General features: G+C 38.1%; 6 protein-coding genes and 1 long non-coding RNA gene across 11 annotated transcripts in view; 4 read left to right on the forward strand and 3 right to left on the reverse strand.

The window, feature by feature from the left end:
* The window catches only part of rassf5 (Ras association domain family member 5), a 43,736-nt gene extending 17,786 nt beyond the window's left edge, over positions 1–25,950 (forward strand). For 2 of the 4 annotated variants that reach the window (XM_060857542.1, XM_060857543.1), the window contains exons 2-6: positions 2,222–2,352; positions 19,022–19,132; positions 20,590–20,884; positions 21,010–21,125; positions 22,825–25,950. In XM_060857542.1, coding sequence (XP_060713525.1) covers positions 2,222–2,352; positions 19,022–19,132; positions 20,590–20,884; positions 21,010–21,125; positions 22,825–22,977 — 806 coding nt within the window. In that variant the 3' untranslated portion in view covers positions 22,978–25,950. Of the gene's footprint in view, positions 1–914; positions 946–2,221; positions 2,353–9,371; positions 10,035–19,021; positions 19,133–20,589; positions 20,885–21,009; positions 21,126–22,824 lie in introns of those variants that run through there. The other 2 variants (XM_060857544.1, XM_060857545.1) reach the window with 2 other exon arrangements.
* A 2,754-nt stretch (positions 25,951–28,704) lies between these two features.
* dyrk3 (dual specificity tyrosine phosphorylation regulated kinase 3) lies at positions 28,705–36,980 on the forward strand. Of its 2 annotated transcripts, none has more exons than XM_060857798.1 (3): positions 28,705–29,668; positions 31,148–31,263; positions 33,180–36,980. In XM_060857798.1, the coding sequence occupies exons 1-3, from the start codon at positions 29,626–29,628 to the stop codon at positions 34,767–34,769; spliced, it is 1,749 nt and encodes a 582-aa protein (XP_060713781.1). In that variant the 5' UTR covers positions 28,705–29,625; the 3' UTR covers positions 34,770–36,980. The 2 variants fall into 2 exon arrangements, with proteins under 2 accessions (XP_060713781.1, XP_060713782.1); XM_060857799.1 differs by having other exon boundaries at positions 28,713–28,852.
* Positions 36,981–58,041: 21,061 nt separating this feature from the next.
* mapkapk2a (MAPK activated protein kinase 2a) lies at positions 58,042–86,556 on the forward strand. Its single transcript, XM_060858193.1, has 10 exons — positions 58,042–58,716; positions 78,106–78,245; positions 82,983–83,047; positions 83,132–83,211; positions 83,307–83,433; positions 83,573–83,648; positions 83,788–83,912; positions 84,027–84,112; positions 84,210–84,290; positions 84,504–86,556. The coding sequence occupies exons 1-10, from the start codon at positions 58,486–58,488 to the stop codon at positions 84,648–84,650; spliced, it is 1,158 nt and encodes a 385-aa protein (XP_060714176.1). The 5' UTR covers positions 58,042–58,485; the 3' UTR covers positions 84,651–86,556.
* Positions 86,557–90,254: 3,698 nt separating this feature from the next.
* il10 (interleukin 10) lies at positions 90,255–92,775 on the reverse strand. Its single transcript, XM_060858590.1, has 5 exons — positions 92,529–92,775; positions 92,208–92,267; positions 91,853–92,014; positions 90,806–90,868; positions 90,255–90,709 (listed from the first exon to the last, which is right to left on the reverse strand). The coding sequence occupies exons 1-5, from the start codon at positions 92,694–92,696 to the stop codon at positions 90,614–90,616; spliced, it is 549 nt and encodes a 182-aa protein (XP_060714573.1). The 5' UTR covers positions 92,697–92,775; the 3' UTR covers positions 90,255–90,613.
* LOC132838321 (uncharacterized) lies at positions 91,837–103,970 on the forward strand. The gene is made up of 4 exons (XR_009647618.1): positions 91,837–92,400; positions 92,490–92,824; positions 94,496–94,608; positions 103,910–103,970. It is a non-coding gene; the product is annotated as an uncharacterized LOC132838321 (long non-coding RNA).
* Positions 103,971–106,780: 2,810 nt separating this feature from the next.
* Positions 106,781–108,616, reverse strand: il19l (interleukin 19 like). Its single transcript, XM_060858402.1, has 6 exons — positions 108,605–108,616; positions 108,202–108,378; positions 107,770–107,832; positions 107,438–107,590; positions 107,069–107,143; positions 106,781–106,891 (listed from the first exon to the last, which is right to left on the reverse strand). Exons 2-6 carry the CDS (start codon positions 108,355–108,357, stop codon positions 106,781–106,783), a joined length of 558 nt encoding a protein of 185 aa, XP_060714385.1. The 5' UTR covers positions 108,358–108,378; positions 108,605–108,616.
* A 2,367-nt stretch (positions 108,617–110,983) lies between these two features.
* prelp (proline/arginine-rich end leucine-rich repeat protein) lies at positions 110,984–116,796 on the reverse strand. Its single transcript, XM_060858392.1, has 3 exons — positions 116,604–116,796; positions 112,791–113,743; positions 110,984–112,645 (listed from the first exon to the last, which is right to left on the reverse strand). Exons 2-3 carry the CDS (start codon positions 113,737–113,739, stop codon positions 112,479–112,481), a joined length of 1,116 nt encoding a protein of 371 aa, XP_060714375.1. The 5' UTR covers positions 113,740–113,743; positions 116,604–116,796; the 3' UTR covers positions 110,984–112,478.
* Between the last annotated feature and the right edge of the window lie 7,198 nt (positions 116,797–123,994).

Below are 123,994 nucleotides of genomic sequence, written 5' to 3' on the forward strand. Positions count from 1 at the left end.
AGAGTCCCTTGTGCCTACTATAGACATCAGTGATAAATGTTCTAATATCTACCATAGTATTAGCATAGAATCAGAAAGAATATTTAAAGAGGCTATTTGTCATTTTTAGAGCCCCCTGCTGCCCGTGAGGTAAAATGTGATTACAATGAAAATGTTGTCAAGACAAACTCATTCCCCGAAGCTGATCCCCCATACATTATGCTGAACAATTATATTCATCATGGGATACCATTTATGGGAAATGGGTGGGGTTTCTTTTAGCCTGGAAATAAACTCCAAAAGATCTGTTGCACAGCAATATTGCAATTATTTTTTTTATTATAGATCTAGAAATGCTTTAAAAATGCCATTTGAGATAGTTTTTAATATTAAGATACTTAATATTTACCCTGTATTTGAACCACACTATTGATATTCAGGTAAGGCTGTGCTTTAGCTTGGGACTCACAATGTTAGCATTATATCCCAGGTGATTTCAAGAGCAGCCAGTAGCTGGCATCAAGCTAATGTTGTACTGGAGCCCAGTTGGATTGAACTTCTGCTAAGGTTGAAGGTGACAGGCAGAGCAGGATGGAAGTCCTCCCAGATACGCATTTCCTGATCCTGGATCATGCTGTTTGCTTTGGACAGACTCTCTTAATCTCTAATTCACACCCATGCCGCCCTGCGATGCGTAGTAAAAATGGTGAAAAATAAGGTGACCTCTTTTTTCCATGGGTGTTATCAGTGTGGGTGTTTATTCCCATGCCGTCCTCTCTGTTTGCTGATCCACCCTTCTCCTCTTACAGATGTGCCTCAATGTGTTCAATACTGATAATTCGCTTTGCACTTTATGCAGTATCTGATACGTTGCTGTCACTTTGAAAGTTTGTTCGCCCACTGAGTGGAAAGAGCAAAAAAAAGGGCTTCATGTAGGTTAAGACAACAAAATGGAAATCAAGGAAAGTAAGCATTACTATCACACTTGTTTCTTGAAGTCGTAGGCTGTAAGTTTGGTGTGAGTTCCATGGATTGTGTTAACCCAACTGATTCAGTGCAAAGCCTTTTAATGAAGCATTTTTTTTTTTTTTTGAGCTTCAGAGGTACGTTGCCTTGTTTATGTATAGTATACTGCATAAACGAGGAGCCTACAGACTGTCCTTAACCTCATTGTAGTCTTCAGCTGTTCTGATAACAGCGTTCAGCGTTGTTATGGATCTCATAATAGTTGCTTTATAGTCATTGGGGTTTGGATTCAGAAGTTGCTCCCAAAGCAGTTCAGGCCAAAAGCACTTTCTTAAGTGTTTATGACCAACACTGTGGTTACTAGAAGTTGACGTTTAATTATGTGTGCTTTTGATTCGTAAAAAGTCCAAAAGGACCCTGAGGCACAGTAATGGAAAAGAAAATGTGCTCCACTGCCAGGGTAACCTTCATGTCAAAGAAAATTGTCTTGGCAGGCTTTGTGGAACAGTTGGATATGCCAGCACGTTAATGAACACACAATGCTGAGCTCACTGGATTCTGACTGAGAGAATTTGTCGCCATCTATTGACCATTAGCTGGAACTACATCTGATTCATGATGGCTTGAGATAAAACCAGCAACGTATTGTCACAATTTTTTTTACTTATTAAGTAATTACATGCCATATTTTATATCCATTTATAGTTACATTTAACTATTTTTTAAGCATTTACATTAAGCTTTGTTTATGATCTGAGTTACTTCTTCAGAAGCATCATTTACTTTCTCTCTTCTGACCTTAATGAGAAAAAAATGCAGCTTATCGTGTTCCTGAGAAACTAGAACGTCGTCTCTGTGGAAGACCTTCCCGTGATGGAGATCTTAATTACAGCTTTAGTTCTAACACTGGAGACTTCATCCAAAAAGAAATAAACATCTGCTCATAGAAAGCTTCACCATAACAACAATTACACACAGTTTGTACTCAAGGATAAAATGATTTTTAGTAGTTACTTTATATAATAAATGTACGTTTTTATTCTCAATGTTACCAGAGCTTGCAATATAGTTGGATTATCCAGAAAGGGTGTTGGACTATCCAAGACTCTGGGGTTATATTTATGAAAGTTCTGTGTCATCAATCTGTAAAAGATCACATGGATCACCCAAAAACTCTAAAACATGACTATGAACTCTACAATCTGTTATTTTTCTCTTTTCTGTTAAGTTTCTGATGTGTGTGTTGTTGTTTTTTTTGTCTGTGTCTATCCACCAGACTGCAGTTACACTTGTCACCTGGAATGTGAGAACCATGTTCGGCTCGACTGTAACCAGGGAAACGGGCAGAAAGAAGAGACGTGTTCCGACTCCCCCGGCCGAACATATTCTACAGCGCCTCCAGCGAAGGTAAACTTACACAATTCAGTTGCAATTTACTGAAAAAAAAACTCCATTAATCCTAAATATATATTCATGACAGAATATTCAGTGATAACAGTGGGTTGATTCACTCCCTTCAAAATGGGTTGATTCACTTCATTCAAAGTATTCACTCCCCCTTGAACTCATTTTGGTTTTGCAACCCTGAATTGACTTCATGAAATTGCTTGATTTAATTTGAATATGCAAAATATTTAATTATTGTGCCTCATTTAAGTTCAATGAAACTTAAAAGCTGATGTTGGTCTCATGGCAGAACCATCTCTGCATGTTATTTTTCAATGTCCATGGGGTTTATTCGGACCTGAGCCAAATATCCAGAGGGTGGCGTGCATTCTAGGCTGTTTAATGTGTTGTTTTGTGTTGAACAATGGGTTAGGCTTAGTGATTGGGTTATAGTAGGAATTTGATCAGATCCAGTTCCACCCCATAGACTTTTGAATCTGCAGCAAGGAACGTTATTTTGCCTACAATTACCACAGCAGGTCTTCCTGGCATACGTCTCTGTCAACTTTAGACATCTAGATACTGATGATTTTGACCGTTCGTCATTGCAAAATTGCTCAAGCTTTATCAGACTGAAGCATTAACCACACACACTTCCATTTACACACTGTAATAAACAACAGTGTTTGAGGTTGTTGGTGGTGCAAGTTTTTATTCCAGTCCAAATTTAAAACAGTAGTTATTGGTCTTTAATCAACTATATGTACTGTAGTGGCTCCTGGTTTGTTAGGATGATGGAAATAAACTAGGTTACCTAACTTTTGTTGTTTTTTTTTTTTTGCCTCTGGTTTAACTCTAGGTCATTTGTTTGGTCAGTCTTTTAAGATTTAAGACAGTACACACTTCAGTCTTCCCTCTCGGTTTTTCTTTTTATTTTGGTTAAGACAATGAATTGTTTTTGGTATTTCATTCAAGGATTTCACTCTTTCCTCTGAGTGTATGATTCTATGTCAGTGTTCCTATAACAAACTGATAAAACTGAACAAACCAAGGTTTTCCAAAAATGTTGGAAAGACAAAGCATACGATCATGTCAGGTAGATTAACCTTTATTATCATGTCAGATTAACAAATGTGGTGGTGGTACGTATTTGATCCTGTTGTTGGATAGACTAAATGCTGTAGTCAATATTTAATATTTACATTCAGGAAATAATGTTTTTCAGAAATGTATGGATTAGAAAATATAATCATTTCACTATGTTGTGCAACAAAAATATTACTTTTTAACATTAACCCTACATACCACGAGAGGGAGCTGCTCTATATAATTACAGATCAGATTATTTTTTGCATGGTGTTGTGAAGATCATAGACCTTCTGTTCAAAGCCTGCTAGATATTTCCTAAAGGAGTAACTTGATTAGTGCTTGAGGCTTCTGTGTTCTTTAGGTACTTTCTAGATTGACATCCATTGTGTCAAAGCTTTCAGATACAGAGCTAATGCTTTAACTTCCAGTCGTTACATGAAAGAAACCAGCTTGCTAAAGGACACAGAAATTAACTTAATTACAATAAAGGTTTCATTAAATTATACGGACCAGTGTGCACCCTAAGGCCAGCCCTTAAAGCTCCTTAAAGCTGAGAAAGCTGTTTTATAGACAAAACATGCCATGGGACAATAAAGCTCTTTACTATTGTGATATAATTAGATAGAGGTGTCGTTTTCTTTACTAATGTGAGGATATTGAATAAGACATACGACAGGACAATACCAGGTCTATTTTTTCTCTACATCATTATCTGCACTCTCAATGTGAATCTCCTCAGTATCTCATCTCAACCTTTCTCTCTTTCACCATCACTGTATAGTTCTTCTGAAAAGGGTACAATATGTTCTCAGAAAGTTTCTTCTTACCCTAATCACACTATAATACAAACCCAATGGTACGTCCCATAGTCCTGTAATCACTGTACTAACTAATATAAAACCATTACTCCAAACCATTTTTTACATTCAAAACAAAACCACAGAGATGGCTTTAGGACTGCGATTGACACATTCAAGTCTCCATCAGTGAACAGATGATACCTTCAACTAGATAGTCTTTATGATAAAACTAGAATGAATTCATTTCCTGTGTACATGAATGAATCACACGTTTCACAATATAGTCCACAGTAATAGAAGGGAAATGATTTCGAATCACACTATCCACGGTTCTATTTTGAGTCTGGTTCCTCTCAAGATTTTTTTTTCTTCTTCATATCGTCTCATGGTGTTTCTCCTCACCATCATCACTTCTGGCTTGGTCATTATGAATAAATTCAATATTTATCCCTTCTATTTTTGTATATATTTTTGACTAGCTGCATTGTGTCAATGTCCCTTGTTAAAAATATATGCATGTTCATCTAACTTCAAATTCAGCCTTTTTTATATTATGGAAGCTGTTTTTCTCTACTAAATGTTTTTCTCTACTAAAGCAGCACACAGCAACTATCTCTTTCACGTCATTTCATTTTGTGTGTGTTTTCACACAAATATTTGTTGCTGTTCGACTTACGACTTCCTTTTTCCTGTCTCGCGCATGGAAACCACACACATGAATATGCACTCTGTAAACCTGCACACCTTTGTGTGTACGTGTTTGTGTGTGTGCATGTGTGTGTGTGTTGTGTTAACCCCATCAGAGATGTTCCAGCACTGCAGAATCTTTCAGCAGATTCTTGTTTTGTTCCCTCCATTTCTGAGTATTTAGACCGATGCTTATCGAAGTTCTTAGCTTCCTAGAGTCTCAACTTCCTGTTTGTATTCTAATTCACATGAGATTTAGCACACTTCCTGGTCATGCAGCAGGACTTCAAAACATTTTCTCTATCTTTGTTTGAAAGAGACAGTTTCTAAACTCTTAGCATCTGCAATTCACTGTTCTCTAGGGGTGAGCGATATCATACTGTACTTTGAGATATTACTTTGATGCACAGTGTGTATTAGAGTAGTTGATGTGGTGTATGTTTCTGAGAGTTATTGCCGGAGTCAGTATGTATTTGTATCAGATCAGTTTAATTTTATACTCTGATCCAGTGTTCTTGATGTATTTGATAGTACATATATGTTGTAATTAAAGCCCTAGAGTCAGTTTTATAGATTAGCAGGTGATTAGAATACTGTGCTCCACAAAAAATACCTTCAAAATAAAATCTATCATATCTGTCTTGGTCTCTTTGATTAGTGTTTTGTGCAGGGAAAAAAAAAGGTTTGCAGTGACCTGACCTTTTTTTGCTGTCAGTGCTCCTTAACATTGGTGTAACTTTTCCTGTTAGCTAGTGTGACGTAGCTACCTAGTAAGCGGTTCAGAGTTAAAGATAGTAATCAGGAGAAAACAGTAAGCTGTTTAGTGTTGAATTGTGTTGAAACATTACATTTAACCGTTAAACATTCACTTGGACAGGTTTAATGGCTAGATAAGACACATCACAGCAAAGCTAGCTGATACAAGGAGCTCTGTCAGCAGGTCCCACTGATTCACACCGTAACACAGTGGCAGCATTTTGCCATTCAGTTGTAGATCACCATAGCAACAAATCCAATAAAATCAAGACAACACACTTGTATGCTTTATAAGTGAGACCATGAGAGCTGCTCTGAGTGTGCAAGTGTCTCAGACAGTGCACATGACCAGAGACAGAAAGAGAAAAAGAGAGAGAATAATTGAGAAAGAAACACCTTTCTATGTCCTTGACATGCTAACTGATTTGCACACTGTTTTTCAGTGCAGCAAATATGTATTAGTGTCCAGAGAACCTTCAATACTAACCTTCGAAGTGTCCTCCCTAACCTGTTCTAGTTTTTAGCCATACATATTCAAATCCAAAGACGGGCATACACAATAAACACTGCTAAAGGTTAAAGGGAGCATACAGTAACCTTCGAGATTTGATAGAGCATGAAGCAAGCTTTTTAACCTACCATATGCGTGGCTTGGAGCTTGGTATATGTTTAGTGGAGAAAGAAATTAGAGCCTCTGTGCATTATTAAAGACAAAGTGTAAGTGAACGATATGAGGTGTCCTGGCTACCAGAGAGGGGTCTGAAACGCAGATCATGTAAAGGATCTGACGCTGCATTTAACACCAGTGTGTAAGAGGAGTCTATCATTAGAGACTGGATATTGAGTGGCACTGTTTAAAAAAACCTGTCCAAACCAGAAAGCACCGGTAGCTCTAACGGTTAATATGGTGAAGATTTCTGTATTGAACGCTTATGGAAGTCTCCAGTCTCCAGTGTGAGTTTCTCACAACCTTTCTTGCTATCATGATTGTTTTTGTGTCTTAGTAACTTCAACAGAAATTCTAAGTTAACATAAAACAGCCCATGTCACCAGTTTCTTAAAATTCTGTCACTTTAACGCTCTTGTGCTGACCATGTGTGCATTTCTTACAGCTCAGGGTTTTGTGGCCTATTTCAGTATTTCACCTGCTGTTCCAAATAATCTCACAAAATTCTACAGAGATGAGGTCTCACAGACTTGCCAGTCTGCCATACTTGTCCTACACACCCATACACACTGGTTCTACACACCCTACAGTTGTCGTCCTGGAGTGTTATGTTGACCAAACAGCTGGGGATCTGCTTGTGAAGTTACGCTTGTGAAGTTGCACGTTGTACTATGAGATGCTGCTATTGCTGTGACATTTTTTCAATTCGATTCCCATATCTGGCAAGAACAAATGGGCAACTCAGTCAGCAGACTTGCCCTGGCCTCTGGCTGGTGAACTCTTTGTTCAATGCTTCCAATCTCATAACCCTTGCAGGTTTTGGGTTCTTTCTACGGAAGAGCAATTATGCAGTTGGTTTTTTCATGGGATTGATTATCTTCTTTCACAGCAATTTGCAGAAAGCCCCTGCAACATTTCCTCTAGCTCTACTACTACAGCAAATTGATGCCATGCAGAGCAGGGATCCTCATCTTTGAGCCAGTCAATAAAACCCCCAAACCCCCAGGAGAGCAATCTTCATCTCCTCCATCTTCTTACCATCAACCATCTCATCGATTATGGTAATATAACAGACGGCTTTGGCTTCAGGTAATTTGTCTGCATTTATAGAAGCAGTCTTTTTTTAATCTACAGCCACACACGTCAAAGTCACCCAGCAGCATTTATAGGCACATTTGTCATTCTATGATTTGGGATCCAAGGATCCTTTTTGCTGCATTGGCAGAATCTACAAGAATACTGGATTGAGTCCAAAGGTTTAACTGTCGCTCAATGAGAATTTAGTAAAGCAGTGACATGGGTAATCGAAAGTGGTTTTCAGCCAGCCTCTATTGAAAGAGGTCATCATTTTATCTCTTTTTTTTCTAGCTCAGGCTTTTCATCACACTCTGTAAAATATAGTTTGGTGTAGAGTATTGGACAAAGCAAGTCTGGATACTGACATGACAATCGTAGAGAGGATATTGGTAATGTTTTATTCCACTATGATGTGATATATCTCAAAAGTATGAGGAAAATAATGAGACATGCTGAATGATGACCGTTGAGAAGTATTTATTTGCTCATTATTCTGTACTCAGCTGGTCTTGACTTCTCAAGGTCAGGGTTAAAGGTTAAGTCCAGAGGTGCCTGCTGGGCCTTAAGAGAGGTCAACAGTCATGTAATCTATGACCTGCAGGTATGTAGGTTTTGTTATTGTGATGCCTTTTCAACGGTCAGGTTGTAAGTCTTTGTGTGTCAAAATGAATGCGTTTTATTTATGTAGCGGTTTTGTGTACGTGGGGTGTCTATCATCTAAAAAAAATACAAATTCATACATAAAATTGCTGGAAGTAATTTTAGGCACCTCAAATTCCCATTTTTAATATATAATCACCATTTCTGATAAATAAGTAAGGAATAGAACAGAAGAAGACATGCTGTTACAGGAAATTAATCAACCGTTGAGTGGTGTGATGAAGCAGGATTACAGATACCACCTCAAATTAGACTATTTTACAATAATAGCATATCCCAAAGTGTTTTTCCCCCCTATTATTTAAAAAAAATTCTGTGTCTTTCTTTCCAAAAACTTTTCCCATGGTGGAGAACTTGAATAAATGTTATTAAATGCTGCCTTACACACAACAAGTAATCAATGTTTATACATTTTTCCCATGCACCTCTTATAAATTATGTAAAGTAGATCATCCCGCATACATAAGTCCCTATGAATGAGTGGTTGCTCTAGAAATGGTAAGGTATTAGAATGAATAAACTAACACTAAAATCCGGCAAGACAGGCCTTATGATCTTTTCTACTAATGTGATTATTTTCATGTGATATTTTTTCATTGCCCAATATTTATACATCTGGTGATAAATATAGATTTTATGTGTTTCCATGTCCGTGCATTGAAAACAACATTTGTAGGCAAGGTGGCGTTTTTTACGCAGCTTGTGTGCCTTATAACGTATAATACGTCCACTTTATACTTTATTGTATACAGTAGCTACTCTTCAACTCAAAAAGTGCATTGGAATGAATTAATAATGCAAACAGAAACAATAGTTTGTACATTATCGAAGCCATTAAATTGTACCTGTGGCTTTTTCAGAGCCTCATTAGTATAAAGTGTGCTCTGTTTACGCAGCAGTCACAGCTTCCTCTATTCGTTGCAGCTGCTCTAAATGGCTTTTCACATTTGAACACTCGAAATTCTGACATATTTGTTCTTCTTCCAGAGAACTGTCCCTTTGCATATTGGATACTATGTAAAATAGGACCACATGCTGATTGGATCATGTGTGATGTATCTGTCTTTTCTCTCTCTCTCTCTCTCTCTCTCTCTCTCTCTCTCTCTCCCTCCCTCCCTGTGTTTGTGTCTGTTTGTGAAAGTGTGTGTCTCCGTCATTAAGAGGAAATGGCTATGGTTGAGCAGTTGCAAGCAGGAAGAGAGACAGAGACAGGGGAGAGAGAGCAGACTCAGAGAGAGGGAGGGAGTGAGTGAGAGAGGGAGGGAAGGGGTAATACGTCAGCACTGCTCTCTCAGTCTCTGGTAATGCAGGCAGGAAGGCAGTGAGCAGGTTGTTTCCCAGCTTTGACAGCTCTACTCACTACAGGCACATTTAACACAGCACCGCATCGTCTACAGACTCGCCGTGGGTTCAGTCATCAACCCCAGCTTATGCAGCAATCTTCACTAGTGACAACAAGCCTGCATGAGCACTTCACTTCACAGAGACAGAGCTTTCTCTTATCCTTTCTTTTCTCATCTGATTGACAAGCTGAGCTGATGTGGATTTCAGGGACCGAGCTGAAAAGGCCATTTCTTCTCATTTCCATCTTGATCTTGTCTTGCTGACCTGCCAGAAAGAGGAACCGAGGTCTCCTTGCCGCTCTTCCGCAACCCCCAGCAGTGATACGTAGAAGTACTCTGATACCTCTACTCTCCTGCTCTCGGATTTCCGTCTGTCCCTTCAACTGACTTCAGGCATTCTGGTCATTGATTTGAAACCGTTCCTCATCTACTGATCAGATCTTTACTTCTTGCACTGCCTGAAGCCTGGAATGGTGCCGGGGGCCGCTGGAGGCCCCGCAAATGACCGGTAGCAATAGCATGAGCAGTGGCTACTGCAGCCTGGACGAAGAGAACGATGATTCCGCCTTCTTCACCGCCAAGACCACCTTCTTTCGCCGATCACAGTCCAAGCAAAAGGACAAGGTAATGCTGGGGAAGCGGGAAGAAGAGCAAACAGTGTATATTTTTGAAGATCACTGAAACAGAGAAGGGCTACTTTTAGGTGACGGTCATAGAGAGCGGAAATTGGGTTGTGTTCTTGAAGTTTCTGAAGTGACGCAATGATGACTTGTGTGAAAAAAAGAGTATTGTGTGTTGGTTTTATTTAGGGTGTGTTATTATGTACTTTTCTACATAGCTTTCCAATGTTGGAAAAATGTCTCTAAACCTTTGATGATGGAAATTCTCTTGGCGGAAAGTTTAACATGAGAACAAAGTCTGTTTACCCAAATCAAACCTCAGATTTGAGGAAGTTTTTTTCCCCTTTCAGTGTTTCCTTTGTGTCAGTAAATTATGCTAATTGTAACAACAGCTTTCTAGCGTAATTTTTCGACTTGATTTTTGTGTCCTTGGGCTGCTCTGATGAGGAAAATTAAGCAAAAGGAGTGGGCTGCAGTGGTGATAACACCCCCCTTCGTTTCCTTATTATCTTTTCAAATGGAGTTGCTTCTAAATAACAAATTCATTTTAAATCATCTCCTGGTCTTTGGACACACCCGAAATTCTTCCAACTCTTGTGTTTTCCCACTGGGCAGAGTTTCCCAAAACGTATAAGCACTTGTGTTGTGTTATGTAAGCTCAGTTCAATTTGAGACTAATTTATTTGTTTAAGATGCTAAGCTGAGATGAATAACACGCACAGGCATCTGGCATATCGCCGCCGATTAGAGTTGCCCTTCCCACTTATTTACTTAATTACGCTCTATGAAGCTTAAATATATTTACTCTATATATGTATATATATATATATATATATATATATATATATATATATATACACATACACACACACACACATGTATTGTATCCTGAGAAATTGCTTTGTGCCTGTATAAGCAATACACTATCAGGCCAAACCTTTGAATTCTACTTCACCAGGCTTACCTCAACTTCACTAGTGTCAGGTTTGTAAAGATCCTTGTTCATGCTATGAATTATTCATCCTCTACATAGTGTAGGTGACCAGTTTAGGTGACCAGCTTAGAGTATCTAAGGACTGAAGATTTTTTTTTGTTTGCTTATGTGTGTTCCTTTTAGGATTGTCTGATCTAAAAGACTGTTGGAATAGCTGTTGGAATAGCTAAAATAAGAAGCATACATTGTTTGGGCTGCCAGGATGTGGGTTTTTTGTGTGACTCTGGTTGCTAGGATGGTGCTGTCTGTGCAGTTCTGGTTGCCAGGTTAGAGCTGAGGTTATTGTTGCAGAACAGGTTCTGTAACCTTAGCTTCAGATCAGATTTCCTTTTGTAGTTGAAGTAAGCATTTCTGTCAAAGCTAATTTTATATCCTTTGACCTAGCATAGATCAATACTGTATCATGGCTCATGCAGTATTTGGTACTTAATAAGCATCTCTGAAGGAAAAATTGATGGAACATACAACCAGTTCCATGTACCCATCATTCATTAACACGAGCTCGAGCAAATATGACACCCACTGAACATCAGCGCCACATGTCCTCCCACGTATCATAGAAGACCACGTGTGGAGCAAGCAAACAAAAAAGCTCCACCCCATAACGCTGTCGTTACAGCCAGTTGTAAACATTTGAATAGGGAAAGGTAGACAAATATTAAGGATCATGGTTACTATATGCAGTGCTTTTGGAACTGAACACGCTGTACATTAACACATACTGACTTCAGATTTATGATGCTTGATGATTTAATACAGTACAGCTGGGGGATTCTTATATTATTACATGTATAGCAAGCTAAAAAGGATGGCTTACATATGCACACACACCACTTCCATTTTACTCTGTAATGGCAAGTTATGCAAATGATCCTGGACTCGCAGGCATTTTTGTCAGTCTGTCTTTCAAACTCACTACAGGCGATTGTCAGATACCGCTGTAGCTGCTGGCTTTGCTGAGCATAAAATAATTAATTAACAGTTTATACGCCAAAGCACACCCTCGGCTGTTCTGTAGAGCACATGGTGGCCAAGCTGCTTTGGTGCAGTAGCAATGCATCAATAAACACTTGCTATCATCAGGTCTATATTAGTGTGTGTGTGGAGTGTGTGTGTTGTGAAATTTGTTGGTGTTACATACAGATGATCAAGCTTTGTTTGGTTAAAGGGACGTGAATATGTAGAGAGTGATAGCTTCTCCCACTTGATGGTTGACCCAGTAATGAGAGAGAGAGAGAGAGATTGTGTGTGGGAGGGGGACAGAGAGAGACTGTCATTACTGCAGTACATTTGTTTCTCTGCAGAAACTGCAGGAAGAGAGCTTGTACAGTATGTCAAGTGAGAGCAAAAGATCATAGCAGAGCATGCAGTTGTCACAGTGCTATTGCATTGAACACTCTTGGTAAGAACATTTACACAATAAAGTATGAAGTATGTGAGTATGTCAGGGCTTCGGTTGTAATAGGAAATGGGCCACAGTTTCACAGCTTCCGCTCTGAGATAAACAAGCTTCTGCTCAGGCACCAAGTTCCTGCAACTGTGACTGGCAGGCTCAGAGCTATGGCTATGAGGATGACCAGTGTATTAAAAATATCAACTAAGTCAAATGGGAAGTGATTTTTGGGCTCATCGGTTTCAAGCTAGTCAGCGATTTTATTGCAAGTTACATTGGTCAGTTCTCACGATTCAAACAAACATGACTTCTCTTTTTAGTATAACTTTTCAAAGCCACACCCTGAAAACATCCCCAAGATAGAAAGCATAAGGCTGATGAGTGGTTGGATGTTATTGGCGAGGAATACGGATAGGACTGGGACATGTGGGACTCTTTTTTTAAAATCCTGTATCTGCAGATTTGAAGTCAGCTGATCCAATTCCCCAAGTATGTGAACACTGTTAAGAGAGATTTTCTTTCTTTTATTTCAGTTGCAAGATTTAGCATATTCACTTAAGGCTGTAACGATAGCAAAATAATGTGAGAAAAGGCTAATTCACTTGAGTGGAATGGGGTTTTGTAGTATATTTTTATATTAGTATATATTAATATATATATATATATACTAAAAAATATATACTAATATACTTAGTATATTAGTATATATTTTTACTCACGCAGATTTTTAAGCTTTGGATCCATGAGAATATATTCAAAAATTATTTCAGACTAGTTTCCATATTATTTCCTATTACTGTACAAGGCTGCATTAAACTAAATAGGAGTATTAAACCTAACCATTTATAAGCTTTTAATTTCTAGTGGCATTTTTGTAGTGAGTCATTTAGTCATCATTTAAGGTACAGATATGCTCCTGAGGTTTGTCAACAATAAAGTCAATATTGTTCAGAATGCTCAAGAGCTTTCACGTGGCCTAAGGATGGCTCTGATGGCATCCTGTTACCTAATCAGCTCAAGACACCATGTGCTGAGCTCAAGGATGGAAGTGAGAACACACAGAGGAAGCACTTCCCTTATAACTCATGTAAGGTGATATTTATCTCCATCGCATCACGGATGTGCTTTGTTATGTATCATGGCCTTGTCTTAGATCCTCAGGTGTCATTATGAAGAAAAACTTTGCCATTTAATCTGAGGAACTGCAACGGTGTCAAATAATATACATTATTTGTGAACAGGGAAAAGTAGTAGTTAAAGGTTTGGGTGTTGTGTGTAAATAGATAGCTCTAGTTTCCAGTACTTCAAAAGGATTTTACAGTTTCTCAGATTTTTTCAGACATCATGCTGGGCGTGGAAGGAAAACCAGGTCGTGTCTGAAGTGAAATGAGTAAGAGTGAAAGCGACACATGTCATCTAGTCTTTTTCCAATCCACAACTGTCCTGTTTCAACTGTCAGGTAACCTCAACAACCTCTTGGTCTTAGCGGACAGGAGAGAAACCTCCTGTGATCTTTTGCTGTCGTAGTCCATCCCACTCAACTTATGTCTTCTGCTTCAGGAAATGAAGCAGACGTCTGCTTTTTATTTGCATTTGATTGCATTACTGTCTAGTAGAAACTAGAAGGACAATAAAAAGAGTGATTTTTTGATTTTAGGGGATTTTTCCTGTGGGTGAGACACGGTATTATGTAGGCAGTTGGAGCAGGAGGAAGTGATAAAGGCCACGACGCTCTTTAGTTCCGCTGTATAAAGCAGCGATGCAGATGCTGTAGGTTGTAATCTATTTAAAGAGACAAGCTCATAGATAAATATAAGTAAAACACTGAGCAATATGATTATATGCTGTCGATATTGTGAACACTATACTGTGACAGTACACTTTTCTGAGTAACAGAACGTCGGTAGCAGTTTTATATTTTGTTGTAATTATGTATTTTAATAACAATTAGGAACACCATAAATGATCTGAACCGATGTTGACGTTTTGTACTGTTTTAAATCTTTATAATATATTATAATATCTATAAAAACTTCCCTTGTTTGCAGCGCTAAATAATTGATTTTTTGAGCTGTTAAATTCATAAATTCATATTGTGTAATATAGAAATGTCTTTAAATATTGAAATATTGTGTGTATTAAATGTGGGTCAGGTCTCAGTCTGGCACACAATAACGTAAGCAGAGGAGACTTGCATGAGGCAAATAGATCCTACACAACACCTGCTGATTCACCATCACATCACACACACACACACACACACACACACACACTGCATCCCTCATGGTCTATTATCTAATTCAAACCCACATTCTCAGAACAATTGGTACTAAACCTTACCTTTCCTTGTCACTTTTCTTGTATGTTTCACTTGGAAGGTGCATGCAGTGTACCAGGAAATAATTAAGAGTGGTACATTACCAAATAACACACACGTACCAAATATCATGAATTTATATTTGAATTTAAAGGCAGTGGTCTGAATGCTTAGATCCTTGAAAGATCTGCAAGGGAAAATGAAATAAGGCCAATTCTCTGATGTGTGTGTGTGTGTGTGTGTGTGTGTGTGTTGGGGGGGGTTTGTATGTGAGAACCAAGCAAGCATTTGCAAGTCTGCTGCTATAAAGTGACAGCTTGATGCCTCCCTGCAGCATAGTGTTTTTTTCTGCACCATTTTTCCTCCCTTCTGATCCATACCTCATAAATCTCTCTCTTTCTCTCTCTCTCTCTCTCTTTCTCATTTTTAGCTGCTTTGCTCCCCTCCTCTTATTCCCCATTTAAGTAAAGCCACTTTCTATATATGCAAACCCAGAAACCTTGAGAAGGTTACCTCATCGTCTACTCCATTGTTCTAATCAGTAGCACTTTCTCATCGCAAGCTAGGGGAAGGGTGGGAGGCTACTATATTTAGCTCTACTCACAAATGCAGGAATTCCTGACAGATTAGTCAGAACGTGTCAATTCCAGCTCCCTGGAAAGAGCACGAAGATTCACCAACATCGAAATTCACATGTCTTTTAGTAATAGATGACTCAGGATGTTCTGGTTGGCTTGTTGGGATATTAGACTGGAGGCTAAAATCAAACGTGTCGATATCTTGACAGTGAATCTACAAGGTTGTGTAAGGCATGAAAGTCAGATTGAAATTCTGTTTGTAATTTCTAATTCCCTACAGGGTGAACATTCGCTACAGGGTGAAGCAGGTTGAAAATATCAAAAATAATGTACCTGTTACGCAGACAAATTTACCTGTTACTCAGACGGGTAGTGATGCTACCCATCAGGACAATCTCAATTTTTGCATCTGTCCGGTATTCAAACATAAGGAATGCAATTTGGGATAAAAAGAATATAACCAAAAGGAGGTAGTATAAACTATATAAAATATAGTATAAACTATATAAAAAGAAACTATATAAAACATGAAAATATTAAAATATAAGTGAAAAATAAAGTATATAAATATACATAAAGGCGTATGGTTTTTAATTATTGTCCTTAAAGTGTCCATGTGCAGTATGGTGTGTATAAAGTGTATAAAGTGGCACTGTGCTGTCCAAGTCCAGAGTTACAGTGACAGTCCAGAGTTAAAGTGTCAGTGCAAAAAAGGTGTGCAGAAAAACAGTGAAGATGGAGGGAGAGGTCCAGTACTACATCCAGATCCTGGGTGTTTCCTGGTTTAAACTCCGAATGGCCTGCTGGAAGAAGCTTCTCCTCATTCTCTCTGTGTTTGCTTTCAAGGAGCGAAAGCGTTTCCTTGAACGCAACAAAGAAAAGAGTCCATTGTTGGGATGGCTGAGATCCTTTACAATCTTCCTGGCCCTGGTCCGGCACTGTGTGCTGTAGATGTCCTGCAGGTCAGGGAGCTCGGTGTGGATGGTACGTCCAGCTGATCGCACCACCCTCTGGAGGGCTCGCCTGTCCTGCATGGTGCTGTTCCCGAACCAGGAAGTGATGCTACCTGTCAGGACGCTCTCAATGGTGCAGGTGTAGAAAGTCTTTAGCACCTGAGAGGGTAGTTTGTCCCTTAAGCATCTCAGATGGTACAGACGCTGAAGGACCTTCTTCACCAAGGTGTTGATGTGACAGGACCAAGACAGGTCCTGTGTGATGTGAACACCCAGGTATCGGTTGGTCCACTCTCTCCACTGGGGTCCCGTTGATGTTTAGCGGTTGGTATGTCCGCTCCTGCTTGGTAGCTTAGTGGTTACCCCCAGGGTTAGGGGTTTGATTCTTATCCCTGACCTGTGTGTGGAGTTTGCATGCTCTCCCTGTGCTTCAGGGGTTTATCTGAAATTGAACAAAGTGCTGATTTGTTGTTTTATTTATTTATTTGTCTCATGGAATCATGCTGCTGATCTAAAATCTAGATGTAAAAGATTCAGCATTTCTGAAATCTGGTGCATGTGCTTGCTATTTTGCCACCAGATAATAAACAACTTTCATGTTATTTAGGTATGTTAGTGTGCAGACTTTCTTACAAGAACATTTATTAAGCCGTGTTAGCTTGTGGGGAACAAAGCAACACACACATTTCTGATCCAGGATTTCAATCTTTCTCTTCTGTCTGGCTTTTGCTCTCTGACTTTCTCTCTTTCATTCCTCAGTCTTGACTCCAGCAGCCAAATCTAGTGGATTTAGAGCCACAAAATACACTAAAATACACTTTATACTACAAACTCTGTGTGTGTATGTGTGTACACTATTGTGTCCCTCTCTGCTCAATGACAGAAACCAAAAATGTGCCCTAAGCATCTTCATTGAATAAATGATCCCATTTTTTCCCATCATTCAGAAAAAAAGAAAAACCCTTTGCATGCATTACGAAGGACATACAGTAGCAAGTGACTAAAAATATCCCAGCTTCAGTCTTTGTTGCTAAGGTTCGTTCAGTAGCAGCTAAGATCTACACCCTCAGATTCTAATTTCCTTGCACTTGGGGTTTTCAAAATAGGAAACATCTCATGTTGTCATGTCTTCTTTCTTATGTCTGACACAGTTAGTGAAGAACGGAGGTGTGTGTTCTATAATGTTCTTAGGGGGATGTTTTTCTTTTAAGAAAGCAGGTTGAATCAAAGAATAAAGTCAATAAGGAGGCATAGAAGTCACAAACAAGTGATAATAATCATGATAGATCACAGGATAAAGGTTTCATAGTGTAGCTGTAGAAAAGGGAAGGGCATCAGTATGAGTGGGACTTATTTCGTAAATGGTTAGCCAACACGTTGAGGGCTAAGGTCCTTGCTTATACTCCAAACCGCTATCTTTTATATACGATCTCCTTTAATTTTATTTATATTTAAATTTATTTATATTTATATTCACAGAACCTTAACCACTGATCTTTCAGCTATTTGTTTTTTTTTTTGTTTGTTTGTTTTTTCAATAAAAGTTACGCTAGCAGATTTCTTTTCTGAGATTAGCTAAATATCCTCACAAGGTCAAAACTATCACATATTCTTGCTCATTTACAGCACTTGGCAGATGCCCTTATCCAATGCGATACACATTTTTATCTCTTTTTTTTTTTCTTTTTTCAAGTGAGCAATTGAGGTTTAAGGGCCTAGCTCAGGAGCCCAGCAGTGGCAGCATGGGGTTTGAACTCATGACCTTCCGAGCTGTAGGTCACCAACTTAACCACTGAGCTACCACATCCCATGTAGGGAAAAAGCACACAAACACTAATCTAAGATTATTATGTAAATTAATTTTATCCTTGTTGCATTTGAATATACTGGTTTATAATAATAATAATAATAATAATAATAATAATAATAATAATAATAATAATAATAAATACTGCTAACTGAATTAAAACACTGGAATGAATTAAATGTTACATTTTATTATTTTTTTTAATTTATTTAATACAAATTCTGTCATTTAAAGAGCTTCAATTATACAGTAATTAGTGAATAACAATATTTAAAGTATGCACATGTGTATTATTTAAAGTAGTTAAACGTACAACCGCTCACCTACCGGGAGCTGCAGCTTCCAGCCATTGTGACTATTTTACTAAGTTTCTTCAGATTATTTTTAGTAATAAGAGACAAATAAGAACAGGTGCTTTGCACAGCCAATTTCTGGTTTGGGTTAACATCACAAACATCACTCAATGAAGTAGGAAGAGTTTCCAGCAGTCGATAAAAGCAGCGTACACTTAATGGCTAATCTGTCATTACAGAGCAATATAATGCTTACCCTGAAAGCTTTTTTGCTAATTTCATGCAGAGTCTTTTTTCCCTTTGGGGATGGCATAAAAGGGATTAACAAAGATGTGAATCCAGCACTCCAAAAGGATTATGATCGTCAGTTGTTTGGTGTAAAAGCTAAAATACTACATTAACTTCACTGCTATATTTTGGTAACTGGTTAGTTGTTTAAACGAACGTCAATGCCAGTAACTTCACAAAAAGAAAAACGATTGTGGTGAACTGTTTAATGTGTACATTTGTTTACATGGAAAGTGCTTTTCTGAAACAGGGTTCTAGTTTTTAAAGAAAAAGTACCCCATGGTTTTTATAAGGAGAACCATATTAAAGATTATTACCATGATGTTTTACAATAAGAAGGTTTAAACGTGTGCCTTTCTTCATTGCAGAATACCGCTAAAGAGGTTGAAGAGGAAAAGCAACAGTCCCTCACCGAGGAAGAGGTCAAGGCGAAGATAGAAGAGTACAACTCTCAAGTGACCGAAAATGGAATGAACTTAGTGAGTATTCTTTGTGTTGCATATGCTTTCTACAATTTCGTAGAAACCTTTGGTATTAGGTAGTCCAGATACTGTATAGCACAACTTTATTGCTTTGTTCTTAGCCAGCTAGTAAAACTTACTGGTTTTTGTGGTATGGTTCGTTTCACACCTCCAGGGTTATGGGCTTGAGCTTTGCCTTCACATTGTGTGGGTGGAGTTTGCATTCCTGTGCTTAGACATGTGGTGTTGGCTAATTGGCACCTTTAAATTGTGCTCAGTGTGTGAATGTGTGTGATTTTTTTTTTTCCCTGTAATGACTTGGCATCCCGTCTAGGGTGTACCCCTTCTTTGTACCTCAAGTCCCTGGGGATATACTCCAAGCCCCCCATGGCCCTGTGTAGGACAAGAGGTACAGAAAATAGGTGGATGGAATGGTATTTCATAATATCTAAAGACATTACTAACATAATAATCCTGTATAACTGACATAGTAGTAGTAATAATAATAATAATAATAATAATAATAATAATAAACAGTATTTTGTCAGGGGGGGCACGGTGGCTTAGTGGTTAGCATGTTCGCCTCACACCTCCAGGGTTGGGGGTTCGATTCCCGCCTCCGCCTTGTGTGTGTGGAGTTTGCATGTTCTCCCCGTGCCTCGGGGGTTTCCTCCTCCGGTCCAAAGACATGCATGGTAGGTTGATTGGCATCTCTGGAGAATTGTCCGTAGTGTGTGATTGCGTGAGTGAATGAGAGAGTGTGTGTGTGTGCCCTGCGATGGGTTGGCACTCCGTCCAGGTTGTATCCTGCCTTGATGCCCGATGACGCCTGAGATAGGCACAGGCTCCCCGTGACCCGGGGTAGTTTGGATAAGCGGTAGAAAATGAGTGAGTGAGTATTTTGCCAGAATACTTAGACTTAGTTTTAATATTTCTTTAAATAAATACAATTTTGGGAGGCATAGAGGTATAGCAGGCGGCGTTGCCACCTCACAGCTTCAAAATCCCCTATTTGTTCAAGTTTTGCATATGTTCCTCGTGGGTTTCTTCTGGGTTCTCGGTTTCCTTACACCTCCCAAAAGCTTTCTGCTAGGTAAACTGTCTACTCTGGATTACCCCTGGGTTTATATACCAATTTTTGCCTTCGGGTAAATCTGGTTAGAATTTCTTACTGAATCCACTGAGTATTTCTTTCACCTAATACTGTTGTGTTTTTCAACCACATTTCAAAAATCCAATGTCTGCTTGTTACTCAGTACTTTTCACACACTATATCATTGCATTGCTCTATAATCGTGGGTCTGTGAAGTCATGCCATGAATTCTTTTTACGTTATATGGTGAATTTTTAACATCAGACACCTTTGTTGTTCTGTTGGTTTTGTTTGGTTGTCCTTGGTCGAGTTTAGACTTACATTACACTGCAATAACACTTCATCTTCATCAATAATACACTACGATCACTTCTTCACTCAGGCTGCTGATGGCACATACAACGGGTTCATCAAGGTCCACATGAAGCTTCGGCGGCCAGTAACAGTACTAGAAAAGGACCCAAACAGCTCATGGAACTTAGAGAACAGCTCAGCGGAGGCGGACACATCAGACAAACGCACATCCTTCTATCTGCCCAGTGAAGCACTCAAGCAGCTCCATGTTAGCAGCACCACCACAGTCAGAGAGGTCATCGAGGGCCTGCTCCGGAAGTATACGGTGCAGGACAATCCACTCAAATTTGCTCTCTACAAGCAAATGCACCGCCATGGACAGGGTAAGCAGATAGCTGTGGAAGCAGGTCTCAATCACGTGTCTCCATCTATAGCATAGACTTTAATACACCAGTCAACTTGAGCTCCTATAAAACATACTAATCATTCTGCTTCCTGTTCTTCTCAGATCTTTTCCAGAAGCTTCCGGACTCTGAATACCCTCTGCTCCTTCGCCTGCTGGCAGGTCCTGATCTGGAGAAACTCTCGTTCGTACTGAAAGAAAATGAGACGGGAGAAGTAGAGGTCAGTTATTCAGCAGTGCGACACAATCGACTGTAGATGTTATAGTGCGGTCTGTGGGATTGCTCTCACAGAAGCTAGGAAGAAAATGAGTGACGGCTCAGTGACGGCTTTTACTTACTTATCATCATCATCACGTGGCCGTTATACCGCCATAGAATAGGATTCAGATACACATATACAGCCTTGATGCTAAAGCATCTCAGAAAGCTCATGCAAGATGATAATCAAAATTTACCAGAGGTCTGTTTTGGTTGTGCCCATGTTCATCATTTAATTTCTTTGTCATTTCACTTTAAACAGTGATGTGTTATGGCTCATATGAAAGTAGACACTCAGGTAACCAATAGTTAGGTGTTTCTGTTTTCACTTAGCCTATTTTTTGACAATATATTCAAAGAATATTTTATCTTCAAAGTAAATGCTGATATAAAAACCCAAGCGTTTGTTCACAAGCATCTAAAATTTGAAGCTGTTTTCTTCATCCAGAAAAATGTCCTGACTGATTTGTTTATACTGATTGAAAATGTCCAATAGGTCGATTTCCATTACGCTGCTGTACTGCTGAAAAGGGTTAAATACAGTTGGTTGCATTTGGACTGTTTCGTTTTGGTCCTTACTGAAATTGTTTTTTTATGTGGAACCGTGTCTACTCTTGGGAAGAAGAGATCTTGTATCTCACTGTGACTTTTCTGGTTAAATAAAATTCAAAAGCCCTGATGGGAAAATCTGTAATGCTCAGTTGTGAGCCACGCTTCCCAGCATAGACTCCCATGGAATGACAGCGAGCAATGAACTCAGAAACTGATAACCAGAACACAGCCACAAGTCAGCAGTGATGAGGCTACATTTTATAGCAGAGCTTACAGCTGACTTTGACGCAAAATGTAAATGCCACACAGACAGTGGTTGCATGTAGGAACTTTTTATGCAGGATGCTAAAACTTAACCAAAATTGAATATCGTCGCTGTCGGGCGGAAACCTCGTATGTCCAAATTCGGTCAATTTCATATTTTTTCACATATCGATGCTATTGGTCAGTCCCCACGTGGGTCTGTTATTTTTACAAGTTATTAACCAATCTAAAGTCTTGAAAATAGCTTGAGCGCAAATCTCATAACTCCATTGGACACTTCAGCTGTCCACCTCTTCCTCACTCCGCGGGAGAGCTTCACGGCATATTTCTCCTTAATAAGAGTCGCAACGAATCAACACGTCTTCTGAGGTAAATATCTTCAAAACACTGGGCTCAAAGAAAAAAAAATCTTGACCCCCGCTAGTTCTGGTGCTCGTCTGAGGACAGGAATTTAGCGCAAGACAATCCACTGCAATGTGGACTAAACCCTGTGCACTGCAGATAAGGTACGGCGTTTTTTTAATTTCCTGAAAAGTAATGGTTTTGGAGATACGAGGATTCCGCCCGACAGCGATGATATAATTTTATTTGCGATATACCAGATGAACCTATAGTATGTCCTGACTTACTAAAATACATTCCAAATATCTATTTATATAATAGCAAATACTTCTATATTATGTTATATTCTCTTATTCACAATCTCTGGTTTTTGCTATTTTTTGCGTTTTTCTCTTGAAATCAAACAATGTCAGTGTAACATTTTCACATATCATTTATCCAACTGTTAAAACACATTTATTCAGGATTTTCATTGTGTTTTTTGTTTTTTTTGTATATTTTAGTGGGACGCGTTCTCCATGCCTGAGCTGCATAACTTTCTGGCCATCCTGGAGAAGGAGGAAAGGGAAAGGGTGAAGCAGGTAGAGCTGCGCTACATGACCTATCGTAAGAAACTTATCAACGCTCTGGAGGAAGTGCAGAACAAACCTGGCTAACGCACTGAACCTATGGACAGACTCATAAAAACTCTCTGCGTAGGATTCCCTCATAACCCCCACCAGACCTCGCACCTGACTTCTGGAGTCTAACAAAGTGACCAGAGAAGGTGTGTGAGGTGGTGTTAGGACTTAAAGAACATAAAGAACAAGGGGAGAGTGACGGATCACACAATCACATCACTCGGGAACCTAAACGGCAGACGCACAAAGATCCAGGAGTGTGATTCTGACTGACGTGGTTGATGTTTGAAAAGGATTTGTTTTTGTCTGTCCACATTTCTGTATGATGCTGCTGCTATGACTGCTACTGCGAGTGTTACTTAGCATGACTTTCTTTTTTGTTATCTTTGCTAGCGTGTCCTTCATCAGGTATTTTTTTAAAGTAGACAAAGGAAATGGGGGGGGGGGGGGATTTGGCAAGCATCAATGTTATAAAGATTCCATATTCCTGGAAGTGAATTAAAGTAAGTGAATAAATGTAAAGATAGGTCTAGGTTAAAGACCTGGATCTTATGCTATAAAGAAATCAATACGCACTCACACTCACTTGCTTTTTACAGCATCATTTGTATCTTAACTAAAACCATTATGAACAACGTACTGTATTCAGTCAGACTTTCTGTACTAATCAATACGCCATTTCCTGAAAGCATCCTCCGTTCTAGCCGCACACCTTTCAAATCTATAACCTCGACATGTCTCTCACTGCATATATTCGACATGTCCAATCAGCACTGATCATAACCTATCATCCATATACATACGTGTGTACATTTGGAAAGATGTGGAGGCTTTTTCAGTCTAATCTATAAACTTTATAAATTAGTCTGGATAGATATACTGTACATTATAAGCATTCTGGAACGCAGGCGTCTCAAACCAGAACCCTACAGAAATGTGAAACAGCTATAGCGTACATGTAGAGTGTATAGTGACTGTGTGTGTGTGAGTGTGAGTGTGTTCTTGTTTCTGTTCTGGTGTGAAAGCATAAGAAAATGTATAGAAGCACCCAGCCTCAACACTCAGCCATCACACAACTCAGAGCTTTCCCACAAACTGTTGTTTCTTAATAATTCACTGTCTGGAATCTAATATGTAGGATATATGATTATATAAGATGTACTGTAGCTTAGATAATCATATCATATAAGAACATCTGATCATTGTTTCAGATAAGTGGGTAAAGCAAGGCTGTTAGAAGCTGAGAAACACCATTGGGCTTTTCACACTGAGCTTAATCCTGGGTTATTGTTGATCTCTGCTTTGCATCCCGGGTAGAGGAAGGTTTCACACTTGGAATTTAGAAGTGAACGCTTGCTCTAAAATTGATCAGGAATGAACCGTTAATATGATGTGCGTTATATGATTAATATGATGTCGTGTAAACAGTAGTTGCAGCTTTTGTGGGGGAAAATACTAAAATGTCAAACAGTGATAGAAACATGACGAGAGAGACGAGACACTTTTATTTTTAAAAGTTATGGTAAGAGAAGCGCGTACAGGACAAACCGGATAGAACAGTCAGAAACAAACTGACTGAAAAATTAGCAGAAACTGGATATCAACTACACGACATCCTTAAAAAGGTCAACAAAAAAAAAAAAGCTGTAAAAGGTAAACAATGCCTATTTGGGCACTTATTTTAGACCCAATTCTTAAAGCCCAGTGAAAGGACTGATGTGAAAACTGGAGAAAATCTCTTATTTAAATTATACAACATGTAGACAATGTCAAGCGTCAAACAAGATAACCCAGGATTCTTTTCACCCCGGAGTATCCAATCACTCAGGGGAAAGATTTTGAGTGTGAAAAGCCCTAATAATGAATTTTACACCAAAGTTACAAATAAGGGACGAATAAGCCTAGTATTTTATAATAAATGAAACATTGTAGATTTCAAAAATAGTTACTTGCACAAGGCAGAACAGACCACAAAGTGGTGAGCCAGAATATAGTACAGTATATAAAAATATATAATAATAATAATAAATAATCCTGGTTACTTCGTAACGAGGGAACGATCTGCTTTGTACTTTTCTTCCGATTCTAAAATGTTTTAACAAAGATTAATGTTGCTTTAAATCGTGTTTGAGATTTCATTCTGTCTGACACTGAATATCATCATGAAGCTCATAATAGTGATGTTACTAGAAAGCACAGCAAGGTGATGAGTAATGAGAGAAGGTCAGTGATGTGAACTGTACAATCTGATAATAACGTCTTTGTTCCAGGCTTTTTTTTCTTGTGCCAGTTTCTCCTTTGCATTGTAAATTAGTCGCCAGGGACAATCCAGACTAACATGCACTGTGTTATGTTAGAATGTTTTTTTGTTTTTTTTCTACAGTCTGATCACCTGTGTTAAGTAAGCTGCACCCAATGATCACTGTTAGAATGAATTTAACACAGGTTTGTTTGACTGTAAGCATAAATACACACTGATTGGAAGTAATGACCAAAAAAGGTCATTTTAGGGCTTAATTTTAAAGTCTTGTCTTGTTTCCTCCATGTTTTTTGCCCCTGTGCTGCCTTGCTGGCTTTGACGGTAGTTTTAAAAGTGCGCCTCCTAGAGCATGGGAGGTATAACACACAGCCATGAGAAAACTGAGTAGGATGGATCGAATACCTCCTTTCGTCCTATCCCACTCGCTCTTGTGTTCCCGCTGGCAGTGCCTTTTGTCTGTGTGTAGCCTTACCTGAGTGTGTGTGTGTGTGTGTGTGTGTGTGTGTGTGTGTGCGTGCTTGGTTTACTTTGTTTATCTGCCTCAGAAAATGAGGATAAATGTATAAGATTGAAAGAATAAACTGTGTGTGTTTGTGTAAGTCTGTTTTTAACTTATTTTCTGATGCATTTGGGGTTGTGGACAAATCAGTGCTATCTGGCAAATCCTTTGTTTTTCAAGGATTCAGAAGTGTATATCATCTGTAAAACTGTAAAGATAATGAACAATTAAATAAAATGTCACAATTTTATCTGTCAGCCTTTTCATGATTTGGATTGATTCGAAAATTGATGGTGAACTGAAATACAGAGAAATGTGTCGGATGTTTACGGCTTAGAGAAAGAAGAACAGAATATGCGTACAATAAACGGATATTAGACCTGATCAGTGTCAAATCAAAACCCTCTCCCATTTTCTACACCAGCCAGGTCAAAGGGCAGTGTAAGGGGAGGAGAGCCATCTGCTCTTTTCTGCATGCATGAGCTTAAAGATGCCTATGAATGGCTAGTGTTGCTATGATTGACAGTTGGGGGTATTATTGCTAGTTGCTCAACGTAAAATTGACCAACACAACGATGATTTCTTTTTCTTGAAATCAATAAGCCACAAAAACACAGAGGAACAACGTTATTCTTTCCCATATTCAAAACTTAATGTTGTCACTGGTGGATCTTTTCTTCCAGAAATATGACTTAACATGATATGAACTTCATATGAACTTATAAACTTCCTTAAAAAATATCAACATATAAACAATTCCATGTTTTTTTATAATATAAAATAAAATCAAAGTATTAGATTCAGGGCTCGTGTAACCTAAATTAAAAATAAGAAAATTAAATATATTCTATTAAATAACCCACATTGATTTTGAGCCATATTAAAGCTTGCTGAGGCAGTTACCAGATAAGACCAGCAGGGGGAGCCACTCCCACTTAAACGCCTTTAAGAGCCTGCTGAATTATCTTTTATTTTCGATATATAATAGTGATATTTATTCTGACTTCAGATCAATACTTTACATCACATATTGTTTGGAGTGATATTCTCTTTCTTTATAAATTTTTATGATTTAGATATTAATGTTTATAGATATGACCTTATTTAAACCCTTTGAGAATAGATCTAGCACAATCAATCATTCATTCATTCATTCATTCACGCACTCATCTTCAGTAACTACTTTATCATGGGCAGTGCCATGGTGGATCCAGACACACACACACACACACACACACACACACACATATACATACAGACACAGAACAACCCCCATACACACACACACACACACACACACACACTCTCTCTCTCATTTATCTTTATCCATAACTATTCTACAAGTTGCATTGCTTGCCATTATAACCACTGTCATTTACACCAATTAGAGTTTAAATTCCAATGCTGGTTGAGATCTACAGAGCACACTGTGCAGTACATGCCCATACATGGAGAAAATATACAGGTAGTCAAGGACACTGACTTTTCAAGCAACATCAATAGCCACCGGTTGTAAGTGTCCATCAAAACACCAAAAGGCTAAATGCAGCATTTACCTCTCGTATACTGATCTGCCCATCAAGCATTGGAGGGTTCAGAGAGTCAGCTGCTGAGGGGTCAACCTAAAAATGGTGTCAGTAATTTTTCCCAGCAGTAAATACAGTTGAACGTCTTCCTTTGCTAGCTGAGAATAGCATCTACTACAAGCATGCTGCTGCAGACTCGCCCAATTTAGCACAACATGCAACCCCACATCATCTCTTCTTACTCTGCTTCTGTTAATAGTCCAACCATGCTTGCTTGGACATGTTTATCTTATATGAAAGAGAATGTTAGCTTACATGGTCCAGGACAGGATAGTGTGTATTATAATTCTTGTGTGATATGGTTCACTGGCAATGATGGATTGTGATTATATTTAAATTTTTTATTGTCATAAGTTCTGAAATAGAATTACACAAATCCTTTGCAGGAATGGCAACATTTTAATAAAAGTAGTTCAGATTAATGAAGCTAGTCATGAAAAACCATCGATTAATGACGAAAATAACAAGGGAAGCTCTGGTTAAACTCCACTCTGTGTGCTGACTTGTTTCTTTGAGTGACCTTTGATATCTTTCCAAAGAAATACAAATAAAATGGTCTGCTTGGAAACACGAAAAGGAAAAAATTCTGATACATTATTCTGTATAGACTCTTTAATGTTTACCACAAGATTTAGAGTCTGCTGCATTGTGGGATTTTATACGCATTATTTTATTGGATATTCTGAACCTTTCTACAGAACTGCAAAACTCCCAGAATAGTGCACTGTATAGTAAATAATATCTAGGCTATGAATAGTAATGTTTAATCTCTATTTATTCATTCTCCAAATATTGTAGCTTTTTTTTTGTCAGGTTGGTGTTCAATTTGTTCACATTAGAGGAAGTTTACTAAAGTTTTAATGTCTTAAACCTCAATGTAGGTAAACTTTTGATCTTAACTCATTTCTTTCTTTCTTTCTTTCTTTCTTTCTTTCTTTCTTTCTTTCTTTCTTTTACATTGGATGTGTTCTGTGAAAAGTTTTACAACCTCTATCCTGTGATGGGAATCACTAAATCTTTTAGCTAATCAGACTCAGCACACTGAAAAGAGTCGACTCTTTCTGACTTGAACGAATCTGTTATGACCAGTGAATCAGTGAATCACCCCTGTATCAGTGTTACTGTTCCTGCTGTGTGAAGAAAATTCGTTCACACTTTTCCTTAAAATTCGTCGCATTCTTTAATACGCTAACTGCATACAGATCTTAGGGTCATGAAAACGGGTGGAAGTCATTTAAATGCCGGAAAACGGTCATTTAAAAAAAAAACGGTCTTTTCAGGTAACGTGAACTCACTTTTGACCAATCAGGAAGTACAACTTTCAAACCAGCTCGAGCTAACGCGAGGCTGTGAAAACCACGCCCCCTTATTCATCATCCCCCGCCCACAGGACTTCCCCTTACTTTGTCTGTTGACGACGCGTTTCTACAGCAAGCAGAAGACGCGCTTAGCAACAAGCTAAGAAAGCATATCTGTGGAACTCTTAAAGTCGAGCGCACACACACACACACTTTCCGACTTCTGTCTGGAGAGACATTTTTAGAGAAGAAACGTGCTGCCAATGGCGTAAGTTTACTCACTGTACTAAAAAACACACAAGCGGTTTCTCTGGTAGAGAAGCGAATAGTTAGCCTGATGCTAACGTCTGAGGAAAAGTACTAAGTGTCTACCTGGTTAGTAGTAATCGACCGTTTTTTCACACTTTCGACCATTGGGATGGTGCTTTTGATCGACGGAAGTCTTCCTACCGTGAAAGGGCTGAAGAGAGAGCAACACTGGATCTGTTGGATTTGGACTCCAACTCTTTCAGGGAGCGGCGCTCATGTGGATGTGTGTTTTTGTTCTGCCGCAAGCTGACGGAAACGCGTTGTCTGTCTGTCTGTCTGTTTGTTTTTCATCCCTAGCTAGACGTTCCAGTCTTTACAATAATAAGCTTACTTATACAGAATAATACATTATTCTGTATAAAGCTTCCTTTATGCTACAAGTTGCGTTTAGCGTTTCGTCCATCTTCCTGGCTTTGAGCCAGTGCTAACTACACTGACTTAGCTGAGAGGATCTGGCCTGTAAACACTCTCGACACTCTGAACTCTGCGATCGAGCTGTAAATGATTATGGCTCTGTTGTGCATCTCACTGGACCGGATTGACATCTAACGGAAGATTCGACGTTCTGATTCGGATTCGAATAGATTTCTAGACATGGCCTGAAGCTGTACAGATTAATCCGGTTAATGCAAATCCTTTTTGTTTTGTTAACACCCATTTGAAAGAGGAACTCCTGAGAAGAAACTAAAAAAGGAAAGCATTTGATGTTGGCCTTAATAATTCTCCACAAGCATGATGATACTGAACAGGAAACCAGATGGTCCGGTCACAGCAGGTAATTGGACATTTATGACTTATGTATTACGATACGAAATTGAATCCCATGTGTTAGTTTGATCTTGGACCAGTTTCATCCTTGTCTGGGACTTAAAGCCAAGCCGAACCCACCACTTTCTGGCTGTTAAAGTGATCAAACTGCTTCTGTACTTTTTGTATCGGTCACGTGACTCCGTTATTCTCATTATAAACAACGTCTAATGATCGTGTGGTGCATGTCAGCACATCTGTATCACACATGTATATAATGACCTACTTTTACTTTTAGTGCATGCTAACTGAGGTAACATCCTTAGGAAGATCTGATCTATCTATTCTAATAATATCCTATCTACTTGCACAGGCTTATTTCTCACTTCTAGATTAAGCTGCTGAGAGACATAAATATCTGCTGGGTTCATGGGTTCATTATAAACCCTTGCACATGATGTGTACGATGTGTTGTAGAGGTTTTTGTACTGGTCAGGTCTTTGTCCTGTTAATACAGAGTTTTGTGGCCAGCCAGAACATAGCGCATCCTGCCCTGTAAATAAACTGTGGTTATCACAATAGGAGTCTGCGCTTTGTTCATGTAGTCGCGGTTATACAGCTTCCTGAATGTTATTCCAATTCCAAATAGTTACTTGGTTGAATGTGTGCACTCATCAATTTTGCTGTTGTTTCAAACATGTACAACTGGTGTGGGCAGAACTAACCGTGATGGTTGAAATAGTGTAATGAACACTTGCCAAAACTAGCAGCGAAAAATTCTTTAAAAGTGACAACTATGTTTAAACCTGTGGACTCTTATTCAGCCACTTTACTAAATCGCTTTTGTTTAGAATCAAAAGGAAATGTGATGTGTGTTTGCTTCCTGTTTCAGAAGGGAGCACGTCAGCACCCGGAATTCAGTCGTGCGGCTCATTGGGCACTTTAATAGACTTTAATTTCATAGATTTGCCTGTAGCAGAGATGCCATTGTGGAGTCCTGGAGGTTCACAGCATATATTAACAAGACATATAATTAGCAGCCTTTTCCCAAGCTTAACATACTTAATGTTTTTGTATCAGAAGAGGTCAAATTTATCCATGTCACTTTAACTTTGTCACACATGGTCTAGGATCATATGCAGTTATCCACTCTGCTTCTTAACCCAGCTGGTTTAGACCTTTTAATGGGATTGAAGTAGCATAATGGGCCCTAGTTGTAGAGTCTGCTGAACTCCATAATAGTGAATCCTAATAAGGCGCCGGGTTGCTACATGTGATCTCAAGAGACAGTTTGACTAGGTAGCGAGGGAAGCCTGCTTTCTGCACACCTGCGACTTGGTTACATTGTTCTCAGGGGTATGTCTTGCCACTATTGTGCTGCTCATTCCGCCATTCATCATTTACACTACAGTTGATTTGTTTGATGTAGCAGAAAAACACATTTGTACTAAATTTGTTTGAGCTGTAACCCAGTGTCATGGTTTGGGTTCATTTGTGTGCTTCACAGCTCGACATGGGGACGGTCTGTATGACTCGTATATGCGTACGGACCACGTCGTGAACGAGGAAGCTGACCTGGTTGGAAGGAGCCCTGGCGCCCTGCCCCCATTACACAAACACACAGTAAGTGTTCACTTCCTCTTTTTCACTGATTACACTCAGTACCGTGCACATCCTTTTGGCCATTCACCAAGCAGGTACATGGATTTAGCGTTCCCCTTTGTTCATTTAAGCAGGAAGCGTTGTCCAATTCTGACATAAGGATGTAAGAAATTGTGTTGCAAACTAATTAATCACACATTTATTTCAGAACACATAAAGTACACTAAAATGTGTTTGTCACACAAGCAGGTTAATCTGAACTAAGGAAGGAAGGAATAGAACACTTTAGGATGTCATGTTATAGAAAAATATCCAGATTGGATTGTTTTCCTATAGCAGCGTATCCTAAAGTAATTTTATCCTTCTACCACAGTGGTCAATAAATACCCGTTTTTATTTACTAACGAGAGACCATCAATCATAACCATTCTTGTGTTTTTCATCCATTTTTAGTTACTTATTGTTATGGAATATCCTTGAGACAAAAGAGTTCCTCTAACGTGTTGTAGCAGTTCTAAAGTCATTCTCTCAGCAGCATCTCTTTGTTTCTTTGTTGTTGTTGTTATTTGTTTCTGCCTTTTGAATTCAACAAAACAAAAACCTCCATCTTGTCATGCCCAGAACTTTCCCCTGGTGGAAAACTTACTGACTGTAACAAAGTGCTGGTATGGAACACATTTTCCATAAATGTTTCCCTTAAGAAACTTGAATGTTTTTGTCATATAAATAAAAACCTTTTAATTTGTTGAGTCAAGAATGGTGTAAGCACCTTTTATTAGACCTTGATGATCACAGGATGAAGTAAATCATCGGGGATAGTCCAGTATAATCCATAAACTTTAAGCATAACTGATTAATAATGAACTGCTTGCTAACAATAAGTCCACCGCTTTGTAAATCCTTGGATTTTAGCTGGTTCAATGCCTTGACAGTTGGCAAACCTACTGCGAATGAGTTGATCAGTAAATGTTCACCCTTGGATGCTCAATAAACAATTGTGAATTGGACCATGTGCTTGAGATTTTCTGGCACGTGGGATTCGAGCATGTGCTGTCATAATAACTGTCATACTAATGGCAGTCACTCTTAGCTTTTTTGTTTTAGTTGATGTGTAGTTTTCATTATCAGACTGTAATAATAATGATAATAATAATATCTGTGCATATTAGTGTCTGGAAGTAGATACCTGATTTATTTGTCTGGTTCTGTGATGTCCATCTGTCAGCTCTCAATGCATACATCTATTTCGGTCCCTCTTTTCCTCAGGACTGTTTCCAACCCCCTCTCAGCAGCCATGTTTTGGCATTCAGGTCAAAGATCTTTTTTAAATGTTTTATCTACATGACCGTTTCCCCTCTGTTGTGCAAGTTTTTTGTGTGGCTTTCTTGAATGTTTTTTCCCCCATCTATGTAATGGTGCTTTTTACATTGAATGGAAATTGAACTTAAAAGTTGCAAGGTGCATTAAACATTCTGAATTATTACAATATGCAGCTACAGTGTATAAAGTATTTTTCTAATGGCATGCATTGAAATCCTCTAACTGTATATACGTATATACTTGGGCATCATTTTGCTGCATGTGTCTTTACAGCATTCACGAGTAGTAAATGAGAGAAGACATTATGTTCATTTTGGATTACGTATGAGGAGCACGTTTATTTCCCCTTTGCTCTGTAAAATCACAACCCACTACACTCATAGATTCTGTCTCTAAGGGTTTCATATTGAGTCCCAGTGATCATTTGTGTAGATGCAATTGTTTGTTTTTCAGTATTGTTCTATTGATTTGCTAAATAATGATCCAAATAGAGCTGATTGCAACTCTGATTTTAAACTCTTAAATAAACAACAATCATTTCAACAATCATTTAGATCTTTACCTTATTCAGCTAGTTTTTTGTTTTGTATAACCTCCTCCTCTTGTTTTTCCTGAAGGCTGTGAACAAGCCAACGATGAAGGATCATCTTGGGGTCCGAGGAGGACAGATAAAGATAAAGTACCTATATGAGGATTCATACAACCGCAAGGCCAATGGCGTGAGCCAGCACAACGGTACCAGCCAAACTTCTGGCAAGCCCCAGTCTGTTCTCTCCAAAGGGCGGAGCATGGACAGCAACAGTTCAGCCAAGTCTTCTGAAAGCTCAGTGAAGCCAACCAAGCTGGGGGGTCCCCTAACCCCAGAACAAGCATTAAAGCAGTATAGGCAACAGCTGAATACGCTAGAACAGCAGGAGATCCTCAATTATCCGGAGATCTACTTTGTGGGACCAAATGCCAAGAAGAGGCAAGCAGTTGCAGGTGGTTCTAACAACTCTGGATACGATGATGATCAGGGAGGATATGTCCATGTTCCACACGACCATATTGCCTATCGGTATGAGTTCCTAAAGTTAATCGGTAAAGGAAGTTTTGGTCAAGTGGCGAAGGTTTATGATCACAAGTTACACCAGCATATCGCTCTCAAGATGGTGCGCAACGAGAAACGCTTCCACCGGCAAGCAGCAGAGGAGATCCGTATCCTGGAGCACCTGAAAAAGCAGGACAAGACAGGCAGTATGAACGTAGTCCATATGCAAGAGAACTTTACCTTCCGCAATCATATCTGCATGACCTTTGAGCTGCTCAGCATGAATCTGTATGAACTAATCAAACGCAATAAATTCCAGGGCTTCAGCCTGCCTCTAGTACGCAAGTTTGCTCACTCGATCTTGCAGTGTCTAGAGTCTCTGCATCGCCATAAGATCATCCACTGTGATCTAAAACCAGAGAACATTCTTCTCAAGCAGCAGGGTCGGAGTGGTATCAAGGTCATTGACTTTGGCTCCAGTTGCTTTGACCACCAGCGTGTCTATACCTATATTCAGTCCAGATTTTACAGAGCACCTGAGGTCATTCTAGGCTCTCGCTACGGCATGCCCATAGATATGTGGAGCTTTGGCTGCATTCTCGCTGAACTCCTGACAGGGTGCCCCCTATTTCCTGGTGAGGATGAGGGTGACCAGTTGGCCTGTATGATGGAGTTATTGGGCATGCCCACCCAGAAGCTTTTGGAACAGGCCAAGCGTGCCAAGAACTTCATTAACTCCAAAGGACACCCACGTTACTGCACGGTCAGCACACTCGGTAATGGCAACTTGGTGATTAACGGGAGTCGCTCCCGGCGAGGCAAGATGAGGGGTCCCCCAGGCAGCAAGGAGTGGGTGACGGCACTCAAGGGCTGTGATGACGCTATCTTCATTGACTTTCTGAAGAAGTGTCTGGACTGGGAACCCAGTACTCGCATGACACCAATTTTGGCCTTGCGACACCCCTGGCTCTACAAGAGGCTACCAAAGCCTGTGCCTGGTGGAGAGAAGACCTTGGTACCCAAGCGGATTACCGAGCATAGCACTTCCTTCCCCAGCATTGTCCCTAAGGTTCCCCCAGCAATGGGCCCAATCAGCAACAAACTGAGGACCAACATGATTGGGGACTCTGGTGGGAATATACCGTTGCGTACAGTGCTACCAAAGCTCGTTTCATAGGGCCGATCTCCTTTTCAGGGATAAAAACACTGTAGCAAAGTTTTTAGTGTTGGAATTAAGTTTGATTTTGTTTGCTTTTTTAAAATAACGAGTGGCAATACTCTTCAGTGTTTTGATGTCAGTTTTTAAAAAAAATGAAGCACAAAAAGATAAATTTTTATATGGCAGTTAAAAAAAATAGAGTTTTCTTTTTTCTTTCTTCAAATGGCCTTTGAAAGGGCATTTGAAAAGTTAAGAATATAATTTTGTTTTTGCACTATTTGCAGGAACAGAATGTTACTTAAGTGCACAATGGGTGAAAATACTATGTTGTACCCTTACAGGGTTTACATTATTTCTGCTTTTTTTAAGGGCTGCCTTTTTAAATCTATACTGTCAAGAGCTTAGAAAAAAATGCTGGGTGTTTTGGATGCTCTTAAAATTTAATCATGACTTCTGAGATGTATCTATAGCAATGAGCTTTATTGGATTACCAGAGGTTTCAGCAGTCCTCTGTTTTCGCAAAGAAATTGTATTTCATTATTTTAGTTCATTATTACAATCATCTTGGGCTTCTGATTATCTTCCCTTTCTGCTCATAATCAGGACACTAGAGCAAGAGTCGTTCTGTCCTCGTGTGCTTCAAAATCACTCTGCCAGAATGAACCTGGATATTGTCTGTCTTAAGCAGGGAGATTTTAATTTTCTTCTTTTCTACCAAGAACCTGTTTGAAAAGACAGTGTAGATGCACCTGAGATAATAAGGAAGTTAGTTGAGAGCAGCAGAGTGCATCAGGGTTGGGAGGGAGTTTTTTGAAAGTTGTAAGTCAAGTTGTACTTGAAGGAAATGAGCAAGATGACAAGTGGGCTTGTATTTGTGCAGTCCAAATGTTTGCATAATCAAGCAATGGTTGTGTCCTAGGGATCTATGTTCCTGGCCATGATATCTCAACCATTAATCGCTGGATTTAGATTAAGGACAAACCAATCAGGGAGCTTTTGTACAGCGGCATGCTATCTGCATATCCTTTTTATTATTTTTTTTCACAACTTTGAAACCTGCTGTTGATGTCTTCTGACTCAGATCTACACTGTGACCTGATTTTCTATCCCTTGTTTTTTTTATACTCTTTTCTGTGATAACGCTAAAAGCTTCCTCTTCATGCTCCTCATGCTCTTGACTGCACCACAGAGCATGTGTCCATGCAAATTTTTACTTGTAGGGAAGAGCTTTTGATAACCACAGAAGCAATGCTGTTTGTTGACACTGCCATGACTTCTTACTCTTGCTGGCCATGAAACTGACACTGATTGATTTAAAGGCTAGTTGTTATGAGACAGACTGGGTGGTATTAGGGAAAAAAAAAACAACAAAAAAGACTGCCATAGAGTCCTGTATTTGTATACCTGTGTCAAACCACCTCTTTCTTGGGTCTTCCCCTCCTTTAGGTATACGTGATGATACGTGGGAAGCTGCTACAAAGCATGACATTTACCTTTGTTTGCTGGATTCTTTTTATTCAAACTGACTTCAGACAAGATGCAAACCAATTTTACACAAATGTAACCCTTACCCAACCCTTTATTCTGAGTGTACAGGCAAGCACAGATTAATACCATAGTCTTGTCTGTAAAGTCAATGATCATGACCAGCAATCAACAAGAAGTGCTTCTGGAGTTAAAAAGTGTACAGAATGTTCAGGCTTTGTTAGTCTACCTCTTAATTACCCCTCTTGGGTTCTGGCAAGATCTCAAACGTTCATCGTAAAGTCAAAGGTGTTGCATTTTGCTTCTGACTTCGCTTCAACATGAATCTTTGCCTAATTTCCTTCTCATCTTTGGTCCTCTCACTAGACAGAACTCTACTCCTTTCCTTTAGTGGAGTGCTTGACTAAATCACTTAGGCTCTACACATTGCCTCTCTTTCCAGCTTCTATAACTTGACTGATCAGGGTGTTTTTTGTTTTTTTTGTTTTTGTTTTACTTCTTCTGTGTGTCCTTTTTAACCTCAACATCATTACCAGTTTGCAAACTAACTTGAAAATCAAAAAGAGAATGAAATGACACATTTGTGTAATTTCCCTTCTGTGGTGTGTGTGTGTAGCCATTTGCATCATGAATATGAAAATAAGTGTAAAAAGACTGAACGATGAGAATTGTGTCCATAAAGTAACCAAATGAGCTTGCATTAGTTTTTTTTAAAAAGAAGAATAAAATCGATATTAACTACAATCTGTTTCTGTCTGCCATTTTTCCTTGTTGTCTTTCTTCTTGATCTCACTGGAGCGTATTGAATTCAATTGTAAACGCGTTTTTGTTGTTGTTCTAGATTATTTTGCGCAAACTTTACATACAAAGCTCTGTGACGGCGATACTGATGACAGATATTCATCTAAAAGGCCTTCAGGAATTTGTAGACACATAATTGTCATAGCTTTGTGTAGTGTTCGGGTTACAGGAAAGGAATGATGTGAATGTTTCCACTTTACCTGTTGTCACGTAATGCAAAACCTCTTTAAATGGCCGATCCCTGTTTATAAGCCATTCCTACGCTAAAAGTCAAATTAGAAAGGAAAAGTGCATCATTTATTCCATATGATACCATCACTCTGTTTTCAATGGCACTATTTAAAGGCTATAGGTTCTTTTTGCTTTTCCTGTAGTTTGGTTGTAATCGTTAGAAAGGCAGTGAATACAAATTTATCACACCGGAGCGTCTATAAAACCTCAGACTGACGGTTAAAAGTGGAACCAGTTAGTTGAGATATACTGCCGAAGGAGGCGGAGCCCATAACATCAACCCTGCCGCCTCATATTTTACACAAAATCTGCTTGGTGGACCTTTAGTCTAGTGGTGCTTTAGATTTAAAAGGTAAATATAGTAAATCATTTTACAAAATAAACATTTGCACATATGGGCCTTTTATCAAGATAATCAAGATAAACATTTTTATACATTATGTTTTGTATATACTGTATATTATATCTCTATTCTTTTTATATATTTGCATTTTCTTACTCTTTGTTGCTTTAACAGTGAAATGTCCCCATTGTGGGATGAATAAAGGTATATCTTATCTTATTTGCTTAGCAAAGTTCCGTTTTTTAGAGGGAAAAGCCCTAACAGACAGAGATTCTACTCCATGATTGGAAATGTGTCTATCAGAGTTGCTATTTATTTTGTTCCGTTTGTGTTGATAGATTAACAGAAGTCATTTCCATGGCTAATTAAACATGATATACAGTATGTAAGCTGTGAAAAAGCTTAGACAAGTATGGTTATGGACTTTTTACATGATTCCACTGTATGTCTGACACGCGATCTCAGTATCCGTGTTTAAGGTAGAGCCACCAATCACGTTATGTTTACGACAGTTTCAACATTTCTACAATTATGCTCTGAATCTGATGTTCTTGCTCCTGAAGATACTTTAGAACTCCTTTATGCCAAGTTACAGATTCAAATTATAATTTGGAGGTATGGTAACCTGGCAAGGACACTTTTTAACCACCCCTGTGTACAAAGCAGGCTTAGGAAAGCAGTCTGTGAGATGGAAGGCTCCATGCCTGAGCAGATGAGATTAAGGCAATCCCATTACAGGTCCAACAGACTGACGTATGGTCCATATGGTACTCACTTGGAGATGACCTATACAGCGCCATCCGCCAAAAAAACAACAACCCCATCCTCCTTTGACTATCACAAAGATTTAGTCTCGGTGGCCATATGGAGTCATCGTCTCGTATTCTAGGCCACCAGTCAGGAACCGTGTGTGTGTATGGTGTGTATCGAGGTACAGCTCTTTGGCAGAGTCTTAAAGTGTGAATTCTTTTGAAATGTGGCATTGCTTTGACACTTCTGTAGAATATATTGATGTTGATTCCTGATGATGAACGGGCTGTGTTGATATTTTGTGGCTTTTCAGAAACGATTCGATTTGAGGATATGAACATGGTGGTGGTAGCGCAGATGGTCATGTTGGTTGGTGATGTACTGTAGCAAAAGTATGCATTTGCAGTCTTTAATATGGTTTATACATAAGTACATTACCATATACATAAGTATATTTTATATATTTATATATAAAATTTATAATTTCATTTAATGTGTACAAAATTTGACAATTAACCACACCTTTAAAACAAATAGATTTTTAATTTAATTAATTGTCACAGTTTTGTATTAATTATTATACACAATTATGATCTATTATTATGTCTTAGTCTAGGTATAGAATGAGTATTATAAAAGGATGGTATTATACACTGTAAATATGAGACATATCTGGCTGTGGCCGTCTCACCCAATGAAAACAAAGCTCTCTTTTTGGTTGCACACCTGGTTTTGGAGTTTTATTACGTGGGTCAGGTTGATGTTCGTCACTTGAAATGCGTCAGTATGGTCAGCTCGTCTCGACAGGAGGTGAATCATCGTGCTGTCGATGTCCCTGCAATCACTTTACTGACACTGCTCGATAAAGTTCCTCATTCTGTGACTAAATGGGAGTGTTATTAGGGTTTGTGCATTGCAGTCACATGTACAGTGTGTACAGGGCTGGCTCTAAAGACAGAGAGCTGAGAATTACACGGTACAACTAAAAGATGGACATTTGCCTTGTGGGTTAGCTTGTTTTCTTGGATAGCTCACATTCAAGCTCAGAATTGGCTGGTATAAAAGGGATAGTGAAGCTAATGCTTCCTTTCTTCCAAAGAAAAAAACCCAATCAGAATAAAGTAGATATTTATTTTTGGCTTTTGTGGAAACAAGAACAGCCCTGACGTTAAAATAATAAAAAAATTAGAATTGTATGATTTAGATCTGGGGGCACGGTGGCTTAGTGGTTAGCACGTTCGCCTCACACCTCCAGGGTTGGGGTTCGATTCCCGCCTCCACCTTGTGTGTGTGGAGTTTGCATGTTCTCCCCGTGCCTCGGGGGTTTCCTCCGGGTACTCTGGTTTCCTCCCCCGGTCCAAAGACATGGATGGTAGGTTGATTGGCATCTCTGGAAAATTGTCCCTAGTGTGTGATTGTGTGAGTGAATGAGTGTGTGTGTGCCCTGCGATGGGTTGGCACTCCGTCCAGGGTGTATCCTGCCTTGATGCCCGATGACGCCTGAGATAGGCACAGGCTCCCCGTGACCCGAGGTAGTTCGGATAAGCGGTAGAAGATGAATGAATGAATGAATGAATGAATGATTTAGATCTAGTGGCTGATTTCCTTCTAGCCCAGGCTGTAGATTTTATATACTGTATTTCCTCGAGGGCAAGTCATGTAACATAGATTTTCTGTGCACTGGAGGTGATCTTTCAGGTAAATATACCATCAGCAGGGATTAAGATGCCTCACATGAAATACATTGAATTTCAATGAGGTAAATTGCGTCATCAATCGGTGAAAAATGGCTTTAAAATACCTATTACTGTCCACCCAAAATACAAATTATGCCATAAACGGATTAATGGCAAACTAAGCTTTTGTCTTTATTGTGTTTGGAGTTTGGGAGAGACATGGCCTGATTATGAACTTAAATGATGTTGGAAATGGTGTTCCTGTTTTTATATTAGATGGATGCTTATGGTGATATAATTATACTAGTTTCAGAATTAGTAACACAATGTTGCTGAATTATTTGGATTATTTTTTAATATTCTGACCAGCCAAAGTTGTTCACACACAAGACTTGTTGTGAGCTCAAAATCTACCAAAGACACACACAGTCCTGGGCTTCATTCTTGGAATGCTTTAGGGCTTTCCACATGGAGAGGGCATTCTTGACCAACCCCAAACTCCACTCCACCCTTTTACCAATTACCCCCATGCACAGAAGCAAGCACACGAGGCCTCATGAACGATATTGCACCCGGAGATACAGCTGTGATGCCAAGAGTCTTCGAAGGTGGGGCTGCATTTTCTACAGCAGTTGTCCCAGCAGTCCTTACATTCCACATTCTTGTACGAGCTCCAGAAGACTGAGAACAAGACAAAGGCTCTCAGGCAGGATAGAGATAAACACTACTTTGAACACCACAGCTAGAAAACATAAACACTGTAAAACCTCACGCTCTGATCACTGAGTCCTTGAGTTTTATAAACAATGCATGTGGATACTCCTCTTACTTACTTCTCTCGCAAGGCTTTGTTGACTTTTGAGTTCCACGTGCCTTGAGCAACTCTGAAATAGCACATGACTGCTAGGTTTCGCCACAGTGCCTGAGCATGAGCACAGCCTGTTTGTTTGAGAAAACTCCACATGACAATAACTTGTTGACATATGTATCTCCTTCCTAGTGGATGGCTCTTTCGTTTAGGTTTCAAAGATCACGAATAAATCACAGTGTGCTTTCATTTGTTTCCATTCCCTGGCTCTGAGAATCTCTTTCCACCCTTTCTTGGTTTCAAAACTCTCCTCTTCTGCCTCAAATTTCCAGCTGTTTCCAAAAACTGACCACAGTGTCCAGACGTGACTCTCCAAAGAAGACAGAGAACATGGAAAAGTCCTTATTTTTTTGGGACACAGCAAAAGCAGTTAGTCTGGTTAAGACTAATCCATCTAGGTTCTGTACCATTTATAGAATGAATGAAAGAATGAATGATTTAGCATTTAATATACTGTACAGTATATTGTAGAAAATGTCAAAATATGAGATGAGATTCAAGTCACATGCCTCGGTAACAGAGAACAGATCAGAGTATTTTCTCAGTACAAAAAAGTGAGCAAGTGAGTTACTAGTTACATAAGTCTGCATGTTAGACATAACTGCGTTGAAGTTGTGTTTTTTTTCTCTCTCTTTGTACTTTCTCTACAATCCAACTGAACAGAGGGGCTTTTGAGCGGCACAACACAAAGGTATTCACCCTACAGTCAGGAGATTACAGTGATTACTAGCAAATGCCTCACCCACCCGTCCAGCTAAACTGGCCTTGTTCTCTTGGAGGGAGGGACGGTATATACTCTCTCCTGTCAATCACAGCGACACCGGAAGCTTGTGGACATCTGTGATGGCATGTACAAAGAAGAGATAAGACTTTCAGCAATTTCCTTAAAAATGACGTGGCATATGTCGCTGACGAAAACAATGTACCAGCACTGGCTGATAGATGAATTTGCAGGTGACAAGATTGGGAAGAAAATAGGGAAAAGGGTCCAGCTGAAAAGGGTCTGAGTGGACCAGAAGCTTTATTCAGCAAACAGAAGCAGTACTAGGGCTAAATAATTATATATGACATACTTGATGCAGTGCTCACTTTTTTGCAGTAGTGTGAAACCAATGACTCGGACTACTTTGCTGATTACATGTTTTTTTGTTGTTTTTTTTCTGTCTTACAAGGTGAAGCTTACTTGTTTTATCATGTGTGTGTCATTATAGGTTGGAACTACTGATTAGATGCAATCTTTGTTTTTTTCATTACTGTAAGTACTTGTGGTTATCACATTTGCCTCACACCTCCATTGTTGAGCGTTCGATTCCCACCTAAGTCATGTGCGTATGGAGTTTGCATGTTTTGCATGTGATTTCCTTTGGGTTCCCTCCCACAGTCCAATGACATGTTGTAGGCTTGTTCTCATCTCTAAATTGTCCGTAGTGTGTGAAATGGCATGTGAGTCTGTGTGTGATTTTTCCCTTCAACAGACAGCCACCCTGTGAAGGATGTCCCCTGCCTTGTGTCCCAAGTCTCCTGGGATAGACTCCAGGTTCCCCAGACCCAGCAGGATAAGTGCTATAGAGGATAGATGGTACCCAGTACATTCAAAAGGACAGGAGTCCTGTCTGCCACTCCAGCATTTAAAATGAACACTATAGTAGAAAAAAACGTTACAATACAATAATATTTTATTCAATTCACCTGAACAATAAGAAAATCTGGCTTAATCGTCAAGAGGTATTATACAGGATTCGAGGCGTTTGGTTAAAAAAAATCAATGCATTCATGCTTGAAAACCTGTCAGAAAATTGTTGTGTAGATTGCAAGCCACCTTTAATCAATACTGCAATTATTTCATTTCCCTCCCCAACCTAAGCTGTGTCTATCAATTGTGTGATTACAACAGCCATTGATTTCCTGTACAGGGGAAATACTGCAAAACAAATTGATTGAAAATTAATTTACTGGATTTACTTTGTACTGTAAGAAAATTGGAGAAACCTGCATGAGAACCGATTGAGTAATCCTTGTTCTAACTTCTGTCTTTATATACGACTGTAACAGTGGAATGATTGTAGTTAGATAAATTTTTTATCTTAATTTGTGACCACAAATTTAAATCTTTTTTGTATTTTAGACATTTATTGATGGGGGTTTATTTATTGAAACACAGCCTTTTCTAATTTTCAGCAAACTGGAAAGATTTATTTTGTTTTGTTTCCTCAGAAAAGGAACATGTCTGGAAATTTCTTGATGTGGTAATCACATACGCTGCAGATTGCAAAGCTCTAGATCTGGTTTCTAAACCACTCATCCATGCTGTAGCGGATCCTACAATGCGATTGGGTTCATGTTTTATATTCGCAGTGAGAAACAGTGCTTTTCAGTCGAGTTATAACTCCAGCAAATTGGCTGTTGAATAATCATCCAAACAAAAGGTACATATCAGGGTTTGGTCACATGTCTCTGTGGACCCTGTCTCTGGGATTTTACAGCATCAGATGCTTGTTACCAGGGCATCGCTGTTGCTAGGTAAACAGTTTATTCTTGGAAAGGATCAGATTTCAGATTTCGTTTGCGCAGGAGGAGGTTGTTTTTTCGTGTATGGGCGGGACAAGCAGAAGACATCTTGTGCAAGCTTGCAGGTGACAGGAAGTGTGCAGGTGACAAAGAGAATCTCTTTTTCTCACACATACACACACACACAAACACACTTTCACAAAAACACACAAGTGTGATCTCTTGTGAGAATTATGTGGGGAGGAAAGAGGCACCTCCTTGAGCATCATGGAAACATAAACATTGACTTTTTGTCGTTTAGCTGCTGTCAGCACTGGGAAGAACAAGCGCTAGCTTTTCCAAGGGATTTTCCCAAGTAATGCATGCTAGCTAGGCATTTTTAGTCAGCTGAGACTGAGACCTTGATATTGGTAAAATATATAGCAGCACTTTTTGACGGTCACTGAATGAGCTTTTATTATGTTCCAGCATGCTCCTACTTGTAGGAACATCACCTTATTTATCTACAGAACCATATGATGCAATTAGCACAGGTGGCATATTAAATAAAACTATTAATCATATTGACATGACTGGGATCAGTATAACAGCTCTAACAAGAATGACTGGTTTAATATTATGAGGAAATCCATATAATTAAAAGTACTACTAGAAAAGGTCTACTTCTCTTTCATACCTAAATGCACAGCTGAGACTTTCTGAACCATTTGCTCTTAGCTAACTAGCCTAAGAGTCATGAAACTGTAACAAGCACTGTCTCTGCTAGTACTAGCCTTCACTAAAAAAACTTAGCTGGCTACGTTCATACACAGACTAATGTGTTATTTATGCCTTTTCAGAATCATTTTGCTTTGAGGGCTGACAAAAAAAATCAAGACATTAATTTTGGAAGATGTTAACAACATTAGTCCTGGCTAGCAAAGACTGAAAAAGAACTAGCAAAGATTAGTCAGAACTGCCCCGCTACCTAGCAGATATAATTGGCTATACATTATTTTGCAATTATACCATTTAAATTCTTGAATTTGATACAAGGATTTCATAAACATGTTTATTTAGGAATAATGTCTGATTGTTGATATGCTGATTTATTTTGAAATTCATGGAAGTCTCCAGTGTCGGGTTAATCTACGTTTTCCAGCATGGGTAAATCTAATTATGGACAGCTTCATGGTGTTTGGTTTCTACTTACAAAGGTACATTTTTGTTTTTTTTACAATTCTACAGAGACCAACTGTCATATTATGTGCTATGACAAGTGATAACTTGTTTTTCAGACATTTGGAACAACCTTCAATAGATCCAAACCTCAAATATATACAGAGAACATGGGTCCTTTTTAGCGAATAATAATTTGTAAACATTTGCAACTTGCTTTCATGTAAAAGACATGCTTTTCTAGGAAAATAATAATTATTTGGGAGGCAACTGTAGCTCTTTTTTACATAAGACTGAATCAGAGCATCATAGTTGACCGTCTCTATGTAATTGCACAACCCATTGTAAATATTTTTTTATATAACAGCACAACATGTTGTGAATGCAATGTTTTGCAATTCAAACACAACTCTAGCTAGATGTTGGACGAAACAAGGCAATTATATTTATGTCAAATTTACACTGAACCAAATCTATACGAGTGTTAGAACAACAATTGTTTGTGAGCATGTGTTGGGCATATGTTCATGTTTGCTCCCGTGTGTTTTCGCATGTGTGTATTATGCAGGGGGACAGGTGGGCCAGAGAGAGATCCAGATCTCCCCAACAGCTGATGGCCTTCACAGGGCCCTATCCAAGCTTTGTTCTTGTCCCTCACTGACCACTGAGTACTTTTCCATGTCACAGCAAGGCCCTAAAGAGTCCAAAATCCATCTGCACATGACATGAGCTGGGAGAGGTTTCCTCTGTATGCTAATCCGGAACTAGTCTGATGGTTGCCTTACATAAAACAAGTACTAGGTAAGTGCAAATGGGAACTAGGATAGTGTGATTGTGTGCATCTTAGGAAACTCCAACTGTGTGATTGGCGTAACACCCGCAGACACTGGATTAAACGCCAAAGATCAAAGATTGAACGCTATTTGAAAGAAGATTAGCACAAAACCTACATGTCAGGCACCCAAGTGCCATTCTATATGTCAATAAGTCAAAATCAGGCTTTTTATGGTGTATTGCAATTATTTCCTTTATTGAAATAAATATTGCAAAGTATATTGTATATTGCAAATATACTGTAATGTTAAACAGTATAGAGGAATGAACATATTTGAAAACTTGCATAAACCTTCCCAGAATCAATTAAAAAAAAAATTGACACATATCCAATGACCTGATTTGCATCAAGAACCTGCCCAGGATAGATATGATGAGAGGGATGTAAAACTTTCATACATTTCATGTAAGAATGCAAATTGTATTTCTGATCCAGTGGATGACCTGATAATCAGTGTATCACCTGATAACCCTGACTCATAAAATAAACAGAACAATTTTGTGACAAGATTCTTTCAATATAAATAACCAAGCTGGATATCAGTAAAGAAACATATTTTCAACCCTGGATAATAAGGGCTCCAATAAGCTCTGATATCAAACTAGGAGTTTCAGAGCTTTTTGTATATTTCCCTTAGTGTTATGGACAATGACAGAGAAGTATTTCTAGGGGAAAAAAAGGATAGTTTTGGAAAATTGAGATTTAATTTTAATACGTCATCTTTTTTCTGAATACTATAATTTTTTTTTTGGTGATTAGGTACTACACCTGAGTTCATCCAATTAAATGCTCTCCAGACTGTTTTTGTCTCAACCCTGGGGTTGGGGTCTTGCTCTACAGTAACAGTTTGCTAGCAGCAAACGTGGTATATCATGTCTTTTGTGTGTGTATCATTCCACACAATATCTCCTTTATCAACTATCCCTTTGAGTTTGAGTTTATCCACAACGAAAAAGATGGAGTTACATTGTTCGGTAAGTGATGTAGTATTTTACCAACTTGGTGCTGTTCAATGTTAGAATTTCTTGCTGGATTTGGTTCCACTCATGGTCAACATTGGGTCAAACATTTACAGCATAAACAACATATCATGTCATTGTTTAGGATATTGTACTCATTAAAATAGACAGACACATTGGAAATGCAGCATTTTCCTGGACAGGAAGGTCGGCTTCATGTAATTGTCTGATTTCAGAAAGTAACTGACTGCGTTTTGTTTTGAAGGGCGATGTCTGCATGTTTGTTCCTTGCTGTGGAAAGCTTGGGTGACATCTGCACACGTTATTTCTGTTGAACTCTAATTGGCCAAGAAGCCTTAAGAGAGGTTATTTGGTTAATCCTGTTAACCACTGAAACTTGCACTGGAAACGTGAACAAACACAAGAGCTGCCGTTGATGCGGATATTGTAGGATTGGAGGTTTATTTATACTTTCTATCCTCTGGGAAAATATGAAGAGGGATTAGCCTTCATTCTCAGTGTCCTCACTCATCCCAGACTGTGGAATGAAACGGGAACGGGCCAGTTGGCCTTTGGGTCAAATGTCTGAACATGGTCATGGACCAGGCATGAGCTTAAGTCTGAGGCCTTAATGGGTCTCAGTTTTCTTGGTTGAATAGACAGAATGATTACAGATAACATGTAATGGTGTCATCCGTTTAAGGAGGTGGTGTTGTTCCAAATGATTTGGCAAGCTTCAGCATAATTTCTTGATTAACCAGAATACTGTATGGGAGGACCTCATACAGGATTTAGCTCTTGGCTTGAGTGATATGTATATACATTATTTTTCACTTATATTTTCATATTTTATATAGTTTTTTATATATAGTTTTTACTTTTCTATTTATCTACCTCCTTTTAGTTATATTTTTTTATCCCAAATTATCCAAATTATCCAGCCATACCAACCCATTATTGAACAGAAGACAAAGCTTATTTTAGATCACCATTGTTCTCGCAACTTCTTCCATCACTTAAATCTATTGCAGCCTGCCCCTTTGCACCATATGAGAATGGAATATGCTTTGTGGGTTAATCTTTCTCACAAAGTGACTCTTTCAACCCTGGTACTCTCTGGATTTAGCACATGTGCCAGGTCTGAGATGGAGTGAGTGGCTTGTGTTTCTTCTTTTTTCTGCACCTGGTCAGACATGGGGTGTGTGAGTAGGGGGAAGGGAAAGACGACAGCAGGTGTCTGAGTCTGCAGTGTGTCAGTGTTGAGAGATCACTACCAACGCAGACGGGATACGGTTCCAGCAGGTTTGCTCGCTATATACAGAGTTTCTTTTGTTAGTAAAATGTCAGACATACAGTGATGGGCTTGTCTGTAAATATCATCGTACTTAAATGCCATGTTAAATAAGTCCCCAGTCCAATCCATTTAAATGCCTTGCTAGGGTGAAAGATTAATGCACTCATGCCTCATCTCATCGAGGTCAGCGTTTTTTATGATTTGAACCTGATGATAGAAAGCAGTCTGTAATTGCTAAGTGACCAGACACAAGTCTGATCTTGTTTATTTGAATCTCTGTTTTGCCTCGACTGGTTGGTGTCTGTCCAGAGTATTGGGTTACATTGAGGGGAATGGAGATTGGTGGATATTGTGCCTATTACTTGGAACACATCCCAAAGACTACTTGATTCCCAAAAATCATTCGTATATAGCAAGTGGGGAATTTTAGGTATTGCATGATGTTTTGCTTCTGTCATGACCTGCTGGGGGTTAAAGTAGGGCAGTTCTTCCACTCAAGTAAGATCTAATTTGGCACGAAAAATAGGCTATACAAATAATCATCATAAAGATCCTCATTGTTTGTCTGAACAATTGAGATGGAGGAAGACAGTGTGACAGTGAAACATTGAATGCCAGAACTAACAGTCTCCTACTAACCTTCCTGCTCTGCTCTGGACAAAAACATTGTGCAACATACATTTCCTCCAGTTCAGGCATTTAGTAATAATGTATATATATAGTTGTTCTGGCTATAATCTTGCTCGATACAAGGTCAGAGAAGTTAGGTATTATGGCTAGGGCTTAATAACTCTTATAATAAGTCTTATATAACCCAAGTGTCTCATGATTATGTATCACCAGAAGACCTTGCTTATTTGTACACATTTATAATAATTTACTCATCATTTTATGATTTCTAATGACATGACAAAGACATGCTGCATCACTCTTTCAGTAATCGAGTGAACAGAAAGTATAAGGCTCTGTTTGCTGAGGTGTTCTTTATTTGTTCTAGGGAAGGTTATGTCCTCTTCCGGGTGGATTTTTTCCACCCTCCCTCATTTCTTTGTCTTCTCCTTCTTTGGCCTAAGGCAGTGATAAAATGACCAGTACAGAGAATTCACAATGTCTTCTTCAAAACCAGGGGATCATTTCAGTCACAGGACATTGACCGTCTCTTTTCTGTCTATAATCACATGACCACAGCAGAACTCTGTGGTTTAAGAGATGATGAAATACTTTTTATGAGCTGTTTGTTCTTTATTCGTTATTTATATATTTATAACATCTGTTTGTGACTAAATAACTTTTAGACTGTTGCTGCATGGATATGAATATATTCTCTCTCTTGAGTAGGATGACATATTCAGGCTATTTCTGTAGCACTGTGTACAATCGTGCTCTCCTGAAGTAAGCACAAGTGCTTTTAAGGGATTTTCTTTGATTCATATTAAAATAAAATGGCCCATGGTTGAGTGATAGACTTTCCTCAACACCGTACTGTCCTCAAAGCCTTTGGCAAACACAAGTGAGATTAATGAACTGACTACAGCAAGCTGGTTAGCTGATTCACAGAACCGAAATAAACATAATAAACAATAAACACAGCAAACATCTAACACAGGCTCGTAAGAAAACCATATCCGCTTTATTTTATTTTGAATCATGCACATGGTTTGTACACGGTTCTTTGGAATATTCATTGCCGATTAATGTGTAAATTTTAGCTTTAATTCTTCAGCCTGCTCTCTTTGTTTATGTGTGATATCATTGTCCTCAGATTCCTAAGTCTCCAAAGAAATTGGAACATGTTGAACCTGTGTCTGTGCTCAGAGGGCTGCAATAACTCCCTTTCAGAGTCTGATTGGTAGAACCAGGGTGGATGTGGAAATACCTGGAGACTCTGACAAGTCTGAAGCACCAACAAAATCAATGTTACAGCCTGTCTGTAAAAACATTGCCTTAACATCTATCTATCTATCTATCTATCTATCTATCTATCTATCTATCTATCTATCTATCCAAACGCATTCAATACGTCTAATATTAATTCTGAACTTTTATACAAAGATCAATGTCATACAATATTAAACTTTTGTACTATGTTTATTTTCTGTAAAGATGCTTTGAGACAATGTCTATAGATTAAAGTGCTATACAAATAATTTTGAATTGAATTGTAATTACATACTGCTCTTGCATTTGACCTACTCCAAGGGCACAGACATACCTAGAGACCTACAGTACCTAGACTTTCTACACTAGATGTAGTGTGTTTTGATTACTGCATTGTGCTTTAGCTGCTTTGCTAATTCCCTGTGGAATTTTGTGGATGTGTAATAAGGAAACTGAGGTAAGCATTACACTAATCCTGATTTGTGTATTGGGAAGTGTAGTTAGTATTCTCCTGCAAGCATGTTTCAGTCTTAAATTCTCTGATTGGTAGCTAATTTACAATTAGCTGGTAGCTGGGAAAATGTCTGTAAAAAAGCTAAGTCCACTGTATAATAGAAGCTATAGACAAATGAACTACAAATAGACAATCAAATTACTACAATATCAGCATTTTGGTTCACATCAGTGTTATTTGTAGCCTTTCCACCACTTTCGAGATTTTTCAGAACTAATTGGCACTCTAGAAAGGGTGCAATGGGTTCACAATGATCTGTCCACACAAGCAAGTCAGCTCCCAGCTTAGACAACACATGAAATCAAATCCTCAGCTCGATATAGAAACCTCTGCCAAGCGTGAATGTTGGATCGTGAGCGAGCCTTGATGGACTTTTGCTTTAAATAGATAACGTGAACTTGGCTAGAGAACATCTCAAATTGGCAGTGAAGGATTCCTCACACATGCTGAAGTGATCACATCTGAAAAATACAACAATAAAAAAGAAAGAAAAGAAAAAAAAACATGTTAATATTTTATGAAATGGTTTATATACAGCTGTGGCAGTAAATGGCATTAAAATGGTCAAATCTGTCAGAACGTGTGTATAAAGAGTAACCCCAACCTCCGGCAATGGGAAAAATTTTGAAATCTGTATAGTTGTCATTTATTTTATTGTATCCTGTATCGATTTTTTATAACCATGTTGGTCTTGCACACTTATTCCAAGTAGAAAGTAAAATGCTGGTGTATCCATAGACTGTAGAACAGAAACATCATCTGATAAAAATGTAAAATTAATGTTAAGTGAAAAGAAAAAACTTCCTCCTGTGACAAAAAGGCAACATGATCCACTTACTGTCTTCATTAATTCTACTGTAATGTGAGTGTGCAGACAGTTGACATGGGGAAGGTCAAGACATGGCACGTCTTGAAGCTTCCTAAGAGCTTCATATACTGGTTGTACATAAAAATTAGCTTATGTTAGAGTTTTGGAAATTCTTTGGGAAAATGTCAAATTAAGTAGGTACCATGCGATGGACTAAAGATGTTGACTTGGGACAAGTGTTTGCACTAGGGACATAATGTAATGATGCTGTTTGTATCTGCTTTTGTTTAGTGCAACAAAAACCCATCTGTAATTGGATTTGGATTTAAACCCAAAGTGGGCAAGAGCTAAACATGAAGTGTTTATAAAATATGAAACCTACCACTATGCCCCTAGAAACACTAGGAAACGCTGGGAAAATCCGAGAGATAAAAATACGAGCACCGTCAGCATGGTCTTTCAATTCTGACTTAGACAGTTTCACACAACCTCAGCTCAAGTTTATAATTGATCTCAGTTAGAGACGTGTGTGGGAGTGTTTTTTAAAACTCATGTTTCAGTCAGTTATTATGTTTGCCCTATGATATTTAGGCTTTGATTCTTTTGATTCCTAAAATATAGAAAGAAGAATCATGTAGCCTCAGTTAAGATACCGCTACCCAGAACAGGCAGTTACTAATGATGCTATAAATGTATTGCACAGTATAAGACTTTCACATTGATCATAATATTTGCTCGTTTCAGATAAATATCTGATCTCTCACTAGTGCCTACTTGAGGGTGTTTTCAGACCTGTAGAACTGTGTTTTGATCCAAAACTGGGGACTTAAATTGTTAAAATGGTGCATTTTCTCCTTTGCTCGTTTTTTTTTTTTTTTTTAAAAATCTACCAAAATGTGTTTATGCAAGTTAAAAATGAGTAAACCGTCCACTCATTGGTCCGAGTTCACCTGTTTATGTTCTGCTCATAGAGATCATCCATCACAGCGGATCGTCAGCAGATCGTCCTTGAGCTTACTGAGGCTTTATTTTTAGCTGTACTTATTATAATTTATCAGTTTGAGCAAAAGTCTGTTTTATCTGGACAACATTGTTAAGTAACATGTCATTTAATGTTGGTCTGTTGGGTCTCATTGCTCTCTTACCACAAGTTCATAATCTTCAATTAGGCTACAAGGCATATCCCATGTTTATATTAATGCACTCATGAAATGTGAGCTATTGTTGACTTTGTGATGTTTTCTGTGCGGTGATGTTTCTTTAGGACATTTGGATGGAGTCTGCAATGTCTGCACTTTGTAACACTTTGCCAGACATGAAGACAGTGGGGTTTGTATGTTTTTGGGTTGCATGTTTTTTTTTTGTATTTGTTTTAACACACTGAAAGAAGAGGGGAAAAATGAAAGGCTAATGAGTTTATAGCTGATAGATGTTTATAGCTGCTGTAACATAAGTGACAGAAAGAACTAACTTGTTTTGTTTAGATGTTTGTGAACCCTAAGATGAACTGTGACTATAAATACATGAAAAGTACAACATATAGTTTAAAAAAAAAAAAAAAAAAAAAGCTTCAAACAATTCTAAAAGATTTGAACATTTCGTTGTGTTTGAACATAACATTTGAACATTGAACATAAAATGACATTTCGTTGTGTTTAAATCCCTAGTGATTAACCCATCCTATCACATACGCTGTCCATATTAACACATCCCTAACCACTTTACACTGGATTACCAATATATCAATCATTTTATGTTTCATATAGAAAATATAAAACATTTAAATATGAGTAATAACTTTCCATCCTTTTCTCCTTCCCCACCAAAGGCATTCCCTGTACAGACACTCATGGAGCCTCGGACAGGGAAATCGCAAGTCTGTTCCGTACACTGTGTTCTTACTGTTCTTTGTCTTAGCTCCTGAAAAAAAAAAACAGGTATTCATGTGTCAATATTAAAACATAGGTAGGAAAACATTTGTGTAGTACATTGTGTCACAGTACATTTATTAAGTGTGTAATAAGAGGAATAGAAAAGGCAGTGTCTGTGTATAAGAGCATTACTGTGTGCGTAGTAAAGCCTGAGAGGTTTGGTTACATAATTGCTAGAATAACAGTCACATCTTGTCAACATGGGGGTACACAGTGGAAAGTACTTCATAACAACAGTGTGTCTGTTTGGGATTCAGCACCATCTTGCTGGGTGATGAGTCTATTCAGCTGATATCTGGGGTTTAAAAGGTGGATCTCAAAACAAAGCTGGGATCATATTTTACTAAATTTACTTAGCTATGTTACTATGCTGAAAGAACATAGTAAGAACATACAAAGTGGGAAGAATACATTTAGGTTTCTTTATTGTATTCATGTTAATTCATGTATTTCGGATGCTAGATTAGAAAGTTTCTCATGTTTACATTAAAGGTGAGATAATATACATTCTCTCTCTTTCTCTATCTCTCTCTCTCTCTCTCTCTCTCTACTCTCATCTAAAAATACTTCATATATACTGTACATTATTATATATGTCTCTTGTGTAACTTGTTGCATATGTTAAACTATGGCTGTATATATATTGAGGAGCATAGAGAAGGTTATGTTTAAAGATGGCGCCATCGTGAGGTTAAAAGATTTTCCTGCACATCCTGGATGCACTAATAACTAAATGCCATCTGGTGCCCTGTGTAGAGACTCAGGGTCTGCTGTGAATTTTAAAAATCTCTGACTTGTCTCTCTTTTCTCATTTCTGCAGCAAACCCACACATAAACAGCCTTTGAAATGGTCACAAGGTGGAGTTGGACATGGGTCAAACACAACACTGAGACATGTCAGGAGACAATAGAAGTGGTCAGATTACACGCCATACTCCTGGAAAGGATTAGTTTTGATTGGCTGAATGTCTGTGCAAACAATGCTGTATAATAATACAAGATCAAAAACACAATTATAGTTTGAAACCTGTACTCGTATTAGGGCCTTGGTGCTAATCGCAAAGGGCAAGTCTGAGGTATTGAGTTGTTGTCTCTGAGATAATAACACTAACACAATTGAAAAAGTTTGTACACCCATATGATGGAATCAACGATATATACATGTATGGTAATGAGTCATAATAGTAGTACAAATGTAGTATGATTCTTGCCTCCTAACAAAAATATGACTGTATGTCCACCCTGGGTTCAGTCCTGAGCTCAGGTTACTGTTTGCACAGAGAAAATTCTGGTTTCACTAGGTTTCTGTGGTAATCCTCCACGTAGTGCAGAATTTATGCCTCTAAATTGTCCCAGTGTGTGAATATTCATGTGAAAATGTCCTGTCTTGCACCTAGTGTTGCTGTGATAGGCTCAAGATCCACTGTTCACCTGTCCAAGATAAACCTTTTAATCAATTCATAAATACAGAAATAAATTAATACATGCCACTGTTTATGAAATTATCTCGCAACGCATGTGTGAGGCGCAACAAGCCCACATCTCTCATCTGCCTGTATGTGTCATGGGTTTAGCATCAGCCCTAATCTAATTCTTATATTAACCTAACTGCAAAAGCACTGGACATTCTCAAATGAAGCTGTTAGCTTGTAGCAACCACAAACTGGAGAAAACTATATTCAATTCAATTCCATTCAAGTTTATTTGTATAGCACTTTTTACAATTGACATTGTCTCAAAGCAGCTTTACAGAACATAAACATAGAACAAAAGGTTAATATAAAGAATAATATAAAGATTAATAGAATACAAAATTCAAGATTAATATTAGATATATTTAGTTCACAATGTGAATGTATTTATCCCCAATGAGTAAGTCTGAGGTAACTCAGGCAGCAGTGGCAAGAAAAAACTCCCTTAGATGGTAAAGGAAGAAACCTTGAGAGGAACCAGACTCAATGGGGAACCTCATCCTCATATGGGTGACAGTGGAGGGTGTGATTATAAATATACAGCCTAACAAATGTTGTATTGTTGCAAAAGATTATATCTCTAGATCTAGATCTCTAGATGCCTCAGGATTCTCAGAGTCGGCCTCATCTCAGTGGAGGTCCAAAATCTTCATAGCACGGAAGACGATCTGAGCTGGTACAATTTCTGGATGCCTCGGGATGGTTAGAAAGAGAGAGAGAGTATTAACAATATGTGGATATATCAAGAGTTTATCAACAGTATGTGGTAGATCTGTTAGTGTATTCAAGACAGTAGTGTCTACAAAGAGCATCAGTGTTTCAGAGGTCTGCAGATAATCATAACTGAGCGCATGGCACATGTTATGTTTGCTATATGCATCAGAACTTAAATTACTGAAGTACATTAAAGGTGAGATAAGTTAATACTGCTGTACGCCTCAGAGGCTGTAAAGGATACTTCATTCAGAGAACATCTCTCTCTCTCTCTCTCTCTCTCCCTCTCTCTCTCTCTCTCTCTCTCTCTCTCCTGTCTATACTGTACATTCATATATATGTCTTTTGTGTAACGTTGCATATTGTAAACTATGGCTTTTTATTGTTATGTTTGAAGATGGCGCCATCGTGAGATAAAAAGTATATTTAAAAAAGCGTTCATAACAAAACTTTAAAAAATTAGCTGACGTATTTATTACGTATAGATGTATTTATTTATTTTAAATGTATGGTTTAATGCCATATCAGCAGCAATGGCTATATTCATGACAACATCATTATATATATATAAAATCTATATAATAATAATAATAATAATAATAATAATAATAATAATAATAATAATATAATTTCAATACATTTACAAAAGTATACATATATAAAAGTAACAACAGTAATGAGTAAGTAAGTTTAATCTGTGACAGAAATTCTAAAAATCTTCCAGTGGAAACATTTTCTGGATAAAGACGTTGTCTAATGTCATTTTAATCTCAACAAAGTCGAATAATTTACGATTAAGTACAGTTTAAGATGTTACACAAAAAAATGAAGCAGAAAATTAGACAGCTTTCCTTTCTCTGGCTTCATACAACTTTCACTGATTAAAAAAAATTGCTTCTCTTAACTTCACTGACACAATACTTTATTTCACATTGCACTATGTAAATTGATTCTAATTTTTATACACTTTTTACTGTATATTTTCACATTTTATATTGTTACTCTTGGTATTATTTTCCTCTTTGTGACACTGCTATTATTTGTTGCATTTTTTTTTTTTAATTTTATGTTTTACATTTTTATTTTTGTTTTACTTTTTTATTTTTACTGTGAAAAATGTTTAATAATTCAGTGTCATGAAAAGTCCTTGTCCTCGTTGCAGCGACCTCTATCGGCGCAGAGGAGGTGTTTATAAATGGCTAAAACTAGTTAACAAAAATACAATCATTTGTCTGATCCAGGAGGAAAACACTGTGGGATGATTCATGGATTTGTTATAATCACTAACGGGACAAAATTATTTTAGGCCAGGCACTGTGGAGAATAATTGTAATGGTTGGATATGTACAAAAATGCAAAACATTGGAAACATGGCTGTTTATCAGCATATTATATATTTTTTGTTTCATCATCATCACCATCATCATTCAAGCAAAAAATACAAAGTTGACATACATTTTGCCAAATGTATATTGGCACATTTTATTATAGGTCAATTATTTGGCATATGAGCACATTTGCAAAACAAAAATTTTAATACCAAGTGTTTTTAATAATTGCAAAACTCGTACAAAGGGTGGAGGAGGGAATAGAACCACCAACCTAGCAATGTAATAATAATAATAATAATAATAATAATAATAATAATAATAATAATAATAATAATATGGTTAATAATAATATTTTTATTTCAAAAACAAAATAATTTTGTATAGGCTCCGACCCCAAACTCCTCAGTTGGGATATGCAAATAAAGGACATGCCCAAATTTCATTTCCAGTTTCATTATTGCTTCACTCTGCTGTGGCACTGGCCACTCCATGCAGCCTCTTCCCCCATGCTGTTTTGTTCATGTGTCTGTTCATGGTGGATTGCAAAGGAGTAGTGTCTCACCATTAAAGGCTAGACTCCAGGTCTACTATAACTAATTCAATTCAATTCAAATTTATTTGTATAGCGCTTTTTACAATTGACATTGTCTCAGAGCAGCTTTACAGAACATAAACATAAAACAAAAGGTTAATATAAAGAATAATATAAAGATTAATATGATACAAAAATTCTAAATTAATATTAGACTTATATTTAAATGTGTTTGTATTTTTATCTCCAATGAGCAAGTCTGAGGTTACTCAGGTGACTGTGGTGAGGAAAAACTCCCTTGAATGGAAGAAACCTTTAGAGGAACCAGACTCAAAGGGGAACCCACCCTCATATGGGTGACTCTGGAGGGTGTGATTGTAAATATACAGTCTGATAAATGTTGTATTGATGAGGATATTGTCCTCAAAGACCACATGGAGTTGGCATCTCCTCTTTAGTATTGCAGAGTCCAACTGGAGCTGGTAAATCTCTACATGCCTCAGGATCCTCACAGAGTCAGTCTCAGGATCCTGCCTCAGGATCCTCACAGAGTCTGCCTCAGGATCCTCTGCCTCAGGACCCTCACAGAGTCTGCCTCAGGATCCTTACAGAGTCTGCCTCAGGATCCTCACAGACTCTGCCTCAGGATCCTCATAGTGTCTGCCTCAGGATCCTCACAGACTCTGCCTCAGGATCCTCATAGTGTCTGCCTCAGGATCCTTACAGAGTCTGCCTCAGGATCCTCATAGCGTCTGCCTCAGGATCCTCATATAATCTGCCTCAGGATCCTCACAGATTCTGCCTTAGGAGCCTCATAGAGTCAGCCTCAGGATCCTCACAGAGTCTGCCTCAGGATCCTCACAGTGTCTGCCTCATCTTAGTGGAGGCCCGAAATCTTCATGGCACGGAATACAATGGGAGCTGGTACAAATATTATTGAAGAGTAACAAATGAATGTATTGAGGTATGATTTCACTATTGTGATATGGGAGAAAAGACTTGACGTGTGATCACGTCCCGCTTTCTAATCTGTTTAACCGGCTCTCTATAATAAGTTATTTATTCTTCCCAAAATGGGATTAGTCTATTGCGTAATACCTGGTGAAAGTCAGACACACTATTTTTTATGTCATGGCGTTTCCTTTAAGAACCGGAGCGTTCCAGCTTGAAACGTGACGTCACGAAAAAAAAGCGTCGAGGGAGAGCCGCGAGACACTGGCTCAAAGTAACGGAGGGGCTGAGCGCGAGCTGAAGAGCTAGCCGGTTAGCTAGTGGTCGCCATTTTTTTAAAACAATTTAAGTATTTTAAAGTACTTGCTCAGTATTTTTAAGACTCGTCGGAGCGTTATACTATTAATCGGTTAAAAACACACCGTTCAGAGCGCTTTCCTCGGTAAGAATTGGCGGAATGGATATTAGCTGGCCAGCTAGCTGACAAGCTACCTTCGAGCTAGCATCAAAGTTGCCGAAACTAGCCGAAGCAGTTTCTCAGGTTTTTTTTTTTTTTTTTTTAAACTGTAAATTATTTTAAAGTTTAGTAAAAGTAGGTCACTGCGTTTAGGAATACACAACAGAGAAAAGTGTGCTGTGAAAGCGAAGAAGAGGGTAAAAGGAGCGGTGGTGTCCTCTCCTTGGTCCCGGGCACGATGTTGTCCAACTCACAGAATCAGCTGGTGTTTCCTAACCAGCAACAACAACAGCAGCAGCAGCAGCAAGCTTTACAGCACCTACAGTTTCACCCCAAACCTGCGCTTCAGATAAAGAAAAACGCTATAACCGACGACTACAAGGTCACCAACCAGGTCTTGGGCTTGGGTATCAATGGGAAGGTGTTGGAAATCGTTCAGAAGAAGAACGGGGAGAAGTACGCTCTGAAGGTGAGGGCATTAGCCAAGTGCTAAACAGCTAAAACACTCAACCGGTTTAGGTACACATGGTATCGAGAAGAGAAACTAATTATAATAAATCTCGTTTAAGAAACGTGTTTGATTTTTTTTATTTATTTATTTATTTATTTATTTTTACCTCGGCTTATCACTCGACTTCGATTTGGACACGTTTGGCGATCCCTTTTAAAAAGATTTTATTGTCTTGTTTCGTTTTAGTCTTCAGCTGATCATTTGTTGTTTGATGATGTCTAAGGAAGTAGACAAGGAGAAGCTGTGATCGTTTAGAGCCACCAGAAAGACGTTCGTTTTGTTTTAATGTCACGCAGATTTGCAAATGGAAAATAAATCTGTATGCTGACTCTTGACCAGTCAACGAGTGTAAATATTCATGTACATAATTACTGTGTAGTCTTAAGGGCACTTTTATTTTACATTAGTTAGGAAGATGATCATCAGAAATCCACTACATCCGAGCTAAAGTTAGTGTTCATTTAACTTTTCTGTCTTTGGAGAGCGTCTCAGAGCAGAACCACTTTATTCTGGCTTACTCATAAAATAATGGCATCTTACTGTATGAAACGCTGTGGGCGTTTTGGCACAAGTAAAGGTTAGAGATAGGACGGACAAAATAGTTGTTTATTTGTCTCAAAGGTCAGGACTCACACACTCCTGCAGCCTGCTTCCTCCCACTATCCGTCAGAAGTAGAGTGAAAAAAGCAGAGGCGTTCATTCACACCCTCGCTTCTGAGTGAAATGTTGTGTCGCCAGCCAAGTGATTTCTGGTGTATTGCTTAAAAAACACGAGTTCCTTGTCAGAGTTTCTGTCAGCCAATAAGGCAAACTGCCAACATTCAGCAAATCAGTTGGAATGGCTTGTGTGGTGGTGCGAAAGAGATGCCTTTGAACATTGTGTTAACATGGACTTTGATGATGTCACTGCCTTGTGCGAGATTGTTTTGCTGTATTGACGCTTCTCCTCTCCGATGTCAGATCTGGCACCAGACAGCATTCATCGTCATCTTTTGGCCTGGCCCTTTTTAGCTGCACAAGAACGCTGTATGTCTTACGTGTGTGTGAGTGTGAGAGTGAGAGAGATTAGACTAGACGGATAAAGGGGAGATGGAGACAGTGGCGCCTCTTGGAGAGAACACGAAAGATCACTGAACAGAGGAAGGGAGGTTTCCTCCGTCCATTCTAATGTGCACCTTCAGTCAATATATTAGACGGAAAAAGTGAATTATGACTGACCTGAAACTACATTGACGGTTAAGGAAATCTATTCTGATCTTTTCTTTGAGTTAAACTACTTACTTAAGTTTAAAAAAGTTACATCTGCAGTGTAGCTTAGTTTATTCAGAGTGGTATTTTAGATCCCGTTCCAATTTAATTCCACCTTTTGCTGTTATAATAACCTCCACTTTTCAGAGAAGACTTTCCAATACATTTTGGAGCATGGCTGTGGGGCTCATTTAGCAGCCAGGGGCATTAGTGAGATCAGGAGGTGTTGGGTGAGGAGGCCAGGGGTGCATCCTAGTTCCTCTCAAACGTGTTCAGTGGGTGCACGTCAGAATGCGGAGTTGGCCACACATCATCTGCAACTGCAACCTTGGAAAAACATGGCAACATTTTATGGACTTGCATGTGGATGTTGCCATGCATATGCCAGGTCTAAACCACTTACTTTCATTGACAGGAAATTGTAATACTTCAGTCTACTATAATAAACTGTGTGTCAATGGTTTAGAGAAGAACCATATATATCTGTGATGCTCAGCTACATACAGTTATGTGAAAAAAACGGGCACCCCCATTAAATATTAAGTAATTTGTCAACATGTCAAGTTCTGATCTTGTTTAATTTGTACCTATAGATGAAAGTGATGTAATTGCTTGAAAACAACAACAAAATAATCACTTTTCACTTATTAAACTAAAGAAATCAACAAAATAAGTATTTCAGCAGAGGTAGGACACCCTGTGCCTAGTATTTCCCCCCTTTGGCTGAAATAACCTCAATGAGACATCAACTGGAAGAAAGATTCCGCCACAATGCAGAAGTCTTTCAGCTGTGTGATGTTTTTAGGATTTAAATCCCTTTTTTCTTCTTTTCATCCAGTCCTTGGTGGCTTTACTGGTGTGTTTTTGTCATGTTGCATGGTCTAGTTCCACTTCAGCTTAATTTTTTTGACAGATGTTCCACAGGCACCTTCTGATACAATGCAGAATTCATAGTCTTGCCCTCAAGTTTCCTGCTTGCACACTTTTCATGGTAATTAAAGTTGTGCGGTCTCTTTCTGATAGTAGATCTTTGAATCTTTGACATCAACTGTTTCAATGCAATGCTGTAGGTCCTGTGATGATATTTTAGAGACTTCTTTAAGCATCTTGCAGTCTGTTCTTCGGGTGAATTTACTTGCATGTCCTGTCCTGGCCTTGTTGCCAGTTGTTTTAAATGTTCTCCTCTTGTAAATGATTTTCTGGACAGTGGAATGGCGGATTACAAATTCTTTTGAGATGTTTTTATATCCCTTACCAACTCATAAGCATCAACAATCTTCTTTCTGAAGGTCTCAGAGGGCTCTTTGGATCTCACCATGACCATACCACTTACTTCAACAATTAAGAGCAAGCCAAACTAAATATCTGAGGTTTAAATAAGACAAGCCTTCTTCAAAATGCCCTGTAACAATGTTCTAATTTGCACCTGATGTAATACACCAGTAGGTAAATTTTATAGATTTTACGTACAAATAAGTGGGGGGTCGTTACTTTCCCCCCCCCCCCACAAGAAATTCATTTTTTTTTTTTTTTTTTTTTTAAATTACATTTTAATTTCAATAAATCATTTAAAAAAAACATTCTTTGGTTTTATTTGTTTAGTTATATTACTTGAATCTTCCAATAATTTAAAAAATGAATATCAAATGCCCGTATTTTTTAATTACTTAAAAAAACACAGGCTTTCAAGGGTTGTCCTACTTAACTTGGTGTTTTCCCCCCACTTTCTGCCCTGCTTTTATTAGGACCAAAGGCCAGAGGTATTGGTATTGGTAAATGCTTTAAATAAAGCCGTCTACTTTCACAATCAAGGTTTTTAGTTGTAGTTGCTGAACATGTTTTCAGTCAGGGCAGATTACACATTTATAGACCATTTTTGCTCTTTCCAGTTAATGTTCATTGTCGAAGTGACTAATCGTGTTCGTGCATGTGGCACTTTGTTTATACTTGCAAAAGCATTTTTAAAGTCTCCGAAACCCTTTGGTTGAAAACAAAGCTCTTGTGTGCACCGAAGCCATCGGTAAAAACAGAAGTACGTTCATATGCTGAATTTGGGCATCATTGGTACAGGCGTGAAGTGTCCGAGTGGCAGGTTTTGTGAATGCCTGTCCATTTTTTTATTGATTACTTACTACAGTTGGTATGTTCAGTGCTGTACTTTCTTCAAACAAATGCATTTTCTCCTGTTTTTCTAGAGAATTTAGATTTTAACTCTTGAGTGTATACTAAAGAATTAGTAACAGAACTTAAATACCATTTTCTCTGATAGTGTCTAAGGTTGGCATCAGTTCATCCTGTGTACATCATCTGATTTGTTTATCTGATTAGGCATGGGATTAAGCTGCCGTGTGTGTGTGTTATTTATATAAAAGTGCGGTGCTGCGGCAGACACTGTTCCATCTTCAGCTGTCTCACTGTGTCTCAGTTTTGATGATATATGGGTTAATTGGTTCATTTTATAGTGATGGAAATGTGGGATAAATAACCTGATTGACAGGTAAAAGGTTGTAATAGTTTATGCTTCTTGGCTCCTTTATGGATAAATATTGATTATTTTTTGGCACAATTTTGCAGTCAGGTTTTCAGGCGTGTTATTGTCTGCTGAAAAAGCACCACAGCATGCAAATATAGACAAATTACTTGATTGATATTTATTTGCATAGTTGGAAATGATTAGCTGGGTAATTGGTAGAGTTTGCAAATCATGTAATGTCATCCTTCACAGACAATTCAGACAATAAAATATATTTGATTCTACAGGCAAAGAGATGCTTTGCAAGTCATAATGCATTTAATTGGTACATCCGTAATAATTTAATTGCCTCACAGTGAATCCCTGCAGCATTACACAGCTAGTAATCTGCTCTTTTCACATTTGCTTAACAGTCATTTTAATAATGAAGGAAGTAAGTGAAAAAATAACAAACATGGTTCACATTCATTGCTGCAACGTCAGGTCACCTCAGGTTACACATACTTTTACAGAATAACTTATCTATACACACCCAAGCAGTTTATATGAGCAGGTAGATGAAGATAAGGATAGATTATCATGATTCTTTTGATCTGTAGATTAATTATGCAGTTCCACAAATTCAGTCGTCAGTACCCCAGTATTTTGGTCTTGAAGACGGCGTAATTAATGCTACACAAATAATAAATTAATGTGACCTCTGAAAATGCTGGTTGTATATCTATTACTGCTCTTAAGCGGTGCTTCTGCATTGAGATGAGGTTATTTCTACTGGGATCTTGTGATATTTTTTGGTGGTATTTTATGTTTTCATTTGCAAGTAGAATGTACAAGCTAAAAATGGCAACATTACAGCTTACAAATGACCCCCTGCATGGCAAGTCACACACAGCATTTGAAAATAACTCTTTATTTAATTGAATCAGTTTTCAGACAACTATCTCTCCCATGATATAAAAAAAAAAAACAACAAACAAAAAACCTTGGGAATCTAAAAACAACAATAAAGAAGTGGAGAAAATATGATACAGTGATGCCTCGAATCTGCCTCGAAAATGCTCGTATCTCAAATTGCTCGTATTTCAAAACAATTTTCCCCGTTTAAATGATTTGAAATCCCATTAATCCGTTCCAGCTCGCAAAATTCCACTCCAGTTGTTTTGTTCGTGTTTTGAATATGAAAAATGTACAGTACCTGTATTTATAAATGACAAATATTGTATAAAAACATACAGTAATAAGAGAGTGTTAAAAAAATAAACTGGTTTTACTATACGGAAGATGCGCACAGAGGTTGAGGGAGGAGTAAACAGGAGGAATTTTGTCTCGCACGTACACTTTTGCTTTCGTTCACTTACTCGCTACTGTACACTCTTAATGCTACTTTACACTTAAATGGAACTTAACTAAACCACTAAAATTAACGAACTTAAAATAAGCATCGCGTTAGTTCTGGCAGGCCACGTCGTCAAGCGTGCATCAGCTGTTCACGGCGCGCACCAATCCGGTTACAACATCCATATTACCCGGACATTTAAATTCCCATTCATAGAGCCGCTCTAGTGCTTCGCTGATGCTGCGATCTAAACTCCCTCCTCCAACCCTGACTCCACCGAGCCGGAATCTGTGTTCCTTATACCAGTTTACGTCATAGATCTCCACACATTTTTCTCTCTCTCTCCCTCTCTCTCTCTAATTATTTAATTATTTATTTATCCATTCATTCATTTATTACTTTCCAAAAACGCGTAAGCGAGCATATCTAATACTATCCATGATTAGTTGTTCTGTTAAATTTTCATTTGACAAAGTGGTCCTGACAGAACTCAAATTCTCTTAACTGAACTTAATTGCTACAATTTCTGTTTTCTTTACATTAATTTTGCTTAATTTTCTTCATCGCTTTTCTCTTCACTTGTTTTTGCCTTTTTTGTCACTCTTTCCTCACTAACATTTGCTGGTCGTTTTAATAAAAACCTGTCCGGTCAGCATATCGGATGTGGTGTAGTCGCACAAGTTACATTTTTTTTAATGGAAATGAATGACTTCCTGTTTATCGGCCATCATTTGTCGTGTGCAGTGGAAAGGCGGCTTTAACTGAGTGAGACACTTGAAGCTGAGGAGGGGGAAACAGAGCACACGTGGTTGTTGGGGATCTTTGTTTCAGCGGCGGCTCGGATGCTCGTATCTCAAAAATTTGCTCGTATCTCAAGACAAAAATTTGTTCAAATCACAGCTCGTATCTCAAAAAATCTTATGTCAAAGCACTCGTATCTCGAGGGATCACTGTACTTTAGTGACCTGACCAAGAATAGCACATCCTCTTTAAATTGATGAGAAGACCAGAAGAAAGCTGGACAGGACAAGCAAGCAACATTAAAAGAATTCTAACAATTTCTGGGAACACTGGTTGCTCCCTACATCTGACAGCAATCTTAAGAATTTTAGCACAAAACCCAAAGGGTCCTGCTAAAACACTTTTAAGACGAGGAGGGCTTTCATGTATGGTAGCGACCTGAAGCAAACCGCCAAATTAACAAAAGAATGGCTTTACCATACCAACTATATGAAGGTTTTGGAATGGCACAGTCTTTGGCAGTTAGAATGTATCACATGAAATATAATCAATAATATAAAGACAGAGTAACTGCTAATTCTGAGGATTTTAGGACTGGACAGTGTCATAATTAGAGGGTAATAAAATGATGGGTTATGGCAACCAATCTCACAAACCTTAATATGTTTGTGTTGTAATCTAATGTACCTATTTTTCTCATTATCTTTGATTGCATAAACCTGAATAAACAGCAGCAAGTGTAAGTTTTTATATAGCATGCAAAGAACTTCCTGCTGTCACAGAAGAAGCTTTCTCACTGACTTTACAGTCAACCAACCCCAGACAATTTCCTGGAGCCCATCCAATAACCAGTGTGCTCAACACTCATCGTTTCTAACAAACCTTTCTAATAACTTTTTTTTTTAATCTTGAGAATGTGTCTGTTGTTTTGATCAAATTTTATCACATCAATTAAAGTTTGTTTTTCCCATTTGAGACTGACGCTGAAATTGCAGTAAGCCAATCGGAATACAGCCACCCTAAAGCATGTGTCTGAAAGAATGATCTGTCTTGTCTTTGTTTTGTATATGCGTGGATTAGGTTCTTGTTTTTTTAAACTATAGCCGAACTTCTTGTGACCCAATCCCTTTGTACATTTATACACACACACACACACACACACACACAGACAGACAGACTTTTAACATGGTGTAACAGTTGTTGCCTGCCACCACCCTCTACCCTCTTAGCATGTTGATATTTCCTGTTCAACCACAAACTTTTCAGAATGAGGACATTCAAAACTCTGAATCAGTAAGCATTCTTGTTTGGAGAAGCTTACTATCTACAGGCCTATCATTTCCTCATTTAAAGAATTAATGACTCTCTTCACCTGATTTAAATGTTTCTCACAAATTTTGGTCTGTTTGACTTTATCTTGTTAAAATACAAAACTATTCTCTGACAAAAGGGCTGTTCACATAATTAAGATTTATTCTGATACTTCACATTCAGCATAATTTGGTCATACTGATAATGTAGTTGTGCTTTCTCCAATGGTTTATATCATAGGTACGCTATAGTATTTCGATTCAAGACTGTGTTGGTTTGATGTAACTTTCATTATGCTGCAAAATATTAATAATTTAAATACAAAATTTCCTGATGAGCTAATTGATGTCAATCTGGAAGGATTTGCACCAACCTTTTACCAATAGTCCAATGAACCAGACGTATTTTCTCATTTGACATTAAAATGCACATGACTAGCAAACGATTCAATAAGAGGAAACTTGTAAGATTGAGCAAGTTTGCTTCAATGGTGGTTGTGGACAAGGAAACACAACCATTAATTAAAAGAGATCACTTTCACTTAATGTCTGCCACTACACAAACAGTCAAGTGTGATAAAGCTTTCTATTTAATCTATTTATTTGTTTATTTTTGTGATTTAATCTCAAAAAGTCCTTCTCAAGAGTTCATGATGCTACTAGTTAGGACTTTGAGCTCCGTTATTTTCTACCCTGTGGAGGGTGCAAACAAAATGAATAGAAAGCCATTTGAGTTCTGCTGGAACGAGATGATCAGGGATGTTATTTAGATTTTCGGTAATGGAAAAATACATTGAAACATTAAGTTTCAGTTTAACAGTGATGTGGTTCTATGCAAGTGAATTTAGAGAAGTGAAAGAAACATTGGCAAGCAGTCAGTGTACAGCATAGAGGGACTAAATCTGGAATGGGATATTAAACATGGAAAATGGCTGTGACTGGTCAGGTGCTGACATACTCTGTGTATAATGTATTTGTGACTAATATGTTCGGCTAATAGGTCTTGCAACACAAAATAATTAAAACGGTTCTTCATAATGGATCTGTAATTTAGATTTCTAATCCCAGCTGTATTGCTTATCCTGGAGTAGAACAGCTGTTAGTAATTTTACCAAAGCCCAAACTAATAATTATGCAGAAGTCCTGATACTGTTTAACATTAACATTTGTCTCACATAACCAGATCCACTGGTGGTTGTGATGGTCAGCTTTCCACAAACCTTAAGCCTTTTAGTTTACGTGTCTGTTGTCTGTGTGTGTGTCTGTTGTCTGTGTGTGTGTCTGTTGTCTGTGTGTGTGTCTGTTGTCTGTGTGTGTGTCTGCTGTCTGTGTGTGTGTCTGCTGTCTGTGTGTGTGTCTGCTGTCTGTGTGTGTGTCTGCTGTCTGTGTGTGTGTCTGCTGTCTGTGTGTGTGTCTGTTGTCTGTGTGTGTGTCTGTTGTCTGTGTGTGTGTCTGTTGTCTGTGTGTGTGTCTGTTGTCTGTGTGTGTGTCTGTTGTCTGTGTGTGTGTCTGTTGTCTGTGTGTGTGTCTGTTGTCTGTGTGTGTGTCTGTTGTCTGTGTGTGTGTCTGTTGTCTGTGTGTGTTGTCTGTGTGTGTGTCTGCTGTCTGTGTCTGCTGTCTGTGTCTGCTGTCTGTGTGTGTGTCTGTGTGTGTGTCTGTGTGTGTGTCTGCTGTCTGTGTGTGTGTCTGCTGTCTGTGTGTGTGTCTGCTGTCTGTGTGTGTGTCTGCTGTCTGTGTGTGTGTCTGCTGTCTGTGTGTATTATAGATCTCTAATTGATATTAGTTTATTATGGCTATAACAGTGTTCAGTATCTCAATGTTTTTCCCTAAGGTATGTGACTAATGAGACACAGTCAACAAAACTTATTTGCCAATAAAGGCTCAATATACCACATTATCATGGAATGTGAAGTACGTGTAGGCTCGTGTTTCAGACCTGTACATTAGCTAGAGATTCTGATGGGCTCGGTCAATGAGTGTGGCCATCTTTCACAGAAAGATTATGATATACTGCCCCTATCATATTTACACACTGCTGTCTGCTTCTAACAAAACACTTTAATAATTTAAAAGTATTTTGAGAACATTTTTTCAGTCCAGTGATTATAGCTTTCTTTTGAAAAGCACATTGTTTTGTAGCATTTTAAAAGTTTTTGTTTGCTGGAAACTTGTGCACAGAATTGCATTTCACCAGCTAGATTGCAACCTTCAAAAACCTCCAAAAGGTTGGGGCTGAACAGTGGGTATAGTGTAAGGTTATACTAAAGGTGTAAGAGATTTTCATGATGTGAACAAAATTTAATCTAAAGAGGCAAATGTATCTCGGGGCCTTGAAACCCACGTTCAAACTGAAACTAAAGGTATTTACTCCTTTTTTCCCCTCTACCTGCTGTTTATAAACGCAATAAATGCAGGAATGTGGTTGGACTGTTCAGCATGAATATATTTCCTTGAGGGAAAAATAAGGTTCCCATTTTGGTCAGAGGATGCCGTGGGTGAAGATTAGAAAACAAACCTGTGCTATTGCAGAACTATTTATAGCAAAATGGTCTGAATAATCTCTGTACCATTTAAGATCACGTGTAATATCCACATGGATTTGGCTACACCGATTGAATTGCTTTTTTTTCCCTTCCCGTCATTTTTGGCTCATCAGTGGCAGCAAGTTTAAGAATACACCAGGAAATACCAGAAACTTCACAATTTGCAGAAACTGAATGAAAATACGGAGAAGTATCTTCACATGATAGAACCAGTCTTGTACAGTAGGTTTTCTATTCATGGCTAGTTTAAGGGAGTTCAACCACCTGTTTCGCTTGAAATAAATACAATACAGGAAACATGATTATGTTAAGTCAAGTTCAGTACATAGCTGTGTGTAATGAATGTTCTGTACACTTGGAGACTGGAGGCAGTTGTCCCTTTGAGAAAAATATCAATTTTATGTAAGCTCTGAATGTTGTGACCCAACAGACATGTGTGTGTCTGTGAATTTGTATATGTGTTGTTTTTTACATTTCTAAAACATCTTTAAGTTAATCTTAATCTTAATCTTTAAGTCTAAAACATCTTGCATTTTACTTAAGGGTCAGACCTATAAGCCTAACCCATAAATGTTTCAGTGATGCTGCAGTTAAACTCCCAAGAGTAACAAAACATGCTTAAATACATTAAAATAAAGATTGTGATTAAGTTTTTTAGTCAGCGTCAACAATTCTATAATAGTCAGCTAAGTGTGGAACTGAACAAAGTGCGTGTGTGTGTGTGTGTGTGTGTGTGTGTGTGTGTATATGTATGTATATATACATACATACACATAATATACGTATATATATACATTTTTTTAATGAATCTACACTAGACTAGAAAAGGGAACCGCCCTAAAGAAGGCTAGTTTCAATGAGGAAGCAAGTGCTATATTTTAATTTTACGATGTTCAAAATAACACATCTGTCATTTGTGATCTTTGCTAAGTTCTCTCTTGTCCGTTCTGACGACTGTTGAGATTTCTAGTTGTTTAGCTTTACCTGCCATGGCAAATATGGCAGCACACATGCAGATACAATTTATAACTTTTTGTGCTAGGTAAAATGTTAGCAGATCTGTAAATCTATTCACAGTGTAGATGCACCACTTTTTTCAGATCATGTGATTAGCTCACATCCTTTGAGTACTTTCCCCATCTTTGGAAAGCATGACAGGTGGAAAAACCCCAGATGGAATCAGATGACCCAGGCAACGGGGAAGAACTTTTTTATTAATGGTCACTATCTTTGGTTTGGCTTCATTCAACACTTTGTCATCTGATGACTGGTGACTGGGATAAATCTACCTGTCGTGCTTCAGCGTTTGTAAAGCAAAGTCCAGTCAGTTGTGGAAAAACATTGAATAAGAGTGGGCGGTATAGACACCGTGTGGACTGCCATGTTACAGATTATTCACAGTGAAACTGAAGCCACAGTGACAGTGTGTCAGCATCCTGCCTGTGTTCTCTTTGCGTCGAAGGACATCTGCTGGTAGATACATATTTTTTTCATTTTGCATTTATTGTGCTTCCCAAAGCGTCATTATTTTATTCAAATAACATCTATTTCAGAGCTTTTACTAAGTGTAAACCAAATGTCAGTTTAAGTTTTTAACTTTGTTTGTTGCCTGATGAACAAAAAATAAATAAATAATAGTTACCTCAGCCTTTTATATAGTGATGCTAAAGTTTCTAGACTCAAGTCAAGTATTTCTTGCCTGACCGTCAGCTGTAACATTTAAAACCATCTGCCTGATATTGTATAGGTTCCTTTTTGCTGCCAGAACAGCTTTGACTTATTGAGCCATGGACTCTTCAAGATCTTTGAAGGTGTGCTCTGGTATCTGTCACCAAGGTGTTCACAGCAGATTCCTTATGTCCTGTAAGTTGAGGTGGGGCCTTCATGAATCAGACCTGTTTGTCCAACACAAACTACAGGTCAAACGTATTGAGATTTAAAGATTTTGGAGGCAAAGCCGACACAGTGATCCCTGTTATTATTTTCCGAAAAGCGTTTTTGAAAAGCTTTTTCAGTGTTGCAGAGACCACGATCATCATAGTCTTGACTCTCCATGCATACTGGTGAGCCTTGGGCACCTATAAGTCTGTCACCTATTTACTGGTTGTATTTCCTTGGCCTTTTTTTTGTTACGTACGAACCACTATATACTGAGTTAACATCGTTCAAGACCTGCTGTTTTTGAGATGCACAGACCTAGTTATCTAGCAGTCATGATTCTACCCATGTCAAAGTCACTCAGCTCTTTATGCTCTTTTTCCTGCTTCCAAGACTTGGAACAATCAAGATTGAGAAGTGACTGTTCACTTCTAATCTAGTTTAGTGATATATTGACAGATGCCATTGCAAAGAGATGATCTGTGCTGTTAACGTCACTTGGCAGTGGTTTAGGGTTTAAGTTCAGCATATAATTGAAGTTAATTTTAAAGTTGGGCTCAGACCATTAGGATCAACATGGCCGTTAGGATGAAATATAATCAGCTATGCCATATGTGCTTTTAGCAGTGAGATCCGGAGATGAAAGATTCTTCCTGACCACAGACTATGAGTTCCTGGAAACACTTGGATTATTTTCAAATAACCTTATGGTATGAATTTGTCAGTGAGTAAAATTTTTTATTTATTAATGAGTTACACTTTACCACTTTTTTGCTGTTTGTAATTACGTTTACTGTTATGGAACGTCTGTCAGACAAGTTAGATCCTGTTATTGTTTACCTTATAAGGGTTGTTGTCTCACCACTCTATCCTCTATATTTACTGACTCTTACAAGGAAACGCAAGATTCCCTCCATGAATGTGAGACAAATGTCTCCTAAGGAAAATAATTTTTTTTAAATGTTAACTAAGTTTATGTATTGTTGTTTCTACTGATTGGTTTATGTGGAGCTGCTGCCATACAAGCCCTAAAATATTAATTGTTACGATAGAAGAAACAAATAAATATCAATCTGACATTTGTTTAATCCACATCTTCTAACCAGTCGGATTTAAGAATTTACTTTAATGTTTTTTTGTCTTTAATATTTTTTTCTCTCTGTCCTTGTATTTTTCATCTCTCCCAAAGTTTCTGTATTGCTCTTGCTCTAGTACTTTATTGCTGATATTTTGTATTTTTATTTTTTATATAAAGGCAAAAAATCTAATGCATCTACAAAGGATGTATTTAATTCAAATGCTGAGTGACAAAGAAACTTGGATTATACTGCAAGCTAAACAGTCATCTTGTTAAGTTAATACCTTGGACTGGCATTATTTAATTTGTGTCTCTCGTCGTCTAGTGAGTTGATGGATGACCAGCTATGGGCAACGAGGGGCATAGGCTTAGTGCTGCACACATGCTTAGTGAAACACGAGGAAGAGAGATTGTATTTCTGGAACATGAGACATTCTAAAACCCTGCTAAAATGCTTTACCATAAACTGCCCTCACATCACAATTCAACACTGTGCTGACGGTTTTACAGTGTGTTCCTTGTGTTTGCGTGGGAGGAAAAATGCTGTGTCATCTTAGGAAATTCATGTACTCATAATGTCTCTTTGGATATGTTACTTGGCTAAAGAATTCCTGCTTGTGTCTTGCTGATGGTTGGTTTTTACAGTTTTTGTAATGGGCTAAAAACTTGGTCATCAATTTGCAAACAGGAAAAGGAAGAAATTAATTTTAGTCTGTAATACTTCCTTGGTTACAGGCCTCCTTTTTAGCAGTGTTTCAGTCTTTGTTTGGGCTGTCAGATGTCTTTAATTAGATCAAGACAGTTTCTTAAACATTTGCTTTAACATGCTCAGTATTCTGACAATCAGCTTGATCAGTGAAGTGCGCACTTGTATACAAATTGGTCAGCTATATGGAGAATTTCAACACCAAGTGGTATAAAACAGAACAAGACGTTTGGCAGACCCACTGCACCCTGTTGTCTCCAACCTCTCTAAACAGAAGCAGGTGGAATATGCAGCGTCTCCCCCTCCTCCGTTTTCCTGAAGCCCCTCACCCTGCTTCTTTTGTGAAGCCATCGAAGGGCTCTTTTGTGCCAGGCCTCTGGAAGGTGAATGGGCCACATCTGCCATCCTCCCACTGAGTGCATGATGGGCTGCCTGAAAGGGCTCAGGCAGCAGATGGGCTGAGATTTTCTGCAGATCTGCTGGTGTTTCAGGCCAAAAGAGCTCCTTTTTATTTTTTTTGGATTAACCTATGGGGGTTAGGACATTACTGTATCCTGTATGATCGTGTGTGAGATGGGCATCTAATTGACACTAATAAGCAACCTCATCGATGCTATTATTTTGGTTAGTAATCATTTTATTATTGCTCAATTGAGTCTAGCCAACATCTTGTACACTATTTGGCCAATAGATTGTGGACATCTGACTATCACACTCGTATGTCAAGCTTTCATCCCCCTTTAATTTTATAAGATCTTCAACTCTACTGGGAAAGAGAGATTTCCAGATTTTGGTATGTGCCTTTGGGAGTTTGCTCATTGAGCATTTGTGAGGTCTCACACTGATGTCAGGTTAAGGGGTCCTGGTGCACTTTTGAAGTGCCAGTTTGTCCAAAAGGTATTCATTGGGATCGCGGTTAGGGCTTTGTTCAGAGCACTTGGGTTATTTTACTCCCAACCTGGCAAAGTATTTCTTTACGGAGCTCGCTTTGTGCACTGGGTAATTGTCATGCTGGAAAAGGTTTTGGTCCCTAGTTCCAGTGAAATAAACTAATGCTAGAGCATAGGAAAGCATCCCATACAATTGTGTGCGTCCTTTATGGCAGCAGTTTGGGGAAGAGCTACATATGGGTGCAAAGATCAGGGGTCCACATACTTTCGGCAGTGTAGTACACCGTGTCAGCCTCACTACAGACTTTAGTTACGTTCTTCACACCACCACCTAATCACAGTGCTCGCAATATGCCTTACACCAAGGGTCATTTGACACATGATTCTGTTGGAGTGAATCCTTGGTGTGGTTTATTTGGGGAGGTGAGCAAATGGCAGTCATGCTATGATACAAACTATCTGAGCATGGTGGACTAGGTCTCGTTCCAAGTGAACCATTTCACTGCAAACAATTCTGTCTTTGATGTAACTAACTGCAGCAAATGAGCCAAACCTTTATTTTTGGTTGTGGACAGCACTTATCCATTCATCCTCTGGGTTGTTATTGTTTTTTTGTGTGTGCTTGTAAACCATGTGTGAACCTAATTGGCCATGTGCCAAACACAGCCTGCTACCACATTTTATTCGGAGGACAAAGACAAGAGGATTGGTTGTATAAGGCCATGTTTCCAAGATTGTGAGTCCTTTGTGTTGCATATTTAATAGTATAACAGTATTATGTTAGCCATTCTGTAATTGTTAAAATGGATATGCTTAAAAAAAGTCTTTTATGAACTTTTATAAACGTGCTAGTCTGACCCAGGCAGAATCTGAGTACTGCAACAAACCTTGACCTTGACCCAGCATACAAAAATAAACAGATAATGGATTTGATACGAAATGTAATAAATTTACTTGATAATTATAGACGTACTCGTTTAAGTTGAAGAGCGGCTTGTTTGCGTTTTTGTGTTGGCATATTTCTGACCAATGATTAGTAGTTCTATAACTATGCTTTCATTCTACACACCCATTAGGCAATGTGTTTGTTTATTTAATACCAAAAGTATCAATTTCACTCTTGGTGACACGGAGGGTGTGTGTTATTTTGTTATTCATCATTTGGCTGCTAGTTTACGTTTCCTCTGGGAAGGGGGGTACTTGGACTATGCCACTCTATAAAAAGGTAATGACTTTTTGCCATATCCACCCCTCCTCACACCACATCACACGTGACACCCACTTTACATTCCAGCTCGAGTCATGCCACCTGCCTCTCTCTCTCTCTCTCTCTCTCTCTCTCTCTCCCCCTCCCCCACCCCGTATTAAAAAGCCTTCACTGCTTTATTAGATATCTGATTTCTTAACACTTAAGTCAAGTTTTACCAGTCCATTTCATTATCATATTGCCTGCAATAGACCTGACATCTGTGGTTGTGTTTCAAAGCTGCATTAGTCTGATGCGAGCAAGCACACACTCTCACTCTATGACCTTCCTATGACGCAGTTGTCTGGAAGGCACACACGCAGCCACTGCAGTGTTTAACTCCTAAGCAGCTGAACAACAAACATGCAATAGATAACAGAAGATTTCTCTTCCTGTGCCAGTAAAACCAACATGTCATAATAACATATTATTATTATTATTATTATTATTATTATTATTATTATTATTATTATCAGGTTAGGTGTTAAGGTTTGAAACAATTTTAAGCATTTTATCAAACATGATAAATTTATTCTGGACCCAGTCCTGTGTCTTAGCAACTCTTGTTTCACTTCAGGCTTGTATGCGGTAGATCACCTTACCCAACCACACAAATGGTGATTTTTTTTTTTTCTTCAATTTTCCAACTGGTGGTTGCTTTCTTGTGCAAGTTCCTCCTTGCTTAAGGAAGAAGCATGTCATGACCTGTTAGATATGGAGTAGTATGTAATACAGGATTTCACTGTTAATAGCAATACTCTGCTATTTAATGCAGCTCATGTAAAACATTAGTGCTAGTGAACTGATACCTTGTGAAAAATGACTTTCAGTGTATAACAATGAGAGAGAAAGGTTTGAAAAGTACATAAGGAAGCTATCTTTTAATCAAATGAATGAGTTGAGTGACATAAAGATTTTGTTAGCATTAAGTGGCTGCTTAGTTTAATACAGTTTAGATTAGCACACCCTACTGTGCAGGGTGGACGTAATGGCAGGCCTTCCCTAGTGGTGGGCATGAAGAGGAATCCTGAGTCCACCATGTTTGCAAATCCGAGAGAGATTCCCTGTGAAGGCCAAGTGCTACAAGATTCTTTCCACTGCCCGTCATGCATAGCTGCGTGGTATAGTATACTAAGCCATTGTGCCCGCAACAAACGTTCTTATTTTGTTAAACGTTGTTATTTTGCATCTTGCTTAAATGTACTTCCAACAGTGCTGACTGTACAAACGTAAATGCTGATGAAGCAGGTAATGTAATGTTACGATGGATTTAAAGTAAAAAATAATGCAGCCTACAGGGCTGAAAAGTAAGGGACCATTAGGAATATGTATTGTAAATAATTAATATTAAATTAACTATGTTGTTTTAGTCTTGTTACTAACTACCTTTATAGATACCCTGCAACATGAATATTCAGTATTCACAGATTCTACAAATTAAATCACAAAAGTGCATTATAAATTATCTCAAAATTATCGCGGCGTGTCTGTGTGCGGCGTGTCTGTGTGCGGCGTGTCTGTGTGCGGCGTGTCTGTGTGCGGCGTGTCTGTGTGCGGCGTGTCTGTGTGCGGCGTGTCTGTGTGCGGCGTGTCTGTGTGCGGCGTGTCTGTGTGCGGCGTGTCTCTGTGTGCGGCGTGTCTCTGTGTGCGGCGTGTCTCTGTGTGTGTATGTGTGTTCCACTTCAGATTCACCCAAACAAAGATAACCGACAGGTCCTGCCATGACATGCATAGGACTAACTTATTGACTGTCTGTGAGATGAAGAATATTTCCCAGTATTATTTCATGGACATGGCTGATATTCAATATTAATACATAGTTGACACCTGCTGGTTCTGGTTAAAATTGCATTGACAATCATGTTCAAAATTAATTTATTATGAAACAACATACTCTTTATCTATGTTTTTATTTCCAAAAATGACTTCAATCTATCAAAGATGACATGCCAAAAACTTTGTTTCCCTAACAGCTTAATTAAACACTATTTACTCATCACATCAAAAGCAATGGGAAGTAGATATAGTGAAGCAATGAAGCAATTATAACTGCATTCAGATTGATAAAATGCTCGGGGTAAAGTATTTGTAATTTGACATTACAATAGTAGTTGTTCACAGTAAACTCAGGTTGCATTTAATCTGGAAACCTAGAAATTCATGTGTGGAAATTATTGTTAGCTTAATCTTCCCTTCCTGATTAGCAACCATGTCTGTGTGCCATTTTTATTTGTGCATCCGATACATCCGAGGTGATGTTTACAATGATTTTTACAAATACAAGCTTTGTTAGGATTGATCTTAATGAGAACAATGTGTTGAACATGCATCACTGGTTGTCAGCATTTAAACCCCAGGTCCACCAAGCTGCCACTGCTGGGCCCCTGCGCAAGGCCCTTAACCCTCAGTTGCTCAGTTGTAAGTCACTCTGGATAAGGGTGTCTGCTAAATGCCATAAATGTAAATGTAAATGTCTGAAGTTGAACATGAAGTTGGCAAGAGTTACTTGTGGTTGTTCATTACTTTAGCTTGTAGCTGCATCTTCATATCTACACTTTTAACAGTGTAGTAGTGCAGTGTTGCAGAAAGAAACGAGTAGTGATGAGAACAGGGTTCGGTGGTGAGAACAGGGTTCGGTGGTGAGAACAGGGTTCGGTGATCAGTACACGCTTTAGTGAAAATAACAAGGTTCAGTGATCAGTACAGGGCTCAGTGGTGAGTACAGGGCTCAGTGATCAGTTCAGGGTTCTTTTTTAAATACTGAATACCTCTTTACTGCAGCATTGCCACCTAAGTTTCACTTTTCAAAAGCTCAAATGATTTAAATTAGTTGTCTTATCTTCTTCATAGACCACATGTGAGAAATGTGTCTAATCGTTTTGGAAGATTTTTTGTTGTGTGTTCAAGATGCTCTCCTTGAAAACAGTGGCTTCCTAATTAGGCCAATGTGTTGAAAGACAGCCACTTGTCCTCAGCGGCTCTGACTAAATGCTTGGCATTTACTGCATACCCCCGTATACAGTATCAGTCCTCTTGAAAAATGAAAAAAGCAAATGTTGGTTGGTTGATTATCACTATCATGATTATCAAGACGTAAAAACACTCGAAAGCCGACCAAACAAGAAATCAGTTCCTTGAAGTGCACACAGACTCAAAAAAACATGACCAGACATAACCAGTCCTTAAGTGAAAACAGACTTGGGTGTGGGGGAATAAAGTAAATTCAATAATTGTAGTTTGCCATGGAAACCTTTTGATGTGCTTGTTAGTTCAGTCTTGCACACAGTTTTGATTTTCCGTGTGGTCCACCCACCTATCCTGATTTAATTACCAAAGGGCACTAATTAAGGAAATGTTTTAATTCTTAAACGTCTTCTGTGGAAGTGTATGATGTAATGAAGATAACTGTCCAAAAGGGGGAGCCAAAACTACATATATGCCAGATGTTGATGTTCGAGAGTAAAGTTTTTCATATTAGTCAACACTATAACCGAAACTAGCTTCACAGCACCTTCTAATTTATAGAACGTTTTACTGGCTTTAACTGCTCCAAAACAATTCTACACTGATGCATGACTCACTAGAGTGAGGACTATTTTAGTTTTATTTATTTTGATGCTTTGTGACAGTTATGTCTTGGATTTGTTCCCCAGGAGCTGCACATTTCACAAAGCCTTTTGCATATTCACTAGTCTTACCCGTCTCTTAAAAAAAAGGTTTCATGCTCTTTTTTTTTTTAACTGACACATGGCCTCACACCATCTTTGATCTGAATGCACACATTCATAATGCAAGAACACTTCACCTCAGTAAAATGTCTTTCTTTGTTTTTTGCCTATGTTTTTTTTGCGGTTAGTGTAAGCACACTTGATAAATGATTGTTCCCTCTCATCTGTAGATGCTGCAGGACTGCCCCAAAGCCAGGCGTGAGGTGGAGTTGCACTTCCGAGCCTCGCCCTGTGCTCACATCGTGCGTATCATCGATGTATACGAGAACCTGTACCAGGGCCGCAAGTGCTTACTCATCGTCATGGAGTGGTGAGTCTTATGTCTCTATCGCAATGAGTGAATGTGCTTCAGGCGTGCATCCCCCCCAGCCCAAAGCGTGCCATTGTGAGATTTTGCAATAATGACATTTGATATTAGTATTCATTCCTGACTAGCCCAATACCGATATTGATTCAGCATGGTCTTTCCGCTCAGTGTTCTATATTTGCGTCATACAATGCCTAAAGTTTACAAGCTACTTCCTTCTCATATACCAAGCTGTGAAGTATTTCTTTCTATTATTGAATCATTTGTGTAACTGATTAACAGTCCTGAACTAACTCATCTCTGGTGCCATCTTGTCAGAAGGTTTCACTGTGTTATCTGTGTAAAACGAGTACTAGCAGGTGTCCCAAACACCAGTTTATAGTAAACGCAACATCTGACACGGCTGTTAGCATAAATGCGCTAGGGGAAAAACGGGGCCCTTCAATTTTGGCGTATAGAAACACATCCTTCCTGAGACTGTGACCTGTTCTCCATATAGTAAAGAGAATAAACTAGATTGGTTGTCAAATCTGAAGTTCTGTGGTGCAGAACGCAAGATGGGAAACAGTATTTTCTTTAAACTGCATAGATTTACATTCCAACATGTTATGACACAGAATATGCGATTTCTTATTTAATCTAAAGAGGGGGTTAGCCTTCATTCACATTGCAGTAAATACAGCTAAAGCAGGTACGGGAAAAGAAAACAGTCATAGTGACTGATATTACTGATCTTTTCCTTCATCCTTTAAGTTCAGACTTCATCTTATGCTCATACAGTGAGCTTTAAACATTAAAATCTTCACGAGCCATACCTGTCTCACATTATATTCTGTTAAATATGGTGCCGCTAGTCAGCGCTACAGTTGGTTATAAGTGTTTCACTTTGGTACACTGTGGCATATTGTAGGTTCTTTCAGTATTGCCTTGCAATTGTTTTAACACTTCTTGTTTCTTTTCGCACCAGAGTAGAGAAGTGAAAAACAAGCATTACCCTTTAATATATCTTTAGTTATGAATGGTATTTTCTCTCAAGTCTGCACTTGGGTAGTCATTGTACACATGGTTTAAAAGGACTATCATGTCAAAACATGAGTCTGGAAATCTTAGGGGTTGAGAGTGAGAGCCAGCATCTCCTTAGTTTTCTTAAATGTGATTAGTCTGCATTTAGTGGAACAAAATAAAGCTGGCATTATGTGCTTTTTGTTCGCTTGATGTTAGCTAATAATCTGACCATTTTTGGACACATAGTCAACACAGAATAAGCATTTGTGGCAATGCCGTGCCATACCTTTTAGTGTTTCATTTGGAGAAGAAAAATGCTTCCAGCTGAGCTTTTAGTTGTTCCCAACTTCCTTAATTTTCTTAGTAGCTTTGTGTCTGAAGATCACTATACTTTATTAGTTTTAGTACTGAGGTGATCCAAGTCTTCTTTATTTATTATTTTCACTGACCATTGAGTTTGACAGTTCCTCACCATGCAGGAGTTCTGTGGTAAACTCTACCACAGCATGTCTCACAATTTGTCTGAGTCATAATAAATTTACTGATAAATGCAGACCCAGCTGAAAGGGAACAAGCAGAACTGGAAACCCCAGTACACATGTTGCTTGCATGAATCTTTAGCTTCCTTTTCAGGATTTATTCTTATTTTTCATATGTTTGGAGTAGGCTGTTGGTTTCTCTATTAATATCTCTGTGGAGAGTGTGATAAAATTGCTTCTGAAGTACCCTGAGATTTTTTTTTTATGTGAAATTGACGGATGTGGCACGTGTGGTTAAGACATGCAGTGCATTTAATGTTTGTGTGACTCTGTCATGGCAAAAAGTTAAAAAAGAAAAGAAAAGCGATTACACCTCAGTGGTTAACAGTCAGTATTTCATAGGCTTCCATGAGGCCATCTATTACGGCTTCAAAAAGATTACAAGAAATCAAACTCATGATGTATGACAGGAACAGAATGTTCAGGTCAAAAGAACCATGCACAGCACAGGTAGAAATGGAAACTGCAAACATTCTCTTTTTACTGCTTACACTCGGATTTCCTCTGAGAACTTGCTATAATATCATCATAACACCTTTGATGTGGAAAATTGCTTTAAAAGTGGGGTTAAAATATATTTGCATGCCATTTCAGATTTTTTCCTTTCTTTGATGTTGCAAATATTGGCACATGCCCACGAGACTGTAGTGTAGTATGTAGGTGCCCAGCCTCAGACCTAACGATTTTTAAAAGGTGACCAAGCAAGGAGATGTTGAAAATATACTGTGGTTTATCACCCCTGATGATCACCAAGCAACAGCTCATATACATTATGACTAATTTAGATGTTTCAATATTTACAAAATAAAGTTAATAAATTTTTTTCTCCCCCATATGATTTTAATCTCATTAAATTAGAATCTAATCATGTATTGGGACCCTATTTCCTGACGTGTCCTAATGAAGAGCTCCACAGATGAATGCTGGCTTTCCTGGTAAATAAGATGCTTTTTGGTGGATCCACTTCTAGTCTATATCTATTATTCTATCATGCTCCACAGTAGCCATTGTTATTATATTTAGGCCCAAATACTAAACTATGCTTAGACCGACTGTGTTCGATAGCTTTTTGACTCCAAAAATGATATTTGAAAATTATAGGTAATGTTTGTGAAATAAATCCATGCTGACCCGGGTGCAAGGAATTTGTTTTACATATACAGAAACCGATTGAGCATAACATTAAAACCATCTGCCTCATACAGTGCTCCACTTGTGTCCCCAAAAAGCTCTGATCCATCAAGGCATGAGGTTTCTGGCACCATTTTCAGCAAGTCCTGTAAGGTACAATGTGAGGCCTCCATGAATCAGGCTTTTTTTTTTTTTTTTGGGTCCAGCGCTTACCACAGAAGCTTTATGGGACTGAACTCTAGGGGAAGCCAAAGTAACACACACGAGATCCCAAGGTTTACCCACGGTTAATAAGTATGTATTTCTTGTCATGACCCTCACATCCTGCGTACCTACAGGCATGCATACATACACGTGTATATAGTTAGTGTAAAGTGTAAGGTAACTGGAATGTTATTCACGAGCTTTTTCTTTCTCTCCTTTTTTTTGTATTGAAATATGGCTAAAAAGATTTCAGGCAATACTGAAAGTAGTGAAATGTGGTTTGTTCAGGGGGTTTTTGCAAGGTTTTTATTGTATCAGTATCCAGATACTATACATTTCTTCCGTTGTGTCGGCAAGATGATTTCATCTGAAATGGTCTGTTTCGTGTGATTCTGGCATAGAAAACGAGACTTACCTTGGTTAGGATAAATGTTCACAGCAGAGTTTAGTTAGTTTAAAGATGTCAGTCTTTATTTTATTTCACTTGAGATAAAGAGTTGTATAACCACAACAAATTACCTTTCGTTGTAAAATCAAATGTTTTTAACTAATAAATGCAATTTGGCTTTAAAATCACGTGTCCATTTCTATCGCTGTTACTTTGTTAGTCATTTACAGGCATGTTGTGTCATCTATTTCTCTCTCTATCTCTGAATGAACTTAATGATGACCTCATTCGTTTCTTTTTAACTGGCATTCTTCCAAGAAGGTCAGCCCACCCAACCACCTCTAGGGCTTCACACTTTTGAGTGGTTTATGCATCTGAAAACCACAATGAATAAATATGGTGCACATAAAGGCACCCCCATTGGAGTGTGTCTGATTTTATTTGCAGAGCTTAAATGGAAGTGAGGGTTTCTTGTCTGCATTGAACAGTTCTTTGAAAGTGAAGGTTAAAGCAGTGTTCAGCTTTACTATTTCCCCTTTAACAGGAAGAGGCATGTCTATGAGTTGTAGGTCTTTACTAGTCTACCAGGTTGGGAACAGCTTATTTAATGGTCTTAAAAGTACTGTGTGACCAGATTCTTATTAAAAGCAAACAAACAAAAAAGTGTTTTCTCTTAAGAATTAATGCACCTGTCGGATAAAATTGCAATAACGTCACATGGATATCGTTATTGACCTCTCCTAGAAGACATAGAATTTCTAAATCCACATAATCTGTCTCATAATCTGTTGAGCAGGCCCTGGTGTGTCTATTCAGGGGGAAAACTTCTCATCAGCTATTTGCTGTTGGTTTGTAACTGTGTAATGTAAAGTAGTTGTAGAAGAACAGATATTTAGTATTTTACATTTTTCCTGTAAAGTAGCCTTATTTACTGGCTCCAGTATTATATATGTTTGGTTAAAAAATTAATCGTATTGTATTCATTAACACTGCAATACACTATCAAATGAACATGTGGTTGTTTCAAACTCCATTGAAAGTTTAACTTTATAAGCATGACAGTTTCCATTCACATGTTTTCTTTCAATACTTATTAGCTGGAGAATTAATTGGAATTTTGGCAGCAATTCATGTAAAATCTTCTTTCTAGTTTTTTACTTTCTTAATGAAAACGTGTTATAACATAATTTACTGGTGGAAGTTGTATATAATTATAGTAATAATGATATGAAGAAGGAAAATACTGTGCTGTAACCCTGTAATCCCCAATCACCCAACATGGGACCAAAATCGCAGCAGCTCAATGATGCAGATTTGCTGAAAACAACAGCTTGTTATGTGAAAAATCTTCCCAGCTAGAGCGCTTCTTTTATTGTGTGGTCAGTACAAAGCTGTTGCATAATATGCAAATTGGAGCAAGCTGTTGTATAATGTGCAGTGTGTTGATTTTTGTATGTTGCTGGTTTGTTGCAGTATGGATGGCGGGGAGCTTTTCAGTCGGATTCAGGACAGAGGGGACCAGGCATTCACAGAAAGGGGTATTGTTCCTTCTTTTTTTAAATTCCCCTTTAGTCCTAAAACATGGTTACTGATTTTTTTTTTTCTCTCTTATTTCATTCCAGAGGCTTCAGATATCATGAAGAGTATTGGAGAAGCCATCCTGTTTCTGCATTCTATCAATATAGCACACAGAGATGTCAAGGTATGAGCTTTAATCCTTCTAACCAGAAGTCCATCTGATCTTTCCTGATCAGTTTTATTCGAGTCCAGTTTATTTTTCTTTCCTTGTTTTTTCAGCCAGAAAACCTCTTGTATACCTCAAAGCGACCGAACGCCGTCCTAAAACTCACAGACTTTGGGTTTGCCAAAGAGACGACCACACTTAATTCCCTGGCCACGCCATGTTACACTCCCTATTACGTTGGTAAGGATCATGATCTTCAAGGGCTCAAGCACAGTGTGCCCCCTCACCTCACCCTCACCCCTTTCTTTTCATTCGAGTTCATGTGTGGTACTTGTATCCTCTCATTTATAAATGTAACTGTTATGTTTTCATGTTATAGCCCCTGAAGTTCTTGGTCCAGAAAAGTATGACAAATCCTGTGATATGTGGTCTTTGGGTGTCATCATGTATATTCTGTAAGTGAATTAACCCCATACCCTGTCTTTCAAACACTTCCTTCGATATTCAATCAGTTCATAATTGGAGGACATTTGAATTAACTAGTCAGGACCCACTTTGTCCATGTTAATGTTTTTGGGTCTTTGAATTTCTCAGGCTCTGTGGCTACCCTCCTTTCTATTCCAATCACGGCTTGGCCATATCACCCGGAATGAAGAGGAGGATCCGAATGGGACAGTACGAGTTTCCCAATCCTGAATGGTCCGAAGTCTCTGAAGAAGGTATGGTTTCACATATTATTCCCAAATGTTTGCTGTTGTTTCATGATGCCTTTTGTTTTCATTTGTCCAAATGACTTTCTAGTGTATTCATATATTTACTTACTTTAATTTAAGCCAAACAGCTCATTAAGAGGCTGCTAAAGACAGACCCCGCGATAAGGATGACCATATCAGAGTTTATGTTTCATCCCTGGATCAATGTAAGTACATTTGTATGCAAATTACTGCAAATTTGTGCCATGTAATGGTTGGTCTGAATGAATTACTCTGTGTGGATATTTGCCTGTGTTCATGCAGCAATCAATGGCAGTGCCACAGACCCCTTTGCACACCAGCCGTGTACTAAAAGAGGAGAAAGATGTCTGGGAGGAAGTGAAGGTAACGACCCCCTAGGCACCATTTATCAACAGTACAGAACAGTTGTGCTTTTTGGAATTTAAAATTACTTAAATCAGCTCTGGTGTACTGAACAGATTAGTATTTAAATATCATAGAATTATTTTATTGTTTTTATTATTTTTTGAGAATCATCAGAACATTCTCTCCCCCTCCATTGTTCTTAATTTTGTCAACTCATTGCCTTCTCCACAGGAGGAAATGACTAGTGCCTTGGCCACCATGAGAGTGGACTACGAGCAGATCAAAATCAAGACCATTGAGGACTCCTCCAATCCGCTGCTGATGAAGAGGAGAAAGAGAGCCAACACGGCCTCTGAAAATCAGACACCTAACAGCTGAGGAAAGTGTTGGTCACAAACTCATCCATATATGTGTAGGTTCAAAAAGGTTATAATAAGGAAGCAATAATTCATTTTAAGAAATGGCAATGCTATTGGGAATGGAAATTAAAACAGAGTCTAATCTCTTTTACTGATTATTTTTGTTCTTTTTAGTTTTCTACAGAATTCTTTTTATTACTCAGTCTTTGAATCTATTTAACCACTTTACATCATGAGAAGGCTTTCGGAAATTGTAGTCAAAAATGGAAAGCCAAAGGGTTGTTTTCCCAAAAGAGCTGATGATTGTAGTTGCCTTTTCATATTACAATTAGTGTTTTCTCACGTGGCATTCTGGATTATTGGTGGAGAGACTACAGAAGCGAAGGAGTGGGTTTTTTTTTTTTCTCCCTTCCCTCTTCAAATCAAAGCCATTGGTACATTTATCACATGCACACTTGTCACCGCTATTTGATTTCCTATTCATTTGTTTTGGATGTTTTGGATAAGGAACTCATGCCTTATGCACACTTTTTTTCTCACAAAGTGCGTCCACCCCCCACCCCCGTCCCCACTTCACCCCCCTTTCTCAGAAACACCCCTGCACTATATGTTTAAAAGGCTAATCTAAAAAAAAAAAAGGGTAACACTGACGTGCAGACAGACAAACTTGTTCTTGAAATGACTTGTCGAATGTAGACGGACTCTCTTCCTGACTGTGAAGCTCGGAATACCTGTCACACTGCCTCTCATGATGCAGACGTTCAAAGGGTTCAGATTTCTACAGAGCTTCACATTTCGTTTTTAGTGGCCTGTGTTGCTGAGGTTATTCTACTGGTTTGACAGTTGGGTGTCTTTTTGGCACCTAATTAAACAGACTCCGTTTACAAGGAGAAACCTCTCCAGCACGTTTTATACATCTTTTACCCAGTCCGTTCTCATTTTTATGCTTTAACTGCCCTGTTTGGGTGCTCTGCAGTTTGCCTTGTCTGTGCTATGCATATTATCCACCAGCTTCTTCTTCATTTTTTTTTTTTTTTATTTTTTCAAACACCATGGTCAGTGTATATGTTGAAAATGATCTGAGGTTATACTGTAAGTTTTACACTGTTTTTTTGGGCCCTCATCAGTAAAATGCACAACCCTGTTAGGAGCTGATTGGTATGATAAGGGAATGTCTCGTTGTGAATGGACACAATGGATGAAATGTTTTCTTTCCAGTGACTATGCATTTGTTTGTATTGTCCATGGCAAGCAACATAAGAATGAACTTGCTATGTCAAATGTCAATAACATTTGTATAAATATCAGAGAACTGTTTCCTCTGACTTGAGTCGGCAAGTGTTACGCTGGGTTTTTTTTTCTTTTTTTTTTTTCATTTTCTTTTTATGTACCCTTTTGTGACAGGGATCAGGTTTTAACCACCCACTGCAGCATATGGTGGAAAAACGTATCTTTATATGTACAGAAAATCATCCCAGCGAACCGGCATTGCTGTTTTCTGTAGCACTGATGGGCAGGAGGATGATTTTATCCTTTTAGTTTATTATTTTTTTTTAATCCAAATTTTATATTTTAAAAATATGCATACAGGTTAATGTGTTAAAACTATTGAGTGGAAGCAAAGGACCGCTAACTAATTCAAAGCTGCCAGCTAATTCAAAGTATTTGTGCTTCCGCTCCCCCAGTGAGGAAACTGGAAGAAATTGTGTTTTGTTCCCCTCCTCCTCTTATTTTTCTTGCGCTCTATTTGTAAGCCATTCTCACAATTCTTTTATGTTCTCAGAAGTTTTTTTTTTTTTTTCTTCCCTCAAACGCGATAAAGATTTCAGATAACTTTTGCAGCGCAGAAACCAAAATGTATTTTCAGTGTTGAGTTGCTGTACTCCAGTCTGCTTCAACTTTGGATTAAAACGTATGAAAACAAATCTCTCTTTGTCATGTTTCAAAGCTTGGAATGTATTTTGTTCTAATTGTTTTCTTTCATTTTACCAATATTTCTCTATAGTTGGTCTGGTTAATAATCATGTTTCCTTCTTTTATCATTCTACTTTGATTCATTTAGTTTAAGTGAGACACACTGTTTACCAGTACCCCTTGCAGGTGGATGTCGGGCAATGACGTGGGTAACCTGCGGTAGATTTAGGTTACACTTAAGCTGAGGTGAGGTTTTCTGGGTTTGGCTTTTTTGCAACTCATCCTGAAATATTGGCAGTATGTCAAAGTGCATAAAGGTTAGATCTGAAATAAAGGAAGTTCATACCTCAGAAAGCATATGTGTTGAATATTCAGAAAGACTCCCATCTTGTAAAACTGACCACTATTTCTTGACTGCTCTGATGTGTGAAATATGACTGCAGTATCTGATAACATGTCTTACATTACGTTACGCTCTGGAAAACACTTCTGGACATTTCTTTAGAAGACAGGAAAAGGGGCTGGGTTTTTTTCTATTAAGCAATTTACACACAGCACTTATGTGAAAGCTCAGATTACATCAGATATGAAGTGTTACCACTCTAGAATCACATACAGTTAATACAGTTACAATTTTATATGCCCTGTAGCAGTCTATTGCTACAGTGCTATTGTAGAAATATGGGCAGATTAAACTGATTGTTTTGATATGATGTTGCCTAGAAATGTAGCTTGAACTTAAAAAAATAAATTGGCATGCACGTTAAACTCGTCTTTCTAAAATGGCACATTTTTCACATAGGGAATGTCTTGGAAGAAAAATTGCACCTGTTGTGAAATGAGCTTAAGACTACAGTATAAGAACTAGCCTCAGCCATGGTATTGTCTTTTACTTAAAAAAAATAAAAATAAAAAAAAGAGATGTCTCAAGTCCTATCCTGCACCATCCCAATGCGGTCATGACTCATTTTTTATTTTTTTTTTTAAAGATGTAAATGATTACAAAAATTCCACCATGTTACCCCACCAAGGCAGCTCTTTCCTGTGAGGGGTTCCTTAAAAACTGCACCATTTTTAAATTTGTCCACATCTGCATTTTATCTGATATAGTGCATCTTGTCTTACAAATGTGCAGCAAAATCTGCTGCGTTTTTAGGTTTCACGGAATCCCCGACAGATTTTAAAATAGTTATTATTTTACTATTTAAATTGTTTATGATGGTAAGCTGTTTGTGTTAAAAGGCTGCCCAAAATTTCCACTGCCTGAACCTGTTTGTAGCACGTATGCGGTGAATGATGCATATGAAATTTCAGTGAGTAACTGGCCATGCAAATCTAACTGTCTGCATTTTTTTTTTTTTTTTGTTTGGTGTTCTATAATGAGGAAATGAAACGTGTGTCATATTCATACTGGTCTATAGTGGTTTTTATATATATATATATTTCTTGCTGTACATTTTATGTACTAATAGATTTGATGTATAGCAAAAAAAAATATTTGTGTGATGATCAGAAGTATAGCAGACATCCACAGTGTTAAGTGTCACTGAGTGAGTTGTCATCTTTCATGTTGATGGCTTGACTGGAAGAAAACAACACCTTCAACTTGTTTCTTTCCATAACAGGACAAAGTTACTTTCATTGTTGGTAAACATAGCCAGGTCCTCGTACGTCAGTACCAACAGGTAGGTTGCAAAGGAAGTGAGGATGGAGAACCTATGAAACGGAAAGTTGCACTTGCATTGCTGTCCTATATGCATTGCTGTCATATATATGTGTGTGTGTGTGTGTGTATACACATACATGTATACAGGACCTTATGAGGCAGATGCTCCACTTGATATATTGTAAGGAGTCTCCAGTATCAGCTCTTTGTAAGTCAGAGGTTAAGCTAGAATTTTTAGAGAAGCTGATGAGAGATTGTTTGATCATACAGAGTTGCTATGATTATTAACGGGGACCTATTTGTTTCCATAACATTAGGCATGGCTCCACATGAACCATAGTTTTGTGGTTAAAGAAAAACAAAAGGCGTGCTGTTATTTAATATTACATATCCATATAGTCAGAAAGGCAACCATGCGAGATTCGAAGAACTGTACAGTTTTGTTTTACGACTTATTTTCCGTAAAAGTGCAGTTTTTTGGTTTCAGTGTGAATTGCAAACGCATTAAAATAGCAACCAATTGGCTCAGAGTAACACCTACACAAGGATAAAACAATTATCTGATTCTGTCTGTGATGCAGAAATCGAACATGATAAAGCACCAGATAACTATTAATAACTACCGGGCATGGAAAAAATAACTGCAGTCTGTAACGTGGCAAGCAATGCGCATAAAGAGATGCTTTCACATGGCTGAAACATGGTCCTGTGTTGGTACAGGTAAGGTAATCTGTGGAATGTGGAGGGTCTAACAAATTGTGTACTAGAAGATTTATGGTTTTAGATAGAAGGTACAATAAATGGGTTCAGTTGCAATTTGGCTGCATGTATTTTGCCCTGTCTGGACCCTGACCCTGGATTCTTCCTCTATTGCTCAAAAACGTATTCCTAACATACCGATGCTTCCATCACCATGCTTCACTGTGGGAATAGAGGAGTGCTGGGTTTCCATCAAACTTTTGTATTGTCATAACCAAAACCTTGGTGATTTGATGCTTTTCTATAATTATTTCCTAGACTTGTTTTGATAGCTGGTTGGTTCTGTTTGAATACTGTTTGTTTATTTATGTTCTCAAACAAACTCGAAGCCTTTCAGTGAGAAAGGCATTCATATTGAGTTCACATGATACTTTACTAGCACTCAAACCTTTTAGATTAAAAAGATTAATCAAGTGCAAGCCAGCTGATACTATAAAATGTGGTATATACTTGTGCAAGCCTCTGTACATCTGCTTTGTCTTGTATGTGTGCCACAAAGGAAACTGGCAATGTTCTGATGTAAATCCTGGCACTATCTTGACTTCCGTCCCCACAAAGGGTTGAGAGGTAATATGCATGTGAGTTCTAGTTAAGACTACCAACACACAAACACAAATATAACGGCTCTTAGACTGTCCAATGACTTGTAAAGCTTGAAGGAGCGCAGACGAGTGCTTTACTGTTGTGTGGTTTAGTTTGTGCAAATAACACTGTTTTGTGTTGCGCGCTTTCGATTTCCACTGCTACAGCATCATTATTCAACATCTCTGAGCTTTACTCAGCACGGTCATAACCGAAACCTCTTTTTCTCAGTCTTGCTGACACAACCGCTAGTTGCATAGCAGTTCATGTTTTGCTTTCTGATACCGTGTGCGAAGTTAAGCATGCTGTGTGAATTTACTGTAAAGAGGTGACACTGTCGTTGCTGGAAATCGACCTATTTAGGTCACTCCAGAGGTTAGAGTCATTCTTCACTTACTCCAGTCTCAACACACATTACTGTCATATGCCCAGATCCATGAGAAAGATTATTTTATATGCTGTCTGCTTTTTGGTTTCTTGTATACAAGAGCTAGATTAGTGTGCTTGTTTCCCCTGACTGAACAAATAAAAATAACTTTTTTTTTTTTTTTTCAAAACTAAAACATATTAAGCAATAAGAGATTAGACTATATTTATTTTTTATACTTTTATTAAATTTAAAATAGAAAACATTGAACAAAATGTACACCAAAGCACTTAAAAATCATAAAGCATACACAACATAAAAATAAATTAAAGGCTCTGAATTAGCAAATAGACTTAATAAATAAAATCTTTTGACTTTTTTTTAAACAGTTATTACAGTTCATTGCAAAAAGCAACTACGTAACAGAAAAGCTGTGGTCAATATGACTTAAACAGTATAGGCTTACATCTTCTAGGATGGTAAACACACCGGGAAAGTTTCTAGTGCTGTACAAAAAACAGCCAAGTAGAAAAAAAAAGGCAATTGATTTAGTGTGGTAGCACAACAGAAAAAGTTTTTAAAGTAGTAAAAAATAAATAGTTTGGATATCCAGTGTAAATATTATATTCCAGTCTTGTTTCCACACTATTCAAATAGTCCCTTTGGCTTAGCAAGTGTCCTTATTTCCATGTGCTCAGTGTTTACTTTTATGTGATGCCACATAATTTTCAATGTAGTTGAACAACATGTCCAGCTCTCCCATGGCTTTGTACAGGCCTTTTCCTCCCATCTAAACACAAAGCACAAATTAGACATCACCTCAATTTGTCATGCAATATCTATCATGGTCATGCACCATGATGCATCACTTTGTATGAACACTTACTCGACTATATGAGTTCTTGATGCTGGAGATTTCAAAAGGTTTCTGGCATTTGAAGTAGATCCTCTGTAACAAAACAACATCTGTGTTAACTAGATATTATTGGCAGTTTATTTATTCACATCTAACAGACTTTTTATTTGTAATATACCAATAATACAAAATATTATGAATATAATCTACTATATGCTTCTAATACCAAAAGTCAGATTAATAAGGGATTACAGGATTTGGTACCATAATATGAACCATATTAAATGAACTAAGAACAGATATATTAAATAATTACACCAAAGCCACTAACATACAGCAGGACTTTGATAGTATTATTAAGTATTATTTTAGATTTGTCAATTATTAATAAACATTAAAAAACATTTATTGTGATTTTTGGATTAAGTATGAATTCTAGGATTAGTTGACATTACACTAAAGTCACAATACTAAAAGTACTATATCATTTTTATAACTTGCTTATGAATAATCATTGCTTTATTATCCATTTTATAGTAAATAAAAGTTGTTGTTTTTTTTTTTGCATTAATCCCACAGTCACTGACGTACTGTATGAGTTCATTAGGATTAACCTGCAAGTGAACGACCTTACAGCGCATGCGCAAAGAAAAACGAACAAACAAACAAACAAACAAAAACAAACAGGTCTTAGTAACGTTCCCTGCGGCTTACAGAGGATTTCTGTATACTTGTAACGACTTCTACATGGAATACGGTAGCATCCAAGTAAACTATAGTTTGGTATTTTTACAATATTTTTCTTTTTTTTTTTTTTATTCTAAACAATTAAACAATTACATAAAGCCCACTGGTTTAACATGATCATTAATGCGGATATGTTTCTGTAGCTGACAAATCAAGCGGTCTTGACTGTCTTGAGACTTTTCTAGTGTTTAACATGATTATTACTATTATTATTATGATTATTTTACATTATTATGACGTCGTGCTCAGATGAAAGCTTTTGCGCTCGCGCGCGCTTAAACAAACACCAAAAAAAAAAAACAAACAAACAAAATCATTCGAGACACTCACACATTTAACCAGCTCCCTCTTAAGCTCTTGGAATAAGTTTCCGATGGTGTCGATGGGTGTTTTGAAGTTCTTTTTGTCCGCATGGCTGCTGATTGCACTGGGCAACACGGTCTCCAAGTAGAAATGCAGTATGTCGTTCATGACACTGCATCCGTAAAGGTTCTGCAAGCGAAACAACACGTTTTTAGTTTTCACCCTGCTCTGTTTTTGTGTCTTTCCCTGTCTTTGTCTGCACTTGTTGCGCGCCTGAGTTTCGATATGATGCATGTAGTATTTTTACGCATAGAATAAAAAAAATATCACTCTATTAACCAAGCATCAGTGCTGACTGTGTGGATGAGTGTCTGATACTCACATTAAAATGATTAAGGACTGTCCTGTTGAATAGTGCGGTGTCCAGGTCATCCTTGGATTCCTAAACAGACAGCAGAAGAACAATTTAATTCAGAAATCATTGCCATACTCTGGATCCACCTGATTGAAAGGCTCTTAAGATTGAAGCTGATTCATTAATCTCTCCTTGCCTACACTGATGGAGACTACATAAGGTAAGGTTTATACATTTTTTTCCTATTATACAATATATGCACTATTTTTGCATTGCTCCATGTATAGCACTTTGCTTTCTTGTCATTAGGCAACAAAAACTGTTAAAGGTTTGCTGAAAGCTACTCACGTAGTAGTCTCGGATGACGGCGTATGAAGAACGAAGTGCTTTCAATCTGACTGGAAATCCCTCAATGAAGGAGCAGCAACTGTTTTGGCAGACAGTCTTTTTGCATTGAGCAGCCCTGAGCAGCTGAGCTGTCAGCAAAGAAAGCAGGAGGAACCTACAGAAGAGCATTCTCAAAGATCTCGTCACACCGGTGTTAGCCCTTTCGTAAGCTTGTAGCTGAATCCTCGGGGGGAGGAGAAGTGAAGAATAGCTCAGATGTGCCCTGTTTTATAGGCCAAAATACTTCCCATTTGGAGGTGTGAGCAATTACTGGAACACTGATTGCTTATCCTTTATTTTTAGCTCATATCATTATTCACAGATGAGGCACATTGCATCACTGGAAATTCATTAATGAATTACAAACTCAGCTTGTTCTTTATTAACCTACAGAGAGGGTTCTAGATGTTGTGTCACATTAATTGATTTTTAGATATCCTTTTATTTTGTAGATGCTACCTTCACTTAATAATAATAACAATATTATTATTATTATTATTATTATTAATAATAATAATAATAGTAATAATAATAATAATTTAAAAGTCTATTTTGTCCTGCTTAATTGCTGACCTTACATTATGTTTATTATTCCTTGTTAAGAGTATAAAGCAGGTTATTAATTTATATAGTTAGAAATAAATAAATAATTGTATGGATAGAAACTTGTATGGGCTATGGCTAAGCAAATTTATGAAGCATTCTATATTATAATTTCTCTTTGTACCAGTTTGCAAAGCTGCCCTATTTCTCATGGGTGTGTACATTTTGAATGTGTTTATTTCACACATCTGACCAATTTGATTGATTCTTTTAAATGCAGACAGTTTACAGAAACATACTTTAGGGTGGAGTTTATATAAGTAAGCAGAATGAGTGTGAATGACTTGCAGTTCCATTATCTTGATAAATCATGCTAGCTAAATCTAGCAGCGCATGTGAGATGTGGTAACCCAACCCATGATGCATGCACCTCTTTCGCCGTCTCAGATATGCTGAGGTGAGCAATCGTCTTTACCTTGAAGACGTTGGTTTTGTTTACTGTAAGTCACTACTGAGTGTATGAGACCTCATGTGTGTATGAATGAAATTTTAAAGCCAGACTTTGATCCATTATATTTTTGTCTCTCTGGTTTATATCTCTGGAGGGGGCTTTAAAGATTGCATGTATTTCCCTACAACAGAAGGTTACCTGGTTATCAAGAGAAGGCTAAAAGCATTAACCACTCGAATAACATTTGAGGAACCATTTGATTTTGTAAAGAGTATCCAGTGTTTTAATACTTCAAATTTTAGTAATTTTCCCCTATTCACACTTGATATTAGAGATAGCCCTTTTGTCACCTTATAGCTCTCTTCCATATTGGTGTGCCACTTGGTGGGGCAAAAGTTTACACACCCATGATGCTTGTTGCAGCTTCCCAGGAACATCTGGGATTTCATTCCAGGTTCTATGTCTGAAGCTGGAGTCGTATGAGTGAAGTCTTGGAGTGACATTTTGTTTAACGTGACCAAAACTCAAATATTCCTTCCTTCCTTCCTTCCTTCCTTCCTCCCTCCCTCCCTCCCTTCCCTCCCCTCCCCTCCCCTCCCCTCCCCTCCCTCCCTCCCTCCCTCCCTCCTTCTCGGACAAGAATGTGGTAGAGGAATACACCCTAGATCATTCGTGTCCAATCTTATCTGGAAAGGGCCGGTGTGGGTGCAGGTTTTCATTCCAACCAAGAAGAAGCCACACCAGAGTCTACTAAAAGCCAAGAACAACTGATTAAACAGGTGGAATCAGGTGTGGCTTCTGCTTGGTTGGAATGAAAACCTGCACCCACACCGGCCTTTTGTGGATAAGACTGGACACCGCTGCCCTTGATGGTTTGCCAGATATAGGGGTGATTTAGTATAACCAGTCCAACAATCAGCATGTTTTTTGACAGGTGGGAGGAACCTGGAGAATGTGGAGGAAACCCCGACTTGGACGACATGCACAAAAATAGCACACAGACTCGAATCATGGATCCTGGAGATTTGGCTTGATTCCTATGAGAAAGTAAGTTTTAAAATACACATTCACGTTTGCCAGTTTGTTAAGTAGTGTATTTTAGAGGAGTGGTAGTTTATCATTCCCATCAAAGCTAATTTTAATCTCAGATATGTTTACAAGAATCATATCATTACTTAGGTTACCTGAAGTAATAATGAATAAGTCAGCTTTTATGTTCTTCTGATTGAACCGTAGACTTGACAGAATGCTTCAGTGTAGATTCTGTCAAGATGTTGGTGACAGATATTCCCGTTTACACATAGACACTCATCATTGAATAATTTTGTTGTGACGAACATTGTGGCTTTATAATTTATCACAGAGGAAAATAATAGTGTTTATACCAGTTAATGAACTGCATCAGCAAATTTACCTATGCATCACCTGGTGTTGTACACACACACACACACACACACCCACATTTTCACAGTGCAAATCGCTATTTTCCATATTCTATTCAATTAAAGCTGAAGATAATTTTCAGCTAAAAAAGGTGTCTAGATCTTTGATCATTGATGTCACTTTGGTCTGTGATGTCATTGTCTTTCAGTTACAACAATAATTAAGACCGGAAGTACTGTGAGTAGCAATGAGTTTCGAAAACAATGGAGATTTATCTTGTTTTTTTTTTTTTGTTTTTTTTTGCTGTGTTGTTTTTTTAATGCAAAATGTTTTTGAGGCATCCATGAATGTCGTAAAATGTATTTTCACGTGTTAATGAAAAGTGCTTTTTGTCAGTCTTTATAACATGCTTTCAGAACGTCCGCCGCTTTCTCTCTGAGATCACGTGTGATGTGTACGGCTTGTATCAGGTATATATGTTAATGTGTTAACATTTATGGTAGCTTTTTGACTCCATATTAGATTCAAAGCTACATATTTAAAAATGTAATGTCTCTTTCTAAAACAGGTGACGTTAGCTGGTAGCTTCTCAGAAGCCAATTAAATTACAGAGAATTTTACTGTATAAATTAGATTTCTTGAATGAACTTACAGTAACCTGGCTAATCATCAGGGATTGTCTCTCAAATTGTGCTTTGCACTTGATGATATTTCTTTTCTGCCACAGATTTTGCATAAAACTATCGATTATTACTGGCGCAGGTTCTTGAGTGGAGTCCCAAATTTCCTGTTAAGTGCAGCATGGTTTCTGTTAAGCAACAGTGAGTTTCGGCTTGGATGACCGTTTTAGATCAGATGTACCTAACTTGATCAACTCAGCATCCTGTGTTTAACTTTGTAATGTTGGAAAGTCATATACTTTTGTATCAGCTGTTGTATCAGATATTTTAATATGACCCTTTACTGCCTTCAGAGTTCAAAGTTCAGGTTTAAGTCAGGCGAATCAGAGTCAGGATTTGAAACAAGCATCTGATCAGTTGTGATGGGAAAGTGTGAAAAGTAACACACACACACACACACACACACACACACACACACCAACACACACACACATAAAAGCTGATAGGGAATCATTTAAACAAAGTACTGTTGTAGGAAATGGAGAATATCACTACAGGAAGTGATTGATCCATGAAATTGAAAGTATTATTTAAAAATCTATAAAAACGCTCCTTACTCTATTTGGTACAATAGCTGATATTTCTTTCCTTATTATGGTGTTTCTATAGCCTATAATACTGGGAACACTGGGGATAAACAGGGAATCCACCCTGTGTGATGCTTCAGCCCATCGCATGTCAAAGTTAAATACACTCATTTTCACAACGTACTCATTTGCTTACCATTAGTCTTGAGCTATTAGTCATGCCTCATGCTATTACTCGAACTTATGACTAACCGAATTCTAAATAACTATATGTATTTGTTTTACTTCAGTTTCTATGCAGTTGCTCTTGGGGTGCTGAACATTTGCTCGTGACCAGAGGTTCATACCCCAGGAGCATCAACCTTTCTTGAGCTATGAAGCAAGTCACTTTGGATGAACTGTTTGACAAATATGTGAATGAAAATACAGGCCTCATGATGCATAAAGGACCTCCCATGTTTTTCTTTAGCTCTCTGGCTGTGCAGTATTTATTGGTTCTGCTAAAGCCTTTTTAGAGGAAATAATCTTTTCAAACAGTAACTGATACCACGTTGCTCTCTGTGGTGTCTTTTAGTTTCACAACTCTTTTTCTCTCTCACTATTTCAACCCTTTCATTGCCAACACTTTTCGGGTGTTAAAGCCACTATCGCCAATGACGCAGATGAGAGCGCTCCCACAAACGGATGTTTCAGCTTACATACAGCGCTGAAGCACATGACCCGGACAGAGAAAGAAAGAAAAAAAAAAGGAAAAAAAAAAACATACGTTTTGCAATATGCAAACCGTGCATATATGTTTCTGTGATGTTTTTGCATGAATCTTGGTTTCCTGCCTGTAGAAGCCGGCGAACGGTTCGCCTCAAAGTTGTTGCATGTTTTGTGCCATGCGGGTTTTTTCAGAAGTCATGAGTTTAAACATGCAGTGTGCAATAAAAACTATGCACACCTTACAACATGTAAGATCTTCGTTTATGGATTTAATTTAAAACCCAACTGCTTAACCCTGTAAAACCAAAATATTGAAAAAAAATAAGAAATTTTTTTTTCAACCTCTCATATATTGTTTTAGGAGGCCTCTGATGTAGAAATGAAAGATTTTTCAAATTTTTTACATTTTAGTAAGTTTTTAGGGAAAAGTTGTTATATTGCAACGTTGGGCTCTGCTAGGAGCAGAATTTCTGTATTTGTACTCACTTTGTCTGAACAGATATACAGAGCATTTACATACACAGCCCCGTAACAGTATATATCATGAGTAATAATCACACAACAATCATATTTTTTACGAATACGTATTTATTAATATAAATATTGAAAACAAATGTATATTTGAAAAACTTTTTCTTCTGTCACTTTCAGTGTGGTTTGATGTCTGTGATTAATTGCAGTGATAGTCCACAAAACAGTTATTTTTTTCTAAAAGGCACGGGCGAACATTGCACTTGCTACACAGTGTGTTTGTGTATCCATTATTGCAGTGTCTGCAGCGTCCTCTCTTCGTCTTAACTGGGAAATGTGCAAACATGTCTTTGCGTACATCCAGTGGGGGGTGGTCCGATGACCTCTTGGCTGGGGGACTCGGATCTGTTGAGGATGGTCTCTTCTGAGGATCCAAAGGGCTCCTTGATGTCACGTTCTGCGTGACTGTTTTCCCTGAAGATGGTCGCCCTCTCTTGGGTGTTGTGTTGTGTGTGTTCACCAGGATGTGCCTGAAACTGTCTCCTGTTCACTCTCTCTTTCTTAGTCATCTTCAGAGCTTTACAGTCCCGCTTGTAGAGGAGCCAGGCGTTAATCACAGCAAGGATGATGGTGTGCCAGAAGATGTAAATGTACCAGCGGTGGGATTTCATGGGGAACTTGTACTTGGCAGCAAATGAGTCCAACAAATCCACACCTCCCATGTGTTTGTTGTAGGTACCAACAATGTAAGGCCTCTCAACATCAATGATGGATTTGGTGGCTTTGTCCCAGCGCTGAATGTTCTGCACAGGTTCTGGTTCAGCAAAGGATGACAAAAGGGTGACCGCTCTGTCGTCATACCATTTGGTAGTGCAAATGTTGTGGTTCCCCTCCACTCGGACATCAAAGCTTCTTCTCCCCTTTTTCTTCAAACTCTTCTCATCTTCAAGATTGCAATTGGGTAGACGTACCTGCCTCACTGTTCCCACATAATGGATTCCATGCTCAAGGAGCTTGTCTACCAATGGGACACTGGTGAAGTAGTTGTCTGCACAGATCTTGTAGTTTTGACCCTCTGGAAGTGTGGAGGCGAGCTTCATCACAACATCACCTGACAGTCCAAGTTCAGATTTGGCTTGTCGTATTCCATCTACACTCCCTTGGTACACATCGAAGCCACACAGCATGCCAGAGATTCCAGTTCTCACCCACAGTTCTCACCCCCATGGATGTGGCTTGCCACGCATATACTGCTTGATGTTACTGAATCTCCCCTTGAAAGGAATCATCATTTCATCCACTGAGTTGTGTTCTTCAGGTACCACCTGCAGGCATCTCTCCCTGAATGAATTGAGCCATGGTCTGAGTTTCCAGAGTTTGTCCTTCTTTTCCATCTCTGACACAGTTAAGTTGTTTGTAAAGTGTAATGAAGTCAACAGAGATTGGAATCTGTTGTGGGACATCACATCAGAAACGGGTGTATCGCGTGTCTGTCTCCCAATACATACGGACTCCAGACATTTGTATTAGGCCCATCTTCAGGTACATGCCAAGCATCTTCTCAATTTCCTTCTTATTGGTGTTTACAGTTTACAGTTTAAAGCTGTACTCATTTGTGTTTCTTGTCAAAGCCTCAATCATGTCTTTTGTCACAAACTTTTGAAAGTAATCCAGTGGGGTGAGGAGGGAGGTGGCATCATTTGTGATTTTCTGTAAAATGTATTCTTGTGTGTAATTATGGTCCAATCTATTTGACAGAAAAGCACATTTAGAAATTAGTTATAATGAATCATCTAACAGTTTAAATTTCAATTTGTGACCATGTGAGAAATGCAGTGTCCTTATGTAATGTGTAAGGTGCACAGGCTATTTGGCTACCACTCTGGCCCGGCGTTGTTCAGTTACAACATGGACTTAAGCTCTAAATCAAATTTGATTAATGGTTTCCAAAATAACTAAACATGTATGTGTTCTAGGGGGCACGGTGGCTTAGTGGTTAGCACGTTCGCCTCACACCTACAGGGTTGGGGGTTCGATTCCCGCCTCCGCCTTGTGTGTGTGGAGTTTGCATGTTCTCCCCGTGCCTCGGGGGTTTCCTCCTAGTGTTAATTTTGTCAGACAAGACGAAATATGTTTGTCAACAACCTTTTTTTCATGACTAAGACGAGACAATGACGAGACTGCACCACTGTCCAAAAACACTGACTAAGAGTAAATTAACATGCATTATTGTTGACGAAAAAAGACGAGACAAAAATGTTTTGTATAAAATAAAAACTAAGATAAAATCTCTCTTCATTTTCATCTACAATTGTCTCTGCTTTTTCATCAGCTGTTACGCCTTTAAAATATTCACAACGAGTTTGCGGCTTCGGGCTGTTTAGTGTGTGCGTAGAAACAATTCGTCCGAGTGCAAGTCCACCCCTGGTCTAGGCGGCTTTTTGTGTTAAATTATATTTCCTGTCGCTGCGCAGGCTCTTATATTGTACATGACAGCTTATGTCCTGATGACCGGTCTTTGCATTATGATTAAAAGCAGCATCAATAAAGTAAAAAATATGATGTGCAGTCAAGTTCGAGTGTATGCACTGTTTAAACGAGTGTTCTCAACTTTTCACTGATACTTTTGTGATTCGCGGAGTTTTGACAAGTTTTATAGCCTTGATATTGTTTCTTATTCAAAAGTGGTGACAGAAAAAATTCAGCACCCCCAACCTGAAATCTCTTCCCACACCCCTGTCACAATCACATCATAATCAAAATTAATAATTAGGCTTAAAAGCAAATGTATATGTAAGGGAATCAAGTTTAACAATTATATGTAATATTGCTCCAAATATCATCAATAATGGTGTGTGCAATACCATGTATATGTATAACTTGCATTAAGTCGGTAATTTTTATATATATATATATATATATATATATATATATATATATATATATATATATATATATATGTATGTGTGTGTGTGTGTGTGTGTGTATGTATGTATATATATATACACACACACACATATACATCTTAGGATTTTCATTAAGTTATTTATTTCCACTATAACACTTGTGTTCCTGATATTATTGCATTTAATGAGGCCTCGTTGTATTTATTCTTACAATAGATTCCAGATGTGGTCAAGCTACAATTTTTTGACTAAAACTAGACTAAAATGACGGGACTTTTAGTCGACTAAAACTTGACTAACAAAAAAAGATATGTGGGTGAATAAATATGACTAAAACTAACAAGGACATTTGGCACAAGACTAAGACTAAGACTAAATTAAAAATAGGTGTTGAAATTAACACTATTTCCTCTGGGTACTCCGGTTTTCTCCCCCAGTCCAAGGACATGCATGGTAGGTTGATTGGCATCTCTGGATAAATTGTCCATAGTGTGTGAGTGAATGAGAGTGTGTGTGTGCCCTGTGATGGGTTGGCACTCCGTCCAGGGTGTATCCTGCCTTGATGCCCGATGACGCCTGAGATAGGCACAGGCTCCCCGTGACCCGAGGTAGTTCGGATAAGCGGTAGAAAATGAGTGAGAGTGAGTGAGTGAGTGTATCTGTTCTAGACATTGTAATAAACACAGAAAAAAATATGTTTGGAATTTTACTTACTTGCATCTTGACAAATCCAGTGATGCAAAAAATAGAGAAGAGCTCAAGGCGAAGTTTGCAGGTAGAGTGAGCTCATGGGGCAGATTACCGGACCTACTGTATAAACACTTCTATCAAATAGCATTATGAGGACAAACAATAGAAACCATTATGTAAATGTGGTTTTGAGAAAAAAAAATTGTTAAAAGTGATGTTATTCTGCAACAGTGGGCTTAAGCTGACACTTGAACATAGGAATGGTTGTGGTTTGTAGAAAATCGTGACGTAACACTTTGAGGATCTCAACGGACCTCCTTTAGCAAATGGCGGATGTGTTACATGTTTCAAAACAAGGCGGTGGGGAATTCCGAGTGGACGAGCACTGAAGAGTGTGGCAACCTGGAGATGGACACTTGGGTGTAATGCACTTTAATACACTAGAGCAGGGTGACCCTGTACATTTTAGTACAAAAGTACAGTATCCGTTACTAGAGTGTGATATTAAGCAGCATCACATGCTTTCTTTTGTCCTTCCACTTGCAGTCATCAATTTTTTAGAGGAAGTCGTATAACTACTATAATATGCGTCATGAAAATTGTAAATGAATGGTTTTCCCAATTTCCTTTAGCTATGTCCTCAAGAAATTTTTTTTTTTTAGTAATTGAACTCGCTTCAACAATATGCAGACTAATAAATCTGTTTTTAATTTTTTGGGGTTTTTTTTTGCTTTGGCTATTCTTTGCGTTTTTCTTTCTCACATAATTAATACTGGACTAGTATCGTCACACATTTTATCTTTCGTTTTCTGCTCTTTAGTTTCCTCATTATGATGATTGTGTTAGCCACAAAATATTTGAATTATAGTCGACTCCATGACAGCGCATCAAATTTCCATTCGCCAAATGCAAATTCATTTTTGACAAAGTTACAGAGGTGATGGAGTGAATCATATAGTCTTTGCAAGGTCAGCAAGATTCATCAATTTTTTTTCTTTAGCTGCTTTTATCACTTGCGATTATTTTGTGCCTGTTCATCGGAATATATGGCTTGAAAGTGTGAAATGTGAAAGAATGACATTTAAGGTTTTTTTAAAGAAATGACTCAGAAACTCTTTCATTATTCAGGACTCTATTTTCACTGCAGTGGTTCCTATGGAACATTTTTTTTTCCCTGTTGAAAAAAATGTATAAGTATGTATAAGAATTTATTTGATTGTTCGTTAAGCATTTTCCTTTTTTTCGCAAAAAAAATCCTTAAATAAAATCTTTCTTTTTAGTGTTTATATCTTGGTTATGTTTACCTGACGGTATGAAAGTGAAATATAAGTACAAATGACAACAGAAGTGTTTATCGTTAAAAGATTGTGAGTTTCAGCGTAACCGAGAGAATCCACCCTAGAAAGCAAAATAATTGTCAATCAAAGCAAAACTAGTGATATCACTGATTCCTGTGAAAGAGGATAGAAAGCTCTTTTCTGTAAGTGTGTTCAACTAACCCTGTGATGTCGTGCCAATGGAAGAGATGCTCTCTTCATGGACGCTTGTGCTAGCCTTTACTTAGCGCCCCTGTCTGCTTACATACACATGTGCCCTTAGTATGGGGCCTAACGAGTGGACAAATTCAACCATTGTCAAAGCAAGAGCATTAAAAGAATAAAACAAACATCAAACATTCTAAAGTAAGAAAGATAGAAAGCAAGAAACTGCATACTCTTAACCCAAAAGTCTACTGTATGGCCAAAGGGATGTTGTAACCTGGTCATCATACTCCTATGTGCTTCTTCAAAACCACTTCAAAACCTCTTTGTGTGGAGGCTATAACATCCTCCAAACTCCTCCTAAGGCTTTTCATTAGATTCTGGAGCATATCTGTGTGGGGATTTGTGCCCTCTCTGGCGTAAGAGCATTAGTGAGCTTTCAGATGACAGTTGATGTTCAGTTCATCGGGGCTCGTTGCAGGTTACTTGAGTTGTTCCTTGACACACCGTGTCTACTGTATACAGTATGGAGCTCGCTTTGTGCACTGTTGTCACGCTGAAACAGGTTTACACCTGAGCTCTAGATAAGGGAAACTTCAATGTTAAATCATAGAAGGACCTTGTACACAGTCGGTAATCATATTATTTTTCTATAATAGCATGATCTATTCTAATTTATTCCTCAAATAAAAACTGTCACTGTCACTATATTGGAAACAGAAAATAGGGGTTTTCATACTGTGCTTAACTCTGTATTATTGCTTAAAACCCCTGAATGTTTAACACACTTGTAATTTAGTAATAAGTGGGATTAGTATTGCTTTTACAGTGTTATAGCAGTACCAAATGTGTACAGTGTGATACGATGCAGTGGCAGCTCAGGTGGTTAAAGCTCTGGCTTGTTGATTGGAAAGTCTGGCTTCAAGCCCCAGGGCTGCCATTGTTGGGCCCCTTATCAGGGCCCTTAACCCACTCTGCTCAAAGGGTTCTGTATCATAGCTGCAACTGGGCTCTAACCCTAACTTTTTTTGATGGGATATGTGAAGAAATGAATTCCCCTGTTCTATAATGTATGGCAATAATAAAGACTTTTTGTTATGGCTCGATGCTTAGCAACAGACACAAAATCATAAATTGAACAGAGCATGCCTCATAACACATATGTTGTGTAAACAGAAAGTTTTTTTATATAAATGGTTCATTTTTTCACTGATGCGAAAGCAATTGACAAGCCGTTATTTATCCAGTCGTGGTTGTTGGTGTTGAAACGTGAGATTATTATTATCCAGTGTTAATTCTTAGTTTCTCCTAATTCTCCATTTTTTAGAAATTTCCGTTCAAAATTAAAGAGAAGATCCTAATAAGCATAAAATAATCTCAGAAGGTCAAAAAGTGTTAGGAATAGTCAGGAGAACTTTTTACGAGAGAATGAAATGGCCAGAAGGTGAAGTGGGAAAAGAAATGTATTCATCCATTCCATCCATTTTCTACCTCTTATCCAGAACCGGGTCACGGGGGCAGCAGTCTAAGCAGGGACGCCCAGACTTCCCTCTCCCCAGACACTTCCTTCAGCTCTTCCGGGGGAATACTGAGGCGTTCCCAGGCCAGCCGAGAGACATAGTCCCTCCAGCATGTCCTAGGTCTTCCCCGGGGCCTCCTCCCGGTTGGACGCCCCAGTGAGGCGTCCAGGAGGCATCCGGAACAGATGCCCGAGCCACCATATTATATGCAATATTTAATAATAATAGTGAGTTAATAAAATGATATAGATAAGATCGTGTAGGGATTATTTTTGTGTCATAGAGATAACACATAAGAGTTATGCTGGAGATGTTTACATTAGATTTATTACATTTATAACATATAGATCTTCACGCATATCTATTATGAATAGGGTCACGAACGCAATCCCTTCAACATATAGACTCAAATATCTTAACATAGAGACAAAGTGAAGGCTTACAATAGAGCAATAGATAATATTATAAAGTGCTCCATTTTTTTTTATTAGATAACCAATCACAGTCTTCAAAAGAACGAAGCCCCGCCTCCTCTCTAAGATAAAAGTTTTTGTATTTTCTGTGCTTGTTCTGAGATCAATCCTGAATTACTCTTAAGCTTAATTAATTTATTAATTATATTATTTATCATTTTTAAGCTAAATTAGGAGCTCTCTGAGATCATTATGAATCTTCTTTATGAATAAAGGGTAAAGTGTGAGCAGAGTGAAACGTGTAATAATATAACTGAGGATTCCCTTTTTCTCTGAGTTTTATCAATGACCCAGAGCTAACTATTTCAAGTGTGAAAAGCTCTAACGAGTTGACTTCATAAGTCAGATAAATTCAGGTATGATTCTAAACTACCACGTGGACTTTTGAGTACAAGATTCATAGAGAGGCCTGTTTTTTTTCTTAACGATCTAGTTACTGAACAGTTGTGACTCTGTTCTGAATTGTCTTTCAAAGAACATTCAGTACTTTCACTTCAGGAAATGTTTTCACACCTTCAGCAAAATGAGTGAACATCCAGGCAATGGTGCATGTACCATTCAGAGATATCCTATGTGTGAGAACATACTAAAAATCTCCTCAGAAATTTCCAAGCTTTCAAAGCTGTCCTGTGTGTCATACCGCATGTTGCGAATACCACCATCTAATCTTTGTAATTGTAGATTACTACAATAGAGTTATTTGCATATTATCAGCTATTCAGTGGAGTTTTTAGAAAATTATTGGGGAAAAACCACACAACCCAGCACCTTACATATAGTTCTCCATTTTATAATTTTGCTTAACTACAACATAATACAAAACACTCGTAGCTCCGGCCCATCATCCAGTCAGCCTATCATGTGGCAGCATCGCAATGCAGAAATTCATGCAGACGTGCGTCGAGTTTCGTTTAATCAGACATCTTTATTGTGGAAAATGTGATCAAAGCGACTAACTGTTTCAAGGCAGTTGGTCTGAGTATTTCAGAAACTGCTGATCATGCTAATTTTTGCACTTTGCACAGAATGGAGAGAAAATGAAGTTTGTATGCTTTACATAGAATGGTGCAAAAAAACCCAAAAGGAACCGATCAGTCAGTGAGCGGCTGTTTTTGTGCATGGACAGACTAGTAAGCTGTCCAGTTTTGCTGAATTTGTGTCAGCGTTTAGCCTCAGATTACTGTGTTTGACTATCAGGAGTGGAACCTGGAGTAGTCTTTTGCTCTTGCAACCGATCTGCCTCAGTATTCGCCTATGTGCGCATTCTGAGATGTAGTTCTTCTTTCTCAATTACTGCAGAGAGTAGTTATTTTAGTTACTCTTGCCTTTCAGCTCAATGCACTCTGGCCCCAGGTGGCCCTCCAAGCCATGTCCGCCTGCAGAACTGCTGCTTCATGAAGTTTTACTTTTTTTTTTTTTTTTTAAACCATTCTGTGGAAATGCTGCTGTGTGAAAATCACGGGAGATCAGCATAAAAAAAAAAAAAAACCCTGTCTGGCTCTAAAAATAAACCATGCCACAATTAAACTTTTGGTTCCCCATACTGATGTTCGATGTGAATAGATCAACGAACAATAGTGAACAGAGAGTGCATTTGTTATTGCCTTGGTAACATTTTGTTTTACTGGCAATTTCAGTATTTTTAATTAAACCATGTAAATGTATTTAAATGCAATTAGCCCTCTTTTATGAGTACTTAAAAACTCCTTCTATGTATTTCCACCAGAGGCCAGTAGAGTCTCACTGGTTTCTGTGTCTCGGTTTGTGTCCCTTGCTCTGGCTGCTTGCCTTTTTCTTTTTCTTTCTCTTGCACTTCTCTCACTCTTGAAGCAGGATCTCTAGATTTAAAGTAATTATGTTTGGTGCACTAAGCTTACAGGTACGCTAAGAAATGGCATACACAAGGACTGAGGATGATAAACATTTATTTTCTTTTAAGTTACAATTGAACATGGTTTGAACATGATTTAAACAAACTGACCAAAATGGTCTACATTCTAGCACAACTCTTCCGAGTCATGCATGCAGATAAACATAAATTCAAAGGCCATAGGCGTTATTGTTTTCAGAAACAACGCTGTCACAATGACAGCATAAAGCAACCATTAAATATTTCATAGATTATACTTCCTTAGGATACGCCATCAAGAGGGTCTACTGATTACATCCAACATGGTGCAGTTTTTGACTGTAGGTAATAAAAATGCTCCCCAGTGAATCCCACTATGTGTTCCACCAAAAATGAATTCCATTCAAAAATTAAATTACAATTTCTACCAAAATGAAAATGACGAGATTAAAGTATATGATTAAAATAAAATTTCACGTAGCTCCTCTAAACAAATCAGCACCGCATCGTGAAATGGATGTCGTAAAGATCCTATTTTGAGTCATCATTATGATGTTGGTCTTTGTTGTGGAAGCTTTCGAGCCACACCAGAAGGTAATCCAGCTCTCCTATGGCCTTTACCGACGCAGCCGCCACCTCCAACTGTGTAAAAACATAAGAATAGTGAGGACAAAAACATCACCTGTTCTGCCAAGGTGTCTGCATTAGGATGAGATCTCTTAACAAATTAAGTACATTTAACTGTCCAAAGGAGCCACGAGGAAATGTTCGTTCTAAGAGCGAAGCTAAAACAAGGATTCAGAGACATGTGTTGTTTACCTTGTCATAGGATTCCTGAATGGCATCAAACTTCAGGTTGGCTTCCTGACTGCACTGGCAGAGCATCTGGGCATGCTGTTAGGAAGTAAGAGATTGCTATCAGCAAGCAGGACAAAGGGAATCTCCGCAACTGAGTCTCATCTGATTTACTGATATTATCTAAAGCATTACAAAGCTCTAATACTGGAGACTTCAAAAACACTCATCACATAAACTTTACTATATCATTAACATGTTTGCAGAGTCTCTATGTAGGTTGTTGCTATAGAAACCATAACATATTTAAACACGCACATTAATATAAACTTGATTTGAATAATAGTCTTTAATAAAACATCAATAAAATGAATTTTTAAGTGATCTACTTACACAAGCTTTCAAGTCCTTGGTCATGCTGAGAAAAGAGTTGGCCAGAACGCTGGTGGTTCTCTGGTGAAGCAACTGGCTGCTCGTGTAGCCGCTGAACACCTTCTCGATGTAGAAGCGTAGGAGTTGCTTCAGAAAGCAGCAGCTATCTGTAGCCTGAAAAAAGAAGCCCAGTCAGATCCACTCAGCCACACAAATTTGTTGATCGTATAATAGCAATGACATGAAGGTCGATTGTGTACTAACGACCAGAAGGTTTTATTGTTTAATCCTATGCTTGAAATAAGTGCAAATGAGCGACAGTTTATTTTTGGTAAAAGGTTAGCAAGTCTCACCTGCAAGCTCTTCATCGTTTCCACCTTCAGCAAGCGCACACCTTTGTGGTTGTCTTGTGCGACCTGTGGACCAAATCAATAAATAAATACACGACACCTAGCTCGTAAAGCTATACCACACAGGTATCTTGACAATACAAACTATGCTAAAAAACCCTTAAGACTTTTGAGGTCCAATTATCTAACCTAGTAGACAGTTTGATAGATAGAAGGCTAATGAAACTTAATAACATGGTAACGTGGTTTCAGACCTGCTGTAATTACTCCAGTTAATGTTGGTTATATAACATTATTGCTCTGTAATCATGAATATCATGCCCTGGTTTGTCACCAATGATTCATTAACCTAATTATTCTAAAGAAGCGCTCTTTTTCTAGGTTACAATGTTGCTCTTTGTAAAAAATGCCTCTAAGGAAAGAGAAAGGGCTCACCATATTGTGGCGGATCTGCTGGAAGTGGTGCCTGAGCTCGTGAGTGTGAACCGTCAGTGTACAGGAGCCCAGATTGAGCTTGCGTCCCATGGCTGAGCCCAAGATGCCAGCAAGCAGGGCGCAAATGACCAGGATGCACGTTAGGGAGGTTTTCATCTTTGGACTTTACAGCCTAACCTGGAAAATGATACAGGTATTATTTTTGTGCTCAGGATAATGTTTAAATCAAGTTCCCACAGCATGGGGGACGAAAAACAGTGGCATCACATTGTAAATAAAGAACGTGCAATTTTAGTATGTGGAGCATTGAACATGTTTTACTTAATATCATTATCATTGTTTCAACAAACTTAGAATCTCAGAAAGTTAATTGTATTAAAAGAAGAGTACCAGTTATTCTTACCTTGAGGTGTCTGATGAGTGTTTCTTCTTAAGATGTGGATGTGTGTGTGAGTGTGTGTCCATGCTGAGTCTTATATTAGGATGGAAGGGGAATTTCTTCAGGTGTTCCTCAGCTTTGCTCATCTTTACTTACTGTAAGAGGAAGTGGACTGCAATCTCAGACTAATGGTGCACTGTAGTACACCCATAACAAATTTTTAAAATATTTATGCAATTAATTTGATATTTGACACCTGCTGTTATGTGTGAAAGTGACGTCTGATGTACGGTTACTGTTTATCCTGCAGAAATTCACCGTCAGCATACAGCAACCCAAAATGAACTTATATATATATATATATATATATATATATATATATATATATATATATATATATATATATATATATATATATATACGTATTATATATATATATATATATATATATATATATATATATATATATATATATATATATATATACGTATAATATAAAAATATAAATAATCATATAAATACATAAAGAATTGCATCTATTTCTAATGTGGAAAATTAAAACAGACTCATTGTTTTGCAGTCAGAGCAGAGGTGTGGTAATGTACGGAAGTGCTTCCACATTATTGCACTTTATTGTATTATGACTTCATACATTCATTCCCTATTCATGCTTGTCAAAAGACTGAAGTTTTTTCCCCCTAAACTGGTTTGCTCACCTGTTTGTCAGTATTTCTCCTAATACAAACCCATAGCCTCTGTATAATTTCTGTTTCCTGCAATTATCATTTCCTCTTACATAACCGTCCCAACACCCAGTCATGTTAAAGGATATGTGCACATTTTAAATGTCTGTTTAGACATTTATTTATTTATCAACACTATACTGTTACTATAGATGCATCACCGATACACTTCTCAATCTTAAACATGCAGCAAGAACTGAAAGATGTTTTCTTGCTCTATATTTCAGTGCAGCGTAATACAGTATATATTAATAGAGAAATATTTCCTTCTTATGATCAACTGTCTGCTGTGAAAGTACACGCTGATATGGCCTCAAAGCTTTTCCAAGTGACGACATTGTAATTAATTTTCCTCATCCAACCTGTCTGCTTAATGCTGGTAATGAGGCGTGGTGAGCACTTGGCAGGAAGGCAAACATCTTTTACTATTACAGCGGATAGGCATGTACATGTTTTAATTTCAGTTTAACTACAAATATACAGTCTTAAAATTTTTACATAGTTTGATGTGTTAATGATTTATAAAAGTGACATGACATACGGCTAAGTACGGTGACCCATACTCAGAATACGTTCTCTGCATTTAACCCATACAGAGTGCACACACACAGCAGTGAACACACACACACCGTGAACACACACCCGGAGCAGTGGGCAGCCATTTATGCTGCGGTGCCCGGGGAGCAGTTGGGGGGGATCGGTGCCTTGCTCAAGGGCACCTCAGTTGTGGCCGGCCCGAGACTCGAACCCACAACCGAGTCAGACTCTCTAACCATTAGGCCACGACATGTGTGCAGTAGTTAAGGACCATGACATACACAATGCCATTTGCAAAACTGCTTAAGATAAAATATCTAATTAGATTCTAAACAAATTAAAAAAAAAACAGTTTTAGTGATGATTCTCAATTTAGGTCCAGTTTGTGTTTAATGAATCTCTTTCGCACACTTTTCTCCAGCGTGACATTATTTTGCTTCGATAAATGTCTCCATCCAGATTTTTTTTTTCCTCTTTAAAATGAAGCAAATTGTTGAAATGATGTAATAATTCTAATGTAGAAATATACCTCATTTGTATGTTATATTTATTAAAGTTATTAATAAATAGAAATCCCACAGAAATCCCAAATAACCTAGATATTTATTTATAATGGATATTTTTATTTTATTTTTATTTGTGGTATATTGAGTTTACTGAGTCGTGTGAACTGTTGGCTCTTGGGACACAACATAAACTTACCCTTGGGGATAAATCTACATTCTACCATCTACGTACAGTATTAAGCTTGATGACGACATTTCCTTTGCTAATTTGGCTCTAAGCATGTTTGGAAATCTTTGTAAAATACAGGAAGTTGGAGCAGGCCAATAATGTGACTTCATGTCCTATGCACTTTAAACACAAACAAACACACACAAAATGTGGGCGGTAACTGTATATATTAGCACGTGTTTGTGACATTCTCTCATTCTGATTCTCATCATTGTTAAAAGTGTTAGCCACTAGATGATATCATCTGTACTCACGTAAGGAAAGGTTTCTACATAAAGCTACAGATTGTCTTCAATATGAAATCACCTTTATGTAGATATTACATTATCTCTCTTTTCTGTAATATGAATTAATATAAACACTTTTCTATGAAGAAATAAGGAGTCTAGTAATCATTCACTAATGTATTTAGAATGACATACATTTGAACCATAAACTCATTCACAGGTTGGTAATTTTATGTTCCTCATGATTCAAAATAAACCGGTAAAAAGTCCAGACTAGTTAACAGGTTATGTGCATGTGATATCGCTTGGGCTTCCTTTTGCATCCTAATGTCCTTTTTTACACCTTTTACATATTCAGGACCTGCCATTCCTTTTATCAACACACATGAATGAAGATGTTAAGTGAGAAACCCATAGTTAAGCGCAGGTTTTATTTATGCTCAAAAGATACAAAAAGGCAAGTGACAAAAAGGAATTATTTATTATTATTATTATTATTATTATTATTATTATCTTAAAAACACAGGCACATTAAGGACAGTTTAAGCTACATGGTAGTCACGTTGTTCCCAGTTCTTTTAAAGTGACTATTTTCCTTTTATTAGTCCTCATACACTCATTGGCAAGTGTAATAGGAACACCTGGACCCCTGATGATTTATGTAATCGTCTAGTCAGCTAATCATCGGGAGAATGACTCAGGCTGGTTTGAGCAGACAGTAACTGTCATAAACGATGTTTATAACCATGGTGAACGAAAAAGCACCTCAGAATAAATTAAATGTATTTGGGCTACAGAACAGCAGTCTGGTTTCACTCCTGTCACTCGAAGGAACAGAAAAAAAACTTGAGTTTGTAGCCTCGCTTTCATGTTTTTGGCTCACGGGAATGGAATCTGTTTTGGTCTTCTGCTTGTGTAGCCATCTCAAAGTTCTAACTGTGTAGACTGAGATGCTTTTCTGCGCAGCACAGTTGTTTATTTGGGTCGGGCTCTAACCATACTTCTCTGATGTCTCTGATCTCCTTCGACTTTATAAATGCAGTTCTACCCACAGAACTGTCCCTCAATGGAAATTTTTTATATCGTTCTGTACAAACTTTAGAGATATGAGATTTCCAGGAGTTTAGGATTTACTGGAATTCTCAAACCGACTAAACTTGCCGCAGTAAAAGTCTCTATGATCACATTTTCCCTATTCTGGTTGTGATTCTCTTTGATGAACATTAACAGAAGCTTGATTTGTATCTTGTGCTTGTTGTGGATAACTGCATGAGTAAGCAGATGTACAGGTGTCCCTAAGTGGCCTGTGAGTGTATAAGCAGCCTTTTTGACTGCAATTTTGCTTTTTCAATACATTACTTATAACACTACACTTCAGTTAATGCACCATCATTTCCTTGATATTTAATTATAGTTAATACTGTTGCATCACAAGGACATAAAATCAAATGTGTATCTTTAATGCAGTCATGCTCAAAGCAGTTGTTCCTAAATGAAGTTTAATAAATATGCTTTCAGAAGCTCAGACAAACATTCCTCAAGCTACCAAGCAACTGTATATTGCTGTTTCATAGTGTTTGCCATAGTACTGTTAATTCAATCAGTACTGTCAAGTGGACAGGAGCACTGTGCATTCGAGAAGATTGCAGACATCCTCTATATCATTAACGAGTGGAGATGTCTAAAGCACATGATGACGTCCATTGGGATGGGCGGGGTCAAGTGGTTACCGTCCAGCCGCAGGTACCTCAGCTTGGGCACGCTGTCTGGATCATGTACATCCTCGCTAGGTGTAAAGGGACAGATCTCTGTTCCATTGATACCTAGAAGAGGAAGGCAACAGTTTTTTATTAATAGTTACATTAAAGTTTGTTTCACAGGTCTAAACAAAACGGAAATAGCACGATAATTGAAGGTTGGTACATTGATATTAATAACAAGAATCAAGGAAGTGTGAAGGAAACATACTCTCAATATTATTGTTGTTAAGGTGTAGATGCTCTAGGTGCGCGTTGAACTGCGGGACGGTAGACAGGTTGTTGTGTGACAAGTGCAAATCCAGCAGTGTGCTAATATTGAATACCTTTTTTGGGAGGCCCTTGTCAGTCAAATGGTTGTAGTTAAGTCTAACAAAAGCTAGGCTTGTGAAGTCCTTAAAATAGTTCTGGGGAATTTCTTCAATGTTGTTCCTGTCTAAGAACAACTGGGCAATGCTGTTGGGTATATTTGCAGGCATCTTCCTTAAGATATTGTGAGCCAGATTAAGCTGTATCAGATTCTTAAGATCTTTAAAGAGATTCTTGGCCAGGTTGCTGTCGCTGATCCTGTTATGGTGTAAGTCCAGGAGAGCAAGGTGTTCCATCTTGTTGAAAGCACCAGGGGCGATCTTTGAGATCTGATTACGACCGAGACGGAGTTGCTCCAAACCAGCAGGCAGATTGCTTGGGACTTCCTTTAAAAGGTTCATCTGTGCATATAAATGCAGGAGGTTTGGAAGCTTCTCAAACACCTGTTTCTCTATAGACCGAATGCGGTTATTTCCTAGGTTTATCCACTTGAGCTCTGTTGCATTGTTAAAGGAGGCTGCAGTCACTGAATCAATGTAGTTGTTCTGTAGATAGAGATAGTGAGTGCGAGGTGGGATGACCGGGACCTTGCGGAGGTTGCGGTTCTCACAGTACAAGGCATTTGGGTAGGAAGGGTGGCACAGGCATTCCCTTGGGCAGTCTTCGAATGAAGAAGGTGGACCAAAGATAACAGGAGGAAAGTCAGTGGGCTCCTTGGGTTCTAGTTCTTTCTTGGGAGGCTTCTTAGTGGTGGGAGGTTTTGGTCGAGGTCGGGGTCTAGACTGCTGTCCCCAAACATCTACGGTAAGGAGAAGAAGAAGAAGAGAGCAGTATCCTAGCTCAGCCTTCATCGTTCTAGGGTAAAAGAGATTGCACACTATCAGTATTATTACCTAGCAATTAATAATAATAACTAGCAATTTAATCTTTGGTATTTGATCATATCTCAAATATTTACCAGACAAAGCCAGGCAATTCATTATTACACTCTCTAGGCTATGGTTATATCATTGATATTGTTATATCATAATTTCTAATATCATTCTTAGTGACATAACAAAACCCAGCTAAATGTACATGCCAGACCAAAGAGACAAGTTGAAATGTTCTCTTGATGCTGTTAAGTACTTAAAGCATTGCAGACATGCATCACCGCACTCGTGACTTTTACACACACTTAAATAAACAACCTTGCACTAGATTTTCCAGGTTGCTAGCTCCTGTCTATGGGTGCATAGTTTCAAATAAAGACCCACTTGTTCAAGGCATGACTAGATTCAGAGAGAGGCTGAGGACTTTGAGATGCTGCAGGAAACCTGCGACCAGCCAGTCATAAAATTGCTATGAGTGTCTGCTTCTGCGTTCACCACACATCTGATACACAGACTGCTGAAGGGAGCACAACTTCAAAGGTTGATGCCTCCTGTGTGCAACATGTGGAAATGAGTTACTCCTGTATCGTTGGAGATGCGTATAATCGTGCCAAGAAGTGAGCTATACATCATCGTTTACCGTTTGATATACTGATATTCTTTGGGTTTTTGTGTATTCCATTTAGTTAATATTAGTTCTCAGGCCGTAATTGATTAGTCAGCCTGTATTTTTCATAGGTGAGACATTTAATAAAGCAAAATATGGAGGGCATTTTTATTGAGGCGCTTTGCCTTGCTCTGGATGTTAACTATCTACAATGTGCTTCTGTAATTCATCCCAACTGCAGCATAACAGCGTGTAGTAAAGATAAATACTAATACGATATTGTACTTCATGTCATTTTCCCTTCTGTCCATCATGTCTCTCATTAATAGTTTAATTTTAACCAGGAGAATAACCACAATGAGCAATCGTAACACAACAATCCATATGTAATGGTTTTTACAAAATATATGTAATGTTCATCCTTGTTTATTTAATTTGTTTCAGATGTAGTTAAGCTCATTACATCTGTTTTCAGTATTAACGGACATTTGGCAAACACATACACACAAGTTCCAAGTTATAATGTAATATTTCTTGATAATATTTCACCAGAGAGTGGATTTAGGACAAAGAGACATTGTATTGAATGTTAAAGTGCCAAAGTCAAGTCATGCTGTTTGGGGAAAGATGGAAATTTTGATCTAACCACAGAAATCCGACATCATTGGTCTCGAATTTCAGCTTAACCTCTGTTCAGATTTATTGTTCATATATTTATGAATTATTAACAGGAAAGCCAAGCCTAGCTAAGCATGAGAGTCCTGATCCTGAGTCCTGAGCCTGAGTCCTGATCACGAAAGTGTTGGATTGCAGCCATATGGCTGAGTGACAGCTGTCTAATCAGGGACAGCAAAAAATAGGGGAGGCGTCTGGGTAGCAAGGAATACTGGGAAAATGTGGGTTTGTTTTTTAGGACAGCTGCATGCTTGCTTTGGGTGGGACCCAAATGAAAAATAGCTGTCATGCAAGGTGGTGAAGTACTGTACTAATCTCCAAATAAAGGTCTCAAAGCTGTCTTGATTGAGATATTTCACAGTGTACTGGTCATGGCTGAGAAGGATTTTTGAAGATATCTGTAATTAGCTTAAGTAAACATGTATTTTTCTACACACAATAAAAATGCTTAAACACAGTGAATACATCTGAATGCGTGTTTAATTCCCACCATTGTTTGTGCTTACGCAATTGCCCTTACTTCAGACGTCTACAATAATATTGTTGTCAGAAATTAGAGGCTTACAAGAGATGAGAGACTTCACAGATTTTGATCTCCAGACTGGACAATTCCAAGGTCATTACGGGCTTTCATGCCCTATCTTATAAACCAAATCACTGCCAGGAGAGTTTCTTTGCTTAGGAAAGTTACATAAGTAAGAAAAACCATCTGTAAATGAGCAGGAAGGTTTTCATTGGTCTCATTCTAGGTCAAATTATTCATAACACATGTGACAGTGGAATGTGTGCTCCTGCTCATCATTGTTATATTGAATGTTGGGTCTCTTTATAGAGATTTTTCCATAGATCAAGGACCGAATCTTGGTAAGGAAAGTTTGACAGGTGAAAATAAGATCTACAGATGAGAAACAGCTTCAGCAGCTTCTGTTATGTATGACTGCAATGTGTCTGAAATTAAATTAAATGATAAATAGTTTCTGCTGTCCAGTCTTCTGACTTGCCCAAAAAAGGATATGAATGCATTGAAAACTGTGATGCGGTGAACAAAGAATGAAGAATGAAGCTTGGCAACATCTGCTTAATCGATGTAAGGAAGATTTGAGAAGATCTGTTTGCTAATCTATTTATTTACTTTAATTTTTGTAGAAGTTTTTTGTAAAATTTAAGTAATTTTAATTCCAGTTACAGTAGAGCTTGCATTTGAAAAGTGCAGAAAGTGTTGGGTGTAGACACTCCCTTGTGCTAGGGAGATTGGGACTTTGTTGTTTTCCTGAACCTCCATGAATGCATGAATAAACAGCACCCAAGTAAGGCATCAACACAGCAATACATGCACTTCTATTAATAAATTGGCATTACATGACACAGTACTGATTTACTGAACATGCAAAATGAAAAATCATAGAAGAGAAGACAAGTTGGAGGGTTTCTATAGAAACAGGGCAGCACTGTGCATGGCATCAAGTGCTAAGTGCCAACCTTTTCCCACACAGCAAGTTTCCCTGATGTTTTACCCTTCACTAACAGTTTCCAAAGAAAACAAAATATATATTAATCTTACCTGTTGTTGGTACTACACAGTCCTCCTTAGAACTTCTTTCTTACTCTCCCTTCTTCCTTGTTCTACCAAACTTTGCTCTCCTTCGTTAAGCAGGCTGCCTATTAGGTCTCTGCTGCCTTGCTTTTCTGACTGAAGGTCAGCTGCCTCTCTCTCTTTCTCTCTCTCCCTCTCTCTCTCTTTCTCTCTCTCTCTCTCCTACCCTTGAGGAAAGTGCCTGAGTCTAAATGCCCATCCCTCACAAAGAGGATATGTTCTCATCTCCTTCCCCTGGGTGAGCTTTGGGTTAATGAGTGTGTGTGAGTGTGTGCGTGTGTGTGTGTGTTTAAAGCTGAAAAATGCAAGGCTTGGATTTCTCATGTTCAGACACTGGTTCTGTGCTCTGTTTTGCTGTGTCACATGGATACTCGGCAAGTTTTTCAATCAGCTTCATGTGTCTTTGATTTAAGTTGGCCAGCGATACCACAGAATCTTGGAAGGCTGGGCTGTTTTGGGTTCCACAGACTCTCAAAATGGCATGATTGTGCCTGACCTTAATAATGGCACTTTTACTGTATGAGCAAGCTTTTTTGTGTGCACAACCTCTTTCTCACTTTGCCTGCAGCTGAAGGTTTGGAGTTTGAACATTCTCATGCAGCTTAGCAGAACACATGCACTCGTGCACTCCACAGAGATGCTTTAGGAATGGGGACAAATATAAACACGATGAGCTATATCATCTGCTTTCTATTAAAATGATGCAGTTTATTTTTGAGCTTCATGTGTTTATTTTTTTTCAATTTGATTTCTGAGTTGCCCAGCTACGGTCCCATATGGAAAAGATATATCCGCTCACTCACATTTAGTACGCGCACGGATGTGGAGCTTATCCCAGGAACGCTGGGCTTGAGGCAGGAATGAAGCCTGGCTGAGATGCCAGTCATTTGCAGGGCATTGTTCATATACACATCCATACACTTATTCACAACTAGGTACAATTTTATCTTAATCAAAACCACCTACTGGGAGGTGCGATGTGTTTTTGTTTTAATTCTTGAAATAGAAGAAATGACTGTATCTTAATTGCAGTGGAAAAAAAAAACAACCTTCCACTGCAGGAAACCACACTGTATGAACTTCTCACCACTAACCAGTAAATAATTAACAAACATTTTATTATTAAAGCGATGCATAGTTATCTGGAAATATATAAATTTACTCCTGGCAGAATTGTATCTTTTATTTTTTTATGGACTAAAAAAATCCCAAACCATTCTCTGCTATTGTTCATTTATTTTTTTTTTTTGTGGTTGCAATTATTTATCTGCAGCTGATCCAATCCCATAATTTCATCTTGATTTTTCTTTCTTATTGTTGCTCTGTGAAGGCCAAAACAAAAGAAACATTGTTAGAAAGTCTAGAACTGATCTTTTTCATGTGGCAAGGGTGTTCCTGAGTCTGTCTCTTGATGACAGTTCAACATGTGCCCGTGGAATAGAACTTAACCACTGCATGGCTGAGATAAAGCAGAGCAGCTCAGAATAACAATAGGTTTCAAGTAGCTTTGCTACGGTTTCACCACTAGCCATGCTAGATCAATAAGGTGGAAGTTCATGTCCAAACGAATTAGGTCAAATCATGCATCCAGTGTACATCGATTCTGTAAAGCAGTGAAAGTTTTACCAGCAAAAACATACAACTGAATTCATATAAAATTTTAATGCAGTATTTTGCAGTAATCAATAAGTGCTAAGCACAAGGAGTAACTTTAAATTGCATCACATGTGGCAAAACGTGTCACTTCTGGTAAAATTGGTGTGACAACTAACTCTGTCAAGACAATAAGATGTCCTCACAATAACAATGAATAACACGTAAACCTATCTTAGTTTCTTATTTATCCCTTAAACTAGACAGTGAATCTGTAATTATAACCGCCCTTTAATATTAATCTCATTGTAGATACTGTGTACACTGTAGATAGAAAAATACATCATGGTTACTAAAAATCTGCTGTCAAATGAACAGATTAATCAGCTGACACCTGTAGGGGTTAATTTACACACTGAACTCATGTAAAAACTCAAAGACTGTGATATAAAACATAAATTTGAGTGTGTGTGTGTGTGTGTGTGTGTGTGTGTGTGTTTGAATATATCATAGAGCAGTCAACTCCACTCTGGTGTTCTCTTGTAATTATTAATGTTTAATGGATTCAATCCGTCTTTTGGCAAAGACGATGATAATGAAACGCATGCGTCAAACTTGGCTTAAAGCACAAACTAAAAACTCACATGCCTAGGCTTGTCAAAACTAACCTTGTCAAAGGATTCCTTTAATGGATTTCATCATATGAACCGGGATGAAAAGGTAACACCCAAATTGAAGCTTCCTCACTTTTTTAAATACAACTAATACATGTTTATTTAATACACATTGTGTGTGTGTGTATATACAGTATACAGTATGTGTGTTGAACTGACAAACACATTTGTTTGTCTGCTTTACAGATGTTGATATATGGCCATGTTTCACTGTGATAACAGGAAGCAAACAGTGAAGTCACTTGCTTGTTAAAGAATATCATGAAACCACCAAGCAAGCTTGTTCTCCTCCCAGGAATGATGGCATTAACCGCAGCGCTCGGTTCTTGGAAATGGTGAATAAAAATCTGTAATACTAAAAAAAAAAAGTGAATGAAATGTAATAAAATGTTAACAAACAAATATACATTTGTGGGCAGTAGTGGTTCAAGTGGTTAAGGCTCTGGGTTGTTGATCAGAGGATCAAGATCCAAGCCCCAGCACTGCCAAGTGCCACAACCCTTCCAGCTCCAATGGTGCTGTATCATAGCTGCCCCTGCCCTAACCTCCTCAGTTGGAATATGTGAAGAGAAGAATTCCACTGTCCTGTAATGTATATGTGGTGATAATAAATGCTTCTATGATCCAATTTAATAAATGTAGATGGAAGCAACATGCATAATTTGAAGATAATTTGGACTAACATCTTTTTTCAGTGACGTACATCAGTGAGCGTTATTGTTCATTCATTTGTTTTTAATAGTTTCTGCAGGTGATTAACACGAAGTTTAGTTTAACTCTGTTGTCAGCAACAGCTCGTCCTACAGTATATGCACATGTGTGCTGGCCTGGGAAAAGCCATCTCATGGTTAAAGTTTCTGTCCTGAGCTACAAAAATTGTATTTTTTTAAAAACACACTGTATTTCTATACACATGGACAACGCTTCCACAGTATAATATAGTGTGGTTTGGGGACGTTATTCTCACCTCACTTTCACCTAGAAAAAGTTCTAAATTATTTTTTAGTACCTAATTCCGCTCTGGTTCTGCTGTTTATAGGACGTCACAGGTCATTTCTCATTCGTCAGACTTCCCATTTCTCACCTGACACCCCGTCCATCCTATCCCTGTTTAGGCTGACTTCTAAGTTTCCTCATCCTAATAACAATTATGCCCTTGCACATTATCATTTTCAAAAGCAGCATGAAGATCTGTCTTCCCCAGCTGCTTTGTTTTCCCTCCTAACAGCAAATTTAGACTTGACCAGACATCTAATCTTGTTTCTTTGTACCACCCATAATAAAAAAAAAAAAAAAAAAAGAATAAAGAAGTAGCGTAAATGATAGTTGTTTTTTTTGCCTGCTTAACAAGACCTGAAGTCAACTGGGTTTTGATCACTCAGCATTGTCAAAGATGAAGGAAAAAACTACTGTAAGTCTGTTCTGGGTGTCCAAGTTATATGGCACAGTAAACACTGTAAAGACTTCTGTCTGTCATGGAGGTCTGTTACATGCATCCAGACTGAGTTTCATTAAGTTCTGCTAACGAAGCACCTTCTCCACCCTGGAGTTATGACAGAATTAACCACACAAACTTTACAACCTCCTCTGGGTTTTGAATGTGTCTAAGTCAACAAAAAAATACTAGTCATTCCCTGCTGAGGACAAAGCCAACAGTGTTACAAGTCAGAATCAATTAAGACAAGATTACACACGTAAACACGTTAAAGTCTCACACGTTCACATTATACAGTAGCTACCAGTAGAACCAGTTAAGAACATGTTGACGGCTAAATATGATGAGATTTTTAAGACACCGGTCATAAACATGCCTTGTCTGTTACATCAATGGTGCAGCAAGATTTCCTGGTTTGAAAACTTGCGTTATTATGATGCATATTGGAAGCAGGAAAAAAATAATTACAACAAAAACTTTGGGGTGGCTGTTTAATTGAGAAGCTGTGTTTGTGTTAGCTGTCTAACCAGCCAGTATAGCCAGTTTCCCAGCTACTGCTAGGAAGCTGAATATCCTTCTATCCAGGCAAGACTGTATAATTTGCTAAACTTCTTCAGATCTACTGTACAGATAACAAACATCACTAAGATTAGCTAACTGATAGCAAAGAGTCAAACGGGTCAACGAGTTCAGTATTAAGTGGGAGTTCAGTATTGTCTCAAATTTCCTTCGTGTATTGATTCATTTATTGAGTCATTCATTGATTCATCTTCAACTGCTTTATCCTGGTCAGCATCAGGAACACCAGAGACAATTGGTGGGACTCCAGTCCATTACAGGTCCATTATAGAATCATGGATTTGCCCCATTTCTGTTTGAACGTTACTAGCTAAAGAGTTATACTCTAAACTCAGGGATATTGAGATTGATCTTACAGTCCATAAAGTATTAGAGGTTTTACAGGGTATTAGAGAGAAGAGCTGGTTGTATTAATTCAAATGTAATTTTCTCCTGTTACTAGCATCTTGCATTATATATTATGGCCAAATTATTTATAATATTAATACAGTTTTATAGTAGATGATTTGTATGGTTTAAACTGTTCATTCATGACATCATTGACTCTACTGTTCCACCCAAAATGTATGAATGCATGACAGTTTATTCACTTGATTTATTTTTACAGACCATGGAGTTTATTTATTATATTTCCTTATCCTCCCTGAACTTAGTTCCTGGTAACGTCATAGTACATACAAAGTGACTCTTCTCCCTATTATGTTGCCAGAAGGCATGTTAAACATGCTATTAGTTTCAACCTTGAGAACTCACTGATGCTTACATTTACATTTTACATTTACAGCATTTGGCAGACGCCCATATCCAGAGCGACGGAGCTTACAAGATCTGTAAACTCCTTTCCGGGTGGTTCTTCCTCCCACCTTCCTCACCTGCCAGCATGAGGCTAATTATGTGTCAGTTCCTCCTGTTTCTTTGTAAGGAGTTATTTTCACAAACTAGCGAGGGAATAAATGCTGCATGCCCTAGTGGCTTGTACCTTCCAAGAACAAACTTTTTATGGAAAATCTAGGAGAATAGTGCACTCTTTCTCACTCAGTCTGGGTTTAACAAGGAAAAGATACCAAATATTAAAGTTGTAGCTGTCTTTCAGAAATTGCAGACATTCAATAGAGGCAATTATCCTCAAGAGACAGTGTCAGTGACTGAAACCCAATCAGTGCATCACTGTTATTTTCTCCTCTCCTTGTTTGCTGTTTTTGCCCCGACCTTATATAATTTGTGCCTTATTCTGAGGTGGCTTAGGTACCACAGAGTCAGGGTTGCCAGGTATGCATTACAAAAACAGCTAAACAGCGATTTAAAACTAACCGACGGTCTAAAATAAGTCTCAAAAAATAAAAATAATAATCCAACCCTGCCTGTATTAAATACTAAACTCCCATTAATAACTACCATGAATAATTGCCAAATAATTGAAAAATCAAAAAAATGACATTCCTTTTTCATAGTGTCCCACTTATAAATAGACAATTTATTGCTGTTTTTACCAAAATATAAATCTCTTTTTACAAAAATATAAATATATATTTTTTCTCAAAAAATAAATACATAAATATATATATATATATATATATATATATATATATATATATATATATATATATATATATATATATATAATGTGTGTGTGTATATATTTGTTTGTTTGTTTGTTTGTTTTTTACACCAGTGAATGCCCTGAAACTCTTTTAATAAAAAATCTCTAGCATAAGCCGTTAAAAAATTTTTATGCTTAGTCTAATGTAAGGAAAACATTAAACCCAACATCCAAAATGAACTCGTGGCAGCAGGTCAACAGAGTTTCATGGGAAAATGGTGGCACTGGCAACAACCCTGACGAAGTAATCTACATGAACTTGTTATTTAAAAAAGGGCTTAGGTTCACTATTCTATAGAACTTCTAATTATACTCATCAAAGCAAAACTGTTTGTGTGACGTCTCAATCCCCCTCATGATTTCTAGTAACGTTTTTCCATTTAAAGTTCGCTTATTTTAAAGAAATAGCATTGGAAAAAGCATTGGTTCCATTTAGTGGTTTCTCAGCTGTTCTGTTATTGTTTCTCTGGTGAAAGTAAGTCCAGGGACATTCTCTGACTGGAAATCTGGGATTTTGCTTTAGAGGCAAAACAATGCCTGCATGGCACCAGCCAAGAGTAAAAAGCTTGTCTCAGTGCCATAGAATGTAGTTGAACCCATGACATCTTAGAAGGTTTTAAAGGGTGGGGAAAGTTATAACATTTTGGTAACCAAAATATCAGATGCTCTAATAAAATAAAAGACTGGCCAGGGGATTGGAACGACAGGGCATGTTATCAGCATCGACCTGGGACTGCATTCTCATTGATTCACTTGTCCTAGCAATTTGTTTAGGACACTGAGATGCAGCTTTTTATTGTGCTTCAACCTCATTAGCAAAATAGATCCCAAATGGCTTTAATTATCCTGAAGCTTTTCAAACCAAGCAGGTTAGCAGGAAGTATTTAATACGTATGAACGTATTAAATATATACGTATATATGTAACAGCTGTAATAAAATATTAAAACTATGGTCAACACATTAAATAATTATAGGTGCCCCAGTACAAGTATAATATTACCCTAGTAGCAGTACCCAAATAGGAGTAGAAATATTATAGCCTTAATGCTGCCTAATCAAACAAGGGGGTAAGTGATGTTACTGTGTGAACATCGCAGCATATTTGCTATGTCGTGATTTTGAAGATGAGTACAGGTTTTTTTTTTGGGAGGGTTGGATTGTGGGTATCATATATTGAGTTAATTTCCTTTTCTGCTTTTTTTTTAAGTCATTCGCAATTGCTATTAGTCTGATTTGCCCTGCAAGACCTTGTAGTAACCCTGAGCATTCTCATAATACCTTGGGGCATGACAACTTTAAAACTGAGCAAACACAGTGATTATAATTTGGACCTGTTTTAAATTTTATATGCCAAGGCTTGTAGCATTAAATATCTGGAGATAGTCATGATTTTGTGAGTTAAATACATGGTTTAAGAGGGTCATGGTTTGGCAGTTGTTTTTTGAGCTTGTTCTGAATGGTCAGTTTTACCCTGA

This window comes from Tachysurus vachellii, chromosome 22 (genome assembly GCF_030014155.1).
Source record: "Tachysurus vachellii isolate PV-2020 chromosome 22, HZAU_Pvac_v1, whole genome shotgun sequence".
NCBI classification, from domain to species: domain Eukaryota; kingdom Metazoa; phylum Chordata; class Actinopteri; order Siluriformes; family Bagridae; genus Tachysurus; species Tachysurus vachellii.

Excerpts from the sequence above, each read along its gene's own strand:
- dyrk3 (XM_060857798.1), top strand. The coding sequence starts at position 29,626 with ATGATGATACTGAACAGGAAACCAGATGGTCCGGTCACAGCAG. Across the intron at positions 29,669-31,147 it reads AGATGGTCCGGTCACAGCAG|CTCGACATGGGGACGGTCTG; the intron begins GTAATTGGACAT and ends TGTGCTTCACAG. Across the intron at positions 31,264-33,179 it reads CCCCATTACACAAACACACA|GCTGTGAACAAGCCAACGAT; the intron begins GTAAGTGTTCAC and ends TTTTTCCTGAAG.
- mapkapk2a (XM_060858193.1), top strand. The coding sequence starts at position 58,486 with ATGTTGTCCAACTCACAGAATCAGCTGGTGTTTCCTAACCAGCAACAA. Across the intron at positions 58,717-78,105 it reads GGGAGAAGTACGCTCTGAAG|ATGCTGCAGGACTGCCCCAA; the intron begins GTGAGGGCATTA and ends TCTCATCTGTAG. Across the intron at positions 83,913-84,026 it reads GTCCGAAGTCTCTGAAGAAG|CCAAACAGCTCATTAAGAGG; the intron begins GTATGGTTTCAC and ends CTTTAATTTAAG.
- il10 (XM_060858590.1), bottom strand. The coding sequence starts at position 92,696 with ATGCTCTTCTGTAGGTTCCTCCTGCTTTCTTTGCTGACAGCTCAGCTG. Across the intron at positions 92,015-92,207 it reads CAGTCCTTAATCATTTTAAT|AACCTTTACGGATGCAGTGT; the intron begins GTGAGTATCAGA and ends TTTCGCTTGCAG. Across the intron at positions 90,710-90,805 it reads TCAAGAACTCATATAGTCGA|ATGGGAGGAAAAGGCCTGTA; the intron begins GTAAGTGTTCAT and ends CTTTGTGTTTAG.
- il19l (XM_060858402.1), bottom strand. The coding sequence starts at position 108,357 with ATGAAAACCTCCCTAACGTGCATCCTGGTCATTTGCGCCCTGCTTGCT. Across the intron at positions 107,833-108,201 it reads AGCAGATCCGCCACAATATG|GTCGCACAAGACAACCACAA; the intron begins GTGAGCCCTTTC and ends TTTGGTCCACAG. Across the intron at positions 106,892-107,068 it reads TTCAGGAATCCTATGACAAG|TTGGAGGTGGCGGCTGCGTC; the intron begins GTAAACAACACA and ends GTTTTTACACAG.
- prelp (XM_060858392.1), bottom strand. The coding sequence starts at position 113,739 with ATGAAGGCTGAGCTAGGATACTGCTCTCTTCTTCTTCTTCTCCTTACC. Across the intron at positions 112,646-112,790 it reads TAACAACAATAATATTGAGA|GTATCAATGGAACAGAGATC; the intron begins GTATGTTTCCTT and ends TTCCTCTTCTAG.